This window comes from Phyllopteryx taeniolatus, unplaced genomic scaffold (assembly GCF_024500385.1).
Source record: "Phyllopteryx taeniolatus isolate TA_2022b unplaced genomic scaffold, UOR_Ptae_1.2 contig_34, whole genome shotgun sequence".
NCBI lineage: Eukaryota > Metazoa > Chordata > Actinopteri > Syngnathiformes > Syngnathidae > Phyllopteryx > Phyllopteryx taeniolatus.
The window spans coordinates 69774-185000 of record NW_026903272.1 but is presented as its reverse complement, the minus strand read 5'-3'; the positions used below and the strand labels follow the sequence as shown (position 1 = coordinate 185000).

Here is a 115227-nt window from a genome sequence, read left to right as displayed (position 1 = left end):
TTTCACACCTTTCAGGGGTGGTGGCGGATGAGCATTCTTGGCCAGGGTCTTGTAAAAGGGGCTCAAATCTATTTGGAAGTCTTTTTTCTTGCTGGTCTTGTTGCTAATTGCAGGCTCGTGCTAATTAGCAGGCCACGCTCACGTAAGGGTCAGAGGGCGTCACAAAATATTGGAATATAGCAACAACTGACTAGCTACAAAAAAAAGTACAGTCCCACAGGTTTAAAAATATCCAGGAGTCGCTGATTCCAAAAATCTTTGGAAGAAAAAGAAGCTTATCGGCAAGAAAAAATGTAAACAGAAGCGAACCAAGCAGAGCGAGCAAAAAAGCTTCTGCGCTGTACGAGAGCGAGAGAAGAATCACTATTTTCAATCGTTATTGTGTAAAAAGACTTTTCATGTGAGCACAAAAAGTGTTCATTCTAAACACTTTTAGAAAATAGAAGGACAACAAGAAGATGGATACAATAAAAGCTGATACACAGAATGCAATAATGTAGATTATTGTAAGTCATGACTTTTTAGATTCAGTATTTACATTTTCAACTTGATCACTGCTCTTCTCACCGGCACACTTGTGTGTCTGAACCTGATACTTATAAGAGAATCTTTGGCCACAAACTGAGCAGGAAAAAGGTTTCTCACCAGTGTGCGTTCTTGTGTGTATTTTTAAACTTTCCTTTTCAGATAATCTTTGGCCACAAACGGAGCAGGAAAAAGGTTTCTCCCCAGTGTGGGTTCTTATGTGTTTTTTTAAGTTTCCCTTCTGAGTGAATCTTTGACCACAAACTAAGCAGGAAAAAGGTTTTTCTCCAGTGTGGGTTCTTGTGTGTATTTTTAACTTTACCTTCACAGAGAATCTTTGACCGCAAACTGAGCAGGAAAACGGTTTCTCTCCAGTGTGGGTTCTTGTGTGACTTTGTAAATATCCCTTCACAGAGAATCTTTGACCACAAAGGGAGCAGGAAAAAGGTTTCTCACCAGTGTGGGTTCTTGTGTGTTTTCCTAAGTTTCCCTTCTGAGTGAATCTTAGACCACAAACTGAGCAGGAAAAAGGTTTCTCACCAGTGTGCTTTCTTGCATGTATATTCAAGTTTCCCTTCTGAGTGAACCTTTGACCACAAACTGAGCAGGAAAAAGGTTGTTCTCCAGTGTGGGTTCTCACGTGTTGTTTCAAAATGCTCTTATTGGCAAATAATTTCCCACACTGAGAACATTTCCATCGTTTGTTTTCAGTGCTATACGTCATATAACGTTCAGACTGTTTATCATCATCAGTGTGAGGATGATGTGCCGTCATCTCGTCCCGATCTGACAATGCTTGTGATCCTCCACAGTGGTCTCCATCACCTTCTGTTGTCATGCGTTGACTTGAGCTGGTGGTTGGAGGCTCCGCCCCTCTGCTCTTCTCACTTTGACCTTCAGCTTCGCTCTTCAGAGGGACACCAGTCTTGGTGGTGATCTCCTCCTCTTCCTTTTTGATGTGGGGACATGCTTCTTCTTCCTCTTTTTTAATCGAAATGGGATCGTCTTCCTCTTTGATGTGGTGGACCTCTTCGTCCTCCACCTCCTCTTTAATGTGAGGGGGCTCTGGCTCCTGCCGCTCCGTACGAAGATCTTCAGTGATGTCTGCAAAACACAAAAAGACAAACGCACATAGTTTGGTAAATCTTTTCTCATGTTGTGACTTTAATGTTGTGCGTTATGGTTTTGGTTTTATGGTTGTATTTAAGGTTAATGTGAAAGCCTAGAGAGTTTGATATATTGGAAATAAAATTGGGCAGGTCAACAATAAAATGTGAAAAATGTGTCAACATAATTTCAGCTGCAGTGAATACAAAAATATTCACTGCATTCATGCCAACATCGCCGTTTACAAAGTTTGTGAGGGATACTGTAATGATTGCTGCACCCGTTTTTAGCTTGTTATAAACCCTTTATTCAACATGTGGTTTCATTGGATGTCATTTTTTGTAAATTTGTACATATCACATTGTACAGTTTGCTTTGTTTGTAATTGCTTTTCATTTTGCTTTCAATCAACCCCTCTTTGAATAATTTTAGGTGACACACTATTTACAACTTGTTACTTTTTATTGCAGTTTTGATTGTTTCATTTATTCAATACCATGTCTTGGCACTATAATCGCGATTCTCACATACAATAATTTAGCGACACTTTTATTGACAGAATCACACGTGAAGAAATCTCTCGTTGACTGATATTTGAAGCGAGTTACTTGAGTAGTTTTCCAAGTCAAGGAAAACCTGATTCTGCAATGAAATTAATGTGGTTTCTCGCATAGATTAATTCTGCCTCATTTCGCTTGGAGTGGGTTGTTGCAACAGCTTCGACAGCAAAAAACAGCACCCTACTAAAATTGTAATTAAATAATCGGATAATTTTTCATCGACGCATCTTCAAACAACAAAAGAGTAACAAAGCGGCAAGCCCAGACCTTGTGTCCCCATCCTGCCTCAAAGTCTGCGCAGATCAGCTCGCTCCAGTCTTCACACAGATCGTCAATAGATTTCTGGAGCTGTGCGAGGTACCATCCTGTTTCAATCACTCCGCCATCATTTCAGTCCCCAAGAAACCTCCAATCACAGGTCTGAATGACTACAGGCCTGCCATCTGCTAGTGGATTTACAGCTTCCTGACGGGCAGGACAAAGCAGGTGAGGCTGAGGGACACCACCTCATCTTCACACACCACCAGCACCGGGGCGCCGCAAGGTTGTGTCCTCTCTCCGCTGCTCTTCTCGCTCTACACGCACGACTGCAGCTCAACGCAACCGGCTGACAAACTTCTGAAGTTTGCAGATGACACCGCAGTCATCGGTCTCATCTAAGACGGTGACGAGTCTGCGTATTAATGAGATATATATCGTTTTATTGTGTAACTCGTCTGTGCGTGAACATTTGTATTTTGTTGGAGGGAGGGTGAGATGTAAATCAGATAAGGGCGTGGGGGTATGGTGCTGGAAAGCTCCCAGCGGGGTGCATGTGGAGGCCACAGGGAACATCTGTCGGAGATAACAAGTAGCCACAAAGTGTTGCTGTAAACTTCATGAGAAGCAAGAATGTGGAGACGGCGTCTGGCGCCAGCGGCAAATGGCCATCATTCTGCACAGCAACGATGACGTCAACGGACGAGACAACAGTCAACGAGGTGGGTTCATATACCAATTATTGTCTTTAAAAGATCTTGAGTTTTCACAGAAACGGCTGCCCAGACTGGCTGCTGGCGGTGAAATGTGGATCCAGGCGCTGAAAAGGTAGACATTTGCATTTCCGTTCATCAGTCAGATGATATTTTGACACGGTCGGGTCCGAATAATGTCAGTCCTGAAATGTTATTTTCCCCTTTTGCTCCTGCAGTGTTTGCGGTCATCCGTGACATGTTCCCGTCCTCCTCGCCGACGGTGCCGAAGCTCCCGGACTTCAAACCTCTCATGGATCCCAGTTCTCATTTCAAAAATTGCATAAGTATTTGGACAGACAAGACAGGGTCACATCCCTCCGCTCTCAGGGAGTCAAATGTTATTTATAGATTTGCTTTGCTTGACACATTGCCAGCTGAAGTTAGGACTGAACTTAGTAAAAGACCCTGACCGTAGGAAAGGGGGAGACAGCTACTTTAATCATCTCGTCTCTCACCATTTGAAACTTTTTGTCGACAGACAACACAAATCATCAGGACATGCAGGAACAACTTGTGAAGTTACAATTGGCCCAGGCCCGAAAAGTGGCCACTGACAACAAACAAGAAGGAAAAAAGAACAAAAAAATGGAAGCAGAAAAGCAGATGTGGATGGCGCAGGGGTCAACGGGGGGACAAGGCGGGAGTCGTGGTAGGGGATACACCAACGGGGCAGAGGAAGCGCTCGCCATCCTCCACCGGACCAAGCATTCTTCAACTACGGTCAGCATGGACACTAGTATCGTCAATGTAATGCTCCGCCACTGATGCAACAAAGACCTCCAGTGACCGGACCCCTCTACGCCTCGGCTGCCCCTAGAAATTCTGTCCATAAAAGTTATGAACAGAATCGGTGACAAAGGGCAGCCTTGGCGGAGTCCAACCCTCACCGGAAACGAGTCCGACTTACTGCCGGATATGCGGACCAAACTCTGACTCCGGTCGTGCAGGGACCGAACAGCCCGTATCAGGGGGTTCGGTACCCCATACTCCAGAGGCATCGCCGAGCAGGTGTGGGTATACTTATTGCTCCCCGGCTCGCCGCCTGTACGTTGGGGTTCACCCCGGTGGACGAGAGGGTAGCCTCCCTCCGCCTTCAGGTGTGGGGACGGGTCCTGACTGTTGTTTGTGCCTATGCACCAAACAGCAGTTCAGAGTACCCACCCTTTTTTGAGTCCTTGGAGGGGGTGCTGGAGAGCGCTCCCGCTGGGGACTCCATCGTTCTGCTGGGGGACTTCAATGCTCACGTGGGCAAAGGGCGTGATTGGGAGGAACGCCCCCCCGATCAGAACCCGAGCGGTGTTCTGTTATTGGACTTCTGTGCTCATCACGGATTGTCCATAACGAACACCATGTTCAAGCATAAGGGTGTCCACACGTGCACTTGGCACCAGGACACCCTTGGTCGCAGTTCGATGATCGACTTTGTGGTCGAGTTATCGGACTTGCAGCCGCACATCTTGGACACTCGGGTGAAAAGAGGGGCGGAGCTGTCAACTGATCACCACCTGGTGGTGAGTTGGCTCCGATGGTGGCGGAAGATGGCGGTCCGACGTGGCAGGCCCAAACGTATTGTGAGGGTCTGCTGGGAACATCTGGCGGAATCCCCCGTCAGAAGGAGTTTCAACTCCCACCTCCGACAGAACTATGCTCATGTTTCGGGGAGGCGGGGGACATCGAGTCCGAGTGGACCATGTTCCGCAACGCCATTGCTTAGGCGGCCGACCGGAGCTGTGGCCGTAAGGTGGTCGGTGCCTGTCGTGCCGGCAATCCCCGAACCCGTTGGTGGACACCAACGGTGAGAGATGCAATCAAGCTGAAGAAGGAGTCCTATCGGGCCTTTTTGGCCTGTGGGACTCCTGAGGCAGCTGATGGGTACCGGCTGGCCAAGCGGAATGCAGCTTTGGTGGTCACTGAAGCAAAAACTCGGGCATGGGAGGTGTTCGGTGAGGCCATGGGCAGAGATCTGCTTATCAAAACCAGGCTACCATCCTTTGCAGCCCGGACGGACTGACGATACGGTTCCCAGATGGGAACGTGATGAACTGTGGACGGAAATCAGACGAAGACGATTCCATACTCTCTCTTGGAAACATTGGACAAGTCTGGGACAGGAACGGATAGCTTTGTTCAGTCTACGCTGTCTCTGCTGAGGCTAGGAGAAGCGTAGCTCCTGACTCAGAGCTCTGAAAAATGTAGCGACTCCTCTGTCAGGAATAAATTGGTTAGCTTTTAACACGTCGTTATAATTGGAGTTCTTTCATGAAAACGAACATGCATAGGTGATTTGAAAACACAGGTTCCTTTAGTATCAACAGGAAGTGGAGCGGCTGGAGCTGATCCCCGACCTGCTCTGCGCGGCACAGTTGGAGGCCGCAGATTGAACGCAGCGTCCGGTCGTTGACCTTTTGGCTCCTCCTCCTCTTTCGGGCCCCGAAGTTCCTCGTCGTACTCCGCCGTCCGTCTCGCGCACATTTTCACACGGCGATCGCAGCACTTTTCCGCTCTACGTCGGAGGGATGAGAAAAGCAATGATATCAAGATTCAGATTTGGACATTTCTTCTTCTCCTAACTGCTTAATTCAGCTTTAAGACAAGCCTCAAGGGAAATAGGAAAGCATGAGTCAGGAAAATGTCAATGTGGGGAATCAGAAACAATAGAACATGTATTTTTTTTTCTTTGAGGAGCAGGGGTTTTCTTAAACAATAAATACACGACAATATAGCGGGGGATTTGAATGCAGCGCTGCAGCTAACGAATATGCAACCCCAATTTCTTTCTCCAGATTTCTCCAGATTCTCTGAACCTTTTGATGACATTATGGACCGTAGAGGATGAAATCCCTCAATTCCTCGCAATTGTCCGTTGAGGAACATTGTCCTTCAACTGTTGGACTATTTTCTCACGCACTTGTTCACAACGAGGTGAACCTCGCCCCATCTTTGCTTGTGAACGACTGAGCAATTCAGGGAAGCTCCTTTTCTACCCAATCATGGCACCCACCTTATTCCCAATTGGCTTGTTCACCTGTGGGATGTTCCAAACAGGTCTTTCATGAGCATTCCTCAACTTTCTCCGTCTTTTTGGGAACGTGTTGCAGCCATCAAATTCCAAGTTGATGATTATTTGCTAAAAACAATCAAGTTTATCCGTTTGAACATGAAATATCTTGTCTTTGTAGTGTATTCAATGAAATATAGGTCGACCATGATTTGCAAATCATTGTATTCTGTTTTGATTTGTTTAACGCGATGTCCCAACTTCGTTGGAATTGGTCCGCGAGTATCTTACTGAAGATTTTACAGAACAATTGAGTATTTGGATTAAAAAAACTTAACATACAACGTACTTTTTTTTTTTTATTCTGGTCCTTGTGCCACTTTACGCTCGTGCTTTTTCTCTGCTTAGCTAAGTGTTGATCCCAAACGCTAAGCTAGGCTAAGCTAGGCTAAGCTAAGCTAGGTCGAGAAGCTTCAACGTGCACGAGACGACTCCGACCGGACACGAAGATTGAACGGATGACGTTTTAGTCCTGTGAGGTATCGACGGGACTTACCGTGACGAGGACTCAGCACGTCCGCCGCAGATTCAGGAACATTTTCCGCAGCACTTGGGGAAAAAAAAAAAAAAAAAACGAAAAAAAAAAACAGGCATATCTGCAGCGGCCCCATACGTTGTACGGCAAGCCCACTGGGACGAACTTTGTGTCACGAACGCGCGAATCGACATTCCAACGGAGAAAACAAAACGTTTAGTTTAGTTCAAATATTACTTTTGAATAGATTTTTTATCATTTCTCGAAGGTGACAGTTATTACTAGGACATGTATCGGTTTTTTATTTATGTATTTATTTGGGGGAGTTTTGTACGGAAAAGGGATGGATGGATGGTTTGAGAAGTCATACCAGATGTACACTCCTTAGCAGTAGGTGGCGGTAATGCACCTAGAAGGTGCTTGCCGAGCGTCATAAAACACTGGAAAAAAGACGACGAAGAAGAAGCTCGACGGACAAGCGAGGCGGGAGGAGACTCGATCGTGCTTCGGCAAATCTTGCTGAATTTGGGACCGAATGTTGGGAATCCTCGACGCTTGACGCCCCTGATCACGACTTTAGTGGACGAAAACGTCACTCGTGCCATCTTCGTGTCCGGTTGGAGTCGTCTCGTGCACCTGGAAGCTTCTCGGCCTTCTCGGTTTGATCGGTACCTGCCGATAACGAGCATTTTATGTCGATCGGCTTTCGTGTCATAATTCGCCGATCCGACCAATGACGTCATCGACCGGCTCCGCGCAAGAGATTTAACGCCGCGTCTTCGTCGCGTGTGAACCCAAAGCTAGTTCATTTTAGCCTTGTCACGTGTCGTGCGGCGCAGTATTGTCACTATCTGACGGCCAATAAAGTTTTTTTCACGCGAGCGGGCAACCAAACGTTACGTGTCCTAGCAAGCTAGTGCTAGCACTAGCGGTTGAACTCACTTCAAAGCCCGCACCAAAGTCAGGCGAGTGGACCGCGACACCATCGGTGATTCATGTTAAAATAAAATCAAAATCTTTGCAGGGGCTCAGAGGATTCCCCCCCCCCCCCCCCCAAGACCCCCCCTAAAATGTTTTTTTCTTTGGTCACCTTTTCACGCTCAGAAAACGGATGGATGGACGAGGGCACATTCCACATCCCTCGAGCCAGCTTCTGTCGGCTCACCAAGGTCCCCGCCTTCGGCCACCGCCCAGCTCGCGCTGCACCTGACCCCTATGGCCCCTCCCACAGGTGGGGCCATAAATATGCCTCAACCAGGTGCTCCTCACAAGGTTTCTGAAAAGAGGAGTGCAAAGAATAATCAGAAGAGCTGTCCAAGAGGCAAGCACCACCTGTGGAGATCTTCATAAAGACCTGGAATTAGGAGGTACTGTTGTCATCAGGAAAACAGTGAGTAATGTAGTCCGCCGCCATGGCCAGCATGCACGCTCACCACACAAGAACCCATCGCTGGAAAAAAAAAAAACAGGTGTCAAAGCTCGCTGAATAACCTTAAACATACAGTAAATATAAACCATGATGCTTGACATTAAAGTCACAACATGAGAAGGGATTTTATCAAGCCAGGTGTGTTTGTCTTCTTGTCTTGCAGACATCAGTGGAGATCTTCGTCCCGAGCGGCAGGAGGCGGAGCCCCCTCACATCAAAGAGGAAGTGAATGATGAAGAGCTTCCACACGTCAAACGGGAAGAGGAGCCCAATCCCATTACAAAAGAGGAGGAGCCAGATCGCCCCCACGTCAAACGGGTCGAGGAGGAGGATATCAGCGCGTTTCCGTCCACTGGTAGTGAAGGTCCAAGTGAGGCGAGCAGAGGGGCGGAGCCTCCGAGCTGCAGCTCAAGGCAACACATGACAACAGAAGGCGATGGAGACCACTGTGGAGGATCACAAGCAGACGGCCTCTCAGTTCCACGATCAGACCGTGACGACATGTCACACCCTCCTCACACTGATGATGATGATGATGAGGAACAGTCTGAAGGTGATATGACATGTCACACGGACAACAAACGATGCAAATGTTCTCGGTGCGGGAAAACCTTTGCTGATAAAGAGGGTCTGAAACGACGCATCCGAATACACACTGGTGTGAAACCCTTTTCCTGCTCAGATTGTGGTCGGAGATTCCCTCAGAAGAATCCTTGAAAATACACACAAGAACTCACACCGGTGAGAAACCTTTTTCCTGTGCCGTTTGTGGCCAAAGGTTTTCTGTAAAGATCAATTTGAAAATGCATGCTGGAGAGAAACCTTTTGCCTGCTCAGTTTGTGGGAAAAGATTCGCTCAGAAGAGAAAACCTAAAATCGCACACAAGAACCCACACTGGCGACACACCGTTTCCCTGCTCGGTTTGCGGTCCAAGATTCTCTCGTGAGTCCCGGGCGAAGACACACAAGTGTGCTGGCGACAACAGCAGCGACCAAGAAGCTTCGACTGAAAATGTAAATGCTTAATATCAAGGTCGTTAGCTATCGACAAATTGCTATTGTTGGAAATGACTTAAGTTTCCTTTTTTGAGCAAAAACCTCCATCAAATCAATATGTTAGTGAAATATGGAGCATTAAGAGCTACACTTTCAACAATGCATGTGTTTTAGTGATGTCACTATCCCATAAGCCAATGATTGATTGAAATCCATTTGTAAAGAAACTTTTGGTGGTGAACTAGTGGAAATGGACTGATGAATAAAATGCAGCTCTTAAAAGAGTGAGAGTGACTCAGTTTGCTTGTATGTCGTCCTCATTTCATCCATTGGAAACGACAAGGTTACTGGAGTATTGATTTTTCTGCATACGTTTTTATTTTATTTTTATTTTTATTTGGAATATTCATTTGATCAGTCACTAAAAAGTTTACCACTTTGATGATCACATCTTGTGTGGCACTCTCCACTTCCTATTTTTTTTTTTCATTTTATAAAACAAATACTGAAGCCATAATTTAGCCACGTGGCGGCCATGTTGGTAAGGGCGACGTTCCCATCAAAGGCAACGCATGGGCATTAAAGTGAAGTTGTGACTTGCTCGTTTCTCAACCGATTTTCACGAGGTTGACTTTTCTTCGTGCGATCAATGCAAAAAATAATTTCTTTTTTTCCCCCCTCTCGAATGAATCCATAGGGGAGGCAAAATAGGGCTGGCCTCGCCGCTGATCGATGTGAAGTTTGACATCGTCGTACACACCATACCCCATCGTTGTTGAGTAATAGATGTTAGTAAGTCAGCGTATGCTGAATATTATTCATAATAAATACACGGATTTGGAAATGTTAGGGTTGAAAAAATGGAAAATGTCATCGGCATAATAGATCGATTGTTAAAACTCCGGATTTGTCATCTGGTTGCAATCGTGGCGTCGGTGACTTTCTCTCAGAAGTGGACTGGTTGCGTCATAACTGAGATTTTATTTCATATAATGATTTGAAATCATTGACGTCCCTGTAGGCCTATTATTGGTAAGGCTTTTATTTGGAAGGGAGCTTTCGCCGCTAGGTGGCGGCTGACTTGACTACAGTTGGCTCGAGTCGGTGGCCTGTCGCTTTAAATAGTTCTGCCCCGAAGGATCCTGGGTAATGCGGCTCCTTTCCCTTCTGGCGGTGCGCGGCGAGGCTCGAATGCGCTTCAGCAAATCTTCCCGAATTTGGGACCGAATGTTGGGAATCCTCGACGCTTGACGCCCCCCTGATCACGACTTTAGCGGACGAAAACGTCACTCGTGAAATCTTCGCGTCCGCTTGGAGTCGTCTCGTGCACCTTGAAGCTCCTCGGCCTAGCCTAGCCTAGCCTAGCCTAGCTTAGCTTAGCTTGCTAACAAAGAGACGCGTTTGAGATCAAGCGGGAGGTAAAGTGTTCTTCTTTCCGCCACCTAATAGTAAGAATGTGTTTTAAAAAAATGAAAAAAAAAAAAATCTATCAAAAGAACTACAGTCTATGAACTTGCTTTGTCTGAGATACTGAAATAATATCCTGTAGCAATTGTTTTCTGAATCATCACTATTATTGTTATCCTCATCTGATTTCTGAATCCTTCCCAAGGAGAATGTGGATAATGTTTCTTCTTTCTGTCTCAGGTTTCTAACAATGCCTAATTACATATTTTAGTTTCGTCTTGGTGACAGTCATCACATCTCCCGCTTTGGTGCGTTGCCATATTGACCACAATGTCCACACCTGAATCTTTATTGAATTGTTTCCGATTATCACTTTCTTTTTCTCATTCCCTCCGACGTAGAGCGGAAAAAGTGTTGCGATCGCCGTGTGAAAATGTGCGCGAGGAGGACGGCGGCGTACGAGGAGGAACTTCGGGGCCCGAAAGAGGAGGAGGAGCCAAAAGGTCAACGACCGGACGCTGCGTTCGATCTGCGGCCTCCAACAGGTCGGCTCACTTGTCGCAAGCATTCTAACTTTATTGATATTCCTGTTTTTATTTACAGGCCCCGTTTGATGATGCATTTAACAGAACATTATTAACATCCAATAATGTGTACTATGTGGGTCTGCGGCAGGGGCGGAGCTACGTGGCGGCCGGCCGGCCGGCCATCCACGACGGCAAAGCCCCAAATCAAAAACGGTGCACATAAGTCGTTAATGGCACACCCGATCCCATTGGAGAGTTGTGCTCATAAGTTTACACACCCTGGCAGAATTGATGATTTCTTGGCCATTTTTTTTTTCCAGAGAATCTGAATAATAAATCCTAATGACTGCCAGAAACCCTGATCCAAAGTTTCCATACCCCGGTTTTTAATAGCGTGTATTGCGCCCCCTTTAATGTCAACGACAGCTCGGAGTCTTTGGTGGTCGTTGTGGATGAGGCTCTTGGTTTTGTCTCCCCGTTCTTCTCGGCAAAAGGCCTCCATGGAGTTCCTGTCGGTTCTTGGGCCGTCTCGTACAAACATACCTGAAGCTCGAGACGCCGTCATATTTCTCAACAAGATTTGGTGGCGCAGATATTTCGCTTGCATCAACCCCAGCTAACTCCAAGGGTGGAAATGTCTGTCAATATATGAATGCACAAAACATTTGATCTGACTACTAGCTCGATCCAGAGAGAGATGATTTACCTGTACCAATTGGGTGTCCCAAGAACTGCGAGTCTTGAAGGTTCACAACGGTGGATGAACCATATTTGGCCGGGTGCCCGGGTGAACGGCGTCGCGAGCCGAACCCTCCAGAAGGGAAGATTGTTGACGGTTGGAAGCAGGTCAGCAGTCTGAATACGACAGAATGTCCGCTTTGAAAAAGTCATGATGTTCACACTTTTGGAGCCTATTTATCGCTTATATATATATATATATATATATATAAATATATTTTCTTTGCCTGAGTGGTTGTGAGTTAGCAAAACTGAACTACGATTCCATTCAGCAAGCCGACGCAAACGATTTGTTCTTTTGAACGAGTCATTCTCGATCGACGCAACCCTGAGACCTTCAGAGCCGAGGAGACAAATTCAAATGTCGAACACAAACGAGTTGCGGATGTTTTAGCCACGAGCTTTGAGCTCATCATTTGGCATTTTGGCGGCAAAAGGTTGACATAACAATAAATAGGTTTGCGAATCTAATGAAATTCAACGCCAAGGTGGGTTTTCATCAACTATTTAGGCTTTCCAAAATTGCCTTAATGACTCGTAAGTACTGCCTCCTGTGAACAAAGTTGCTATGCACTTAAACCAAGCAAAAGCACACCAAAAGCTTAGGAATACAAAATATTACGTCGAGGAGGCCCAAAAACTTGTCACAATTTTCCACTCCGCATGGAAACAGGAGACTCATGCCTATTTAAATCATGCTAATTGTAAAGATCTGTAAATATGAACAAAGGTGAACAATAATATGTGTGTCGGTATGGCAGGTTGGACACTAAAGAAGGAGAAAAGGATCGATACAGGCTGGCCAGACAGAGGGATAGAGATGGGAAGGATGTGCAGCAGGTTAGGGTGGTTAAGGATAGAGATGGAAATGTTTTGACTGGTGCCAGCAGTGTGCTAGGTAGATGGAAAGAATACTTCGAGGAGTTGATGAATGAGGAAAATGATAGAGAAGGGAGAGTAGAAGAGGCAAGTGTGGTGGACCAGGAAGTGGCAATGATTAGTAAGCGGGAAGTTAGAAAGGCATTAAAGAGAATGAAAAATGGAAAGGCAGTTGGTCCGGATGAAATTCCGGTGGAGGTATGGAAGCATCTAGGAGAGGTGGCTGTGGAGTTTTTGACCAGCTTGTTCAATAGAATTCTAGTGTGTGAGAAGATGCCTGAGGAATGGAGGAAGAGTGTGCTGGTGCCCATTTTTAAGAACAAAGGGTGATGTGCAGAGCTGTGGGAACTGTAGAGGAATAAAGTTGATGAGCCACACGAGGAAGTTATGGGAAAGAGTAGTGGAGGCTAGAGGAGAGAGAGAGTGAGTATATTGGTAGAAGGATGATGAGGATGGAGCTGCCAGGCAAGAGAGCGAGAGGAAGACCAAAGAGAAGGTTGATGGATGTCGTGAGGGCAGTTGGCGTTCGAGAGGAGGATGCAGGAGATAGGCTCACATGGAAAGGGAGGACGCGCTGTGGCGACCCCGAACGGGACAAGCCCGAAGGAAATGAAGAACAACAAAATATAAAATGACCTGTATTCTATTTCTGTGCACAAAACTTTGCCTTCGGTAACAAAAATGGCTGATAAATCCGTTTGTGAATATTTGAGTGTCTCCAGGTTTCTTCCCACATTCCCAAAACGTGCATGGTTGGTTGATTGAAGACTCTAAATTGCTGTGAATTTGAGCGTGAATGGTTGTTTGTCTATATGTGCCCTGCGATTGGCTGGCGACCAGTTCAGGGTGTGCCCCGCCTCTCGCCCGTAGTTAGCTGAAATAGGTGCCAACACACCCGGTGACTGTAGTGAAGATAAGCGGTTCAGAAAATGGATGGAATGACCTTCTGACCATAAACCTTTTCCACGTTTATTTTGTGTGATCTATTTAATTAGATTAGGGCTAAATGAAGTTACACATTGTGAATGGCCTACGGGGTCCCTCAAGGGTCAGTTCTTGGACCCCTCCTGTTCAGCCTGTATATGCTACCCTTGGGTCAAATTCTTCAGAACTTTAATTTTGACTATCATAGCTATGGAGATGACACAGTTCTATCTAGCAGTGTCTCCAGATGACTACAGTTCCATTACGGTCTAAAACTGCTAAATATCTGGATGAGCCAAAACCTTCTTCAATTAAACCACGGCAAAACTGATAATTGTTTTTGGCAATAAAGATAAGAGGATTGCTGTGAGTAAACACTTGAAGTCACTCTCTTTAAAAACCAAAGACCAAGTCCGAAACCTCGGTGTTCTGATAGATTCCGACCTGGCTTTCAACAGTCATATCAAATCGATTACTAAAACTGCTTGGGTGGTTGTTTGGCCTGCAGGAGCCATGCCTCCATGCCTCTTATTCACTCACTGTATATATTTTTCTCACTTATCACATCTGGGAACACATACATATCAAAGGCTTCCTGGGGGACTGGTATGGGATCGGGAGAGTGTGGGTGTCGGACCGGTTTCTGTGCTGTCCGTGCGCCCTCCCCGCACCCCTGGATTTTAAATGCATCACACACACTCCCCACATTTTAATGCACCACATACAACCATCTCTGGGGAGCGGTGGGTCGTGGTTGGGGGGGGGATTGGGCTGGTAGGAAGCAGGGCCCGGCAATCATAGTAACGGGGGGGAAGGTGGGTTCTCACTTAGTTGCATGGCGGTGCTCCTGAGGCCGGACCCTTCCGGGCTGGATGACTGCTTGGCGTTGGGGCCCCCCACTCATGACCCGCACCTGCTCCCTGGGTTCCCACCCTTATTGTTCCCTTGTCTGGTGCCCCTATCTGTCCTCCTTTCCAACAAACAAGGGACACTCTCCCGCCCTCGGGCTGGGTGGGGACATCCTGGCAGGGTCATCCATGGCAAACAGGGCCTCGGTGATGGACCAGACAAAGCACGGCTAAAAGACCCCCATGATGAATGGATGTGGCTTTCCTTTGCCCAGATGCGGGTCACCGGGGCCCCTGTCTGGAGCCAGGCCAGGAGGTAGGGCTCGAAGGTGAGCGCCAGGTGGCCGGGCTTGCACCCATGGGCAACCCGAAAGGGTAACATAGGTCCCCCTTCCCATGGGCTCACCACCTGTGGGAGGGGCCGTAGGGGTCGGGTGCAGTGTGAGCTGGGCAGTGGCCGAAGGCGGGGACCTTGGCGGTCCGATCCCCGGCTATAGAAGCTGGTTCTAGGGATGTGGAACATCACCTCTCTCTGGCAGGGAAGGAGCCTGAGCTGGTGTGTGAGGTCGCGAAAATCCGACTCGACATAGTCTGGTCCGCCTCCACACACGGCTACTGGAATTGTCTGGCAGAATCCCCTCTCAGAAGACGTTGCTACTCCTACCTCTTCCAGAACTTCACCCACGTACATTGCGGAGGCGGCCGAGCTTTAGCTGTAAGGTGGTCTGTGCCTGTCGTGGCGGAAAACCCCAAACCCGTTGGTGGACACCGGCGATGAGGGATGTTGTCAAGCTGAAGAAGGAGTCCTATCGGGCCTTTTTGGACTGTGGGACTCCTGAGGCAGCTGATGGGTACCGGCTGGCCAAGCGGAACACAGCTTTGGTGGTCGCTGAGGCAAAAACTCGGGCGTGGGAGGACTTAGGTGAGGCCATGGAGAAAGACTTCCAGACGGCTTAGAGGAAATTCTGGTCCTTGCTGACCTTGACTCGGGACGTTATTAGTCGATGGGTAGAATACTTTGAAGACCTCCTCGATTCCACCAACACGCCTTCAAATGAGGAAGCAGAGTCTGGGGTCTCTGAGGTGGGCTCTCCTATCTCTGGGGTTGAGGTTACCGAGGTGGTTAAAAAAAGCTCCTCGGTGGCAAGGCGTCAGGGGTGGATTAGATTTGCCCGGTGTTACTAAAGGCTCTGGATGTTGTGGGGCTCTCCTGGTTGACACGCCTCTGCAACATCGCCAACGGTGCCCTTTATCACCGATTCTGTTCATAACTTTTATGGACAGAATTTCGAGGCGCAGCCGAGGCGTAGAGGGGGTCCGGTTTGGTGGCCTCAGTATTGCATCTCTGCTTTTTGCAGATGTTCTGTTGGCTTCATCAGGCCGTGATCTCCAACTCTCACTGGAGCAGTTCGCAGCCGAGTGTGAAGCGGCTGGGATGAGAATCTGCACCTCCAAATCTGAGACCGTGGTCCTCAGTCGGAAAAGGGTGGAGTGCCCTCTCCAGGTCGGGAATGAGATCGTGCCCCAAGTGGAGGAGTTCAAGTATCTTGGGGTCTTGTTCACGAGAGCATAGGTGAGGGTAGGAACGTAGATCCCGGATACAAGCGGCCGAAATGTGTTTCCTCCGCAAGGTGTCCGGGCTCTCCCTAACAGAGAGGGTGGGAAGCTTGGTCATCCAGAAAGAGCTCAGAGTAGAACCGCTGCTCCTCCGCATTGAGAGGAGACAGATGAGGTGGCTCGGGGCATCTGTTTAGGATACCTCCTGGATACCTCCCTGGTGAGATGTTTCAGGCACGTCCCACCTGGAGGAGAGCCCGGGGACAACGCTGGAGAGACTGTGTCTCCCAGCTGGCCTCGGGATCTGCCTCGGGATCTGCCTGGAAGAGCTGGATGAAGTGGCTGGGGAGAGGGAAATCCGGGATTCCCTGCTAAAGCTACTGTCCCTGCGACCAGACCTCTGATAAGCAAAAGAAAATGGATGGATGAAATTGTGTTAGGGCCTTAATACTTTTTTTATTAAAACAATACACACATTTAGACACTGAATAGAGAGAGGGAGTCAGAGTGTAAGAGCAATGGATTAAAAAAAAAAAAAAAAAAAGGCAAAAATATTAAAATTAATAGCACATAGAGTGCAAAAAATAAAGTCTTTGCATCCCGGAGAGATTAACTGTACTATCAATTGCCTTAACTGGTTTAAAAAGGGGGGGGGGGGGAAGTCTTGCATAATAATCATAATAAAACAAACTAGGACTGCAATATAGCGGGTGTTTACTGTACTATCACCACGACGATTACTATATTCTATTGCGGCTACAATACCAATACTACCACCAATATCACAATAACGACGACCACTACGACTTCTACCAACGACTGCTTCGATTGATACTATCTTGACTACTACTAATACCAAACTACTCGACTCACTTCAAATATCTGTAAACCTGATATTTCTTCCGTGTGATTCTGTCAATAAAACTTGTCACATATGTGAGAATAGCGATTATAGTGCCAAGACATGGTATTGAATGAATTAAACAATCAAAACTGAACCTCCTTGAGCCGTCACCTTGTCGTGGTGGAGGGGTTTGTGTGTCCCAGTGATCCTAGGAGCTAAGTTGTCTGGGGCTTTATGCCCCTGGCAGGGTCACCCATGACAAACGGGTCCTAGGTGAGGGACCAGACAAAGCACGGCTCAAAGACCCCTAATGATGACGACAAACAATGGACTTCGTTTTCCCTTGCCCGGACGCGGGCCACCGGGGCCCCCCACTGGAGCCAGGCCTGGTGGTGGCGCTCAAGGGCGAGCGCATGGTGGCCGGGCACAGCCCGAAAGGGTAACGTGGGTCCCCCTTCCCATGGGCTCACCACCTGTGGGAGGGGCCATAGGGGTCGGGTGCAGTGTGAGCTGGGCGGTGGCCGAAGGCGGGGACCTTGGCGATCCGATCCCCGGCTACAGAAGCTGGCTCTAGGGACGTGGAATGTCACCTCTCTGGCAGGGAAGGAGCCCGAGCTGGTGTGTGAGGTCGAGAAGTTCCGACTCGATATAGTCGGACTCGCCTCCACACACACCTTGGGCTCTGGTACCAGTCCTCTCGAGAGGGGTTGGACTCTCTTCCACTCTGGAGTTGCCCATGGTGAGAGGCGCCGAGCAGGTGTGGGTATACTTATTGCCCCCCGGCTCGGCGCCTGTACGTTGGGGTTCACCCCGGTGGACGAGAGGGTAGCCTCCCTCCGCCTTCGGGTGGGGGGATGGGTCCTGACTGTTGTTTGTGCCTATGCACCAAACAGCAGTTCAGAGGACCCACCCTTTTTGGAGTCCTTGGAGGGGGTGCTGGAGAGCGCTCCCGCTGGGGACTCCATTGTTCTGTTGGGGGACTTCAATGCTCACGTAGGCAATGACAGTGAGACCTGGAAGGGCGCGATTGGGAGGAACGGCCCCCCCCGATCAGAACCCGAGCGGTGTTCTGTTATTGGACTTCTGTGCTCATCACGGATTGTCCATAACGAACACCATGTTCAAGCATAAGGGTGTCCACACGTGCACTTGGCACCAGGACACCCTAGGTCGCAGTTCGATGATCGACTTTGCGGTCGTGTCATCGGACTTGCGGCCGCATGTCTTGGACACTCGGGTGAAGAGAGGGGCGGAGCTGTCAACTGATCACCACCTGGTGGTGAGTTGGCTCCGATTGTGGGGGAAGATGCCGGTCCGACGTGGCAGGCCCAAACGTATTCTGAGGGTCTGCTGGGAACGTCTGGCAGAATCCCCTGTCAGAAGGAGTTTCAACTCCCACCTCCGGCAGAACTTTGCTCACGTTCCGGGGGAGGCGGGGGACATCGAGTCCGAGTGGACCATGTTCCGCGCCTCCATTGCTGAGGCGGCCCGACCGGAGCTGTGGCCGTAAGGTGGTCGGTGCCTGTCGTGGCGGCAAGCCCCGAAACCGTTGGTGGACACCAACGGTGAGGGATGCCGTCAAGCTGAAGAAGGAGTCCTATCGGGCCTTTTTGGCCTGTGGGACTCCTGAGGCAGCTGATGGGTACCGGCTGGCCAAGCGGAATGCAGCTCTGGTGGTCGCTGAAGCAAAAACACGGGCATGGGAGGAGTTCGGTGAGGCCATGGAGAAAGACTTCCGGACGGCTTCGAGGAAATTCTGGTCCACCATCCGACGTCTCAGGAGAGGAAAGCAGTGCACCACCAACACTGTGTATAGTGGGGATGGGGCGCTGCTGACCTCGACTCGGGCCATTGTGAGTCGGTGGGGAGAATACTTCAAAGACCTCCTCAATTCCACCAACACGCCTTCACATGAGGGAGCAGAGTCTGGGTTCTCTGACGTGGGCTCTCCTATCTCTGGGTTTGAGGTCACCGAGGTAGTTAAAAATCTCCTCGGTGGATGAGATTCGCCCGGAGTTCCTAAAGGCTCTGGATGTTCTGGGGCTGTCCTGGTTGACACGCCTTTGCAACATTGCGTGGACATCGGGGACAGTGCCTCTGGATTGGCAGACTGGGGTGGTGGTCCCTCTTAGTGTGTTCCAACTACAGGGGTATCACACTGCTCAGCCTCCCTGGTAAGGTCTGTTCAGGGGTGCTGGAGAGGAGGGTCCGTCGGGAAGTCGAATCTCAGATTCAGGAGGAGCAGTGTGGTTTTCGTCCTGCCGTGGAACAGTGGACCAGCTCTACACCCTCGGCAGGGTCCTCGAGGGTGCATGGGAGTTCGCCCAACATGTGTTTTGTGGACTTGGAGAAGGCGTTCGACCGTGTCCCTCGGGGAGTCCTGTGGAGAGTGCTTCGGGAGTATGGGGTACCGAACCCCCTGATACGGGCTGTTCGGTCCCTGTACGACCGGAGTCAGAGTTTGGTCCGCATATCCGGCAGTAAGTCGGACTCGTTCCTAGTGAGGGTTGGACTCCGCCAAGGCTGCCCTTTGTCACCGATTCTGTTCACAACTTTTATGGACAGAATTTCTAGGCGCAGCCGAGGCGTAGAGGGGGTCCGGTTTGGTGGCCTCAGTATTGCATCTCTGCTTTTTGCAGATGATGTGGTTCTGTTGGCTTCATCAAACCGTGACCTCCAACTCTCATTGGAGCAGTTCGCAGCCGAGTGTGAAGCGGCTGGGATGAGAATCAGCACCTCCAAATCTGAGACCATGGTCCTCAGTCGGAAAAGCGTGGCAGGCTCTCTCCAGGTCGGGGATGAGATCCTGCCCCAAGTGGAGGAGTTCCAGTATCTTGTTCACGAGTGAGGGAAGAATGGAACGGGAGATCGACAGGCGGATCGGTGTAGCGTCTGCGGTGATGCGGACTTTGTATCGATCCGTTGTGGTAAAGAAGGAGCTAAGCCGAAAGGCGAAGCTCTCGATTTACCAGTCGATTTACGTTCCTACCCTCACCTATGGTCAAGAGCTGTGGGTCGTGACCAAAAGAACAAGATCCCGGATACAAGCGGCCGAAATGAGTTTCCTCCGCAGGGTGTCCGGGCTCTCCCTTAGAGAGAGGGTGAGAAGCTAGGTCATCCGGGAGAATCTAAGACTAGAGCCTTAGACTAGCCTTAGACTGCTGCTCCACATCGAGAGGAGCTAGATGAGGTGGCTGGGGCATCTGATTCGGATGCCTCCCGGACGCCTCCCCGGTGAGGTGTTCCGGGCATGTCCCACCGGGAGGAGACCCCGGGGACGACCCAGGACACGCTGGAGAGACTACATCCTTCGGCTGGCCTGGGAAAGCCTCGGGATCCCCCCGGAAGAGCTGGATGAAGTGGCTGGGGAGAGGGAGGTCTGGGCGTCCCTGCTGAAGCTACTGCCCCCACGACCCTACCCGGATAAGTGGTAGAGAATGGATGGATGGAAAACTGAACCTAAAAAGTAACAAGTTGTCAATATTATATCACTTGAAATTATTCCGATTGGAAAACAGGTGCAGCAATCATGTGCAGTATCCGTCAAACTTTTGAAAGGGAGATGTTTGGATGAAGGCGGTGAGGCTTTGTAAAATGATTTTGAACTGGATATTTTTGTATTTACTTCACTGCTGCTGAGGTTACATAAAAAAAACATATCCCAAAAAATGTGCAAATGCCAAACCGGGAGTCTGCAGGAGTCCACTGCATTGCCTTTATTGATACTTGTTTTTCTGAACTTTATTATTTTCCACTTTTTCACATTTTGTCGTTGTTGTTGACCTGCCCAATTTTATTTCCAATATATAAAACTCAACTGACTTTCAACATTAACCTTAAATATAAATCTAAACCATAACACAACATTAAAGTCTTAATATTAGAAAAGATTCACCAAACCATGTGTGTTTGTCTTCTTGTGTCTTGCAGACATCACTGAAGACCTTCGTACTGAGCGGCAGGAACCAGAGCCCCCTCACATTAAAGAGGAGGTGGAGGACGAAGAGGTCCACCACATCAAAGAGGAAGAGGAGCCCATTTTGGTTAAAAAAGGAAAGGAAGAAGGGCGCCCCCACATCAAACAGGAAGAGGAGGAGGAGGATATCACCAAGTTTCCATCGACTGGTGTCCCTTTGAAGAGTGAAGCTGAAGGTCAAAGTGAGGACAGCAGAGGGGCGGAGCCTCCAAGCAGCAGCAGCTCAAGTCAACACATGAAGACAGAAGTTGATGGAGACCACTGTGGAGGATCACGAGCAGACGGACTCTTAGGTCCACTGTCAGATTGTGACGACGTGACGTCACATCCTCCTCACACTGATGATAAACCTTCAGAAGGTGATGTGGCACGTCACACTCACAACAAACGATGGAAATATTCCAGCTGTGGGAAAACATTTGAACATTTGAAACAACACACGAGACCACACACTGGGGAAAAACCTTTTGCATGTTCAGTTTGTGGTCAAAGATTCACTCAGAAAGGGAACTTAACAAAGCACACAACAATCCACACTGGTGTGAAACCTTTTTTCTGCACAGTTTGTGGTAAAAGATTCACTCAGAAGACTGATTTAAAAATACACACTAGAACGCACACCGGTGAGAAACCTTTTTCCTGCTCATTTTGTGGTCAACGATTCTCTGTGAAGGAAAGCTTAAAATTACACACAAGAACGCACACTGGTGAGAAACCTTTTGCCTGCTCATTTTGTGGTCAACGATTCTCTGTGAAGGAAAGCTTAAAATTACACACAAGAACGCACACCGGTGAGAAACCTTTTTCCTGCTCAGTTTGTGGTCAAAGATTCACTCAGAAGGGACACTTAAAACTGCACACAAGAACCCACACCGGTGAGAAACCTTTTTCTTGCACAGTTTGTGGTCGAAGATTTTCTGTGAATGGAAACTTAAAGACACATACAAGAATGCACACTGGTGAGAAACCTTTTTCCTGCTCCGTTTGTGGTCACAGCTTCTCTGTGAAGGGACACTTGAAAATACACACCAGAGCCCACGCTGGAGAGAAACCTTTTGCCTGCTCAAGTTGTGGCCAAAGGTTTTCTGAAAAAGGAAGTTTAAAAAAACACACAAGAGTCCACACTGGTGAGAAACCTTTATCCTGCTCAGTTTGTGGGAAAGGATTCACGCAGAAGGCAGATTTAAAAAGACACACAAGAACGCACACTGGTGAGAAACCTTTTTCCTGCTCCGACTGCGGCCAAAGATTCACTCAGAAGGGACACTTAAAAATGCACACAAGAACCCACACTGGTGAGAAACCTTTTTCCTGCTCAGGCTGTGGTCAAAGATTCTCTCGTAAGTGTCGGGTTCAGACACACAAGTGTGCGGGTGAGAATAGCAGTGATCAAGAAGCTTTGAATGCAAATTGAAATGTTTTTTAAAAAATGGAATTACTATGTTACTGACTTCCAAAAATCCACATTATTGTAGTCTGTGTAACAGCTTTTATTGTATCTTGTTTTCCATATATTTTCAAAAAGCCATCTGCTGGCAAATGTTGAGAATTAGCATGAGTTTCAAAATACTTTAAAGGGACTAGTTAATGGTGAGAACTTTGCCACTTATGCCATAGTCCTGGACTCATAAATGTCTAAAGAAAAACGTTCTCCAAAATAGATTCAGTCGTAATTTTAGAATAGTTTTCTGATGAGATTTTATTTTTCAGCCAGATTTTGGCCCGCCCACATTTTGGACATGTCAGCCTGTCACAATACAGTTCCTCATACGTCAGCTCAATTTTGTATTGATTGCACCACAAATGTATTGCGCAACCCCAATTCCAATGAAGTAGGAACGTTGTGTTAAACAAATCAAAACAGAATACAATGATTTCCAAATCACGTTCAACCTATATTTAAGTGAATACACTACAAAGACGTGATATTTAATGTTCAAACTGATGAACTTTGTTTTTAGCAAATAATCATTAACACGCGTGCTTTGGCATTGTCTTGCTGAAATAAGCAGGGGCGTCCATGAAAAAGACGTTGCTTGGATGGCAGCATATGTTTCTCCAAAACCTGTATGTACCTTTCAGCATTAATGGGGCCTTCACAGACATGTAGGTTACCCATGCCATTGCCACTAACACAGCCCCATACCATCACAGATGCCGGCTTTTGAACTGTGCGTCCATAACAGTCCGGATGGTTCTTTTCCTCTTTGGCCCGGAGGACACGACGTCCACAATTTCCCAAAACAATTTGAAATGTGGACTCGTCGGACCACAGAACACTTTTCCACTTTGCATCAGTCCATCTTAGGTGAGCTCGGGCCCAGAGAAGCCGGCGGCTTCCATGCAGTGATTTCTCCAGATTCTCTGAACCTTTTGACGATATTATGGACCGTAGATGATGAAATCCCGAAATTCCTTGCAATTGTACATTGAGGGACATTGTCCTTCAACTGTTGGACTATTTTCTCCCGCACTTGTTCACAAAGAGGTGAACCTCGCCCCATCTTTGCTTGTGAACGACTGAGTAAATCAGAGAAGCTCCTTTTCTACCCAATCGTGGCCCCCACCTGTTCCCTATTGGCTTGTTCACCTGTGGGATGTTCCAATCAGGTCTTTGATGAGCATTCCTCAACTTTCTCCGTCTTTTTTGGAACGTGTTGCAGCCATCAAATTCCAAGTTAATGATTATTTCCTAAAAAATTTTTATTCTGTTTTGATTTCTGTTTAACACAACGCCCCAACTTCATTGGAATTGGGGTTGTACAAATATATATGTTCCCCTGTAGATTCCGCTTGTTAGATCTCATTAAATGTTCTATAAAAACAAAAAATCCACTACCTGTATCAGTTGTGTGTGTGTTTGGGTTGGACAAAAGACCTCTGCTTATCGAGAACTCTTATCGAATTCCGGTAGCAACCTTGAGATTACGAGACTGATAAAAGGTTTATCGTCTCTTTCTCCTAAATTTTATACACATAAAAAGTGACGTGGTCCTTTACGAGATCTCCTCCCGGTGGGAACACCTCACCAGGGATGTGTCCAGGAGGCGTCCTAAACAGATGCCCCGAGCCACCTCTTCTGGCTCCTCTCAATGCGGAGGAGCAGCGGCTCCCGGACTACCGAGCTAATCACCTTATCTCTACGGAGGAAACTCATTTCGGCCGCTCGTATCCAGGATCTCGTTCTTTCGGTCACGACCCACAGCTCGTGACCATCGGTGAGGGTAGGAACGTAGATCGACCGGTAAATCGAGAGCTTCGCCTTTCGGCTTAGCTCCTTCTTCAGCACAACGGACCGATACGAAGTCTGCATCACTACGGAAGCTGCACCCATCCGCCTGTCCAGCTCCCGTTCCATTCTTCCCTCACTCGTGAACAAGACCCCAAGGTATTTGAACTCCTCCACTTGGGGAAGGATCTCATCCCTGACCTGGAGAGGGCACTCCACCCTTTTCCGACTCAGGACCATGGTCTCAGATTTAGAAGTGCTGAGTCTCATCCCAGCCGCTTCACACTCGGCTGTGAACCGCTCCAGTGAGAGTTGGAGATCACGGCCTGATGAACCCGACAGAACCACGTCATTGCAAAAAGCACCGATGCAATACTGAGGCCACCAAACCGGACCCCCCGAAACACACGGTCGAACGCCTTCTCAAGTCCACAAAACACATGTAGACTGGTTGGGCGAACTCCCATGCACCCTCGAGGACCCTGTCGAGGGTGTAGAGCTGGTCCACTGTTCCACGGCCAGGACGAAAACCACACTGCTCCTCCTGAATCTGAGCATTCGGCTTCCCGACGGACCCTCCTCTCCTGCACCCCTGAGTAGACCTTACCAGGGAGGCTGAGGAGTGTGTTCCCCCTGTAGTTGGAACACACCCTCCGGTCCCCCTTCTTAAAAAGGGGGACCACCACACCAGTCTGCCAATCCAGAGGCACTGTCCCTGATGTCCATGCGATGTTACAGAGGCGTGTCAACCAGGACAGCCCCACAACATCCAGAGCCTTGAGGAACCGTGTCGGTGGAATTGAGGAGGTCTTCGAAGTATTCTCCCCACCGATTCAATACGTCCCGAGTCAAGGTCAGCAGCAGCCCATCCCCACTATACACAGTGTTGATTGTTTACGGCTTCCCCCTCCTGAAACGCCGGATGGTGGACTACAATTTCCTCAAAGCCGTCTGGAAGTCGTTCTCGATGGCCCCACCGAACTCCTCCCACGCCTGGGTTTTTGCCTCAGCGACGACCAAAGCCGCATTCCGCTTGGCCAGCCGGTACCCATCAGCTGCCTCCGGAGTCCCACAGGCCAAAAAGCCCGATAGGACTCCTTCTTGAGCTTGACGGCATCCCTCATCGCTGGTGTCCACCAATGGGTTCAGGGATTGCCGCCACGACAGGCACCGACTACCTTATGGCCACAGCTCCGGTCGGCCGCGTCGGCAGTGATGAGCACAGAAGTCCGATAACAGAACACCGCTCGGGTTCTGATCGGGGGGGGGGGGGGGGGCTGTTCCTCCCAATCACGCCCTTCCAGGTCTCACTGTCATTGCCCACGTGAGCATTGAAGTCCCCCAGCAGAACGATGGAGTCCCCAGCGGGAGCTCTCTCCAGCACCCCCTCTAAGGACTGTGTGTGTGTGTGTACACCTTATTTTGTCCTCTTATTTCTATATCTCTCGTCATAACAAACCGATTGTTTGGCTCGTGTGGAAAGGTTTCGCAAACTTTAGGAAGTTCGTGAATGTCATTTACTTCACAGTGGGAATAGTTTTTAACTACTAACTTTCTGTCGATCTATCTATCGAAGTAAGGCGTTGCCTTCAGGGACTGTTCGTTTTTTCGTGCAATAAGCAGTTGTGGTAAGTTCGATACTTTTGGAGGAGGATCAAACACGTATGAGTGAGGGGCTACTCATGGTATGACAAAAATGTTCAGGGGGTACACGAGACAAAAGAGGGTTGGGAACGCGCCAAAATCAACAAGAGGAAACAGCACAACATGAAATTATGCATCGGAGGAGATATGAGACGGAAAGGAGAAGTGGCTCGCGTCGGTGGCCTGTCGCTTTAAATAGTTCCGCCCCAAAGGATCATGGGTAATACGGCTCCCTTCACATCTCGCGATGCGCGGCGAGGCTCGAATGCGCTTCAGCAAATCTTCCCGAATTTGGGACCGAACGTTGGGAATCCTCGACGCTTGACGCCCCCCCCCCCCCCCATCACGACTTTAGCGGACGAAAACGTCACTCGTGAAATCTTCGCGTCCGGTTGGAGTCGTCTCGTGCACCTGGAAGCTCCTCGGCCTAGCTTAGCCTAGCCTAGCCTAGCTTAGCTTGCTAACAAAGAGACGCGTTTGAGATCAAGCGGGAGGTAAAGTGTTCACTTTAATGTTGTTTAAAAAAAAAAAAGAAAAAGAAACGCCAACAACTAAATTCTATCAGCTATTTTTTTTGTCTGAGAAACTGAAATAATATCCTGTAACGATTCTTTTCTGATTCTGCATTCTGAGTCCTGTTGTAGCACAATGGAGAATTGTCTGGAATGCTTTAACACCGATTTTCTCTCCTTAGGTCACAAATTAGCTTTCTTCTTTCTCTCACGTTTCTCACATTGCTTAATTCCGTTTTCCTGCTTTGCCATTGACGCTAATGTACTGTTTAACCCACAATGTCCAAATCTGAGTCTTTATTGAATTGTTTCGCAGGTCCGAGAAGTGTTGCGATCGCCGTGTGAAAATGCGTGCGAGGAGGACGGCGGAGTACGAGGAGGAACTTCGGGGCCCGAAAGAGGAGGAGGGGCCAAAAGGTCAACGACCGGACGCTGCGTTCGATCTGCGGCCTCCGACTGTGCCACGCAGAGCAGGTGGGCTCACTTGTTGCGTGCATCCTAACTTTGCATTCGGACGCACGTAATTAATGCGCTCAGTCACGGGAGTTGACGAGACCCGGGGAAAAAAAACTTTCGCCGCTTCTGCTGTTAATAAGTCACTGTACTTTTACTCCGTTGCGGTGATCTCAATGGCGCTCGCTGCTTTTATCGATCAATTATTTCGTGCGCGAGACTGCGACTTCAACTCGCTGTTTGCGTCAATCCGTTTTAAGATTCACCAATCAAACGGCACAAGAAAGTCACATGACCTCACACGACGTCTCCCGTCGGTATTCGCACTGGGTATGCCATCCAGGTCCCATGTATTGTCGTATTTGTCTGGCACTGTCTGCCCAAACGTGCATATTTCATTTCGTCCCACTTGTAACTTGAGAAAACACTGTGCAGTAAATGTTCTTTTTTGTTTTCTTTTGTAGTTTTGACTGGGCACACACACACACGCACACTAACATCAGAATTAGCACAGTCACATTTATTTTTTATTTTTATTTTTTACAATTGTGCAAAAAGATGCAGAGTCCTCTAGCACTTAGAGCAGTTCGAATGACTCATATCGCAATAGAGACTTCAAGAAATGTATGCAGTTTAGTAGTAAATGCGATAATCTGGGACAGTGTCGATTGTGCAAATGTTGCAGACACTCCTCAATCAGCGTGCAAATGGAGCAGATTACTCACTGTGTACTTTTTTCGCTTGGCGACTCTACCCACCTTTCGAGCAGATCTTTTACTGATGCTAATGCTAAATGTATTAAGCGACAGGGTGAGTGAAATTCAGAAATAGTTAAAATAATTAGCTTTCATGAATACACGATTTGAGTCTTGTCTGTTATTACACAAGCGTATATACACAGAATGCAAGGTATGAAATCATATACAATCTATCTAAGTGGTAGGTATGCACAGGCTATTTACCAGCTGTGAACTGGCCCAGACTAAGACTAATAATAAAATGTAAATGACCTGGATTCTAGTTCTGTCCATGAAACTTTACCTTTGAATGGCACAGCTATGGTCTCCAGAAACTTAGTGGCGGTACTCTCATTTATGTACCTTTTCGTAATGGACACAGAGGTTGTCTGAACTTCTGGAAGAATCTGTAATTCCAAAAATGCACCAAAATGGTCAGAAATAGCCATATCCTTAATGTCAACTGATAGAATTTCAACATCCTTAGAGATGACCGGGTCTAAGATGTGACCTTGAGTGTGGGTTCATGTTATTGTCAACATGAATGTTCAAGTCTCCCGTTGTAAAAAAAAAAATAAATAAAAAATAGTTGTTGTCAGTACAAATAACTGACAGCAGTTCTCAAACATCCTTCATAAATGTTCTATTGTATCATGGAGGTCTATAAACTATTAAAACGATAACCTTTGGGTCATCTTGAACAGAAAAAAACAGATATTCAAAAGAGCTGAACTCACCCAGAATAATTTCTTTACACTGAAATAATGACTTCAAAATAGGAGCAATACCATCGCCCTTTTCCCCTATCCGCCACTTGTGCATAAAATTAAAATTTGCTGGTGTTGCTTCATTTAAAATGGTATTCCACCTACTTTCTGTTAACCACGCTTCATTTCCAAATCCTTGGTTGTAATGATGTCATTAATCAATAGTGATTTATTACCCAGTGCAACCTCATCCTAAATTTGTGGTTCTACTTTTTTTTGGTGCCGTATTTCTTTGATCCACTTTCTGTCCCTGTCCTAATTACAGGGATCAAAAATTGCCTGATCTCCATCAAGGTTTGACTTATTCTGGAAAAGACCCTGCACATATCAGTCAGATTTGCGGATAAGGTTCTTCAGGGGTGGAGGAGGGCCCCTTCTCATCTTCGTGGACGCTGGTTTCAGGCGAGGGGGGCTGGGAAGATCTTGGCGTGGTGTGGGCTAGAGTCCAATATTGACAATAGCCTTCATGCTGTCCATCAGACCTAACATGGCATTTAGGCTATGAGAGAGTGAGTTTTGGGCTTTGGTCCAATAGGGCAAGAAGGGGTGTAGGAGATATCAAAGTGCTGCCTCATCCCATTACTCATTCATTCCTCTGATTGGTTGGTTGACGCTGATGAGTCCCTCCGCGCCTCATGTCGCCTTATCTCTTGTTCCTCCAATTGTTTGGGAACAACTGCATCTTTTTGTCCGTCAGCCGTGTCAACAAGGCTAATGTTTTCCTTTTGGGCCGTTGAATGACGTACGAAATGAAAAATGTTGGCAGCCAATAACTTAACTCGTTGTCGATTTAGACCGAAACCGCTTGTCTTGTAAAGAAGTCTGTCCTCCCAAAAAACGTGGAAATTGTCAATGAAATTCACAGATAATTCGGTACACACTTCTTTGCACTTTTGTTGGGAGGTCAATAAAATCTCTCTTCAGTACCTCTGATTGCTGCTTGACAACATCCAGAGTCCCTGTGTGTATAATGACAGATTCGTGGTCGCCAGGATTTTTTGGGAGCTATCGGACACCATGTCATTGGTGTAAAACAGTACTATGTTGTTCTTCTCACTCCAAAAATGTTTCACATCCTTGACAGCTCCATCACCAACTATTAACGTTTGGGGTGGCATTTTTTTTCCTTGTATGATTTAGTTTCATACCTTTCAGTGGTGGTGGGGGATGGGCATTCTTGGCCAGGGTCTTGCAAAAGTGGTTCAAATTTGTCTGTTAGCACACTTCTGCTCACCGTTTTGAGACCTCAGTAGAGCCGTTTGATTCCCCGACTGCCCATTTACATCCACATACATTTCAAGACGGTGACTATTCGTTTCAAGGACCGACACCCTGTGTAGCAGTCCATGATAGTCCTCAGTGGGGCAGAGAGGCATTTTGTTGCTGGTACTACTACCACTACAACTTCTACCACCAGCATCACTACGATTACAACTAATACTTAAATTGCTACCATCATGACTACAACCACCACTACTACTGTTACTACAGTAAATCGATGGAGCAATATTCCTGCACTGCGCACATTTTTTTTGCACATCAGGTTAACAATCCGCCATCATCGGCCAGAATAGGGAATCACCCCTAGGCTTATAATACAAATGTTTTTTGGGGCTGCTGCAGCAACCCACTCAGAGGAAAATTGTCCAGAATTAATCAATGCGAGAAACGACATTAATTTCATTGATGTGTCATGTTTTCGTTGACTTGGAAAACGACTCGAGTAACTTGCTTAAAATATCACTTAACTTATATTTCTTTTTTTACATTTTATTGTTGTTGCTGACCTGCACAATTTTACTTTCAATATATCAAACTCATCTCCCTTTCACACAAACCTAAAATATTAATCTAAACCATAATACGCAAAATTAAAGTCACATGAGAAAAGATTTACCTAACCATGTGTGTTTGTCTTGCAGACATCACTGAGCCCCCTCACATTAAAGAGGAGGTGGAGGACAAAGAGGTCCACCACATCAAAGAAGAAGAGGAGCCCATTTTTATAAAAAAAGAGGAGGAAGAAGCGTGTCCCCACATCAAACAGGAAGAGGAGGAGGAGGATATCACCAAGTTTCCATGGACTGGTGTCCCTTTGAAGAGTGAAGCTGAAGGTCAAAGTGAGGAGAGCAGAGGGGCGGAGCCTCCAAGCAGCAGCAGCTCAAGTCAACACATGAAGACAGAAGGTGACAGAGAAGACCACTGTGGAGGATCACCAGCAGACGGCCTCTTAGCTCCACTATCAGATAGTGACGACATCACGTCACACTCTACTCGCACTGATGATGATGATGAAGATGATGAACAGTCAGAAGGTGGCATGACATGTCACGCTGACAACAAACGATGGAAATGTTCTCAGTGTGGGAAAACATTTGCTAATAAGAGCATTTTGAAACAACACGTGAGAACACACACTGGAGAGAAACCTTTTGCCTGCTCGGTTTGTGGTCAAACATTCACTTGGGAGGGAAACTTGAAAAGACACACAAGAACCCACACTGGTGAGAAACCTTTTTCCTGCTCAGTTTGTGGGCAGAGATTCTCTGTGAAGGAAAGCTTAAAATTACACACAAGAACGCACACTGGTGAGAAACCTTTTTCCTGCACAGTTTGTGGTCAACGATTCTCTGGTAAGAAAAACCTAACGATACACACAAGAACTCACACTGGTGAGAAACCTTTTTTCTGCACAGATTGTGGCCAAAGATTCTCTATGAAGGAACACTTGAAAAGACACACAAGAACCCACACTGGCGAGAAACCTTTTTCCTGCACAGTTTGTGGTAAAACATTTACTCAGAAGACGGATTTAAAAAGACACACAAGAACACACACTGGTGAGAAACCTTTTGCCTGCTCGGTTTGCGGTCAAAAATTCTCTGAAAAGGGAAAGTTGAAAATACACACAAGAACCCACACTGGTGAGAAACCGTTTTCCTGCAAAGTTTGTGGTAAAACATTCATTCAGAATACAGATTTAAAAAGACACACAAGAACGCACACTGGTGAGAAACCTTTTGCCTGCTCATTTTGTGGTCAACGATTCTCTGGTAAGAAAAACTTAACAATGCACACAAGAACGCACACTGGTGAGAAACCGTTTTCCTGCACAGTTTGTGGTAAAACATTCATTCAGCAGACAAATTTAAAAAGACACACAAGAACGCACACTGGTGAGAAACCTTTTGCCTGCTCAGTTTGTGGTCAACGATTCTCTGGTAAGAACAACTTAACAATGCACACAAGAACGCACACTGGTGAGAAACCTTTTCCCTGCAGAGTTTGTGGAAAAACATTCACTCAGAAGACAAATTTAAAAAGACACAAGAACGCACACTGTTGAGAAACCTTTTTCCTGCTCAGGATTCTCTGAGATGATCGGGTTAAGACACAAGTGTGCTGGTGAGAATCACAATTTAAAAAAAAAAAAAAAAAAAAAAAAATGTAATTACTATGTTACTGACTGACAAAAATCGAATCTGTATTCTGTGTCCCAGCTTTTGTTTTCTCCTTGTCCCTATATTTTCTGAAAGTCTCCCGTGTGCAAATGTTGAGAATTAGCAGTGTTCCCAAAACACTTTCAAGGGGCGAGTTAATGGGGTGAACATAGGCACTGATTCCATTGTTCTAGAAGGTTTGGGAAGCTTGTTGTAAAAAAATCGACGGTGAAGTGTCTCCTTGAGGAAAGACGGGCACGTCATCCCACAAAAAGGAATTCTTTTTGATATGATCTGCACATCACCATTCTTCTTGAAATTGGGCACCAGCACACTTTTCCTCCATTATTCTTCACTTGCCTCTTCTGTCGCAGTTCCATCTCTATCCTTAACCACCCTAACCTGCTGCACATCCTTCCCATCTCTATCGCTCTGTCTGGCCAGCCTGTATCGATCCTTTTCTCCTTCTTTAGTGTCCAACCTGGCGTACATGTCCTCATGTGCCCCTTCTTTGGTCTTTGCCCTACGTCGCAGCTCAATGTATTCCTTTCTCCTCTCCTTGGTCTTCTCAGTGTCCCACTTCTTCTGAGCACATTCTTAGCTAATGCTTCCTTTAAAATAAACCCTACTCCATTTTGCTTCCCCATCTACACCATGGTCAAATAATTTCAACATGCCGGTGGCGGACGTTGTTAATCCGGTATGGATCGGTTATGCTTGTGCGCCCCACAGGGCTGTATTGTAAAGTGTATTTGTGATTCTTAATAAAATACACCTCTTAAAACATTGATGGTGACTCAACTTGCTTGTTTATGAAAGCCATTTCCCCCCACATTAAAAAGTGATAATGCCATAATGTCAAATGCAAACTTCAACAAAACAAAAACAAAAAAACTACTAAAATATTACTCACACTAGTTAATCACCAATCCTCCCCAAAAAAAAAATACATTTTTCCACAATTTATTTTCCCCTGCAGCAAGCGCTCACGACACATTAGATTATAACCCTCACACAGATACAAGCTCCACTTTCGCCAAACACTCGGCCAAGATTCCGGCATTCGTCTCTCACGCGGGGGGTTGGGTTTCGGGCTGTTTCGCTGAACTCTTCACGCTGTCTGCGCAGACTTGGGTTTGATTTTCCAATGGGGAGAAGGTTTTTGTCAGCTTCACCCATCGGTGAAGCCGTTTTTAATGTCAGATTTTTAAAAAACAACAACACACACAGGCCTTGTTTCCTGTAAGGTGCACTGGGAGTGATTGACAGACCGCCCAACGGGAGTCAACCGCTAACACAAGTTTCACGAAACCTGGAAATAAAAAAATGCATTTGATGTTGTTTTGGACCAGGAATCGTGGAGTAAGCAATATTGGGGCGGCACAGTGGAGGACCGGTGAGCACGGTTCTGAGGACCGGGCTTCAAATGCCGGCCCCGTTCTCTCCGGGAACTCCGGTTTCCTCCCACATCCCAAAAACATGCGTGCTAGGTTCATTGACGTCTCTAAATTGCCCGTAGGTGTGAATGTGAGTGCGAATGGTTGTTTGTTTGTATGCGCCCTGCGATTGGCTGGCGACCGGTTCAGGGCGTAGTCGGCCTTTCGCCCCAACTTCAACCGGGATAGGATCCCGCACCCTGCGACCCTGAACAGGATAAACGGGATTAAGAATGGATGGATGGATATGCACAAACGTTAGCATGTTCAATCATCAACATTCGAGCAATTTAGAAATGTAGCAATTTGTTTAACACTTTTGCGATGCCCTCAACTCCTGAAGTTTTCTTTGAAAGCACAGTGTACCTCGTTTAGAGACGTAACGAAGGGCAAAACATAAAAATAGATAATCCCCCAGCCTCCTTCACGTGATATTTCATTTAAGCCAACAGAGCGTGAAACATTATTGGGCGCAGGCGTGGTAAAACATACGCTAGCTTAAACCATACGGTAGCATGCATGCATGGCGGCGTTCCATAAAACAAAAGCACCGAGACGGACCTCCTTGAAAATGTTCGATTTTCATTTCTTCTGCGAGCGTTATTGCCCTCAGTCGAACGGTGACTGTAGTGACGCTTCTCCCGGCTGTTCTTTGCTCACGAATCCATTGCTCGAGTTGGTCTCCCAACTCGGACCACCTCGCCTTGTTTCCGCGGAAACTCAGCTTCGTCTTCTTGACTCGGCGAACCTCGGTTTCCTGCTTACTCCGCTGGCGAACCGTGGATGCGTTGATCTTGAATTCTCTCGCGGCTGCTCGATTCCCACGTTCCTCCGCGTAACTGATAGCTTGCAGTTTCAACTGTGCTGCGTAAGCGTGTCTCTTCGTAGGTGCCGTTTTCGGGGGTCCTTAGCCAAACCGATGTTTTGCACAATGCACATACCGCCGCTATATACTTTACGGGGGGGTGCGCCTTTAGCGTCCTCCTTCCCCCTTTACGTCCGCATGCTGTCCTCAGCCACGTCCGCTATTCCTCTGTATAAGCAGCGTGTCGAAAATACGGTAGATTACTGTAATGGAGTAAAAGTACCGTTACTTCTTAACAGCCGAAGTACAACGGAAGAACGGCGGAAGAGTTTTTTCTAGTCTCGTCAACTCCTGTGACTTACCCAAAGCCGGTCCCGAGCGCACAGGCAGAACCTGAAAGCAGCGCCGGAAGAGTACAAAACGGTCTATGACGACAGCGCCAACCCCCCCACCCCCAGAAGAACTCATCGGATCTGTACGATTCACAGAAATGGCCGATTTTGAGTTGAAAACGGCAAATTTCGCCGAAAGGCGGATGATTTGCATGTATTCCCTTGACAGTGAATTCTATCAACCATCCATCCATTTTCTACCGCTTATCCGAGGTCGGGTCGTGGGGAAAGTAGCTTTAGCAGGGACGCCCAGACTTCCCTCTCCCCAGCCACTTCATCCAGCTCTTCCCGGGCCAGCCGAAGGACGTAGTCTCTCCGGCGTGTCCTGGGTCGTCCCCGGGGTCTCCTCCCGGTGGGACGTGCCCGGAACACCTCACCGGGGAGGCGTCCGGGAGGCATCCGAATCAGATGCCCCAGCCACCTCATCTGGGTGTCCGATGATAGCTGGGATAGGCTCCAGAAGCGGCTCAGAAAATGAATGGATGGATAATTAATATTCCTATTAATTCCAGTACAAGTGTTGAGATGATTCACTTGTTTGAAAATCCTTAAAAAGGATTTGAAAGACTTTATCGAGCTCTGGAAATAGGAGAATGTTGTCAAATTGACACTTTTAAGTTCTTGATAAAAGTTAAGATTCAAAATGAATAATAATAAAGGCTACACACACACACACACACATATACATATATATATAGACTCCTTCCCAAAAAATGTGAATATTATGGAAAAGTTTATTTCTTTCTATAATTCCATTCAAAAAGTTTAACTTTCATAGATTATACATTCAGGGTCCACAATTTCAACAATTTCAAGTATTTATTTGTTTATTTTGACATAATTTGGACTTCCAGCTCCTAAAACACACGAGATCAGGAATTTCAAAAAATGACAGGCCTGTGAAGAAATCAGCCCAAATTGTGCAGGCCACAAAACTCGAGTTTGACACACTAATCATCTGCTAAACTCAAAGCACCTGCACAGGTTCAGTTGGGTTCAACACGGGTGTAGGGACTCAGACCCATTTGCCAGAACCTCCCACCCACGTGATGGGCTGCATTCTTCCAGGCTGCCCTGGTATGAGACTCCCCCAAGAAGACGCCTAGTGGACCCAAAGTAATGAGCAGGTCCCCTCGAAATCTTGGTTCGCAGTCAACCAAGGATAAATCCCTATTTTGATATTTCACGAACTCTGCAGAAATATTCCAAATGCAGGCCTTGATGTCTGTGTCAGTGTGGCACTTTTACAAGCGCAGCTGCAAGATTTTGAGAACTGTTTGTCATGATTTGACTCCAAGCAGCATGAAATGTGATTTGAACCAATCCAGTGCCTCTGGATTGGCAGACTGGGGTGGTGGTCCCCCTTTTTAAGAAGGGGGACCGGCGGGTGTGTTCCAACTACAGGGGGATCACACTCCTCAGCCTCCCTGGTAAGGTCTATTAAGGGGTGCGGGAGAGGAGGGTCCGTCGGGAAGTCGAATCTCAGATGCAGGAGGAGCAGTGTGGCTTACACTCTGCACCCTCGGCAGGGTCCTTGAGGATGCATGGGAGTTCGCCCAACCAGTGTACATGTGTTTTGTGATCTCCAACTCTCACTGGCGCAGTTCGCAGCAGAGTGTGAAGCGGCTGGGGTGAGAATAAGCACCTCCAAATCTGAGACCATGGTCCTGAGTCAGAAAAGGGTGGCGTGCCTTCTCCAGGTCTGCAGTGATGCAGACTTTGTATCGATCCGTTGTGGTAAAGAAGGAGTTAAGCCGAAAGGCGAAGCTCTCAATTTACCGGTCCATCTACGTTCCTACCCTCACCTCTGGTCACGAGCTGTGGGTCGTGACCCAAATAACGAGATCCCGGATGCAAACGGCCGAAATGAGTTTCCTCCCCCAGGGTGTCCGGGCTCTCCCTTAGAGAGAGGGTGAGAAGCTCGGACATCCGGGAGGATCTCAGAGTAGAGTTGCTGGTCCTCCACATCGAGAGGAGCCAGATGAGGAGGCTGGGGCATCTGATTCGGATGCCTCCCGGACGCCTCCCCGGTGAGGCGATCCGGGCACGTCCCACCGGGAGGAGACCCCGGGCACGACCCAGGACACGCTGGAGAGACTACGTCTCTCGGCTGGCCTGGGAACGCCTCGGGACCCCCCCTGGAAGAGCTGGATGAAGTGGCTGGGGAGAAGAAAGTCTGGGCGTCCCTGCTAAAGCTACTGCCCCCGCAACCCGACCTCGGATAAGCGGTAGAAAATGGATGGATGGATGGATGGAGAATACAGACACGGAAGTGGAATGAGGACGCTCATTATTCATCCAGGTCCAGCTGCTGCTGACCTGCAAGCTGGTTAAGCGGCAATCAAAAAATTTCGCCTGACAAAGCAGTTCCACAATTTCTACTTTTCACATCTGCTTCCAATATTAGTGGGCGAATGTTTGTTTTGCAAAGAAGGTCCTGGTCTTTCTCAAATATATTTGATAGACAAGACAATTGAGTTACTTTCGCCTTTTCAAGAGGCGTCATTTATTCAGGATCACATATGCACTTTACAGTCGGAAAAAAAGAAAAATATTCTAGCTACAATATGATACAATATAAATTGATTGCTATGATTTTGATATCATATGAGCAAAAAAGTCTTTCAGAGCACATAGTCCAACCATTCACATACATCTGTAATGCTAATTATGGGCCGATACTGATCAGGCCCCTCGGATCAGTGTAAAGTCTACTTATGGGGTTCCCCAAGGGTCTGTATTACGCCCGAAATGATTCCGATTATATATAAAGAGTATATCGTATAAGAATACATTTTTTGGAGTGATTATTGATACCAAGCTTTATTGGAAGCCACATGAAGACAACATCAAAAAAAATCATAGCCATCGTCTATAACGCCAAGGATGTTGGAAACATGAAATCCTTATATACACTTTTCTGCTTATATGCTTTTAAGCTTCCCTTCTGAGTGAAACTTTTACAACGAAACCGAGCAGGAAACGGGTTGATCACCAGCGTGGACTCTTGTGTGTATTTTTAAACTTCCCTTCATGGAGACTCTCCAAGGTTTCTCACCTGTGAATTCTGATGTGTGTTTTCAAGTTTGCCTTTAAGGAGAATCTTTGACTACAAACTGAGCAGGCAAACGGTTTCTCTCCAGTGTGTGCTCTTGTGTGTCTTTTTAAGCTTTCCTTTACAGAGAATCTTTGACCACAAACTGCGCAGGCAAAAGGTTTCTCTCCAGTGTGGGTTCTTGTGTGTATTCTTAGGCTTCCCCTATGAGAGAATCTTTGCCCACAAACTGAGCAGGCAAAAGGTTTCTCTCCAGTATGGGTTCTTGTGTGTATTTTAATGGTTCCCTTATGAGAGAATCTTTGGCCACAAACTGAGCAGGCAAAAGGTTTCTCTCCAGTGTGCGTTCTTGTGTGTGTGTTTAAGGTTCCTTTTACAGAGAATCTTTGCCCACAAACTGAGCAGAAAAAGGGTTTCTCTCCAGTGTGGGTTCTTGTGTGTTTTTTTAAGTCTCCCTTCTGAGTGAATCTTTGACTACAAACTGAGCAGGGAAAAGGTTTCTGTCCAGTATGGGTGCTTGTGTGTATTTTCAGGCTTCCCTTATGAGAAAACCTTTGACCGCAGACTGAGCAGGCGAGCGGTTTCTCACCAGTGTGAGTACTTGTGTGACTTCTTAAGTGTTCCTTCTGAGAAAATCGTTTACTACAAATTGAGCAGGTAAAAGGTTTCTCGCCCGTGTGTGTTCTTTTGTGTCGTTTCAAACGGCTATGATAAGCAAATGTTTTCCCACACTGAGAACATACCCATTGTTTCTTGTCAGTGTGACATGTCATATCACTTTCAGACTGTGCATCCTCATCATAGTCAGAAGAGTGTGACGTCAGGTCATCACTATCTGATAATGGCGCTATGAGGCCGTCTGCTCGTGATCCTCCACAGTGGTCTCCATCACCCTCTGTTGTCATGTGTGGACTTGAGCTGCTGCTTGGAGGCTCCGCCTCTCTGCTCTCCTCAATCTGACTTTCAGCTTCCATCTTCAAAGCGACACCAGTGGATGGCAACTTGGTGATGTCCTCCTCCTCCACTTCCTCTTTAATGCGAGGGGGCTCTGGCTCCTGCCGCTTAGTACAAAGACTTCCACTGATGTCTGCAAGACACAAGATGACAAACACATAGTTTGGTCAAGTCAATTCTCATCTTACTTTAATGGTATGGAATTGCAAATTCACCTATCCTTGGTTACTCATGGAAAGACTTTTGCAATATGGCAAAATGTTTAAATATATATGTATATATTCATTTCAAAATACTGCATACAGCAGTGGTTTTAACCGTGTAGGTATGGAACCCCGCAGCTTTCATACATGCATTCATGGAACCCTTCCTACTTAGAAAAAAAGAAAATAAGGTTCATTTCAAAACAGGTATATTTTTTTATTTTCTGCGTCGATTCTGACTCAGTCAACCAGGTCGGGGTCATCTGCAAAGGCTGCATCCTGGCAACTGGACTGTTCTTTTATGTTCAACAAACAGGAACAATTATAGTTTTCTTTCATATCATTTTCACAAAAAGTTTGTTCCTTCGTGTTATTTCTACAATCCTCGAAAAGGGTTCATAGGTAAGAGTAAATATTTTGGGCACACTTCAAATGTTTTGCATTAATAGCACCTGCTCCGACCGTGACAAAAAAAGTATACCTCATGAAAACTGCTTGAGAAATGAGAAAGTTACGATTTATTTTCAATATACATGCATTGCCTTCGATGGGTACGTTGCCCCCACCAATGTGGCCGCTACGTGACCTCGTCCACGTTTGGTCAGCTCGCTTTCATGAAATTTGCAGCCTCGCAGCAGACTCATTGTTGGATTATGAATTATTGCTGGGAGTTTCTTCATCAAACGGTGCCGTGACCCAGATGGAAAGAGACCTTCGGTGGAGACTCCTTACCAGACTGAGAACATGCCATTGTCTCTACAACCATAATTCCAGAGCTGAGGTCATTTTGAGAACCTGATTACTGTTGCTGGTGGATATTGTAAACTCTTGTGAATTGGAGTCCCAGAGAAGGGCGATGCCATCCGGAATTACGTAAGTCTGCAGTGTAGTTTTCTGTCATCTCTCTTCTGTCTTCAAATGCTCATCCTCCAGAGAGAGAATTATTTTTTTTTTCTCCAGGGTTTTGGTTTATTGGGAATAACACGTGGTTATTGCCCTCAGTCGAACGGTGACTGTAGAGACGCTTCTCCCGGCTGTTCTTTGCTCATGAATCCATTGCTCGAGTTGGTCTTCCAACTCGGACCACCTCGCCTTGCTTCCGCGGAAACTCAGCTTCGTCTCCTTGACTTGCCGAAGCTCGTTTTCCTGCTTCCTCCGCTTGCGAACCGTGCATTCGTTGATCTTGAATTCTCTCGCGACTGCTCGATTTCCCACGTTCCTCCGCGTAACCGATAGCTTGCAGTTTAAACTGTGCTTCGTAAGCGTGTCTCTCCGTAGGAGGCATTTTCGGGGGTCCTTAGCCAAACCGATGCACATACCGTTCGCTGTATACCGACTGGGGGCGTGCCTTTCGCCTCCTCCTTCACGCGCACCCTCCCCCCTTTAACGTCCGCATGCGGTCCTCAGTCACGTCCGCCTTCCCCTATATAAGCAGCGTGTCGGCAGGAAATGCTCCCAGTCGGTCAAGCGGAGCGCTCATGAAAGTCACACAACAACATTTAAAGATTTTGGAACTCGGTGCACACATAAGGCGCGCCGCATTATGAGGCGCCCCCGTCCGTTTTGGAGAAAATTGAAGACTTCTAAGTGCGCCTTATAGTCGTGAAAATACGGTAAGTTAGAAAGAAGAAAAAAAAGTCAAACTGACTCAAACTCTGGACAGCAACCGTCCAAAGTTAGAGTAAGCATGGCATTAACCATATTTATATTTAATTTACAACCCCAATTCCAATGCAGTTGGGACGTTGTGTTGAACAGAAATCAAAACAGAATACAATGATTGAATTGAATACACTACAAAGACAAGATATTTAATCTGATAAACTTTATTGTCTTTAGCAAATAGTCATTAACTTAGAATTTTATGGTTGCAAGACGTTCCAAAAAAGCTGGGACAGGTGGGAAAAAAAGACGGAGAAAGTTGGGGAATGCTCATCAAACACCTGTTTGGAACATCCCACAGGTGGACAAGCCAATTGGGAACAGGTGGGGGCCATGATTGGGTAGAAAAGGAGCTTCCCTCAATTGAATTGCTCAGCCATTCACAAGCAAAGATGGGGCGAGGTTCACCTCTTTGTGAACAAGTGCGTGAGAAAATAGTCCAACTGTTTAAGGACAATGTTCCTCAACGTACAATTGCCAGGAATTTAGGGATTTCATCCTCTACGGTCCATAATGTCATCAAAAGGTTCAGAGACTCTGGAGAAATCACCGCTTGTAAGCGGCAAGGCCGAAAACCGACATTGAATGCCCGTGACCTTCGATCCCTCAGGCGGCTCTGCATCAAAAACCGACATCAATGTGTAAAGGATATCACCACATGGGCTCAGGAACACTTCAGAAAACCAATGTCAGTAAATACAGTTCGGCGCTACATCCGGAAGTACAAATTAAAACTCTACTATGCAAAGCAAAAGCCATTTATCAACAACACCCAGAAACGCCGGCAGTTTCTCTGGACCCGAGCTCATCTAAGATGGACTGATGCAAGAGTGGAAAAGTGTTCTGTGGTCCGACGAGTCCACATTTGTAATTGTTTTTGGAAATTGTGGACGTCGTGTCCTCCGGGCCAAAAAGGAAAAGAACCCTCCGGACTGTTATGGACGCAAAGTTCAAAAGCCAGCATCTGTGATGGTACGGGGCTGTGTTAGTGCCAATGGCATGGGTAACTTACACGTCTGTGAAGGCACCATTTATGCTGAAAGGTACATACAGGTTTTGGAGAAACATATGCTGCCATCCAAGCAACGTCTTTTTCATGGACGCCCCTGCTTATTTCAGCAAGACAACGCCAAAACACATTCTGCACGTGTTACAACAGCGTGGCTTCGTCGTAAAAGAGTGCGGGTACTCGACTGGCCTGCCTGCAGTCCAGACCTGTCTCATGGAAAATGGATGGCTGGATGGATACAGTACACAGTACACAAGTATACACAATAAATGAACAAGTCATGTAAATAGGGTTTTCGTTTTTTTTTTAAACTTGCAATAATAGCGACCCCTGCAGTAGTTCGAAAATCATTGCAGGTAAGCAAAAAAGCTGACATCCTCGTCGTTTCCTTCACATATGATCTCATCTACGCACTTCAAACTCAAAGTTTGTGCGTCGCATCACGACGTGCGCGTATTAGATAACATGCAAATATGAATTCTTTTTTCATAAAGACCCAGCCGTGAACCTGTGCGGCGTGATGTCACACGCCAGCTCGTCGAGGGAAGTTGAACAACGTGGAGGCTGTTTCTGCCTTTTTTTGAATTAATGGCTTATGATTTTTTAAATTGACATGAAATGCTGAATTTATTTCTATTTGTGTATATTTTACTTGATGGGTTTGAATTTGCCTCAGCGAAACTGTTTCGATACAAGAACATACAGTTTGCCGCTCACTGCGAATACAAAAATCAATAAATTGTTATTTAGAAAAAGAAAAACAGTTTTTTTCTTGTGCATTAGAAAACAATTCAAAACAATTCATGTCATTTAAATAAAACGCATTTTAAAAATAATAATAATTGATTAAATTCTTGTAGGATATTGGATGTAACGTCACACATTGCCAGTAAATAAACAGTAGATTATATGATTACATATTTATATGAATGAATATGATTCAATTATTCAAATTGAAATGTATTTCCGAAACGAGCGAGAGAGAAACGAAGCCAACCTGCTCTGCGTAACACAATTCGAGGCCGCAGATCGAACGCAGCGTCCGGTCGTTGACCTTTTGGCCCCTCCTCCTCTTTCGGGCCCCGAAGTTCCCCGTCGTACTCCGCCGTCCTCCTCGCGCACATTTTCGCACTTTTCCGCTCTACGTCGGAGGGAATGAGGAAAAACAAGTGATCATCGGACATGTGAAACAATGACATCAAGATTAACATTTGGGGGTTCAACAAATGGGGAACAAAAAAAAAGGGCACCAAGGTCAACAAGAGGAAACAGTAGAACGTGTTAATTATGCATTGTAAGAGATATGCTCATTTGTGACCTCAGGAGAGAACATCGCTTTCAACATGATAGACATTCTACAAAAGGATGCAGAAAATACTCGTCATGGGTTATTAGCATCTTCGACAAATAAAGATGATAGGATCTAGTTGCCCAACATTTCCGTGTTAGTATTAGAGATTCTGGGGCAAACTGCTGACTCGTAGATGGCGTGAAAAGAACAATTGAGTTCTCCTCGACTTTTAGTTTTGATCCCAAACGCGTCTCTTTGTTAGCAAGCGAAGCTAAGCTAAGCTAAGCTAAGCTAGGCTAGGCTAGGCCGAGAAGATTCAACGAATAACGTTTCAGTTGCGTAAATTCGTGATGGACGTACAGTGACGAGGATTAGGCCCGTTCGGTACAAACTGAGGAAAATGTAGTGGAGTTAGTTGTTTGGGGAAGGAAAAAAATAAAATAACAAATACAAATAATCTCGAGGTCTGCAGCGGAGCATGTACGGCAAAGCCACTTGGACAAACTTCTAGTCAGCCAAGAAAACCGTGTAATGTAAACGACAAAACTCCCGTGACTGAGCAATTTTAAAAACAAGCTTTGGATTATACCAACATAATTTTGAAAATGTCTTTTTTTTTTTTCAAGTGGTTGTTTTAAGGTTATATGTCGAGTTGCGTGTTAGCGACACGAAGTTTAACCAGTTGGATTACAGTGACCACTGCACGTCTTTTTTTCCCCCCCTTTTACAAAGGCGGAGCGAACATCATTAATAAAGTTGGGTGGAAAAAGAACAACAACGGATCAGCGCTGCCATAAGTGGGTGTATCGCACTCGCACATAGAAAAAAAGGAAATAATTCTCATGTATTGCATATTTATTATTATTATTATTATTTTTATTTTTTTACAACGACAAGAATCAGTCCCGTGATTCTGGACCCAAACAGGCGGGGTCCTTCGGTGGCCTGCGCGCCTGATGATGACGTCACAGCGTATCGCACTTCCACTCGGACAAACAACAACATTGCGCGACATTGTTCGGTTGCTCGGTTCCGCGCTGTTCCGTTTGTTATTTCACGTCACCTCGAACATTCTTCCCGATATATATATTACAGAAAATGCCAAGTAACTGTACTGTTTTATTTTTATGATGACTGTTACCTTTTCTGAATGAAAAAGGGGGGGAAAGAAGGACCTCCTCTTTTTGTTGTTGTTGTTTGGGGCGTGCTTCCAGCACTGTGAGACCAATTGATCCATTACAATTATTTTCTGGATAAAAGGAACAGATCTCAGTAATATAAACTGATTTGTCCCATCTGAGCTTGAAACTAATACAGGATGGATTTGTTTTGATTTTGCCTTGTACTTATCCCAGCCTTCGTTTTTATTGTACTGCACAATTTATCATCTCGGCGGCCCAACCAAATATCAGTTGCAATATTGCTATTGAAAAAGAAATCACTCTTACACACCACCATCCTATGCTGTCTAGGCACACTCTCCCATACCCCATATTGACAGAGAAAAACCAAAACATTGAAATCTCCCACAGACCCTTGCCCAGTATTTATTAGACGCACCCTTTTGAGCGAATAGAGCCATGAGTCTTTTTGGGAAGGATGCAACAGGTTTTTCCACACTTGCATTGGGGGATCCTCTGCCATTCCTCCTTGCAGATCTTCTCCAGTTCTGTCAGGTTGGATGGTGAACGTTGGTGGGCAGCCATGTTCAGGTCTCTCCAGAGATGCTCAATTGGGTTTAAGTCAGGGCCCCGGCCGGGCCATTCAAGAACAATTACGGAGTTATTCTGAAGCCTCTCCTTTGTGATTTTAGCTGCGTGCTTAGGGTCATTGTCTTGTTTGAAGGCGAACCTTCGGCCCAGTCTGAGGTCCTGATCACTTTGGAGGAGGTTTTCAACCTTCGTCCTGTCCCTGCAGCTGAAAAACAACCCCAAAGCATGATGCTTCACTGTTGGGAGTGTATTGGACAGGTGATGAGGTCATGGGGCGTAGGAATAAGATTTGAATTATGAAATAATTCAAATGATTGGATTGAAAAAGAAAATCAATGTAAAGCACAGATCATAGAACTAAAATGGAACAATTTCATTGAATCATAAGGTTTTTTTTCCTTTTTATTCATCGCATGCAGTGGAATGGAAAGACCACCAGGGGGCAGTGCGGCTCTGCCTCACTTGCCTACCCTGACCGCAAGTCATTGAACCCACCGGGCAGGTTAGTTGCCGAGCTTCCGCCACCTTTGACCGGTCTGGTCCGGAGTCAGAGACTGAGAACTCACAGCACGGAACCACGATGTAGACAATGTCAACTTTATGAAACACTTTGTGTTCACGGTAACATTAAGAAGGTACACGGAATCCATCTTTGTTGCGTGAACTGATGCGGCGAAACTTTCATCGATCGCTGCGATTCTCGCCAACGCACTTGTGATTCTTTGCCAGATACTTAAGAGAGAACCTTTTCCCACAAACCGGGCAGGGAACGGGTTTCTCTCCAGTGTGTGTTCTTGTGTGCATTGTTAAGGTTCCCCTGTCAGAGAATTTTAGACCACAAGCTGAGCAGGAAAAAGGCTTCTCACCAGTGTGGGTTCGCGTGTGGATTTTTAAGGTTCCCTTCTGAGTGAATCTTTGATCACAAAGCGAGCAGGAAAAAGGTTTTTCTCCAGTGTGCGTCATTGAATGTGTTGTCAAATGTCCCTTCCGAGAGAATTTTTTACCGCAAACTGAGCAGGAAAAAGGTTTCTCCCCAGTGTGGGTTCGCGTGTGGATTTTTAAGTGCGCCTTCTGAGTGAATCTTTGACCGCAAAATGAGCAGGAGAAAGGTTTCTCTCCGGTGTGGGTTCTCGTGTGGATTGTTAAGTTGCTCTTATCCGAGAATCTTTGACCGCAAACCGAGCAGGCAAACGGTTTCTCGCCGGTGTGTGTTCTCGTGTGTTTTTTCAAGTTTTCCTTTACGGAGAATCTTTGACCGCAAACGGAGCAGGCAAAAGGTTTCTCACCGGTGTGGGTTCTTGTGTGTTTTTTTAAGCTTCCCTTCACAGAGAATCTTAGACCACAAACCGAGCAGACGAAATCTTTCTCCCCTGTGTGTATTTTCACGTGTTGTTTGAAATTGCTCTTCGAAGCAAAGGTTTTCCGACATTGAGAACATTTCCAGCGTTTGTCGGCAGTGTGGCACGTCGTCCCACATTGTTCGTCAACATCGTCATCATCATCGCCGTCATCAGCGTGAGGAGAGAGCGACGTCATGTCGTCACTATCCGATAGTGGCGCTAAGAGGCCGTCTGCCGGTGATCCTCCGCAGTGGTCTTCTCCGTCACCTTCCGTCGTCATGTGTTGACTTGAGCTGCTGCTCGGTGGCTCCGCCCCTCGTCCCTCCTCACTTTGTCCTCCATCTTCACGCTTCAAAGGGACACCAGTCGATGGAACCTTGATGATTTCCTCCTGCTCTTCATCTTTAATGTGTCGGAACGCTTCCTCTTCCTCTTCCTCTTTGATGCGCCGAACCCCTCCGTTGTCCTCCTCCTCTTTCTTGTGAGGGGACACCGACCGCTGCCGCTCTGGGTGAAGATTTTCACGGACGTCTGCAAGACAAAAGAAGACAAACACACACGCGGGTCGAATCTCATCCGCGTTGACAATATTTACAACCTCCTCGGTCCTCGATCCTGTTTACGCGCTAGCGCCTTCAAGCAGAGAGCCCATCGAGGCGACGACGAGAACAACAGACGACTGCTTGCGCATTCTTCTCGGGTTGCAACAATGTGATAATAATAATAATAATAATAATATGATTTGAAAAGGTGTAAAGGTGAAGCAATCGTCCAACGAGCGAGAGTAAGAAGTGCGCAAACCTGCTCTGTGCGGCACAACTCGAGGGTGCAGATTGAACACCGCGTCCGGTCGCTGGCGCCGCGGCGGCTCCTCCTCCTCGTCTGTTGCTCCGCAAACTCCCTCCGCGAACTCTGCTGTCCTCCTCGCAAACATTCCCACGCGAGACTTGTATGTTCACACGTGATCTCCGCGATCGCAAACGCGTCTCTTTGCTAGCAAGCTAAGCTAAGCTAAGCTAGGCTAGGTCGGCCTAGCTTCAACGAGCGGACAACGAAGATTGCACGAATGATGTTTACGTCCACTAAAGTCGTGAGGGACGTTCGGTTCAAAAATTAGGACGATTTGGTTGCCGCTTCCTTTCCTTTCCTGTGCGATCGAAATGAACTTAAAGTCGTCGGAAAGGTGGCACGGCGCGAACTTTAGCTTCCGTTACTCCTGAGCAATCTTCACGCGAGGAGAGACGATATAGCTTACCCACAATCCTTTACGGCAGAAAGCATTTCAAGCAGCAGCGCACCGACGAGCTCCGACTACGTGATGACGCAACGCATGCCCTAAAGGATTGTGGGTAATGCCGTCTCCTTCCCGTTCTCGCGATGCGGCAGGAGGAGGGACGCCCGAGCTGCAGCAACCCTTCCTCAATTTGTACTCCACGTTCTGAATCCTCGACCCGGGGACTCCTCTTGGGGACTAAAACGTCATTTGTTACGTCATCTTCGGGTCCGCTCGAACTCGTCTCGCCTACGTTGAAGCTTCTCCGCCTAGCCTAGCCTAGCCTAGCTTAGCTTAGCTTATTTTAGCGTCGCTTGCTAACAAAGAGACGCTAAGCGGCGACCAAGTGTGAGGTAACGTATTCTTCTTTCTTTCCGCCACCTACGAGCAGCGTTGCGCGCAGTTCCCTTGGAAAAGTAACTTAGTTACTGTACTGATTACTTAACCCGAAAAGTAACTGAGTTGCTTCACTGATTACTTGATTTCAAAAGTAACTTAAGTTAGTTACTTTCAGCAGCTGCCAAGTGGTAGGAATATCACTTGTCCACAGTACCAAAAAAACAAAACAAACCCATGACTTGGCAATATACGCCACAGAATGAGTTACAGAATGATGTCATCAACATGCGACAATAACTTCAATATCAGTGTTGTTGAAGCCACATGAAACGAGCGCACTTGACATGCCAAATACCGCAAGTGCACAAACGTGTAAACAAGTAAGCACACCGTTGTCAGTACACTTCTCTAAAGTCTCTTGACAGACAGACAGACAGACAGACAGATGTCCATGAAGGCAACAACGTGTTAAAACCAGCTCGCTTAAAATTCAAATTATTATGATTATTAACTGCCGGGATTTTGAAAACATCCTCTCGGAATGCTGATTGGTCGTTTTTCCCACCAAAGTTGACACAAATGGGGAACAACATTCACTCGGCGACGAGCCATATTATATTGTTTAACATGTCCGACGATCGCTTGTTTTTCCTCGTCCCTCCAACGTAGAGCGGAAAAGTGTTGCGATCGGCGTGTGAAAATGTGCGCGAGGAGGACGGCGGAGTACGACGAGGAACTTTGTGGACCGAAAGAGGAGGAGGGGCCACAAGGTCGACTGGTGGACGCTGCGTTCAATACGAGATATCGAACTGTGCTACGCAGCTGCGCAGGTTGGTTCCCGTGTTCCGCGCGTTCTCATTTGAATGATCCTCATGGGCGCCGTTTGACGATGCATTATGAACACCCTATCATGTGGGGTGGAGGGGGGCGGCACACCCCAACAAAACTGAGTTAGTCCTGTTACTAAATACCTGGAGTCACTCTCTTTAAAAACCAAAGACCAAGTCAGAAACCTTTGTGTACTGGTAGATTCCGACCTGACTTTCATATCAAATCAATAACTTAAAACGGCCTTCTACCATCTGAAGAACAAATCCAGAGTGAAGGCTTGCATGTGTCAACCAGACCAGGAGAAGCTCAGCCGTGCTTTTATTCCCCCAAAAGAGCATTAAACAGCTGCATCTTATTCAGAATGCTGCAGCTCAGGTTCTGACCGGAGGAAAGCATATGACTTCAGTTCTAAAGTCTTGACACTGGCTCCCAGTCAGCTTTAGAATAGATTTTAAAAGTTTTGCTACTGGTCTATAAAACACAAAATGGTTTAGGTCCAAATAGCTAATAATAGCCTTTAGCTATTATTTAAATTTGACGAGGGACATGGAAGGAACACTGAGGACAAGGGAAGAACACGAAGGTCAGAATGACAAGGAATGGAGTGGACTTACTTAGAGACTGAGGAGCCGTGGTACCGCTGTGGAAGCTGCAATACTCTGGCAAGGTTTTCCAGAATCAGGTATGCTTAAATGCAGGTGGTAATGAGGGCTGACTGGTGACAGGTGCATGGCCGAGGAAGGTGCTGGAACGAGAGAGGGGACGGGAGAGAGAGAGAGAGAGAGAGGGCACAAAGCGCCACCCAAGCTCCAACAGTAGAACTGCAGCATGACTCATGACAGTCCCTTTCAACGGACGCCTTCCGGACCAATAAAGCGTGGAGTGAATTTGCAGGATTCTGTTTGGAGTGGGAGAGCTCCTCGGTGGCAAGGCCCCGGGGGTGGATGAGATTCGCCCAGAGTTCCTTAAGACTCTGGATGTTGTGGGGCTGTCCTGGTTGACACGCCTCTGCAACATCGCTTGGACATCAGGGACAGTGCCTCTGGATTGGGAGACTGGGTTGGTGGTCCCCCTTTTTAAGACGGGGGACCGGAGGGTTTGTTCCAACTGCAGGGGGATCACACTCCTCAGCCTCCCTGGTAAGGTCTATTCAGGGGTGCTGGAGAGGAGGGTCCGTCGGGAAGTTGAATCCCAGATTCGGGAGGAGCAGTGTGGTTTTCGTCCTGGCCGTTGAACAGTGGACCAGCTCTACACCCTAGGGAGGGTCCTCGAGGGTGCATGGGAGTGCACCCAACCAGTCTATATGTGTTTTGTGGACTTGGACAAGGCGTTCGACCGTGTCCCTCGGGTGGTCCTGTGGGGGGTGCCTCTGGAGTATGGGGTACCGAACCCCCTGATACGGGCTGTTCGCTCCCTGTACGACCGGAGTCAGAGTTTGGTACGCATTGCTGGCAGTAAGTTGGACTCGTTCCCGGTGAGGGTTGGACTCCGCCAAGGCAGCCCTTTGTCACCGAATCTGTTCAGAACTTTTATGGACAGAATTTCTAGGCGCAGCCGAGATGTAGAGGGGGTCCGGTTTGGTGGCCTCAGTATTGCATCTCTGCTTTTTGCTGATGATGTGGTTCTGTTGGCTTCATCAAGCCGTGACCTCCAACTCTCACTGGAGCAATTGAGTGAGTGAAGAATGGAACGGGAGATCGACAGGCGGATCGGTGCGGCGTCTGCAGTGATGCGGACTTTGTATCGATCCGTTGTGGTAAAGAAGGAGCTAAGCCGAAAGGCCAAAGCTCTCGATTTACCGGTCCGTCTACGTTCCTCCCCTCACCTATGGTCACGAGCTGTGGGTCGTGGATGGATGGATTATACCTCCTCCTATGACAAGCAACGCACCTTACTGAGTCAGAAGAAAAATGCCTCATTGACTCTAATTTCACTCGGGTTATCTCGGCCTTTTATAACTGTAGACAAAGAGGAGTCTCAATACTAGTCCATAAAAGACTACTTTTTTTTTTATTTTTTTTTTTACAGTAAATAGGACAGTAGCAGATCCAGAAGGCCGACTTCCAGTACCACTTGTTTTCGGACTGATACCAGGACAAGTATTCAGTCCTAAGTACTCACCGAGACCAATACGAATAGTACTTTTGATATATAAAATAAAAATTCACACAATGACAGATAGTTGTGAACTAAGCTCTTTCTTTCTGACCCAAATAATGATTCACCGATGTGTCAAAGGTCGCGGTGTAGTGCCAACTACTGCCGAGTAGGACTTTATGTCAGATTATTATTTTTTTTATGCCTTGAGTATCTGTGGCTGGCATCGGCAGCCTTCGCAAGTAACCGCTACCTTGAAATGAGGCCGGTATCGGCCCGATGCCGACACCTGGTATCGGTACTCGCCCATCCCTAGTTCAGTCATAACGGCCCTCCGAGGTAAACCGTAACTACGATGTGGCCCGCCACAAAAATGAGTTCGCTCAAATCTCAAAAATAGCAATCAGCCACAATGCCCAAATATATTCGAGCAGTATACGGACGACTTTGGTCTTGCTGACATAGGGAGGCTGAAAAACCGGTGGGTAGGTTAATTGACAACTCTAAATTGGCCGTAGGTGTGAATGTGAGTGCGAATGGTTGTTTGTTTGTATGTGCCCTGCGATTGGCTGGCAACCAGTTCAGAGTGTACCCCGCCTCCTGCCCGATGACAGCTGGGATTGGCTCCCTAGTGAGGAGAAGCGGCTCAGAAAATGGATAATTACAATTATTATAGCAGTTTATACGCATCTTCGAACAACCCAGACCAAAAAGAAATTGAATTTTTTTAATTGAATTGATCTAAACATCCCTCAATTAAATGCACAAATTAAATGTTCATGTTAATGTTAATCAGTTTGTTTGAAGACAGCTTTGATGTTCCTCTAACCATCCCAGAATTACGTAACGCATTAAAAAATATGCAATCGGGAAGAGCGGCTGGCCCGGATGGAATCCCCGTCGAATTCATTGAATATTTCTGGCCAATACTAACTAGCACCTCGATTTCCCAGAACAGTCAAGGAGATAAACGATAAAAATAAGTAAGTAGCCATATGAACGCAGCTTCAATGAAGTTATTACTAAAGTCAGTTAAGACTCCCCTCTCCCGGCTAATTATCGGCCCTTATCACTGATGAATGTAGACATCAAGATTACCTCGAAAGCCCTCGTAGTGACATTTTAAAAGGCTTCCGTCGATAATCCACCATGACCAGTCGGGCTTCATTAAAGGCAGAAGTTCCACAAATAATGTCAGACGTCCGTTAAATTGAATAAGAATGTCACAGCGTAAAAAATCTAAAAGCAATCATCATGTCACTTGACCCAGAGAAAACGTTCGATAACGTTAGCTGGGCTTTCCTGTTTGCAGTACTTGGCAAATTTGGCTTTGGGGATTCATTTGGATAGCAACATTATGCAATTCGCCGAAAGCGACAGTCACCACAAATAGGATTACTTCAGTTTTACATTCCAAAGAGGAACCAGACGAGGATGTCCACTCTCACCAATGCTATTTGCAATATCCATCGAACCTCTTGCTGTTGCTATACGTCAGAATGCTAATATTAAAGGTGTCTGCTCACTAGTGACAGAACACAAAATCCATCTATATACTGATTATATTCTTCTTTACTTACAGGAACCCAAGTATTCTCTTCAGGCAGTCTTCGACCTCATTAACACATTTTCACAAATATCAGACTACTCCCCCTCCTTGAGCTGTCACCTTATCGTGGTGGAGGGGTTTGTGTGTCCCAATGATCCTAGGAGCTAAGTTGTCTGGGTCTTTATGCCCCTGGCAGGGTCACCCATGGCAAACAGGTCCTAGGTGAGGGACCAGACAAAGCACAGCTCCAAACACCCCTATGAAGATAAAAAATTCAGGAAGACGTTTTCCCTTGACTTTGCCCGGGCGCAGGTGACCGGGGCCCCCCTCTGGAGCCAGGCCTGGAGGTGGGGCTCGAAGGCAGGCACCTGGTGGCCGGGCCTGCACCCATGGGGCCCGGCTGGGCACAGCCCGAAAGGGTAACGTGGGTCCCCCTTCCCATGGGCTCACCACCTGTGGGAGGGGAATAGGGGTCGGGTGCAGTGTGAGCTGGACGGTGGCCGAAGGCGGGGACCTTGGCGATCCGATCCCCGGCTACAGAAGCTTGCTCTAGGGACCTCTCTGACAGGGAAGGAGCTCGAGCTGGTGTGTGAGGACGAGAAGTTCCGACTAGATATAGTCCTCTTGAGAGGGGATGGACTCTCTTCCACTCTGGAGTTGCCCACGGTAAGAGGCCACGAGCAGGTGTGGGTATACTTATTTGCCCCCCCGGCTCGGCGCCTTTACGTTGGGGTTCACCCCGGTGGACGAGAGGATAGCCTCCCACCGTCTCCCAAACAGCAGTTCAGAGTACCCACCCTTTTTGGAGTCCTTAGAGGGGGTGCCGGTGAGCGCTCCCACTGGGGACTCCATCGTTTTGCTGGGGGACTTCAACGCTCACGTGGGCAATGACAGTGAGACCTGGAAGGGCGTGATTGGGAGGAACGCCCCCCCAATCAGAGCCCAAGTGGTGTTCTGTTATTGGACTTCTGTGCTCATCATTGTCCATTGTCCATAAGGAACACCATGTTCAAGCATAAGGGTGTCCATACGTGCACTTGGCACCAGGACACCCTAGGTAGCAGTTCGATGATTGACTTTGTGGTCGTGGTGGTGAGTTGGCTCAGATGGTGGGGGAAGATGCCGGTGCGACCTGGCAGGCCCAAACGTATCATGCTTGGAACGTCTAGCGGAATCCCCTGTCAGGAGGAGTTTCAACTCCCACCTCCTGCACAACTTCACCCACGTCCTGGGAGAGGCGGGGGGCATTGAGTCAGAGTGGACCATAATCCGTGCCTCCATTGCTGAGGTGGCCAACCAGAGCTGTGACCGTAAGGTGGTCGTTGCCTGTCGTGGCGGCAATCCCCGAACCCGTTGGTGGAAACCAACGGTGAGGGATGCCGTCAAGCTGAAGAAGGAGTCCTATCGGGCCTTTTTGGCCTGTGGGACTCCTGAGGCAGCTGATGGGTACCGGCTGGCCAAACGGAATGCGGCTTTGGTGGTCGCTGAGGCAAAAACTCGGGCGTGGGAGGAGTTCAGTAAGTGAATACTTTGAAGACTTCCTCAATTCCACCGACACGCCTTGCACATGAAGAAGCAGAGTCTGGGGTCTCTGAGGCGGGCTCTCCTATCTCTGGGGTTGAGGTCACCGAGGTGGTTAAAAAGCTACTCGGTGGCAAGGCCCCGGGAGTGGATGAGATAAGTCCGGAGTTCCTAAAGGTTCTGGATGTTGTGGGGCTGTCCTGGATGACACGCCTCTGCAACATCGCGTGGACATCGGGCACAGTGCCTCTGGATTGGCAGAGTGGGGTGGTGGTCCCCCTTTTTAAAAATGGGGAACGGAGGGTGTGTCCAACAACAGGAGGATCACACTCCTCAGCCTCCCTGGTAAGGTCTATTCAGGGGTGCTGGAGAGGAGGATCCGTCGGGAAGTGATTTTCGTCCTGGCCGTGAAACAGTGGACCAGTTCTTCACTCTCGGCAGGGTCCTCGAGGGTGCATGGGAGTTCGCCCAACCAGTCTACATGTGTTTTGTGGACTTGGAGAAGGCGTTCTACCGTGTCCCTCGGGGAGTCCTGTGGGAGGGTGCTCCGGGAGTGTGGGGTACCGAACCCCCTGATACGGGCTCTTCGGTCCCTGTATGACCAGTGTCAGAGTTTGGTCCGCATTGCCGGCAATAAGTCGGACTCGTTTCCGGTGACGGTCTGACTCCACCGAGGCCGCCCTTTGTTACTGATTCTGTTCATAACTTGGACAGAATTTGTCTGCTTTTTGCAGACGATGTGGTTCTGTTGGCTTCATCAAGCCGTGAGCACCAACTCTCACTGTAGCGGTTCGCAGTCGAGTGTGAAGTGGCTGGGATGAAAATTAGCACCTCCGAATCTGAGACTCTGGTTCTCAGTCGGAAAACGGTGGAGTTCCCTCCCCAGGTCGGGGATGAGATCCTGCCCCAACTGGAGGAGTTCAAGTACCTTGGGGTCTTGTTCACGAGTGAGGGAAGAATGGAACGGAAAATCGACAGGTGGATCGGTGCAGCGTCTGCAGTGATGCAGATTTTGCATTGGTCCATTGTAGTGAAGAAGGAGCTAAACCGAAAGGCCCAGTAAACTCTCCCCAATCTGTCATAATCCAGATTTTAAAAAAAATATAATAATAATATACCCCTTCATTTTAGTACATGGGAACAACATGGAATGGACCACCTACAACTATTGAAAAAAGAAATCTTTTAAAAGTTTCTAAATGAATTTCATGTACTAAATCAATGCACTTATCAATCACCAAATGGGAAGAAGACCTTTCCATGTCCGCTGACCGTAGCTACTGGATACAGATTTGGAACAATACTTTGAGAATGACAAAAAACAGGACTGTCCAAAGATGGCGATTGATCGTACTTTATGCACCCCTGCTCATCAAACGAGATCCCCGCATAATACACAACATGAGAAAAGATTGACCGAAACGTGTCTGTTTGTCTTGCAGACATCCCTGAAGATCTTTGTACTGAGCGGCATGAGCCAGAGCGCCCTGACATTAAAGAGGAAGTGGAGGACGAAGACGTCCACCACATCAAAGAGGAAGAGGAGCCCATTCCAATTAAAAAAGAGGAGGAGCCAGAGCCCCCCCATGTTAAAAAGGAAGAGGAGGAGGAGGAGGATATCAGCAAGTTGCCATGGACTGGTGTCCCTTTGAAGAGTGAAGATGAAGGTCAAAGTGAGGAGAGCAAAGGGGCGGAGCCTCCAAGCAGCAGCAGCTCAAGTCAACCCATGAAGACAGAAGGTGACGGAGAAGACCACTGTGGAGGATCACAAGCACACGGCCTCTTCGCTCCACTATCAGATGGTGACGACATGACGTTGCGCTCTACTCACACTGATGATGATGATGATGGACAGTCTGAAGCTGATATGACATTTCACGCTGACAACAAACGATGGAAATGTTCTCAGTGTGGCAAAACCTTTGCTTGTATGAAGTATTTGAAACAACACATGAGAATTCACACTGAAGAGAAACATTTTACCTGCTCAGATTGTGGTCAAAGATTCACTCGGAAGGGAGCTTTAAAAATACACACGAGAACCCACACTGGTGAGAAACCCTTTTCTTGCTCTGATTGTGGTAAACGATTCTCTGAAAAGGGACACTTGACAAGACACACAAGAACCCACACTGGGGAGAAACCTTTTCCATGCTCAGTTTGTGGTCAAAGATTCTCTGAAAAGGGAAATTTAAAAAAACATACAAGAACCCACATTGGTGAGAAACCTTTTTCCTGCTCAGATTGTGGCAAAAGATTCTTTGAAAAGGGACACTTGACAAGACATACAAGAACCCACACTGGTGAGAAACCTTTTTCCTGCTCAGTTTGTGGTCAAAGATTCTTTGAAAAGGGAAACTTAAAAATACACACAAAAACACACACTGGTGAGAAACCTTTCGCCTGCTCAGTTTGTGGTCAAGGATTCTCTGAAAAGGGAAGCTTAAAAATACACACAAGAACACACACTGGTGAGAAACCTTTTGCCTGCTCATATTGTGGTCAAAGGTTCTCTGAAAAGGGAAGTTTGAAAAGACACACAAGAACGCACACTGGTGAGAAACCTTTTTCCTGCTCAATTTGTGGTCACAGATTCACGAGGAAGGGAGATTTAAAAATACACAGAAGAATCCACACTGGTGAGAAACCTTTTTCCTGCTCAGATTGTGGTAAAAGATTCTCTGAAAAGGGACACTTGACAAGACATGCAAGAACGCACACTGGTGAGAAACCTTATTCCTGCTCAGTCTGTGGTCAAAGATTCTCCGAAAAGGGAAACTTAAAAATACACACAAAAACACACACTGGTGAGAAACCTTTCCCCTGCTCAGTTTGTGGTCAAGGATTCTCTGAAAAGGCAAGCTTAAAAATTCACACAAGAACACACACCGGTGAGAAACCTTTTGCCTGCTCAGTTTGTGGTCTAAGATTCTCTGTGAAGGAAAGCTTAAAATTCCACACAAGGACCCACACTGGTGAGAAACCTTTCTCCTGCTCAGTTTGTGGCCAGAGATTCTCTTATAAGTATCAGGCTAAGACACACAAGTGTGCTGGTGAGAATAGCAGCGATCAAGAAGCTTTTAATAAAAATGTCATTGTTTAATATAAAAAGTAATGACTTTGTTACTGACTTATAAAAAGCTCTTAAAGTAGCTGCCATTAAGTCTCTTCTAAAAAAATAGAACGCTCGACGAACCAACTCAGCAATTTCATGAACTCAAATGGACTTTTTGACAAGGCTGGCTACTAGTCAGGTTTCCGAACTTATCACAGTCCAGAATCTGCTCTTATCAAAGTGATAAATGATAGAAACTATTCAACTGACTCGGGAAAGGTGTCAATTCTGGTCTTCTTGGACCTCAGCGCGGCTTTTGATACGGTAGATCATAATATACTGCTGAACAGGTTGGAAACGTGGGTAGGACTAAATGGAACAGTCCTTAAATGGTTCAGGTCCTACCTGGAGGAAAGGAGCTATTTTGTAACCATTGGACGTGTTCAATCTCATCGAATGGCAATGACCAATGGGGTCCCTCAAGAGTCTGTTCTTGGACCCTTCTGTTCAGCCTGTATATGCCACCCTTGGTGTTCTGATAGATTCCGACCTGACTTTTAACAGTCATATCAATCCATCCGTCCATTTTCTGCCGCTTATCTGAGGTCGGGTCGTGGGGGTAGTAGCTTTAGCAGGAACGCCCCTCTCCCCAGCCACCTCATCCAGCTCTTCCGGGGGTATCCCTAGGCGTTCCTAGGCCACCCGAAGGATGTAGTCTCTCCAGCGTGTCCTGGGTCGTCCCCGGTGTCTCCTCCCGGTGGGACGTACCCGGAACACCTCACCAGAGAGGCGTCCGGGATTCATCCGAATCAGATACCCCAGCTACCTCATCTGGCTCCTCTCGATGTGGAGGAGCAGCGGCTCTACTCTGAGATACTCCCGGATGACCGAGCTTCTCGTCCTTTCTCTAAGGGAGAGCCCGGACACCCTGCGGAGGAAACTCATTTCGGCCGCTCGTATCCGGGATCTCGTTTTTTCGGTCACGACCCGCAGCTCGTGACCATAGGTGAGGTTAGGAGCGTAGAAAGGCCGGTAAATCAAGAGCTTCGCCTTTCGGGTTAGCTCCTTCTTTACCACAACGGATCGATACAAAGTCCGCATCACTGCAGACGCTGCACCGATCCGCCTGTCGATCTCCCGCTCCATTCATCCCTCACTCGTGAACAAGACCCCAAGATACTTGAACTCCTCCACTTGGGGCAGGATCTCATCCCCGATCCGGAGAGGGCACGCCACCCTTCTCCGACTGAGGACAACGGTCTCAGATTTGGAGGTGCTGATTCTCATTCCAGCCGCTTCACACTCGGCTGCGAACTGCTCCAATGAGAGTTGGAGGTCACGGCTTGATGAAGCCAACAGAACCACATCATCTGCAAAAAGCAGAGATGCAATACTGAGGCCACCGAACCGGACCCCCTCTACGCCTCGGCTGTGCCTAGAAATTCTGTCCATAAAAGTTATGAACAGAATCGCTGACAAAGGGCAGCCTTGGCGGAGTCCGACCCTCACCGGGAACGAGTCCGACTTACTGCCGGATATGCGGACCAAACTCTGACTCCGGTCGTACAGGGACCGAACAGCCCGTATCAGGGGGTTCGGTACCCCATACTCCTGAAGCAACCTCCACAGGACCACCCGAGGGACACGGTCGAACGCCTTCTCCAAGTCCACAAAACACATGTAGACTGGTTGGGCGAACTCCCATGCACCCTCGAGGACCCTCCCTAGGGTGTAGAGCTGGTCCACTGGTCCACGGCCAGGACGAAATCCTCACTGCTCCTCCTGAATCTGAGATTCAACGTCCCGACGGACCCTCCTGTCCATCACCCCTGAATAGACCTTACCAGGGAGGCTGAGGAGTGTGATCCTCCTGTTGTTGGACACACCCTCCGTTCCCCATTTTTAAAAAGGGGGACCACCACCACCCCACTCTGCCAATCCAGAGGCACTGTCCCCGATGTCCACGTGACGTTGCAGAGGCGTGTTAACAAGGACAGCCCTACAACATCCAGAGCCTTGAGGAACTCCGGGAGAATCTCATCCACCCCCGGGGCCTTGCCACCGAGAAGCTTTTTAACCACCTCGGTGACCTCATCCCCAGAGATAGGAGAGCCCGCCTCAGAGAACCCAGACTCTGCTCCCTCATGGGAAGGTGTGTCGGTGGAATTGAGGAGGTCTTCGAAGTATTCTCCCCATCGACTCACAACGTCCCGAGTCGAGGTCAGCAGCGCCCCGTCCCCACTATACACAGTGTTGATGGTGCACTGCTTCCCCCTCCTGAGACGCCGGATGGTGGACCAGAATTTCCTCGAAGTCATCCGGACGTCTTTCTCCATGGCCTCACCGAACTCCTCGGAGCCAACTCACCACCAGGTGGTGATCAGTTGACAGCTCCGCCCCTCTCTTCACCCGAGTGTCCAAGACGTGGCCGCAAGTTTGATGACACGACCACAAAGTCCATCATTGAACTGCGACCTAGGGTGTCCTGGTGCCAAGTGCACGTGTGGACACCCTTATGCGTGAACATGGTGTTCGTTATGGACAATCCGTGACGAGCACAGAAGTCCAATAACAGAACACCGCTCGGGTTCTGATCGGGGAGGCCGTTCCTCCCAATCACGCCCCTTCCAGGTCTCACTGTCATTGCCCACGTGAGCATTGAAGTCCCACAGCAGAACGATGGAGTCCCCAGCGGGGGCGCTCTCCAGCACCCCCTTCAAGGACTCCAAAAAGGGTGGGTACTCTGAACTGCTGTTTGGTGCATAGCCACAAACAACAGTCAGGACCCATCCCCCCACCCGAAGGCGGAGGGAGGCTACCCTCTCGTCCACCGGGGTGAACCCCAACGTACAGGCGCCGAGCTGGGGGACGTTAAGTCTACCCACACCTGCTCGGCGCCTCTCACCGTGGGCAACTCCAGAGTGGAAGAGAGTCCAACCCCTCTCGAGAGGACTGGTACCAGAGCCCAAGCTGTTTGTGGAGGCGAGTCCGACTATGTCAAGTCGGAACTTCTCGATCTCACACATCAGCTCGGGCTCCTTCCCTGCCAGAGAGGTGACATTCCACGTCCCTAGAGCCAGCTTCTGTAGCCGGGGATCGGATCGCCAAGGTCCCCGCCTTCGGCCACCGCCCAGCTCGCACTGCACCCGACCCCTATGGCCCCTCCCACAGGTGGTGAGCCCTTGGGAAGGGGGACCCACATTACCCTTTCGGGCTGTGCCCGGCCGGGCCCCATGGGTGCAGGCCCGGCCACCAGGCGCTCACCTTCAAGCCCCACCTCCAGGCCTGGCTCCAGAGGGGGGGGCCCCGGTGACCTGCGTCCGGGCAAGGGAAACCTGAGTCCATTTTTTGTCGTCATCATAAGGGGTCTTTGATCCGTGCTTTGTCTGGTCCTTCACCTAGGACCTGTTTGCCATGGGTGACCTGCCAGGGTCATAAAGCCCCAGACAACTTAGCTCCTAGGATCATTGGGACACACAAACGCATCCATCACGATAAGGTGACGACTCAAGGAGGGGGGTCACATCAAGTCAATGACTAAAACTGCGTTCTACCATCTGAAAAACATATCCAGAGTGAAGGCTTGCATGTGTCACGCAGACCAGGAGAAGCTCATCCATGCTTTTATCACAAGTAGACTTGACTATTGTCATGGTCTTCTGACTGGACTCCCCAAAAAGAGCATTAAACAGCTGCAGCTCATTCAGAATGCTGCAGCTCGGGTTCTGACCAGAACAAAGAGATCAGAGCATATTACCTCCAATTCTAAAGTCTTTCCACTGTCTACCAGTCAGCTTTAGAATATATTTTAAAGTTCTGCTACTGGTCTATACATCACTAAACGGTTTAGGTCTTGAATACATGAAGGAAATGATAATGGAATATAAACCCAGGGCCCTGAGATCGACAGACTCGGGTCAAATAGTGGAGCACAGAGTCCAAAGCAAACATGGTGAAGCAGCATTTTCATTGTTTAAGCTGTTTTTGGTCTTTGTTTTTAAATGCTTTTAATCATGTAAAGCATATTGAGTTACCTTGTGTTTGAAATGCGCTATATAGATAAATTAGCTTTTCTATGCTTTGCTCTATTGGGTTAAGGTCCGGTGATTGACTTGGCCAGTCTCAGACCTTCCACTTTTCCCCCCTGATGAAGTCCTTTGTTGTGTTTGCAGTGTGTTTTGGTTCATTGTCTTGTTGCATGACAAAGCTTCTCCCGACTGGCCAAGTCAATCACCGGACTTTAACCAAATAGAGCATGCATTTGACCTCCTGAAGAGGAGACCGAAGGGAGAAACCCCCAGAAACAAGAACTGAAAGAGGCTGCAGTAAAGGCCTGGAAAAGCATTTGAAATGAAGAACGCAACAGTCTGGCGAAGTCAATGGGTCGCAGGCTCGATGCAGTTTTTGCAAGTAAGGGTTATGCCACCAAATATGAAATGTTATTCACTTCAAGTTCATTTCATGTCTGTTCCAATACCTTTGCTCACTTGAAAAGTGGGCGGCTTCAAACAAAAGGTGCTCTGTCCTGAGTTTTTGAACACATCTAGATGTAAATACCATGAAATGTAACCTGGAATTCTGAACACCGTTTTTGTGAAATAGGGACCATAAAGACCCATACTTCCTTGAAGCAATGCAGGCAATGTTTTTTTGTCCAATGTTTTTGTGATGTCGATCTACTTTTGAGGGTAAACTGTAAAGTGTATATATGACCATGAATAAAAGACCTCTTAAAACAGTGAGGGTGACTCAATTTATCGACACTGACAAACAATGGAAATGTTCTCAGTCTTGTTCTCCTGGTGAGAATCGCAGTGATCAAGAAGCTTGGAAATTGAAAATTGAAAATGTAAATGTTTAATATCAAAAGGAAGAACCATCATATGGATTTACCAAATTTAGGGTAGGCCTCTAGGAGCCACTCATTTTCCTTCCGGTGCGCTCCAAATTCTGTCCTCCAGTGTTATTTGTTTATGTATTCATTTATTTTCTTCAAACATCTTGCCACAAACACAAGCTATGTATGCTATGTATGCCAGCTAACTTCGGGGCAGGAGGCGGGGTACACCCTGAACCGGTTGCCTGCCAATCGCAGGGCACATAGAAACAAACAACCGTTCGCACTCACAGTCACAGTCTCCGATGTGGGATGCGGGAGGAAAACCGGAGTGCCCGGAGAAAAGCCACGCAGGCACGGGGAGAACATGCAAACGCCACACAGGCGAGGTCGGATGCAAAAGCGGTCCTCGGAACTGTTAGGCACATGTGCTAGCCACCCTTTCACCGTACCTCTTTGTCTGGACATAGAAAAGAATTCGTACAAAGTCCCACGCATCTCACAACAACTCCTGAATTTAAATGGTCTCCCAAATTTAAAACTACAGAGGCAATTTGGTCCCGGCTTTAATTTGCATTCAAACAACTAGGTCACACCAATCAGTCCGGACCAATTTCTCCAGTTAGCACTTTAGTGCTGTTGCATGTTTATAATAGTATTAGTTAATTCATTTCAACTTACTCAAATCTTAAGTGTGCTGTAGAACAGCCAATGATTGAATACTTACATTTGTTCAAATCTAATATTCCGGTCTCTCACAGGACGTCAAATCGTAATTTCCGTAGAGATTCGTTCAAGACTAATAAACCACCATGAATGGACTACAAACCATCAAATGTTCCTTTTTTCGCAGAGTGGGGTCACCAATCTTCTTCGCCTCACAGTTCCTTCGGGATTGAAATCCCTCCAGATAGTTTTAAACTTCCGTCGTCGTGTACTTTGGGAATCTCAACCTTTTAGAATTTGCCAATGTTTATGCCAATTGGCGCGCCGGCTGAATCTAAGAATTTTAAACCTTTTTAGGCAGGAACACGCCGGTATCCCGCCAGGGACTTTAAAACCCGAGGCGTGAACACGTTTTTCACACACAAAAACGCAGACAAACACAGCTTTTCCAACCTTTTCAATTCTTAAAAACTTACCCTGACTTGTAATTTAGTTTGTGCCACTTCAATTTAAACAGCACCGGGAGAGTGTGAGGCGAGACTATCCGGCAGGAATTTACTGCTTCCCTTTGTTTTGCTGCAGTTCTCGGATGTCTCAGCTCGTCTCCCCGGCGATGTGCCTCTTCAGAATCCGGGTCCCGGCACCATTTGTTAGAGGTTAGCAAAAGAGCACAAAGAAAAGTCACGGCCCGGGTATAACCTGGTGGCGGTACAAACCTCTATTGCCCGGCCGGTTCTTTTATTCTGGTCGAGGTAAAACTTCAATGATTAGGCCAGATGAAAAGTTGAACAATTTATTTGAAAATGCAAAGTCGTTTAAACAATAAGGTTGGAAATGGTTCAGCGCTGGGCCCTCCCCCACGTGGCTCAGATCAGCGTCCACGTTGAAGAGACCGCAGAAGTTCTTGTCTTGCCAAAACCGCTTCCCGTCTTGACGTCATGCAGTCGCAGACCAATCCTAGCTTCAGCCTAGTGTTTGGGGACCGTTCGGAAATTCAGTCCGCTGACCGCGGCGCCCAGAGACAGAGCGTGCTCCACTTTCTAGAACTTTACCACTGAACATGTTGTGTATTGCTGGGGATGCGTCAGTACATCTGCCATATTGAATGTGTCAGTTTGACTTATATCGAGTGGCAGACACACTAAGAACACTCGGAGTTACCGAAGGTTCCGGGTTGCGGAGAGCGCGCCCGGAGTGAACTTCCCAACGTGCCCTATGTTGATATGGTGTGCGTTTGTTTGTGTTTATAAGGATATCTGGATGTGTATCTGTAATGGGATATATCAAATAAAAGTGTATGCAGTTTTGTGTAAGTGTGCAGCCAGTAACTTCTAACATTACTGTAGTCTTTTTGATGGTTTTTAATCCAAAATAATTATTTGTTCTTGCCTTTTCTTAGCCTCAGTCCGTTTGGCCTTCCTCCCGTGACCTCCCACTCCAGACGGAATCCCGCAAACTCACTCCGCGCTTCATTGGCCTATTCCCAATTACTAAAATCATCAGTCCCACGTCAGTTCAATTCTAACTCCCACAATCCCTCAAGATCCATCCGACGTTCCATGTGTCTCTGCTCAAACCTGTCTCCACCGCCTGCCGCACGTTCCCTGTCTCGACAGTATGCCTCAAGGATCCATCTCCATCTTCTTTTTCTTCTTTTCCTTTCGGCTTGTCCCGTTAGGGGTCGCCACAGCGCGTCATCCTTTTCCATGAGAGCCTATCTCCTGCATCCTCCTCTCCAACACCAACTGCCATCATGTCTTCCCTCACGACATCCATCAACCTTCTCTTTGGTCTTCCTCTAGCTCTCTTGCCTGGCAGCTCCATCCTCATCATCCTTCTCCCAATATACTCACTCTCTCTCCTCTGGATGTGTCCGAACCATCAAAGTCTGCTCTCTCTAACTTTGACTCCAAAACATCGAACCTTGGCTGTCCCTCTGATGAGCTCATTTCTAATTTTATCCAACCTGGTCACTCCGAGAGCGAACCTCAACACCTCCAGCTCTGCTTCCTGTTTTCTCTTCAGTGCCACTGTCTCTAATCCGTCCATCATGGCTGGCCTCACCACTGTTTTATAAACTTTGCCCTTCATCCTAGCAGAGACTCTTCTGTCACATAACACACCTGACACCTTCCTCCACCCGTTCCAACCCGCTTGGACCCGTTTCTTCACTTCCTGACCACACTCCCCATTGCTCTGGACGGTTGACCCCAAGTATCTAAAGTCCTCCACCCTTGCTATCTCTTCTCCCTGTAGCCTCATTCTTCCCCCACCACCCCTCTCATTCATGCACATATATTCTGTTTTACTTCGGCTAATCTTCATTCCTCTTCTTTCCAGTGCATGCCTCCATCTTTCTAACTGTTCCTCCAGCTGCTCCCTGCTTTCATGGCAGATCACAATGTCATCTGCAAACATCATGGTCCAAGGGGATTCCAGTCTAACCTCGTCTGTCAGCCTATCCATGACTGCAAACAGGAAGGGGCTCAGTCCCACCTCCACCTTAAATTCATCTGTCACACCGACAGCACACCTCACCGCTGTTCTGCTGCCCTCGTACATGTCCTGTATTATTCTAACATACTTCTCTGCCACTCCAGACTTCCGCATGCAGTACCACAGTTCCTCTCTCGGTACTCTGTCATCGGCTTTCTCTAGATCTACAAATACACAATGTAGTAACAATGAAACCATACTGTTGCTCGCAAATACTCACTTCTGTCCTGAGTCTAGCCTCCACTACTCTTTCCCATAACTTCATTGTGTGACACATTTCCATCTCTATCCTTAATCACTCTAACCTGCTGCACATCCTTCCCATCTCTATCCCTCTGTCTGGCCAGCCTGTATAGATCCTTTTCTCCTTCTTTAGTGTCCAACCTGCCATACATGTCATCATATGCCTCTTGTTTTGCCTTTGCCACCTCTACCTTTGCCCTGTGTCGCATCTCAATGTATTCCTTTCTCCTCTCCTCGGTCCTCTCGGTGTCCCACTTCTTCTTAGCTAACCTTTTTCCTTGTATGATTTCCTGTACTGTGAGGTTCCACCACCAAGTCTCCTTCTCTCCTTTCCTGCCAGAAGATACACCAAGTACTCTCCTGCCTGCCTCTCTGATCACCTTGGCTGCAGTGGTCCAGTCTTCTGGAAGCTCCTCCTGCCCACCGAGAGCCTGTCTCACCTCTTCCCGAAAAGCTGCACAACACTCGTCCTGTCTCAGCTTCCGCCACATGGTTCTCTGCTCTGCCTTTGTCTTCCTAATCTTCCTCCCCACCACCAGAGTCCTCTTACACACCACCATCCTATGCTGTCTAGCCACACTCTCCCCTACCACTACCTTCCAGTCGGTAACCTCCTTCAGATGACATCGTCTGCACAAGATGTAATCCACCTGCTCTTGTAGGTCACCCTATGTTCGTGCCTCTTCTGGAAAACAGTGTTCACTTCAGCCATTTGCCTCCTTGTTGCAAAGTCTACCACCATCTGGCCCTCCAAGTTCCTTTCCTGGATGCCGTACGTACCCATCACTTCTTCATCACCCTTATTACCTTCACCAACATGTCCATTACAATCTGCACCAATCACGACTCTCTCTCTGTCCGGGATGCTCAGAACTACTTCGTCTACCGCCTTGCAGAATTTCTCTTTCACCTCTAGGTCACATCCTACCTGTGGGGCATCGCCACTAATCACATTACACATAACGCCCTCTCCTGGACACACAATATATCGACCTTTCTCCTCATCCTCATGTCAACCAACTCCCGAGATTTTCCTGTCATAGTCCCAACATTCAAAGTCCCCACATTCAGTTCTAGGCTCTGTGCTTTCCTCTTCTCTTTCTGCCGAAGAACCCGCTTTCCACCTCTTCTTCTTCTTTGACTTCGACCCGCAGTAGCTGAATTTCCATACCCTCTTCAATAAACCTTTCACCACAAACCTCTCAGCCTCCGCGTGCTTCTGGGTCCAGTGAAAATCGATTCGTTACTGTTAAGTTTAGCGCAATGAAGTTGAGAATTTTAGGAAAACACTGAAACTGCTTAAAACCGAACAAGCATATATAAATATGAATCTTTTATTTCCAGATTGGACCTCTGACTTTTTATTGTGGTTTTATGAACTTATTTTTCCCGATATATTTGTTATATGTACTGTTCTGTACATCTGTGGATATTTAGTTCCAGAGGTGGGTAGGAATTAGCTACATTTACTCCAGTAACATTTTGGATAAATTGTTCTTGTAGTTTTAATGCATCCTACGTTTCATTTTTACTTGAGTAGTTATGTTTTGAAGAAACTGTACTTTTACTCTGTTACAATGATCTGCATGCTGCGCACGACTTCTATTTACTAAATATTGCTTATTTATCGATAATTGCACGCTCGATATATTTGTTTCGACTTGGTCTTCGACCGTTGCGTCAATCCAACGTAGCCACAAGCGACGTTTGACTCCTCTTCACCAATCAAACGGCATAAGGCAGAAAAAAAATCATGGTTCTGTATATAGCTTAAAAAAAAACAACAACTTCAGATTGTTATCTCTGTTTTAATACGGTCCAAAATAGTCCAAGCACAAGATCACAATTAATCATAAAACACTCCCGCGACCGTTGTGAGGACAGGCGCCTCAGAAAATGGATGGATGGATATTTATGTTGGCCAATATTTGGAAAAGATGCACACGTGAGGGAGCAAATTTCGGGATGCCGAGATTTGATAATTAAATAGCATACGTAGCTTGTGTTTGTGGCAAGATGTTTGAAGAAAATCAATGAATACATAAACAAATGACACTGGAGGACAGAATTTGGAAAATGAGTGGCTCCTCGAGGCCTAAAGTCAATTTAAAGGGCATCGTTGGGCCACCGCGTTCCAAAATATGATCTATCGACTTGGTGCTATGAGGTGCTAACAGGCTGCAAAATGCCGCTAAACGTGTTTTGGGGTCTCTCTTCTCTCGTCCCTACAGATGTACAGTGTGTCGGACCTGGACACTGCTGCCCACCCTCACGAGGAGGGGAGGGACTGTGGACCCCACGGCTGTACCACTACACCATGACTTAGACAGGAGCACAGTTTTAAAACAACTGCCTGGGCTTTCCTTGAGTTTCAGGATCCATTTTATGGTTTTCTTACTGTTTTTTTAAGTGTCTTCAGGGTCTTGGACTTTGTTATCGTTCCGATTTGCTTTTATGCTATGAACCCTGACAGGCTCTCAGGTCCTCTAGCTCTGGCCTTTTAGTCATTCCTAATATGAGGACACGTACTCATGCTGAGGCATGTTCCAGTTTTACAGACCCTGTCTGCGGCTCAGCCTGCTAAAGAGAACGTTCATGTATTCAAGGTTAGGCTTCTCGAGCAATTTGGAGCAGTTTGGAATGACTAATAGAACAATAGTCACATCAGTTCCTGTCAAAGTAGAATTGCTCCCAGCGTCCCCAATCATCGCTGTTGGGGTGGGACCGAGGTCCATCAAATCCCAATGTAATTTGGTACACAAAACAACTCTTACATTAATGTAACACTTATTAAACGCAAATCTTTTACAACTCCAATAACTGCCGACCCCCCCTTGGAACTTTTCCAATCATCGAACATAAACAGGAAAATAAATATCAAATCAAGCAACGGTCCCCTCCCAACAGCAACATATATGCATGTCGCAGTTGACGCTCGGTCCCATGGCCAATCAATCATCCGCAGCCGGTCCTCCTGGTCTCAGCTGCTCCATCCCCGGGCCGGCCTCCTTGTCACCGTCCCCGCTAGACCGCACGTGTAAAATTGCTTTCTTAGCGGTAGCTAACGCAACGAGTAATGATTACGAATATTTATTTGGGAGGTTGATTATGCTTAAGTCGCCAAGTATGCACAATCTCAGGGGGAAATGACGACAGGCCTGTCGCCTTGACATCTGTAGTCATGAAGTCCTTTGAATGTCTCGTGCCGGACCACCTCAAGAGCGTCACAGGTCCCCCGCTGGACCCCCTGCAGTTTGCCTACCGAGCGAACAGATCTGCGGATGATGCGGTCGACAGGGGACCCCACTTCATCCTAGAACACCTCGACAGTGCAGGGACCTACGCGAGGATCCTGTTCGTGGACTTCAGCTCAGCGTTCAACACCATCATCCCTGAACTCCTTTCATCCAAGCTTCTCCAGCTCAGCGTCTCACCTGCCATCTGCCAGTGGATTTACAGCTTCCTGACGGGCAGGACACAGCAGGTCAGGCTGGGCGAGGCCACCTCATCCACACGCAGCATCAGCACTGGGGCGCCCCAAGGTTGTGTCCTCTCTCCGCTGCTCTTCTCTCTCTACACGAACGACTGCATCTTGGCAGCTAAAATACCAAAGGAGTGGCTTCAGAACAACTCCGTGACTGTTCTTGAATGGCCCAGCCTTAAACCCAATTGAGCATCTCTGGAGAGACCTGAAAATGGCTGTGCACCAACGTTCACCATCCAACCTGACAGAACTGGAAAGGATCTGCAAGGAGGAATGGGAGCTAATTGAAATCCTGTAGCTTCTCGACTTTTCCAACAAGCTGCTAAGGTGGCTGCGATTATTGGGTTTTTGAAACGTTCGTGGCGTTTAAGATGTAGAAATGTAGAAATGAGAGTTTGCTGTTGTTGCAGTCTATCTGTTCCAATTCAATTCTATGACTTGGGTTCCTGTAAATAAAAAATATCATCAACATACAAATTGATTTTGTGTTCTGTCACTCGCGAGCAGATAACTTTAATATTAGCATTCTGACGTATCGCGGAAGCAAGTGTGTATATATACATATATGAGTCTCCAAAACCAAATTTTCAAAGTACTGCAAACAGGAAAGCCCAGTTAACTATCGAAAGCTTTCTCTGCGTCAAGTCACATTTAGATTTTTACGCTGTGACATTCATTCATCTTCCATTCCGCTTCTCCTCACGCAGGTCGCGGGAATGCCGGAGCCCATCCCAGCTAACATCGGCCAGGAGGCGGGGCACACCCTGAACTGGTTGCCAGCCAATCGCAGGGCACATATAAACAAACAACCATTCGCACTCACAGTCACACCTACGGGCAATTTAGAGTCTCCGATTAATGCATCTTTTTGGGGTGTGGGAGGAAACCTCCATTCCAATGATTTTCAAATCATGTTCAACCTATATTTAATTGAATACACTACAAAGATAAACTTGATTGTTTTTAGCAAATAATCATTAACTTAGAATTTTATGCCTGCGACACGTTCCAAAAAAGCTGGGACAGGTGGCAAAAAAGAGTGAGAAAGTTGAGGTTATGCTCACGAAAGACCTGTTTGGAACATCCCACAGGTGGACAAGCCAATTGGGAACAGGTGGGGGCCATGATTGGGTAGAAAAGGAGCTTCCCTCAATTGAATTGCTCAGCCATTCACAAGCAAAGATGGGGCGAGGTTCACCTCTTTGTCAACAAGTGCGTGAGAAAATAGTCCAACAGTTGAAGGACAATGTTCCTCAACGGACAATTGCAAGGAATTTAGGGATTTCATCATCTACGGTCCATAATGTCATCAAAAGGTTCAGAGAATCTGGAGAAATCACCGCATGGAAGCGGCAAGGCCGAAAACCAACATTGAATGCCCGTGACTTTCGATCCCTCAGGCTCCACTGCATCACCAATGTCAGTAAATACAGTTCGGCGCTACATCCGTTTTAAGTGCTACTTAAAACTCTACTATGCAAAGCAAAAGCCATTTATCAACAACACCCAGAAACGCCACTGGCTTCTCTGGGCCAGAGTTCATCTTTGACGGACTGATGAAAAGTGTTCTATGGTTCGGCGAGCCCACATTTCAAATTGTTCTTGGAAATTGTGGACATCGTGTCCTCCGGGCCAAAGAGGAAAAGAACCATCCGGACTGTTATGGACGCAAAGTTCAAAAGCCAGCATCTGTGATGGTATGGGGCTGTGTTAGTGCCTTTAGAGAAACATATGCTGCCATCCAAGCAACGTCTTTTTTCATGGACGCCCCTGCTTATTTCAGCAAGACAATGCCAAATCACATTCTGCACGTGTTACAACAGCGTGGCTTTGTAGTAAAAGAGTGCGGGAACTCGACTGGCCTGCCTGCAGTCGCCCATTGAAAATGTGTGGCGTATTATGAAGCGTAAAATACACCGACGGAGACCCCGGACTGTTGAACAGCTGAAGCTGTACATCAAGCAAGAATGGGAAAGAATTCCACCTACAAAGTTTCAATAATTCGTGTCCTCAGTTCCCAAACGGTTATTGAATGTTGTTAAAAGAAAAGGTGATGTAACACAGTGGTAACATGACCCTGTCCCAGCTTTTTGGGAAAGTGTTGCAGCCATAAAATTCTAAGTTAAAAGTTGATCAGTTTCAACATGAAATATCTTGTCTTTGTAGTGTATTCGATTAAATATAGGTTGAACATGCAAATCATTGTATCCTGTTTTTATTTATGTTTAACACAACTTCATTAGAATTGGGGTTGTACATTAACCAGTGATAAGGGCCGATAACTAGTCCAGGCTTTAGTAGTAATTTAATTGAATCTGTGTTCATACAGCTACTTATTTGACCTTTATCGTTTATCGCGACTGTTCTGAAAAATAGAGGCGCAAGTATTGGCCAGAAATGTTTAATGAATTCGACAGAGATACGTCCGGGCCAGGCGCTCTTCCCAATTGCTTTTTTTTTTTTGTTTGTTTTTTTTTGCATTATGTAATTCTGTGATGTTTAAAGGAGCATCAAGACTGTCTTTAACTTCTGTATTTAATTGAGGAATGTTTAGATCTTTGCTCGAGAAAATTAAACTGGCAGTCATTTCCAATATCATCAATACGTTTCGGTAAATAACTAAATCCCTTTCGAACGCCCCTTTTTCATCGCTAAAATCGGAAAAGCGCCGGCATAGCCGGTGTGGTAAAAGGAATGTACTCTACTATGAAGTGGCAATAATTATATATCGTAGCTGTCAGGTGGAATCCCTTGAAAATGATATCCTTTCAGGAAATAAATTTAAATAAATACAGCTTGCTTGAGTTTACAAAAACACCGCTTTGTTCAAGTTGGTAGTCTAGTTTTAATTGCCGTCATATATCATTGGATCACATGACCCAAATTATTTTCAATCACTAATTTGATGTGCTGAAAAATTGCTCATTTATGAGAGTGTCAGCATTGAAACGATACAAACACGGCGGGCGAGTGTCACATCCTTGAAAGCCTCATGCATGAACCCAAGAAACGTGGCTTGTTGTCCGAAAACTTTATTTTACAAAATGGATATGGACAACTTTACTCAATGGCAGCGTCAACCTCTGAATCTATTACAACGATCAGCCCAATATTTGAGATCTTATTGATCAGATAAGATCAAATCAGATCAGCTCAGTTGCGGTTTCGGGACATAAGCGAGAAAAACTTGATGTGGGATGATGTGGCTGTCTTCTTTTCTCAAGGAGGCATTTCACAGTTGAGTTCTTAAACAACAAGCCTTCCAACATATTTCACTCTCGCTATTTTCACACATTGTCGACAAAAAATTTCAATATGGGCAAAAATGACACCATGGAAAACATTGAAGTGCAATGAGGAAATGGCTACTGCTCATTACGTGTCAGGCTGACATGTCTAAAATGTGGGCGGGGCAAAATCTGTCTGAAAATCAAATATTTCCCTATAAAAATGATTTTGGAGGATGTTTTCATTTATGAGTCCAGGACTATGGAATAAGTGCCTATGTTCATACCATTAACTAGTCCCTTTAAAGTATATATATTTTTTTAAACATTTACATTAAATGCATCTTGATCACTGCTATTCTCACCAGCACACTTGTGTGTCTTAACCCGATCCTTATGAGAGAATCTGTGACCACAAACTGAGCAGGAAAAAGGTTTCTCTCCAGTGTGGGTTCTTGTGTGTTTTTTTAAATCGGTCTTCTGAGTGAATCTTTTACCACAAACTGTGCACGAAAAAGGTTTCTCACCAGTGTGGGTTCTTGTGTGTTTTTTTAAGTTTCCCTTTTCAGAGAATCTTTGACCACAAACTGAGCAGGAAAAAGGTTTCTCACCAGTGTGGGTTCTTGTGTGCATTTTTAAGTGGCCCTTCTGAGTGAATCTTTGACCGCAAACTGAGCAGAAAAAAGGTTTCTCTCCAGTGTGGGTTCTTGTGTGCATTTTTAAGTGTCCCTTCTGAGTGAATCTTTGACCGCAAACTGAGCAGGAAAAAGGTTTCTCTCCAGTGTGGGTTCTTGTGTGTTTTTTTAAATTTCTCTTCTGAGTGAATCTTTGACCACAAACTGAGCAGGAAAAAGGTTTCTCTCCAGTATGTGTTCTTGTGTGTAATTTTAACCTTTCCTTCACAGAGAATCTTTGACCACAAACTGAGCAGGAAAAAGGTTTCTCACCAGTGTGCGTTCTTGTGTGCATTTTTAAGTGTCCCTTCTGAGTGAATCTTTGGCCACAAACTGAGCAAGCAAAAGGTTTTTCTCCAGTGTGTGTTCTCGCATGTTGTTTCAAAATGCTCTTATTAGCAAATGTTTTCCCACACTGAGAACATTTCCATCGTTTGTTGTCAGCGTGACATGTCAGATCACCTTCAGACTGGTTATCGTCATCATAGTCAGAAGAGTGTGACGTCATGTCGTCACTATCTGATGGCGGAGCTAAGAGGCAGTCTGCTTGTGATCCTCCACAGTGGTCCCCATCAACTTCTCTTGTCATGTGTTGACTTGAGCTGCTGCTTGGAGGTTCCGCCCCTATGTTCTCCTCACTTTGACCTTCATTGTCACTCTTCAAAGGGACACCAGTCAATGGAAACTTGGTGATCTTCTCTTCCTCTTCCAAGTGGGGACACGCTTCTTCCTCCTCTTTTGTAATCAAAATGGGCTCCTCTTCCTCTTTGATGTGGTGGACCTCTTTGGCCTCCACTTCCTCTTTAATGTGAGGGGGCTCTGGCTCCTGCCGCTCAGTACGAAGATCTTCAGTGATGTCTGCAAGACGAGAAGACAAACAAAATGGTTTGGAAAATCTTTTCTCATGTTGTGACTTTAATGTTGTGTATTATGCTTTACATTTATATTTAAGGTTAATGTGAAATCCAGATGATTTTTATTTATTGGAAATCAAATTGGGCAGGTCAACAACAATAATAAAATGTAAAAAAAAAAGTGTAAAATAATAAAGTTCATAAAAACAAGTATCAATAAAGGTAATAAAGTGGATCCCTGCATACTCCCGGTTTGGCATTTGCAAATTTTTCTGTATTGGTTTTTTTGTTTTTACGTTACAGTTGGCCTCTTGTAAACATAATTTCAGCATCAGTGAAGTATATACAAAAATATAACGCTCCAAATAATTTTACAAAGCCTCACCGCATTGATACCAACATCGCAGTTTAAAACGTTTGTGAGGGATCCTGTACATGACTGCTGCACCTGTTTTTAGCTTGTTATGAACCCTTTATTCAACATGCTTTTATGGAATGTCATATTTTGTAAATATGTAACTAGATCACATTGTAGTTTGCTTTTTTTTTTTGCATTTGCTTTTATTTTGCTTTCAAACAGCCCCTCTTTGAATAGTTGCAAGTGGACATAATATTTTTACTTTTTAGTTCAGTTTTGATGTTTAATTTCGGCGGCACGGCGGCCGACAGGTTAGAGCGTCAGCCTCACAGTTCTGAGGACCGGGGTTCAATCCCCGGCCCCGCCTGTAGGAGCGGCGAGCAATCCCTTGAATTACAAGGAACAGAAAGTTGCTTAAAGAAGCAACAATCTTAGGGAGTATAAAATGTCAACCCAAACAAATCATTGTCTCCAATCATGAGATCCAATAAAAAAATTAACATGATCTGGAAAAGTTTTGTTGATGTTAGTTTTACTTGAGCGATTCCGATTCCAGTTCCTTATTTCGATCGCGATTCTTTTAGGGGGCTGGGTTAAAAAAAAATTGCATGGTTTAACTAAAGGCGAACCAAATTATGAACATCCATTTTCGTAGCAGCCCGCAGCAGAGACTAAAAGGCAATCAATGTGGAACTAACCCAATCGACTTAATATTCATTCATTAATGTTTCAGCTAAAAGTGAAATATAGCATTGTCGGTTGTCGGGGGCACCTCGGTGGGACCGGCGGACCGCCCTGGGTCCCTCGGTGTGGGACTTTGTCCCGTCCGCCGGGGTGCTCTCGGGTGGACCCCTGGGTGCGGTGCGGTGCGGCCACAGCAATTACAGGACACTTCTTGCAGTTTTTGTGCATGTAAAACGGTGTCAATTCACTTGCATGTATCCGCAAGCACACACCCCCTACGTCTCTTTCACTGGGTGTGGGGTCACACACCCCTTACTGCAACAAATAACTTATGAATATGCAAATCGTTTGTGTATCCCCTCCTGTACACTTTTACAACTGACATAATTAATGGCACCACACTTCAGTTGTACAGCCGGGTTCACGACCCTTGTCCTTCATGCTCCTTGTCCTGTTCCATCTTGTCCTGTCCTTTCCTCACTGGGTGTAGCAGTGCAGCCCCACGCAGCACTCATATTTAACGTTTCATTGTTGTAGATAATGGAATGATTGACTTCTCTCATCCTGTTTACAATTTGTGCTTTGTCTTTTGTCTTTGTTTCTCTCTCTCCCTTCTAGAAACTTCGTTCTGTTCGACTGATCGAGTCTGATTCTAACAGCCGAACAGGACAAAAAAGAAATAAATACTAGCACCGCCCCTAAAATTTTAGTTAATCATGACTTTAGAAGCCATGCAAATAAATGTACCGTATTTTCACAACCATAAGGCGCACTTAAAAGGGCGCAGTTACATTTTCTCAGAAATGGACGGGGGCGCCTTATAATGCCTTATGTCCGCACCGAGTTCCAACATCTATAAATGAGCGCTCCGCTCGACTTTTTTTTTTTTTTTTGTTTTTTTAGCATTTCCTGCTTCCACAGAGGAAAAGTGGACGTGGCTGAGGGTGCGTGAAGGAGGACGCTAAAGCCACGCCCCCAGTCGGTATATAGCGCCCAGCTGTTTTTTGTTTTTTTTTAACCGCTTGACTGACTGATGAAGAATTTCCGGGGTGTGCATTGTGCAAAACAGCATCGGTTTTCGCTAGGGACCCCCGAAAACGCCTCCTACGAAGAGACACGCTTACGAAGCACAGTGTAAACTGCAAGCTATCAGTTACGCGGAGGAACGTGGGAATCGATTTAAGCTAGCGGATGTTTTACCATGCCTGCGCCCATGTATAGTTCTACCTTTGCATGTATACAGCATCCCATTTCAAAACAATGTTTCATTTTCAGGTTCAAAGGTGCGCCCTCCCCTAAAAACAGGGCTGCTTTATGAACTCCAGCAAAGCAAACATGTCTTAAATCTTCCTCTTATTCAAATTGTGCATACTTTTGTTCATCCTGTTTGTTAACAGTTTTGTTAGATTTAAATTGCACAGCTGCCACATACCCGCACGTGGTACACGTAGGGTTTTAATAATGTTGTATTCAATTTGTCATCAAACGGGGCCTGTAAATAAAAAGAGGAATATCATTAAAGTTCGGATGCATGCAACAAGTGAGCCGACCTGCTCTGCATGGCACAGTCGGAAGCTGCAGCTTGAACGCAGCGTCCAGTCGTTGACCTTGTGGCGCCTTCTCCTCTTTCGGGCCCCAAAGTTCCTCCTCGTACTCCGCTGTCCTCCTCGCGCACATTTTCACACGGCGATCGCAACGCTTTCCGCTCTAGGTTGGAGGGAAGAGGAAAAACAAGTGGAAATCCAGACATGCATTGTTTTGCGGTTTTTGTTTTGGCCTCCAACTGGAGCCAGGCCCATCCCCGCCTGCACCCGATGCCCGCTTCAAGCTGTGCCACATGAATAGCATCCTCCTCATCCTCTAAGCACTCTCGTTCTGGAAAAGAATGGACTCAAATCATTGTCTGTTTCACTTCATTTTTCACTATTCCCAACTTCAAAGGCTAATCCCAAATGCATCCTCCAGGAAAATATGAAGTACAATATTTTTCTGTTTTTATTGGCCATATTTGAATTTGAAGTTGGTTCATTCTGTGTCGTGACATAATCCCTAGTATTGCTCCGTCGCTTAACACATTTAACATTCGTAAATGATTTAGATACTTGTCAGCGCGCATGCTAATTAATAGAAGCTGTACTAGCGGATCAGCTCGTCGCTCGTCCGCCGGGACCGCAACCAGGGCCACGACCCCGCAGCACCTCAACGCGGAAATAAAAGACCAGCGCAACAAATACGACACTGGCTGATCTGATGAGCAAAAATGTTGCTTCAACGTAAGAGTAGCGATCGAGGATGTCCACAGGTGGGTAGAGTAGCCAAATATTGTACTGTTACTTGACAATAATGTGACTCATGTAAAAAGTAGTCCTCAAAAAAAATACTTTAGAGTAAAAAGCACACAGTGACATAATGATTCAAGTACTGAGTAAATAGCACAAACAATGAAACAATTAAACAACAAAAACATTTGCAATTTTGTCTGGCACTGTCTGCCGTGCAGTAATACTACGATACATGAAAGCTATTGTTTTTGTTCGTCTAAATGTACACACGAGTAGCACGCCGTTGCCTTCGTGGTAACGACGACCGTCCCAACATGGCCGCCACTTAGGCACGCCGATCGGTCGAGCTGGCTCATCTATGCCCGGGAAGCCCGACGGAAGCGGTTGTGTGAGGTCATGTGACTTTCTTGTGTCGTTCGATTGGTGAACTAGACTTCAACGTCACGCCCAACGCGGAAGTCGTAGTCTCGCGCACAAAACAGTTGACCAATAAGCAATAATTGATCAATAAAAGTAGCGAGCGACATTGAGATTATTGTAACGGAGTCAAAGTACAGTTACTTCTTAGGTTTTTTTCCGGTCTCGTCAACTCCTGTGACTTGTCCAAAGCAGGTGCCGAGCGCACAGGCGGAACCTCAGGCCAATGCGCTCGCATACTAGTATTCACAATTTCCATGGTGGACGCGTGGACTGGATCTCGCTGCCGGCGTTCAAGGAGGACGAAACAGCCTATGACGTCAGCGGCCATTGTGGCTTAAACAGTACTTTAGTTCAAATGGGAAATATGAAGACAGCTCATTTGTGACTTCAGGAGAGAAAATGTGTCGAAACATGATAGACATTCTACAAAAGGAATCCAGATTAAGACAATGATAACGATTCGGAAAATAATCGTTACAGGATATTATTTCAGTATCTCAGTGATGGAATGTTGTTGTTTTCGTTTTGAGTATTCGATATTGTGGTGCCCACTCCTTCCTAGTCGGTGGCGGAAAAGAAGAACACTTTACCTCCAGCTTGATCTCTGCTTAGCGAAGCGTCGATCACCAACGCGTCTCTTTGTTAGCATGCTAAGCTAAGCTAAACTAAGCTAGGCTAGGCCGAGCAGCTTCAAGGTGCACGAGACGACTCCAACCGGACACGAAGATGGCACGAGTGACGTTTTTCGGCCACTAAAGTCGCGATCAGGGGCGTCAAGCGTCGACGATTCCCAACATTCGGTCGCAAATTCGGCAAGATTTGCTGAAGCGCGATCCGTCCGTCCTGCAGCATCGCGAGATGTGAAAGGAGCCCTATTACCCATGATCCTTTGGGGCGGAACTATTTCAAGCGACAGGCCACCGACTCGAGCCTGGTGAGGGCTTGTCGACTGCGGTCAAGCCAGCCCCTAATTCGGTTCACACACGAGGCAATTCAACTAGCAAGCACCTTCCAAATAAAAGCCTTACCAATAATAGGCCGACAGGGACGTCAATCATGATATGAAATAAGCTCTCAGTGATGACGCAACCAGTCCACTTCTGAGAGAAAGTTACCGACGCACGCAGCTCTTGTGGCACTCTCCGACGGTGAAGATGGAGCCGGCCGTCATCAAGGCGCCTGCAGCCTCCTCGTTGCCCTTTCTGCCGTCACGTGGCGCTGTTCTGCCCTGTCGCTTGAAATAGTTCCGCCCCAAAGGATCACGGGTAATAGGGCTCCTTTCACATCTCGCGATGCGCGGCGAGGCTCGACTGCGCTTCAGCAAATCTTGCCGAATTTGGGACCGAATGTTGCGAATCCTCGACGCTTGACGCCCCTGATCGCGACTTTCGTGGCCGAAAAACGTCACTCGTGCCATCTTCGCGTCCGGTTGGAGTCGTCTCGTGCACCTTGAAGCTCCTCGGCCTAGCCTAGCCTAGCTTAGCTTAGCATGCTAACAAAGAGACGCGTTGGTGATCGACACTTCGCTAAGCAGAAATCAAGCGGCAGGTAAAGTGGGGACCACGAGAACGAAAACAACTACAATCCATCCCTTTTGTTTGTCTGAGATACCGTAATAATATCTTGTAGCCATTGTTTTCGGAATCCTCATTATTGTTATCTGAATCGTGAATCCTTTTGCAGAATGTCTGTCCTGTTTCAGCACAAATGTTCACTTCTTGTTTCTGCAGAAACAATGCAGAATTAACACCTTCTGCTGTTTCCTCTTGTTGACTTTGGTGCCTTTTTTTTTTTTTTTTTTCCTCTTCCATTTGTTGAACCCCCAACGTCCAAATGTTAATCTTGATTTGCACTTGCTCTTCTCATTCCCTCCGACGTAGAGCGGAAAGTGAACATGTGTGCGAGACGGACGGCGGAGTACGACGAGGAACTTTGGGGCCCGAAAGAGGAGGAGGAGGAGCCAAAAGGTCAACGACCGGACGCTGGGTTCGATCTGCGGCCTCCAACTGTGCCACGCAGAGCAGGTGGGCTCACTTGTTGGATATATTCGAATTTGAATGATATTTCAGTTTTTATTTACGGGCCCCGTTTGATTTAACATAAAAACATATTTTTTGTTTTTCTCTCTCGGGCAAATTCTACATTACTCGTGCACTCGCTGTCGTCGTCTCGCCGCGCTGCACTATTTGCATATACTGGCCACTCGTGCCAGAGTAGCATCTGCTCCACTTGCACACGGACTGAGGAGTATCTGCAACATTTGCACAATCGACATTGTCCCAGACTATCGCACCACTCGTCACTTTGAACCGCATCCACTCCTTGAAGTCTCGGCGCCCGGACTATTGCAAAATTAGTCATTTTGTTTTGTCAATGTCTTTCTGTCTCGAAAGTGTTCTGTCAATCGACTGTCTGTTGTCATACTAAAGCGGCTCCAACTACCGGAGACAAATTCCTTGTGTGTTTTTTGGACATACTTGGCAAAGAAAGATGCAGTTTGAATTCGAAGCTTTCTCTTTCTGATGCAATTATTTTTTTTTTTTTTAAAAAGCACTGAAATAAGTGAAGTGCAAGTTTTTCAATTTAAATATGACTATTTGATGATAACTGTTGATAAAGAAATGATTCTGACAATGACTGAGAAATGAGTCAAGGCAACTTCTGCATTGCATCACGAGACCGACGAATTGTTGCTGCGTGTCGAAGACCGTCTCTCGTGATTGGTCCGTTTTAGTCGCATGCTGTGATTATGTAATCAGCGTTCCTCCCGGTTCCACATAGCACCTACGCCGCCGACCTCTCGGTCGATTTTGCAGCATAATTAAACGTATCATCTGGTCGTCTGGGTCCATTTTGTTTTAGCAGACTCTGTTCCAGGGTCGCCATTGTTCCTTTGTTCCTTGTTACAGAAAGTAAAGTAAAAACTGGTCCCGGAAATGCCCACAAAATGCAGAGGATACTCCACCCTGTGGTGTCCTATCCAATACCAGATCTAGCGACACCCCCAATTTGGAGGAGAACTGCAGCACATTTTCAAAATTGTGGGTTGCGCTCGAGTATAAAGGCAAACTATGCGGCAGTGACGTCAGCGTGGTCGCCGTCCGCCTTTATAGTACGTGTTTCTGCATGTTTTTACATGCCCATGGTCGTATGTAATAGTAAAAATTACCTGTCATCGAGTCCGAGTGGACCATAATGCAGCCCTATGGGGGGCACAAGCCAGTGCAAACTGTAGGCCGGTCCCAAGCCCGGATAAATGCAGAGGGTTGCGTCAGGAAGGGCGTCCGGCGTAAAACTTTGCCAAACAAATATGAGCGTTCATCCAAAGAATTCCATACCGGATCGGTCGTGGCCCGGGTTAACGACGTCCGCCACCGGCGCCGTCAACCTGCGGGGCGCCGTTGGAAATTCAGCTACTGTGGGTCGAAGAAGAAGAGGTGGAAAGCGGGTTCTTCGGCAGAAAGAGAAGAGGAAAGCACAGAGCCTAGAACTGAATGTGGGGACTTTGAATGTGGGGACAATGACAGGAAAATCTCGGGAGTTGGTTGACATGAGGATTAGGAGAAAGGTCGATATATTGTGTGTCCAGGAGACCAGGTGGAAAGGCAGTAAGGCGAGAAGTTTAGGGGCAGGGTTGAAATGATTTGACCATGGTGTAGATGGGAAGAGAAATGGAGTCGGGGTTATTTTCAAAGGGTTAGGGTTGGCTAAGAATGTCTTGGAGGTGAAAAGAGTATCAGATCGTGTGATGAGGCTGAAACTTGAAATTGAGGGCGTTGTGTGTAATGTGATTAGTGGCTATGCCCCACAGGTAGGATGTGACCTAGAGGTGAAAGAGAAATCCTGGAACTAGTTCTGAGCATCCCAGACAGAGAGAGCGAGAGAGTCGTGATTGGTGCAGATTGTAATGGACATGTTGGTGAAGGAAATAGGGGTGATGAAGAAGTGATGGGTAAGTACGGCACCCAGGAAAGGAACTTGGAGGGACAGATGGTGGTAGACTTTGCAACAAGGATGCAAATGGCTGTAGTGAACACTTTCTTCCAGAAGAGACACGAACATAGGGTGACCTACAAGAGCGGAGGTAGAAGCACGCAGGTGGATTACCCTGCTAAAGCTACTGCTCCCGCGACCTGACCTCCTGATTTTGATCGGGCTGATCGGTAACGGCCAATATTTAGCGTTTTATGCTGATCGGCTTTGTTATTCGCCGGTCCGATCAATGACGTCATTGATCCGCAAAAGACATTTGCTTTTACTTTGCAGGCGATAAAATGTTATGTAGCCTAGCCAGCAAGCGGTAGCACGAACGGTTGGACGTAAACATGCCGCCGTTCTGTCGAATCGTGCTCTAAAGTTTCGGAGTGGGTGAAGTCATGAAATTAAAAAGAACGGAATTTAATGACAGTAAGTTAGCACCCGTTATTTTTGTCGTTTAATGACCGGACTGATTAGAAAGCACGATCTGAATCCCAAAATACCCGGACTGCGAAGCATGACTTGCAAAATAGCGGGGGTTTACTGTGCTATCACTACTACTACTCTTGCTCCTACAATACCACGACTCCCTCCTCCACCACCAATATCACAACGACCACTGCGACTTCTGTATCGTTTAGCGTCACTTCCGGGTTATTGTAATTTAAAATTACAGCGTTATGAATCAAGATATTTGATCTATTTGATATGAGGGGCACCACGTCATATTTGTTTTTCAGTTTAACGAGGCGAAATGACGACACACCTTGGTAATCAGTCTCTTATTGGAAGGTGATACTTTGATAATGTCACTGATGGTGCAGTAGTGCACTCGCCTGACTTTGGTGGGGGCAGCGTGGGTTCAGTTCCCACTCAGTGACGGTGTGAATGTGAGTGCGAACGGTTGTCCGTGTCTGTATGTGCCCTGCGACTGACTGGCGACCAGTTCGGGGTGTAGTCCGGCTTTCGCCCGAAGTCAGCTGGGATAGGCTCCAGCGCGCCTGCGACCCTAGTGAGGAGAAGCGGTGTGGAAAATGAATGAATGAAGATACTTTGATACTTTTAGTTCTAGACTTTCTAGAACTAAATGCATATAGCTGAGGACTCCTGGTCTCGTTAATATAAACCCAAATATGCACTAATCCGTACTTTTAGTAGACCGCAATGTTGGACTTGTGTGTCTGGAACACGTTTGAAGTGCTCGGCCGGCCCGGTCCGCACCGCGAGCAGGTGGATTCGACAGGATGGAGGGAGGAAAAGTAGGAGGCCGACAAGTTCTCAGGCACAACGTCTCTCGGGTGATGTTCGGAGCGGACGGGTTGCGTCCGCCGCCGTTCCCTCAGACTGAGTTCGGGCCCCCAAGCAGGGTGGCTTGGAGCGCTTGCAGGAAGCTGCAGCCGGGGATCGTCCGATGTGTCCTTGGCACCTCGGGTGAGGTGGCCGTTCAGCCCCCCCTCCTTTTATACCACCTTAGCGAACACCGAGGGGCTGAACTGCCTTTTGGTGTTATTTTTTCTATTCTAGCAATACACTCACTAGTGGCGTTCATGTAAAGTTCTTAAAATATTGACTCCCAGTCGAGTCACAGACTGTCTTATGAACCCCTGTCTGTAGTGTCGTTCCGTCGCCCGTGGGTGTCGCTGTTGCCTGTTCCAACTCCCAAGTAGCAGCTCTCAGCAGGGTGGAGGCGTCGCTGCGGGTCCAATCCTTCGACTGGCGGGGAGTTAATTACCTTAGCGTTTGGGGGCGAACCCAGCATCCGTGTGTCTCCCCTTTGAAGTCCTGGGCAGACGTGATTCACTTAGCGTCGGCATGGCAAAGCAAATGTCTGTGTCTTGTTGAAGATAGTTTATTGTGTTAATCCGTTTAGAGTCTGCGTGTGACTCTGGAGTTACAGTCTACCGCGGCGGTAATGCGAGGCTGGGGTGCCGGGTGGCATCTTTTGCGTGGCGAGTCCGCTACACTTCTATCACCAAGGTTACAACTACTACTACTTCAATTGCAACTATCATGGCTACTAATACCATTGCTACGACGACTACCGCTACGACAGTAAATCGATCGAGTAATGTTACTGCACTGCGCACATTTTTTTGCACCGTCAGGTGAACAGTCCTCCGTCGGCCAGAATAGGGATACACCCCAAGACTTTTTATGTTGAGGCTGCTGCAGCAACCCACTCCAAGGCGGTGAGGCGTTGTAAAATTATTTCTGTATAGTTTTGTATTTACATCACTGCTGCTGAAATAATTTTTACAAGCGGCCACTGTTACATAAAAATCAACCTATCGAGAAAGATTTGCAAATGCCAAACCGGGAGTATGCAGGTCTCCACTGCATTACCTTTATTGATACATGTTTTTATTAACTTTTTCACATTTAATTTCACCAATTATTTCCAATCTATCAAACTCATCTGGCTTTCACATTAACCGTAAATATAAATCTAACCCATAATACACATTAAAGTCACAACATGAGAAAAGATATACCAAAGCATGTGTGTTTGTCTTGTCTTGCAGACATTACTGAAGATCTTCGTACTGAGCGGCAGGAGCCGGAGCCCCCTCACATTAAAGCGAAAGTGGAGGACGAAGAGGAGCCCATTTCAATTAAAAAAGAGGAGGAGGAAGCGCGCCCCCACATCAAACAGGAAGTGGAGGAGGACATCAAGTTTCCATCGACTGGTCTCCCTTTGAAGAGTGAAGATGGTCAAAGTGAGGAGAGCAGAGGGGCGGACGCTCAAAGCTGCAGCTCAAGTCAACACATGACAACAGAAGGTGATGGAGAAGACCACTGTGGAGGATCACAAGCAGCCCGTCTCGTAGCTCCACTATCAGGCAGGGACGAGATGACGTCAGACTCTCCTCACACTGATGATGATGGACAGTCTGAAGGTGATATGACATGTCACGCTGACAACAAACAATGGAAATGTTCTCAGTGTGGGAACGCATTTGGAAGTAAGACCATTTTGAAATGCCATGTGAGAACACACACTGGAGCAAAACCTTTTTCCTGCTCAGTTTGTGGTCAAAGATTCTCTGTGAAGGGAAAATTACAAATACACACAAGAACACACACTGGTGAGAAACCCTTTTCCTGCTCAGTTTGTGGTCAAAGATTCTCTGTGAAAGAGAGCTTAAAATTACACACAAGAACACACACAGGTGAGAAACCTTTTCCCTGTTCTGTTTGTGGTCAAAGATTCTCTGTGAAGGGAAAATTAAAAATACACACAAGAACACACACTGGTGAGAAACCTTTTTCCTGCACAGTTTGTGGCCGAAGATTCTCTGAAAAGGGAAGTCTAATAAAACACACAAGAACCCACACGAGTGAGAAACCTTTTTCCTGCTCAGTTTGTGGTCAAAGATTCTCTGTGAAGGGAAACTTAAAAAGTCACACAAGAACCCACACTGGTGAGAAACCTTTTTCCTGTTCAGTCTGTGGTCAAAGATTCTCTGAAAAGGGAAACTTAAAAAAACACACAAGAACCCACACTGGTGAGAAACCTTTTTCCTGCTCCGTTTGTGGTCAAAGATTCTCTGAAAAGGGAAGTTTAATCAAACACACAAGAACCCACACTGGTGAGAAACCTTATTCCTGCTCAGTTTGTGGTCAAAGATTCTCCGTGAAGGAACACTTAAAAATACACACAAGAACCCACACCGGTGAGAAACCTTATTCCTGCTCAGTTTGTGGTCAAAGATTCTCTGAAAAGGGAAAGTTAAAAGTACACACAAGAACCCACACTGGTGAGAAACCTTTTTCTTGCTCAGTTTGTGATCAAAGATTCTCTGAAAAGGGAAGTTTAATCAAACACACAAGAACCCACACTGGTGAGAAACCTTTTTCCTGCACAGTGTGCGGTCAAAGATTCTCTGAAAAGGGAAGTTTAATAAAACACACAAGCACTCACACTGGTGAGAAACCTTTTTCCTGCTCAGATTGTGGCCGAAGATTCACTCGGAAGGGATACTTAAAAATACACACAAGAACCCACACTGGTGAGAAACCTTTTTCCTGCTCAGTTTGTGGCCAGAGATTCTCTTATAAGTATCAGGCTAAGACACACAAGTGTGCCGGTGAGAATAGCAGCGATCAAGAAGAAGAAGAAGAAGAAGAAGAATCACCTTTATTGTCATGAACATGGATGCATGCACATGAGATTTGTTCTCTGCATTTTACCCATCACAGTGAACACACACACTTGTTAGTGTAACACACTGGCGCAGGGGGTAGCAAAGCGCCCGGGGGGGGGGGGGCAGTTCGATAGCCACGTCGTTCCGCAGGAAGTAATTATACATCAGCTCAATTATTAATTGATTGCACCAAAAATGTGCATATAGTATATGTGTGTATATATGTATGTATAGCTCACAAAGGTGTTTCTGTAGGTGGCATTGTGTGACAGACGTGGACTTTGGCTGGGTGTCATACCCAGACGAGGGTCTCGCGGCTGAACGCGTTACGTCGCTTAATGTCCTGAAACTGCAGCTGATCTGATTTGATCTCTTCTGATCCATAAAATCTCAAATATCGGGCTGATCGTTGTAATGTTTCCAGAGGTTGAAGCCGCCAAGAATAAAGGCGTCCGCATAAATTTGGGTGATTGTTGACAGTTTTGGGACATGAAGCCACGTTTCTTGGGTTCCATGCGTGAGGCTTGCAAAGGACGTGGCACTCGCCAACCGTGTTTATGATTTGAATGATGACGTTGACACTGTGGAGGATCACACGCAGACGGCCTCTTTGCTCCAGATAGTGATGACATGACGTCGCAGTCCTCCAGTGTGCTGGTGAGAATCTCAGTGGTCAAGAAGCTTGAATTGAAATTGTTTATCTTCGTTGTCTTTTGTCGTAGTACCGGTGATGCCAAGAATTTAGTGATGACCATATCAAATGAATGAATGATTGAACAACACCGTGGCATTAAAGCAAGCAGCGTTGACCTTTTGTGGTAAACTGTAAACTGTATATGTGATCCATAATAAAATACACTTCTTCAAAAAGTTGAGAGTAACTCAATTTGCTTGTATGTCAAATCCATTTCCCCCATTTCAGCGGGACGGGACGAGGACGCCCGGGTAGTTCGACAGTGGGCCCCATTTACTAGTATCAAGTTAGCCACGAAGTCATGTCTCCGGTGAAAGTTTACAAAACTATCCGTCGTAAAATGATGAGTGACGCTAACAGAATTAAATTTATTCATAATCAAAGGGATCGCAAGCTTCATTTAATCTCGGATGAAACGATTGTAAAAACTGGCTAAACCTAGGAACCGTTGGAGCTCCTTATGGTTGCTAGGGGTTGGCCAATTGACTACTGCCTCAATCTTGATTGGTTCAGGCTTGAGTTGACCTTCGGCAAGGATGTAGCCCAGGAAGCTCACAGAGGGGACGTGGAACTCACATTGTCCCAGCTTGACATATAGCTTGTTCTCCAGGAGCCTCTGCAGAACCAATCTCACGTGCTGATGGTGCTCCTCAAAAGAACATGAAAAAACAAGAATGTCATCAAGGTAGATGAAAACAAAGCGGTCGAGCACATCTCTGAAAACAGCTTTCATGAGGCGCTGAAAGATTTCAGGGGCGTTGGTGAGACCAAAGGGCGAGGGGAGTGTTGAAAGCTGTTTTCCACTCGTCACCTTCGGATGAGGTGATACGCATTTCTGAGGTCTAATTTGGTGAAAACTTGAGCATGACTTAAGGGCTCAAATAAGGGATCTACGAGAGGCAGTGGGTACTTGTCTTGAACAGTTATCTTGTTAAGGGGCGGAGTGTGGTGTCCTTCTCTACAAAGAAGAATCCCGCTCCTACGGGCAAGGAGGAGGGGCGGATGAGGCCAGAAGCCAAAGACTCTGAAATGTAGGTTTCCATGGCCTCGCTTTCAGGTCGAGACAATTGGCTGGTGGGTAAGGGGGACCCCCGGGAGGAGCTTTATTGCAGAGTCGTAAGTGCGATGGGGGGAGGGGGAGCAAGGCGTGAGCCAGTTCTTTATTGAAAACCGTGGCTAAATTGTGATACATTGAGTGCACTTTAGAGAGGTTCTGGGTTAGTGAGTGACTTCCATCCATTGTCTTCCGCTTATCCAAGGTCGGGTCGCGGGGTAGCAGCCTCAGCAGGGAAGCCCAGACTTCCCTCTCCTCAGCCACTTCCTCTAGCTCTTCCAAGGCGTTCCCAGGCAAGCCGAGAGACAGAGTCTCTCCAGCGTGTCCTGGGTTGTCCCCGGGGTTACCTCCCGGTGGGACGTGCCCGGAACACCTCACCAGGAAACATCCTAAACAGATGCCCAAGCCACCTCATCTGGCTCCTCTCAATACAGAGGAGCAGTGGCTCTACTCTGAGCCCCTCTCGGGTAACCGAGCTTGTCACCCTATCTCTTAGGGAGAGCCCAGATACCCTGCGGAGGAAACTCATTTTGACCGCTTGTATCCGGGATCTTGTTCTTTCGGTCACGACCCACAGCTCGTGACCATAGCGCCTTGTTTACCACAACGGACCGATACAAATTCCGCATCACTGCAGACGCTGCACCGATCCGCCTGTCGATCTCCCGTTCCATTCTTCCCTCACTCGTGAACAAGACCCCAAGATACTTGAACTCCTCCACTTGGGGCAGGATCTCATCCCCGACCTGGAGAGGGCACGCCACCCTTTTCCGACTGAGGACCATGGTCTCAGATTTGGAGGTTCTGATTCTCATCCCAGCCGCTTCACACTCGGCTGCGAACTGCTCCATTGAGAGTTGGAGGTCACGCCTTGGTGAAGCCAACAGAAGCACATCATCTGCAATACTGAGGCCACCAAACAGGACCCCCTCTACGCCTCGGCTGCGCCGAGAAAGTCTGTCCATAAAAGTTATGAACAGAATCGATGACAAAGGGCAGCCTTGGCGGAGTCCAACCCTCACCGGAAACGAGTCCGACTTACTGCCGGATATGCGGACCAAACTCTGACTCCGGTCGTACAGGGACCGAACAGCCCGTATCAGGGGGTTCGGTACCCCATACTCCCAAAGCACCCCCCACAGGACTCCACGAGGGACACGGTTGAGTCCACAAAACACATGTAGACTGGTTGGGCGAACTTCCATACACCCTCGAGGACCCTGCCGAGGGTCGAAAACCACACTGCTCCTCCTGAATCTGAGATTCAACTTCCTGACAGACCCTCCTCTCCAGCACCCTTGAATAGACCTAACCAGGGAGGCTGAGGAGTGTGATCCCCCTGTAGTTGGAACACACCCTCCGGTCTCCCTTCTTAAAAAGAGGGACCACCACCCCAGTGTGCCAATCCAGAGGCACTGTCCCCGATGTCCACGCGATGTTGCAGAGGTGTGTCAACCAGGAAAGCCCCAAAACATCCAGAGCCTTTAGGAACTCCGGGTGAATCCCATCCACCCCCGGTGACCTCAACCCCAGAGATAGGAGAGCCCGACTCAGATACCCCAGACTCTGTCGGTGGAATTGAGGAGATCTTCGAAGTATTTTCCCCACCGATTCAGTGGAGGTCAGCAGCACCCCATCCCCACTATACACAGTGTTGATGGTGCACTGCTTCCCCCTCCTGAGATGCCGGATGGTCGACCAGAATTTCCTCGAAGCCGTCCGGAAGTCTTTCTCCATGGCCTCACCGTACTCCTCCCATGCCGGGTTTTTGCCTCAGCGACCTCCAAGGCCGCATTCCGCTTGTCCAACCGGTACCCATCAGCTGCCTCAGGAATCCCACAGTCCAAAAAGGCCTAATAGGACTCCTCCTTCAGCTTGACGGCATCCTTCACCGCTGGTGTCCACCAACGGGTTTGGGGATTGCCGCCACGACAGGCACCGACCACCTTACGGCCACAGCTCTGGTTGGCCGCCTCGGCAATAGAGGCGCGGAATATGGTCCATTCGGATTCAATGTCCCCCGCCTCCCCCAGGACGTGGGTGAAGTTCTGTCGGAGGTGGGAGTTGAAACTCCTTTTGACAGGGGATTCTGACAGACGTTCCCAGCAGATCCTCACAATACGTTTGGGCCTGCCACGTCGGACCGGTATCTTCCCCCACCATCGGAGCCAACTCACCACCAGGTGGTGATCAGTTGACAGCTCCGCCCCTCTCTTCACCAGAGTGTCCAAGACATGCGCCCGCAAGTCCGATGACACGACCACAAAGTCGATCATCGAACTGCGACCTAGGGTGTCCTGGTGCCAAGTGCCATAAGGGTGTGGACACCCTTATGCTTGAACATGGTGTTCGTTATGGACAATCCGTGACGAGCACAGAAGTCCAATAACAAAACACCACTCGGGTTCTGATCGGGGGGGGGGGTCGTTCCTCCCAATCACGCCCTTCCAGGTCTCACTGTCATTGCCCACGTGAGCATCCCCCAGCAGAACGATGGATTCTCCAGCGGAAGCGCTCTCCAGCACCACATTAAAGCTAACTACAATCTGTGTGGTGCAGGAAATGGGACAGGGGTGCCTCACCCCTGGATGCGAGACACAAATATATTTTTCGCATATTGTAAAAAAATACAGAACATAACTGTGAAAAGGTGACATCCCTCCATCCTCTGAACCGCTTGTCCTCACGAGGGCCGCAGGCGGGCCGGGGCCTATCCCAGCAATCTTCGGGCGAGAGGCGGGGTCCACCCTGAACTGGTCGCCGGCCAATCAGCAGGGCATATAGAAACAAACAACCATTCGCACTCACATTCACACCTACGGGCAATTTAGAGTCTTCAATTAACCTAGCACGCATGTTTTTGGGATGTGGGAGGAAAGCGGAGTGCCCGGAGAAAAGCCACGCAGGCACGGGGAGAACATACAGACGGGGCCGGGATTTGAACCCCGGTCCTCAGAACTGCGCTGACGAGTCGGCCGTCGAAAAGATCACAATGAAGCCTTATTTGGTCATAACTGTTTATTGGAACGCTAACGTGGCAGCATACACCTCAAGTTCACCTGTCAGTTTGCTAATCCTCATGCACACAAACCTCATAAATTCAAGACAAATAATCCAAATTGGAGATTAAAAAAAAAATCATATCAGGGTCGTGAGTCAAAAAAAACAACATTTAGCCTCATAAAAGGGTTTTCATAAAATGCGTCACTAAAAAAGAAACCCCCCAAAAATATTCTGAATTGTGGTAGCTGTCTCATTGGCGCTTTAAGTTCCTTCCTATCAAGTTATGCTTGACATTTTGTTGAAAAGTGTCTCAATATTCCACAGTCACTGCTTTGGTCTTGAGGTATTCCATGAGCGCATCTTCTCCTGCGAATGATAAAGAGACCATATTATATTAAAAATCAATCACGGAAATTCTTTGCGTTGGAATTTCATCAACTTGAAACAATCGTTTTAATAATAACAAAACACCTGTTGCATTTACTGTAAAATCAAGAACTAGACAGCCCGACCACCAGATCTCGCCGAATGCTGCCGGAACCGCAATACTTTCGAGGACTTCCTAACTCACTTACACGTATCACCTTCTTGGTAGCCATATTGAATGCTAATTTAGAGCAAAAACCAAAAAGATATGAACCCATATGTGAATGTGGGAGAGAAAGCACAATTCAGAGGGTTAGGGTTGACTGTTCGCATGTTGTGAACGGAAGCAATCGTTTTGTGAACAGCGGGGGCCTTCGTGAACTGAGATTCAACATTCCTATTTTGAGAGCTGGCTTTTAAACGTTCCTTTCGTAACTCCATTTAGTTTCTCAACTACTTTAGGTTGTTCTGCTACAACTGCTCAGCACAGGTGATGTGGTTTCAATGTTCCACTGGACTTCAACGTAAGGTTGGACAAAACAAAACAAAAAACATGCGCACGTCAAAAAAACCTCCGCAGAATCTAACCTTCCTAACTGAAAACTAAACACAGTAGGACCCAGTGTCTCCACAGTCATGAAAGGGTCACTCGGGACAACCAAGGCGAAGCGGTTAGGATTGGCGCCAGCCGCCGCAGGATCAAACTTAAGGTAACCAACCAGCAGAAGAATGTGCTCCATGTAGTCAGCAGCTTGGATAGGACTCTTTGCCTCTCTGTTGCACTGACCTTGAGGACCATTATAATAGACCCAGCTTGGGAAAGAACACGTTTACGTGCAACTGTGACCTATTTCCTTGTGGATGTTATGTAGGATGAGTTCTGACATATACAGTCCTTCGCCAAGATGCCAGGGTGTTTGGATTCGTCTCGAATGAACCTTCTCCGATTCCATCTTGAAGGATCAGGACTTTACGTACAGGATATGGGTACTCCTTTTGATAGACTCCTCCGCCTTTGCTTTTGCTTAGCTTGTACGTAGTTCACCATAAACGTTTTCAACTGGGGTTTTTGTTGATCTTTGTCAGACTAGAATGGCAATAGCTGCACCCTGCTCCCTACTGTCGACATTCAGGGTTTTCTGGCCGCTTGTCAGACTGTTGGGTGGCAACGTCAGGCCCAGACCTTCTGACATAATCTAAGTACAGGACCTGACACGATTGTGTTACGAGTGTGTGAAATCTTCCTTAATATCTAAGACAGATGAGACATTTTAATAGGTTAATGGGATTGATGTACAAATTTAAGATCAAAATGAAATTTGCCTCATTGCTTTGCTTTTTTTGTTTAGGCCTCGCCCATCCCCGCCTGCACCCGATGCCCGCTTCAAGCTGTGCCACATGAATAGCATCCTCCTCATCCTCTAAGCACTGTCGTTCTGGAAAAGAATGGACTCAAATCATTGTCTGTTTCACTTCATTTTTCACTATTCCCAATGTCAAAGGCTAATCCCAAATGCATCCTCCAGGAAAATATGAAGTACAATATTTTTCTGTTTTTATTGGCCATATTTGAATTTGAAGTTGGTTCATTCTGTGTTGTGACATAATCCCTAGCATTGCTCCGTCGCTTAATCCATCAACATCCGTAAACTACTACTAATAATTGTAGCTGCGTTTCCTAATGAATGCAAGACGTACTAGAGGATCAACTCTTGTCGCCGATGTTACGTGTGCCTCGCGGTTCCGCCGGGACCGCAACCAGAGCCACGACCGGGAGCACCTCGACGCCAAAATACAAAAGACCAGCGCAACAAATATGACTCAAAGTTACTTCTTCACAGCAGAAGCGGCGTAAGTGTTTTTTCTGGTCTCGTCAACTCCTGTGACGTATCCAAGCAGGTTCCGAGTGCACAGGCGCAACCGGAACCAATGCGCTCCCATATTCATCCGCCGCGGAGTAATATTCAGAAATTACATCTGTGTAAAAACACTGCATTCTATACTGTTCACTAGTTCTCCCACTTTTAACTTAAAACTTACCAGGGTCTAGGGACCACACAAAACACAAAGAGAAAAGCGCACTCATGTGTGGAGTTTGCGTGTTCTCCCCGTGCCTGCGTGGCTTTTCTCCGGGCACTCCGCTTTCCTCCCACAACCCAAAAACATGCGCGCTAGGTTAATTGACGACTCTAAAATGTGAGTGCGAATGGTTGTTTGTTTGTATGTGCCCTGCGATCGGCTGGCAACCGGTTCAGGGTGTAACCCCGCCTCCTGCCCGAGGATAGCTGGGATAGGCTGAGAAGCGGCTCAGAAAATGGATGGATGGATGGATGGATGCTAACCAAACCAAGCCAACTATAAACTATGAACTATAAATTTGAAAGCCCGCTTCCAAATTTATTTCCATATTTTTTAAATTCACAATGAGATTTCCGTCTGTGTCTCTTGTCTCCCCAGTGTTTGTACACGTTGTCCAGGTGTTGATCCAAATGATCTGCCGCAAGACGGTTTCTGGACGCTGTTTCGATGCGAATTCCTTAAACTAAAGCTTCTTTCGCAATCTGCACCGGATGCTTGAAATGTCGCGCAAATATCCACCAGCCGAGAGATGTTTTAGCTAGTGTTGCAGCCACCACATCTGAGAATGTGGTGATTGACCCTTGTTTAAGTTCTTGCCTCATTATGGAGTTGAATTCACCATTTTCCCTCTTAATGGCCTGTGGGCGATGAAGAATGGCCTCACACTTCTTTGCCAATGTGGCTACATCTGCGGTTCCAGACTCAAAACTGATCTCTGAGCCCAATGCTTCAATATCAAATGCAGACCACTCCTTGAATTCATCCTCTGGAAATCGAGCTTCCAAGTGATCACAGAGCTTACCAATAAAACGAGTCATCTCACTGATATTTCTGCCATCGGCTGACGAGGCCCTCATCGCCTCTTTGACACGGTCACTCCGCCGAACATCCTTTTCATCTGTCAAGTATCGGGAATGCGACTTCTCAATCTTTGCTCTTGCGAAGCAGTGCCCTTCCATCACAGTCAGGTTGTCTTTGAAAAGAAAGACAGAGCTGTGCTAGCTCATCCGAAACATCTCCCAGAGCAAAGAGAGTAACTTTGAACATTGGATCATCGGTCAGTTTTTGGAACAGTATTTTGCCACTGGATCTCCGTTATCACTGGATTCTCTCAGCACAGAGTAGCTCCTCAAGACAGCATTCACAGCTTGGTGCCTAGACGGCCATCACACTTCGTTTAGAGGCCTGAATGACAATCTATCCTCATCGAGAATCTTTGCCAGGTCTTCCAAGTTTCCCCTCTCTATACTAGAGAGACAGAAAATGGAATAAACCGTTCGAAGAAGAGGAGTTTCCACATCACGCATCATCAATGCCCAGGTCCTCCCGATGAGCCCCACAGTGTTGTTCAGTTAGGTGTGATATTTGTCGCTTCAACAAAGCTGTAACTCCGTTGTGTTCGGAGGTCAGCAACACCATTCTCTCTAGGTCCAGTTCATGCTGTGCTGAATGCGACGCTTGAGGTAGTACAGCTTCCATTCTGTCCGCACGTTTTCGACTGCGGTCAAGCCAGCCTCCGCTCGTGAAGTCGCAGTCAAGCCAGCCGGCCCTAATTTTGTTCAACGTGGGCATTACGGTAATAGGTCGCCAACTCGCGGCGAAAGCCACCTTCAAAACAAAAGCCACCCAATAATACGGACGTCAATGCTCTTCGGTTAAGGAACGCAACCATCAAGGTTAATTTGAATCTTGAGATCCATTCAAAAATGTAGTTTATTTGATATCTTGAATCAAGGAGTTTGGCAGATGGATGGGACAGACAAAGCTGAAACTACTAATTAGTCAACAACTTACCGAGGTCTTTGCCAAAGCCAGACTGCTTGAATCCTCCGAAAGGTGACGCCACATCGGTCTTGTTGTAGGTGTTAATGAATACTGTTCCAGCCTCCAAGTGTTCGCTCACATACATGGCTTTGTTTATGTCACGGGTAAACACACCTGAAGCCAAGCCATACTCGGTGTCATTGGCTCGCTGCAGCACTCCTTCCACATCCCTATAATTTGTGAGAATATACAATCATGGGGGTTTTTTTTCACCCCAAAATGTACAAAATAACACAAAAAAAAATATACTGTTTTGATTACTAACCCATCTTTAAATTTGGACACAACCATGACAGGCCCAAAGGACTCCTCTTTGGCAAGGAACATGTGGTCCTCCACATCAGTGAACACAGTGGGCTCCATGAAAAAACCTGTCGGAAAAAATGAGTTCAAATAAAGCTATATTTTAGAAAAACAGAGCAGTTCTATTGCACCCATAGAACAAAAATGACACGGAGAGCACGGCGAGGACTCATCCAGGAGGTCACAAAGGAACCCAGGACAACATCTAAAGAGCTGCAGGCCTCCCTCGCCTTAATTCTGTTCAGAGTTCATGGCTCAACAATAAGGAAGCGACTGAGTCAAATGTTTCAAGACGAAAGCCACTGCTGACCAAAAAGAACATACTGGAAAACCCTGTCTTACATTTGGGGAAAAAAAAATAAAACACCTGAAGGATTCCCTGCTTTAGCACACAAGCTAACCTCCGATAAATGGAGGTAGACGGACGGACGGACGGATGGATGATAATCACCAGAGGTGGGTAAAGTAATAGAGTACTGTTACTTGAGAATAATACGACTCAAGTAAAAGTCAAAAGTAGTCCGCCGAACATTTACATAAGCGTAAGAAAGTACTCAGTGAAAAAAACTACACGAGTAACTCCGAAGTTCTGATTTAAAATAAATAAATAAATACAATCAGCATGAACGTCAAATGAAAATAAAAGTAATAATATGTGGGAGTCCACACACATTGATGGTGTGTTTGAGTGTGTGTGTGTGTATGTGAGCGCGGGTTAGAGAGAGAGAGAGAGAGAGAAAGGGAGAGGGAGAGATTACAGCACGTGATTTATGACCATAAAATAGGGCTAATGTCGCTGTATGCCCCGTCAACACAACAATGGAAACAATCGCAAGGTGCTTTCTCAAGTTAGAAGTGGGCTGAAATATTGCGGCATGACAAAGCTGTTGTTTTTTCCGTGTTTGTAAACACTCGGGCAGCTGTTTTCCCCCCCCCCAAAATGAGTCACTTTGATTGGCCCATGAAACGTTTGTACGACTGCCCTGTGCTGTCCGAGTGGAGTGTTTGTTCTTTGAAGCGCACACTTTGTTCTTGTTTCCTTCCGAATTCAAGGTATAGCGAGCCGTGCGCTCTATGAAGCTTGTCAGCTCAATAAAAGCCCAAGCTTCTTTCTGTTTTGCCATCTGACTCTCATGAGGGCGGTGTGGCGAACGACCGGTTAAGCACAATTCTGAGGTCGTGGTTTCGAATCCAGGCTTCGGCCCTTCTGTGTGGACTTTGCATGTCGTCCCTTGTGTCCTATATGTGCCCTGCAATTGGCCGTTGACCAGTCCATGATGTATTCTTGGCCAAAGTCATCAGGCGTTGGCTCCAGCACACTCGCGACCCAAATGAGGATAAGCACTATAGCGGATGGGTGGATGAATGGTCTCCGATCACAATCTTTTTGTTTTCTTTGAATCTTGAAGAAAGTGATATGGCAGTTCTGAAACTCAGTAGGAGAGTTCAAATGACAAATGAGATCTGTAGCTCTTGCACCGCTTTCCCAGATGGTCCTGCTTCTTCAAAGTGTCATTTTCTTTTTGCTCATTCTGACTTGTATTTGCTGAACGTTCCATAAGTTCTGCGCCAGTGAGCCTGGCCCGACCAGGTCGTCTGCTGTGATGCTTTTGTCAAAGGCAAAAGTCAAAATAGCATGCACAGTCGCAAAAATTCGAGAGGAGATTTGGAATTTTTTTATATGGCTGCGACTTGTTTTTCGACGCCCATGTGGTCTTTCAAACAGGCTTGTCAATCCATCCTTCATCCAATAGGTCAAGCCACAAATAGGCATGGGCCGATGACCGTGTTGAAGCTATTCCTTTTTTGAAAAGTCAAGGTTTCGATCACCGCTTCAGTGTACTTCTTCTTCTTTTCCTTTGGGCTTCTCCCGTTAGGGGTCGCCACAGCGCGCCATCCTTTTCCCTGTAAGCCTATCTCCTGGCTCCTGCCTCCTCCTCTCCAACACCAACTGCCCTCATGTCTTCCCTCACGACATCCATCAACCTTCTCTTTGGTCTTCCTCTCGCTCTCTTGCCTGGCAGCTCCATCCTCATCATCCTTCAACCAATATACTGACTATTTCTCCTCTGGACGTGTCCAAACCATTGAAGTCTGCTCTCTCGAACTTTGTCTCCAAAACATCGAACCTCGGCCGTCCCTCTGATGAGCTCATTTCTAATTTTATCCAACCCGGTCACTCCGAGAGCGAACCTCAACATTTTCATTTCCGCCACCTCCAGCTCTGCTTCCTGTTGTCTCTTCAGTGCCACTGTCTCGAATCCGTCCATCATGGCTGGCCTCACCACTGTTTTATAAACTTTGCCCTTCATCCTAGCAGAGACTCTTCTGTCACATAACACACCTGACACCTTCCTCCACCCGTTCCAACCTGCTTGGACCCGTTTCTTCACTTCCTGACCACACTCACCATTGCTCCGGACGGTTGACCCCAAGTATCTAAAGTCCTCCACCCTTGCTATCTCTTCTCCCTGTAGCCTCACTCTCCCCCCACCACCCCTCTCATTCATGCACATAGATTCTGTCTTACTTTGGCTAATCTTCATTCCTCTTCTTTCCAGTGCATGCCTCCATCTTTCGAACTGTTCCTCCACCTGCTCCCTGCTTTCACTGCAGATCACAATGTCATCTGCAAACATCATGGTCCAAAGGGATTCCAGTCTAACCTCATCTGTCAGGCTATCCATGACCACTGCAAACAGGAAGGGGCTCAGGGCTGATCCCTGATGCAGTCCCACCTCCGCCTTCAATTCCTCTGTCACACCTACAGCACACCTCACCGCTGTTCTGCTGCCCTCGTACATGTCCTGTATTATCCTGACATACTTCTCTGCCACTCCAGACTTCCGCATGCAGTACCACAGTTCCTCTCTCGGTACTCTGTCATAGGCTTTCTCTAGATCTACAAAGACACAATGTAGCTCCTTCTGACCTTCTCTGGACTTTTCCATCCACATCCTCAAGGCAAATAATGCATCTGTGGTACTCTTTCTAGGCATGAAACCATACTGTTGCTCGCAAATACTCACTTCTGTCCTGAGTCTAGCCTCCACTACTCTTTCCCATAACTTCATTGTGTGGCTCATCCACTTTATTCCTCTACAGTTCCCACAGCTCTGCACATCACCCTTGTTCTTAAAAATGAGCACCAGGACACTTTTCCTCCATTCCACAGGCATCTTCTCACGCGCTAGAATTCTATTGAACAAGCCGGTCAAAAACTCCACAGCCACCTCTCCGAAATGCTTCCATACCTCCACAGGAATGTCATCAGGACCAACTTCCTTTCCATTTTTCATCCTCTTTATGCCTATCTAACTTCCCCCTTACTAATCATTGCCACTTCCTGGTCCACCACACTTGCCTCTTCTACTCTCCCTTCTCTCTCATTTTCCTCATTCATCAACTCCTCAAAGTATTCTTTCCATCTGTCCAGCACGCTACTGGCGCCAGTCAACATATTTCCATCTCTATCCTTAATCACCCTAACCTGCTGCACATCCTTCCCATCTCTATCCCTCTGTCTGGCCAGCCTGTATAGATCCTTTTCTCCTTCTTTAGTGTCCAACCTGCCATACATGTCATCATATGCCTTTGCCACCTCTACCTTTGCCCTGTGTCGCATCTCTATGTATTCCTTTCGCCTCTCCTCAGTCCTCTCAGTGTCCCACTTCTTCTTAGCTAACCTTTTTCCTTGTATGATTTCCTGTACTGTGAGGTTCCACCACCAAGTCTCCTTCTCTCCTTTCCTGCCAGAAGATACACCAAGTACTCTCATGCCTGCCTCTCTTATCACCTTGGCTGCAGTGGTCCAGTCTTCTGGAAGCTCCTCCTGTCCACCAAGAGCCTGTCTCAACTCTTCCCAAAAAGCCGCACAACGCTTGTCCTGTCTCAGCTTCCACCACATGGTTCTCTTCTCTGCCTTTGTCTTCCTAATCTTCCTCCCCACCACCAGTCCTTTTACACACCACCATCCTATGATGTCTAGCCACACTCTCCCCTACCACTACCTTACAGTCGGTAACCTCCTTCAGATGACATCGTCTGCACAAGATGTAATCCACCTGCTCTTGTAGGTCACCCTATGTTCGTGCCTCTTCTGGAAAAAAGTGTTCACTACAGCCATTTGCATCCTTGTTGCAAAGTCTACCACCATCTGTCCCTCCAAGTTCCTTTCCTGGATGCCGTACTTACCCATCACTTCTTCATCACCCCTATTACCTTCACCAACATGTCCATGACAATCTGCACCAATTACGACTCTCTCTCTGTCCGGGATGCTCAGAACTACTTCGTCTCGCTCCTTCCAGAATTTCTCTTTCACCTCTAGGTCACATCCTACCTGTGGGGCATCGCCACTAATCACATTACACATAACGCCCTCTCCTGGACACACAATATATCGACCTTTCTCCTCATCCTCATGTCAACCAACTCCCGAGATTTTCCTGTCATAGTCCCAACATTCAAAGTCCCCACATTCAGTTCTAGGCTCTGTGCTTTCCTCTTCTCTTTCTGCCGAAGAACCCGCTTTCCACCTCTTCTTCTTCTTCGACTTCGACCCACAGTAGCTGAATTTCCACCGGCGCCCCGCAGGTTGACGGCGCCGGTGGCGGACGTCGTTAACCCGGGCCACGACCGATCCGGTATGGAATTCTTTGGATGAACGCTCATATTTGTTTGGCAAAGTTTTAAGCCGGATGCCCTTCCTGACGCAAATGTATTGTGTTCTATGGAAACAAAGTTTTTATTTACCCCAAATTTTCAAAATAATACACTTTAGAGTGGTAATTGAAATACCGTGATATTGCGGTATTTTTGCTCAAGGTTATTGTACCATCAAAATCTGATCCTGATCTTATGCCTACCCACAAACAGAGTAAAAGATTAAAAAAAATAATAATAATACACTTCTTTGTAACAAATACACAATTAGAGAGCACAGAAAAGAATAATTCTTAGTTTCTTTTGGTGCAGTGGCTTCTTGGATGGCTCATTTGAAATAATATTTTTTTCATTTGATTCATGTTGGTCGTCAAAGATGGCCACAGTCAATTTTTTTTTCCTCTCTTGCCACGCTTTTTTCAATTAAATGACTGAAGCATAAAGCATGTAAACCACCAATAGAAAATATGGTATTTTTGTCCACTCTGTTCCTATCTCCTCAAATAAAGGAAGGGCCTACGTGGTTAGGGGTTCGCAATTTGATAATTTTTTTAAAAGGAGGAACTGTAGGAACATTCTTCATGCCATGATTGATGTTGATGCCATCGCTCCTTGTTCCTATACACTGAATAACAAGATCCAACACGACCTAATTTTAAAGTACTAATTTGGCTGAATTGAATTTGGGCGAGGAACAGGCTTAATTTGGACCGTGCATGTTCAGCTTCAGGGGTTGTTTCGAACTTCGGCAGTTTCGTTTTCAAAATCGCCTACTTCTGTCTGAGATCCAGTCAATATTGGGTTGCTTAAAGATGTTCCGCAACTAGCAAGCAAATCTTTTAAAGGCAGATTACGTACTCCACTCCCTTAAAGTAGTCACAATAAGAGCTCGAATATTCTTTACCTGTATAATACAAAACTATTCATATTCGAATTGCAGACCTATTAACATTCACTTTCTCGACAAGACAACTGCGTCAATCACTTAAGGGAGTCTAAATAGGCCGAATAAAATCACTGCCAGGGATTAAAGGTACTGCCTTCAGATGTTTTGCGTAAAACCTAAGATTTCTGTTTATAATATATTCAATCGATACATGGATTGACCCTAACGGAGACAGACTGTTCTCTTGCTTTCGTGACGGTTGAGGGTATCGTGGGTATTTGTTTCCGTTTTACCTGGCCGGTCCACTTGTTTGCCGCCGTACACCAATGTGGCCCCTTCCTTTATTCCAACATCACAGTACTCCAGCAGCTTGTCCAAGTGTGTTTTATGGTTCTGTGGACCATGGTCTGTGGATCGATCCAGCGGGTCTCCAATCTTCAGCTTCTTTAACTCTTTTACCTTAGGAAGGAATAGAAACTTTAAAGATCCACTAAAGTGACCCAAAAAATGTTTACACATCACTGAGAAGAGTGTTTTTTAAAAAAAAAACCTTCCAAAGTAGAATGAATAAAAGACAATTCAGCATGTAAAATAGGGCTCGAAAATCATGAAAATAAGGGCTGCCCTTTAGCTGCAAGACTGTCCTGAAGGCGCTCGAGACAGGCCTTCACCTGACAATCATGTACGTTCACTCGTACACTGTGTGCTCAAGTTTTTGTAGTTAGCTACTAGCTATGGTTATGGTTAAGAAAGAGTTATTAGTCCCCTGTCTATGTTATGTGGGAACCCACACACGAACTCTGCGTGAGGCACTGTCCATTGGGACGACCCCACCACGGTCAAGCGAGCTCCTTAGCTCGTTAGGTCACTCGCTCGCGGAGTAGAGAATGTAATAAACAGTTTACTTTCTATTAAGTTTCTCTGTTGTGTAGATCTACACGCGACACGTGGAGACAGGTTGTGAATTATTGGGCGGACCCAAAGCCAGTCCTCCGGTCCACGAGCCCGCTCGTGGCTAATAAGTTGGAGACTAGCCGCGAGAGCTGCCAACCTATAGAAATTCGCAGGACATTAACGCAGGACAGTTATTGCAGTATACTATTCCGCATACTGTTCAACTGTACAACATAATCATGACTTTATAACTGTAATCATTGATAAAGTATTGCTTCGATATTTGTTATTTTAATGGATTATTATTATTGAATCAAAGTATATTAGATTTCGACATGCCATCGTCAAAAATATCTGTGTCTCTGGATGAATTCTTCTTTCTCAATTCTCTTTTTAACCTTAGGTAAAGAAAAATCTATCAAAAGCAGATTCATCAGATCTCAAAAGTCAATTAAAATTCTGCACTATTTTGCGAACAAATAATATTGCTGATAGATTGAATTGGATAGTTTACGCATAGACAATAGTTTAATGGAGCGCGATGGGGGGCACATGCCAGTGCAAACTGTAGGCCGGTCCCAAGCCCGGATAAATGCAGAGGGTTGCGTCAGGAAGGGCATCCGGCGTAAAACTTTGCCAAACAAATATGAGCTTTCATCCAAAGAATTCCATACCGGATCGGTCGTGGCCCGGGTTAACAATGTTGGTTGACATGATGATTAGGAGAAAGGTTGCTATATTGTGTGTCCAGGAGACCAGGTGGAAAGGCAGTAAGGCGAGAAGTTTAGGGGCAGGGTTGAAATTATTTGACCATGGTGTAGATGGGAAGAGAAATTGAGTTGGTTTTTTTTTTAAAAAGAAGGGTTGGCTAAGAAGGTGAAAAGAGAATCAGATCGAGTGATGAGGCTGAAACTTGAAATTGAGGGTGTTGATGTAAAACGTGATTAGTGGCTATGCCCCACAGGTAGGGTGTGACCTAGAGGTGAAAGAGAAATTCTGGAAGGAGCTCGACGAAGTAGTTCTGAGCATCACAGACAGAGAGAGAGTCGTGATTGGTGCAGACTGTAATGGACATGTTGGTGAAGGAAACAGGGGTGATGAAGAAGTCAGGGGTAAGTACGGCATCCAGGAAAGGAACTTTGCAAAAAGGATGGAAATGGCTGTAGTGAACACAAGAGCGGAGGTAGAAGCACGCAGGTGGATTACATTTTGTGCAGACGATGTTATCTGAAGGAGGTTAGCGACTGTAAGGTAGTGGTAGGGGAGAGTGTGGCTCGACAGCATAGGATGGTGGTGTGTAAGATGACTCTGGTGGTGGGGAGGAAGATGAGGAAGACAAAGGCAGAGCAGAGAACCATGTGGTGGAAGCTGAGACAGAACGAGTGTTGTGCGGCTTTTCGGTAGTTGGTGTATCTTCTGGCAGGAAAGGGGAGAAGGAGACATGGTGGTGGAACCTCAAAGTACAGGAAATCATACAAGGAAAAAGGTTAGCTAAGAAGAAGTGGGACACCGAGAGGACTGAGGAGAGGAGAAAGGAATACATTGAGATGCGACACAGGGCAAAGGTAGAGGTGGCAAAGGCCAAACAAGAGACATATGATGATATGATGACATGTATGGCAGGTTGGACACTAAAGAAGGAGAAAAGGATCTATACAGGCTGGCCAGACAGAGGGATAGAGATGGGAAAGATGTGCAGCATGTTAGGGTGGTTAAGGATAGAGATGAAAATATGTTGACTGGTGCCAGTAGTGTGCTGGACAGATGGAAAGAATACTTCGAGGAGTTGATGAATGAGGAAAATGAGAAAGAAGGGAGAGTAGAAGAGGCAAGTGTGGTGGACCAGGAAGTGGCAATGATTAGTAAGGGGGAAGTTAGATAGGCATAAAGAGGATGAAAAATGGAGAGGCAGTTGGTCCGGATGACATTCCTGTGGAGGTATGGAAGCATCTAGGAGAGGTGGCTGTGGAGTTTTTGACCAGCTTGTTCAATAGAATTCTAGTGCGTGAGAAGATGCCTGAGGAATGGAGGAAAAGTGTACTGGTGCCCATTTTTAAGAACAAAGGTGATGTGCAGAGCTGTGGCAACTATAGAGGAATAAAGTTGATGAGCCACCACAATGAAGTTATGGGAAAGAGTAGTGGAGGCTAGACTCAGGACAGAAGTGAGTATTTGCGAGCAACAGTATGGTTTCATGCCTAGAAAGAGTACCACAGATGCATTATTTGCCTTGAGGATGTGGATGGAAAAGTACAGAGAAGGTCAGAAGGAGCTACATTGTGTCTTTGTAGATCTAGAGAAAGCCGATGACAGAGTACCCAGAGAGGAACTGTGGAACTGCATGCGGAAGTCTGGAGTGGTAGAGAAGTATGTCAGGATAATACAGGACATGTGTGAGGGAGGTCACTGATGGTGTAGTGGTACACTCGCCAGACTTTAGTGCGGGCAGCGTGGGTTCAGTTCACACTCAGTGACGGTGTGAATGTGAGTGCGAATGGTTGTCCATGTCTATACATGCAGTGCCCTGCGACTGACTGGCGACCAGTTCAGGCTGTAGTCGGCCTTTTCGAAGTCAGCTGGGATAGGCTCCAGCGCCCCGCGACCCTAACCAGGATAAGCGGTGTTGAAAATGGATGGATGGATGTATGAGGGCAGCAGAACATCGGTGAGGTGTGCTGTGACAAAGGAGTTTAAGGTGGAGGTGGGACCGCATCAGGAATCATCCCTGAACCATTTCCTGTTTGCAGTGGTGATGGATAGGCTGACAGATGAGGTCAATAACGTTCACGTTATATTTTGAAGAAGGGAAAAAAAGCAGTTCCTCCTCGGGTCAGTCACAACACCGCAAATGTTGCAGTCATTACGGAGGTGGTGGGGGGTAACAGAAGTTGCTTCAAGCACATAGATAACTGTTTTGCAACATTATAAAACTCACCACACGGCCGATGAATTCATCATGAATTGACTCCTCCACAAAAAGACGCCCAGCAGCAATGCAGTTTTCCCCTTTGTTGAAATACACAGAGCTCATACCCTAGGATGAAAAGATTCAAACATTTACAGATGAATTTAGAAACCCTCAGATTCATTAACTCGCGCCGCAAAAATTCAAATGACAATTTAATATTTCTGAGCCCTCATTTGACTTTTCCATCTAGACAAAACAGGAAAAAGACGACTTTTTGGCACGTATTGAGGGCACGACCCTCAAATTTCCGTCCATCCATCCGTCCGTCTTGTCACTTAACATATTCAGGGTCATGGGTGACCTCGGGATAATTTTAAAGGTACCCTTTCATCATTGTTTTGCTATTTAACTGTGATTATCTTTGATGTCTTTTTAATCTGGTTCGCATGATAATCTTCAATTGGATTTCGTTCATTTTCCCCGAAATTTAAATATGTAAAACATATTGGTCCACTATCACGGCGTTTGATAGACAGATGTCATGTCCTTTGATGCCTAGTTCAGACTCAAAATCCTCGCATGTGTTTGATCGCGGGAGTTACTTACACACTTGGAACGCACAGTCTACAAGAATGTTATGTGTTGTGTTTTACACTGCAAAAAAAACAATAGCTTTGTCATGCAGCTCTTACATTGTGACTGCCCAAACTAGGAAATTTCAGCCCACTTGTAACTTGAGAAAACACCTTGCGGGAAGTTGCAGATATTTCTATTGTTGTTTTGGCAGTGGATATGAAGTCCTTTCAGCACCACAAGCAAACACTGTTTCTGTAGGGCCCGGCTGGCAACCAGTTCAGGGCGTACCCCGCCTCCTGCCCGATGATAGCTGCGATAGGCCCCAGCACGCCCGCGACCCTAGCGAGGAGAAGCGGCTCAGAAAATGGATGGATGGATTTTCAGGGGTTGAATTGGGCAAAATTAGAGATGAAAGTGTAAGCTACACCTTTTATAAAACGTCTAGGTGGCAGTGGCATATTGGAATGAACGTGTACACCTTTCTCAAAGCTTCTGGGTGGCAGTGGCATATTGGAATGAAAGTGTACAGCTTTTTCATAACTTTTAGAAAATGTGAACGGTTTTTTTCATTTTCATTATTGACTTTTGATAAAAAAAATTCTGGGGGGGAATGCACATTATACACCATAAATTGCGGTATTATTATTATTATTTTATTAGGGCTGCAAGGGACCTATTATATCGGTCCAAATGATTAACTCATCCACTGGCGTTGACGGCTGTTGAATTCAAATATCCATTAACTTACAATTCCAATTCCATTGTAACATGCTGCCAATTTTGTCGTGAGATTGTCGTCACATCTCTGTCGGGCCAATTCTACATTACTCGTGCACTCGCTGCAGTGGTCTCGCCCACCCTGCACTACTTGCATATCTGTTGTTGACCAATAATGCCCACTCATGTGCTTGAGAAGTATCTGCACCATTTGCACAATTGACATTGTCCCAGAGCCAGAAGGCTCGTTTTCATCTGTAGTCCCCTAGCCATGATGTAAAAAAGCAGTAAAATACAATATAATACAGAATACATAATCAAAGACTTACTATACTATTAAGAGAGAATAAAACCACAAATCATCATAACATACTTGTCTTTTAGTGTTGGCAGCTATAGGTGTTAACTGGCCACATTTTCAGTTTTTTGTATGTTGTAAGCAGTTGAACCTCCTCCTCCTCCTCCTGGTAACTTTGTATCGCTCAGTGACTTGTGTTTTTATGTTTTGATGTGTCAAATGTTTTTAAGAATTATTAGGGCCCGATAGGGTTGCGTATCGTTTGAATTTGAGCGTTTCTGGTTCCGATTCCTGTTCCTTCTTTCGATTCCGGTTCCAACGGATTCACAATTCCGATTCCTTTAGGGGGGCTGGGTCAAAAATGTTTGCATGGTTTAAATAAAAGGTGTCCAAATTATGAACATCCCTTTTCTTAGCAGCTTGCAGCATAGACTAAAATGAACATTTGACTCGGGGTTCTTTATAACCAGTATCAATATCAAACCAAAGAATTAAAAGGCAACGTGTGTGCAACTGACCCAATCGTTATTTGGGACTGTTTTATCACGTCAAATGGTTTATATGTGCAAGTTTTAACTTGACTTCCCGTTTTAAGCTTGTAGCCTTTTATTATGAAAAGTACGGACCGGAACTCAGCATTTTAGCACGAAAAGTTAAAACGTCACACGGCACCGGTGGATTTATTATTTTTTTTAAATGCTACAAAACGTTGTTTCCTTTCCTTACCCACCCAATGAGGCACAAGATTAGTTTTTGTGATACTGTGAGACAACGTTTATGTGAATTTTGTCCCAATTCATTGTGATGTAATGTTGCTCCAGTGAAGTTTTAGCTCAATGTTAAGCTCAATCGTTCGATCCCCGGGCCCCGCCTGTGTGGAGTTTGCACGTCCTCCCCGTGCCTGCCTGGCTTTTCTCCGGGCACTCCGCTTTCCTCCCGCATCCCAAAAACATATCGCCACCTACTGGAAACCTTTGCAATGCCATTTTGGTTCTTAAAAAAAAAAAACATTCCTTCCATACATTTTGCTGGTGTTTTTTTTTTTTGGGTGGGGGGGGGGGGGGGGGCGGGCTTATATTAAGTGTCTTTGTAATTTTAAAGATCCATATGCCAGCTCTGAGGAAATGGTTGCTGATGTTATGGAGCCCAACCCTCACTGGAAACGAATCCGACTTACTGCTTGCGATGCAGACCAAACTTTGACACCGGTCGTACAGGAACCGAACAACCCCTATCAAGGGGCCCGGTAACCCATAGTCCAGAGCACCCACCACATGGCTCCCCAAGAGACACAGTCAAACACATTACCCAAGACTACAAAGCACATGTAGACCCGTTGGGCGAACTCCCATGCGCATTTTAGAACTCTGCCGTTGGGGTAGAGCTGGTCCACTGTTCCACAGGGAGGATAAAAGCCACACTGCTCCTCCAGAATTTTAAGTTCTACTTCCCAGCAGACCCTACTCTCCAGCAACCCCGAATGGACCTTACCAGGGACGTTGATGTATGTGATCTCTCTGTAGAATACACCCCCCGGTCCACCTTCTTAAACCCCAGTCTGCTAAACCAGAGGCACTGTCACCGTTGCCCATGATATGGTGCAGAAGTGTGTCAACCATGAAAACGCTACAACATCCAGAGACTTAAGGAACTCCAGGCGGCTCTCATCCACCTCCATCTCACCTCTTTTTTTCTCAAAGGAAGGCGTGTTGGTATTCAAAGTATTCGGCCCACCTACTCATCCTGAGTTGTGGTCAGCAGCGCCCCATCCCCACTGTACACAGTGTTGATGGTGCACCAAAAAGTCGTTTTCCATGGCCCGACCAAACTCCTCCCGTGCCTGAGCCAACACACCACCAGGTGCTGATCAGTGGACAGCTCCGCCCGTTTCTTCACCCGCGTGTCCAAGATATGCGGCGGCAGGTCCGATGACACGACCACAAGATTGAATATCAAACTCCAGCCTGGGGTCTCTTGGTGCTAAGTCTCTGTATAGACACCCTTATGTTTGAACATAGTGTTCGTTATATATCCGCTCGGCTTCTAATTGGGGGAGCCTCAGACAACTTAGCGCCGAGGATCATTGGGACACCAAACATCTCCAGCATGCTAAGATGATAGCTCAGGGAGGGAGGGAGTGTATTTATTTATTCATGTATTCCATCCATCCATCTTCTACCGCTTAGCCGAGGTCGGGTCGCGGGGGCAGTAGCTTTAGCAAGGGCGCCCAGACTTCCCTGGGGACGTGCCCACTGGGAGGAGGCATCCGAATCAGATGCCCAAGCCACCTCATCTGGCTCCTCTCGATGTGAAGGAGCAACGGCTCTCCTCTGAGATCCTCCCGGATAACCGAGCTTCTCACCCTATCTCGAAGGGAGAGCCTGGACACCCTGCGGAAGAAACTCATTTCGGCCGCTTGTATCCGGGATCTCGTTCTTTCGGTCACGACCCACAGCTCGTGACCATAGGTGAGGGTAGGAACGTAGATCGACCGGTAAATCGAGAGCTTCGCCTTTCGGCTTAGCTCCTTCTTTACCACAACGGACCGATACAAAGTCCGCATCACTGCATACGCTGCACCGATCCGCCTGTCGATCTCCCGTTCCATTCTTCACTCACTTGTGAACAAGACCCCAAGATACTTGAACTCCTCCACTTGGGGCAGGATCTCATCCCCGACCTGGAGAGGGCACGCCACCCTTTTCCGACTGAGGACCATGGTCTCAGATTTGGAGGTGCTGATCCACAAAACACATGTAGACTGGTTGGGCGAACTCCCATGCACCCTCGAGGACCCTGCCAAGGGTGTAGAGCTGGTCCACTGTTCCACGGCCAGACGAAAACCACACTGCTCCTCCTGAATCTGGGATTCAATTTCCCGACGGACCCTCCTCTCTAGCACCCCTGAATAGACCTTACCAGGGAGGCTGAGGAGTGTGATTCCCCCTGTAGTTGGAACACACCCTCCGGGGACCACCACCCCAGTCTGCCAAGCCACAGGCACTGTCCCCGATGTCCACGCGATCTTGCAGAGGCGTGTCAACCAGGACAACCCTACAACATCCAGAGCCTTGAGGAACTCCAGAGGAATCTCATCCACCCCCGGGGCCCTGCCACCGTGGAGCTTTTTAACCACCTCGGTGACCTTAACCCCAGAGATAGGAGAGCCCGCCTCAGAGAACCCAGACTCTGCTCCCTCATGGTAAGGCGTGTCGGTGGAATTGAGGAGGTCTTCGAACTATTCTCCCCACCGGCTCACAACGTCCCGAATCGAGGTCAGCAGCGCCCCATCCCCACTATACACAGTGTTGCTGGTGCACTGCTTTCCCCTCCTGAGACGCCGGATGGTGGACCAGAATTTCCTCGAAGCCATCCAGAGGTCTTTCTCCATGGCCTCACCGAACTCCTCCCATGCCCGAGTTTTTGCTTCAGCGACCACCAAAGCTGCATTCGGCTTGGCCAGCCGGTACCCATCAGCTGCCTCAGGAGTCCCACAGGCCAAAAACGCCCGATAGGACTCCTTCTTCAGCTTCACCATGGGTATTGCCGCCACGACAGGCACCTTACGGCCACAGCTCCGGTCGGCCGCCTCAGCAATGGAGGCGCGGAACATGGTCCACTCGGACTCGATGTCCCCCGCCTCCCCCGGAACATGAGCAAAGTTCTGTCGGAGATGGAAGTTGAAACTCCTTCTGACAGGTGATTCCGCCAGATGTTCCCAGCAGACCCTCACAATACGTTTGGGCCTGCCACGTCGGACCGGCATCTTCCCCCACAATCGGAGCCAACTCACCACCAGGTGGTGATCAGTTGACAGCTCCGCCCCTCTCTTCACCAGAGTGTCCAAGACATGCGGCCGCAAGTCCGATGACACAACCACAAAGTCGATCATTGAACTGCGACCAAGGGTGTCCTGGTGCCAAGTGCACGTGTGGACACCCTTATGCTTGAACATGGTGTTCGTTTTGGACAATCCGTGATGAGCACAGAAGTCCAATAACAGAACACCGCTCGGGTTCTGATCGGGGGGGCCGTTCCTCCCAATCACGCCCTTGCAGGTCTCACTGTCATTGCCCACGTGAGCATTGAATTCCCCCAGCAGAACGATGGAGTCCCCAGCGGGAGCGTTCTCCAGCACCCCCTCCAAGGACTCCAAAAAGGGTGGGTACTCTGAACTGGTGTTTGGTGCATAGGCACAAACAACAGTCAGGACCCGTCCCCCCACCCGAAGGCGGAGGGAGGGTACCCTCTCGTCCACCGAGGTGAACCCCAACGTACAGACGCCGAGCCGGGGAGTAATAAGTATACCCACACCCACTCGGCGCCTCTCACCGTGGGCAACTCCAGAGTGGAAGAGAGTCCAACCCCTCTCGAGAGGACTGGTACCAGAGCCCAAGCCGTGCGTGGAGGCGAGTCCGACTATATCTAGTCGGAACTTCTCGACCTCACACACCAGCTCGGGCTCCTTCCCTGCCAAAGAGGTGACATTCCACGTCCCTAGAGTCAGCTTCTGTAGCCGGGGATCGGATCGCCAAGGTCCCCGCCTTCGGCTACCGCCCAGCCCGCATTGCACCCGACCCCTATGGCCCCTCCCACAGGTGGTGAGCCCATGGGAAGGGGGACCCACGTTACCCTTCTGGGCTGTGCCCGGCCGGGCCCCATGGGTGCAGGCCCGGCCACCGGGCGCCCGCCTTCGAGCGCCCACCTCCAGGCCTGGCTCCAGAGGGGGGCCCCGGTGACCCGCGTCCGGGCAAGGGAAAACGTAATCCAATCATTTTACTCATCATAGGGGTCTTTGGAGCCGTGCTTTGTCTGGTCCCTCACCTAGGACCTGTTTGCCATGGGTGACCCTGCCAGGGGCGTGAAGCCCCAGACAACTTAGCTCCTAGGATCATTGGGACACACAAACCCCTCCACCACGATAAGGTGACGGCTCAAGGAGGGGTATTCATGCATTGTCTCCTTTATTTATCCAGGTAAGACAATTGAAAACAGATTCTCTTTTGCAATGCCGACCTGCCTGCAGACAGCAGGGGAAAACAAGTCCAAATAAATACATATACCACAAACTGTACAATGTGGTGTATTTGCTAAATAGCAGAGGTCACCTCATCTCATACATTTTCAGGTGAAGGAAATTAGATTAAACACATTTGTACATCTCAATGTTTTTTACTCATTGTTTGAGGACTAGTAAAAAAAGAGCAAAACCTGCCAAAAGTGATTCTCTTACCATGCGAACAGCCTTGTCCATGTCGCAGTCACTAAAGATGATAAGAGGAGACTTCCCTCCCAGCTCCAGAGAAACCTTCTTGAGATTACTGAGTGCACAGCTTCAAGGGGGAAGGTAATATAGTCAAGCATCATTGTGGCAGTAATGTAATTGCGGCAAGGTCTTCATTAAATCATACCTTTGCATGATTTGTTTGCCAATAGGTGTTGAACCAGTGAAACCTAGCTTACGGATATCTGGGTGATCAGCCAAGCGCTGTCCAACCGTTCCTCCTAGAAAAGAACAATTTGCTTCGTTCAGTAAGATTGAAAATTCCACAACAGTTACTCAAATGATATTAAAGAATATTTTTGTGAGGTGTCCATTACCTGAACCTGGCAATATGTTGATGACTCCTTTTGGAATACCGGCTTTCACAGACAACTCGGCAAATTTTAATGCTGTCAATGGCGTTACCTGTACATATGAGACACGAGAGACGCTTGACGAACTAAACTGACACAATATGTGGCCCAGGCGTACTTGAACAAGCCTTTGAGGGAACCAGGGATGCCGTCGCATAAAATTCATAATACTGTCGTGTTCCCGCTGTGTAAGAGCACCTGTGCCGGTTTAAGAACAAGCGTGTTTCCAGCTGCAAGGCAGGCAGCGCTTTTCCATGCCAACATCATGAGGGGATAGTTCCAAGGGATGACGATAGCACAAACACTGATAAATCCAGAGAAATCCAATCACTGACCAAGAACAATATATACAAATAGAAACATATTTTCGATACACCTTCAATCTTACCCGATTGGTTCTTTTTTAGTAAAGGTGAGGTTGTGGTTGGGCCTGGCCTGGTTAATGGGGACTGTCTTGCCCTGTAAACAGCAGTGGATTTTTTGGTTGGAGCATTCACATAGTTCACTGCAGATATGGGATCAACTCTGAAGTCCGACTCAAGTGGTACCCTTAGTTTAAAGTCATGTAAAGTCATCCGTTTTTTGCATGTCAAAAGTCACGTGGTAAGTCCAGCCATCCATCCATTTTACGAACCGCTGATCCTCAATCGGGTCGCGGTCTTGCTGGAGCCTGTCCCAGCTATCTTTGGGTGAGAGGCGGGGTACACCCTGAACTGGTCGCCAGCCAAGCGCAGGGCACATCCAAACAAACAACCGCTTGCACTGACATTCAAACCTACGGGCAATTTAGAGTTAACAATTAACTGACTATGCATGTTTTTGGAATGTGGGAGGAAACCGGAGCAAATGTTTAAAAATAAGAAGAAGAAAAAATCCACAAAGATGGCAGCTCTGGGCGAGTGCCGGGTTTCACCCCGAACTGGTCATCAGCCCAATCGCAGGAGGGTCGACCGGTCGACCAGCGCGCCGCTTCGAGGAAAAGCTGATGAGCATAATTCTACCTGTATCTTGTCACACCAGCCAGCAAAGTAGCGAAATGTCTGGATAGACATGCCCACGTGAGTCTTCAGGGCCAGCGTGTAAACAGCTCCTGAGTCAATTGCCTCAATAGTGGCCAGCTCCTCCTGGTGTTGCTCCATCAGGTCTGCAAGTCTACAAGTTCAGCCGAAAAAACACAAAGCTTTGAGTTATATTTTGTTCTTCTTTCGGAAAAATATAAACTCAACTCAACTTTATTGATAAAGTACCACAGCTGGAAACAAAGTGCTCCACACAGATAAGAATCAAACTTTAAGAAATAAAAATAATTTGGGATAAACAATAAAAACACTGGTCTTCAGCCGGGTTGAAAGCCAGATCATAAAAATAGGTTTTAACATTGCGTTTTAAAAACCGGATGATCTCCCAAAATTTGCATTTTGGGAGATCATTTTAAAAATATCATTACGATATTACGATAGAGAGATGCTTAAGTGTTTCCTGTACACTAGTTGGAGTCACATTGTTCTTATGTTTTTAAATGTACAACCCCAATGAAGTTGGAACGTTGTGTTAAACATAAATCAAAACAGAATACAATGATGTGCAAATCATGTTCAACCTGTATTTAATTGAATACACAACAAAGACAAGATATTTCATGTTCAAACTGATACACTTGATTGTTTTTCGCAACTAATCATTAACGTGGCATTTTATGGCTGCAACACGTTCCAAAAAAGCTGGGACAGGTGGCAAAAAAGACCTCATCAAACACCTGATTGGAACATCCCACAGGTGAACAAGCTAATTGGGAACAGGTGGGTGCCATGATTGGGTAGAAAAAGAGCTTCCCTGAATTGCTCAGTCATTCACAAGCAAAGATGGGGCGAGGTTCTCCTCTTTGTCAACAAGTGCGTGAGAAAATAGTCCAACAGTTGAAGGACAATGTTCCTCAATTGCAAGGAATTGAGGGATTTCATCATCTACGGTCCATAATATCATCAAAAGGTTCAGAGAATCTGGAGAAATCACTGCATGGAAGCGGCAAGGCCGAAAACCAACATTGATCCCTCAGGCATGGGTAACTTACACATCTGTGAAGGCACCATTAATGCTGAAAGGTAGATACAGGTTTTGGAGAAACATATGCTGCCATCCAAGCAACGTCTTTTTCGTGGACGCCCCTGCTTATTTCAGCAAGACAATGCCAAAGCACATTCTGCACGTGTTACAACAGTGTGGCTTCGTCGTAAAAGAGTGCGGATACTAGACTGGCCTGCCTGCAGTCCAGACCTGTCTCCCATTGAAAATGTGTGGCGCATTATGAAGCGTAAAATACGACAACGGAGACGCCGGACTGTTGAACAGCTGAAACTGTAAATCAAGAAGGAATGTGAAAGAATTCCACCGACAAAGCTTCAACAATTAGCGTCCTCAGTTCCCAAACGTTGATTGAATGTTGTTCGAAGAAAAGGTGATGTAACACCGTGGTAAACATGAGCCTGTCCCAGCTTTTTTGGAACGTGTTGCAGCCATCAAATTCTAAGTTAATGATTATTTGCTCAAAACAATACATTTGATCAGTTTGAACATGAAATATCTTGTCTTTGTAGTGTATTCAATGAAATGTCGGTCGAAAATGATTTGCAAATCATCGCATTCTTTTTTTATGTATGTTTAACACAACGTCCCAACTTCCTTGGGTTGTACCGTATGAGTGTTTCATTGTGTCACTTTACGAGATGATGCCATTCATGGTTTACTGATAAAGACCAAATGAGGCAAAAGCGCTATAGCCACATCTTCTTTGCACTACTCACTTATAAAGAAGATTTCCTCTGTCTCTTGGGTTCATCTTGCCCCAGGGCCCGTTATGAAAAGCTTGTTTAGCAGCTTTCACTGCATAGTCCACATCCCCCACTGAAGCATAAGACACCTTACAGATTACCTAGTAAAAATTATGACGGCATAAACATTATTAATTTGATGTACTACGGATCCAAAGAAGGACGAGCTTTGTTGTTGATATGAATCGCAGAACCTCAGATGTCTTACCGATCCATCAGTGGGATTAATGGTATCATAGGTTTTGCCATTTTCAGCATCCACAAATGTGCCATTTATAAAACACTGGTATGGCATTTTCACTGTCATGTTGTTCGTCTCCTTGGTTACCTGGTAGAATACAACACAGTCATGTAATATCAATCATAAATCAATCGCAATTATCAACTGTACAAATGTTAGATACTGTGGAATCTACAATAGTAAGTACTTGTCAATCCACATGCAGTTAAAGATTAAATACTGTATACCAGGTGTCACCAACATGGGCCCGGGTAGCCCCCAAAGCCTGCAGGCCTGTTCTAAAATTAGCTCACTGGTAATGGACATTGTGATTTTGGAATATTGTACAAGTGATCATGTTGCACATTTCTTTCTTACCAGGTTAAATCATAGTTTAAAAATATTGTGAGGGAACATTAACAATCAGTGTCTTTACATAGTGAGAGTTGGAGGTCATGGCTTGATGAAGCCAACAGAACCACATTATCTGCAAAAACCAGAGATGCAATACTGAGGCCACCAAACCGGAGCCCCTCTACGCCTCGGCTGCGCCTAGAAATTCTGTCCATAAAATCATAAAATCATTCAAATTCATCAGGCCGTGACCTCCAACTCTCACTGGAGCAGTTCGCAGGTGAGTGTGAAGCAGGTGGGATGAGAATCAGCACCTCCAAATCTGAGACCATGGTCCTCAGTCGGAAAAGGGTGGCGTGCCCTCTCCGGGTCGGGGATGAGATCCTGCCCCAAGTGGAGGAGTTCAAGTATCTTGGGGTCTTGTTCACGAGTGAGGGAAGAATGGAACGGGAGATCGACAGGCGGATCGGTGCGGCGTCTGCGGTGATGCGGACTTTGTATCGATCCGTTGTGGTAAAGAAGGAGCTAAGCCGAAAGGCGAAGCTCTCGGTTTACCGGTCCATCTACGTTCCTACCCTCACCTATGGTCACAAGCTGTGGGTCGTGACCGAAAGAACAAAATCCAGGATACAAGCGGGCGAAATGAGTTTCCTCCGCAGGGTGTCCGGGCTCTCCCTGAGCGATAGGATGACAAGCTCGGTCATCCGGGAGTTATCTCAGAGTAGAGCCGCTGCTCCTTCACATCGAGAGGAGCAAGATGAGGTGGCTTGGGCATCTGATTCGGATGCCTCCCTGGTGAGGTGTTCCGGGCACGTCCCACCTGGAGGAGACCCGTGGGACGACCCAGGACATGCTGGAGAGACTACATCCTTCGGCTGGCCTCGGAACGCCTCAGGATCCCCACGGAAGAGATGGATGAAGTGGCTGGGGAGAGGGAAGTCTGGGCGTCCCTACTAAAGCTACTGCCCCCACGACCCGACCTCGGATAAGCGGTAAAAAATGGATGGATGCATGTCTTTACATAAATGCAGCCCTACAAGGGGCACAAGCAACTGCAAACCGTAGGCCGGTCCCAAGCCCGATAAATGAAGAGGGTTGCATCAGGAAGGTCATCCTACTTAAAACATTTCCACACAAATATGATCGTTCATCCAAAGAATACCATACCGGATCGGTCGTGGCCTAGGTTAACAACTTCCGCCACCGGCGATGTTAAGCTACAGGCGCCAGCGGAAATTCAGCAACTGTGGGTCAGAGACGAAGGAGCGGTTGAAAGTGGGTCCTTACGCAGAAAGAGAAGCGGAAACCACAGAGCCTAGAAACAAAAGTAGGGACTTTGAATGTTGGAACTATGACAGGGAAAGGTAGGCAGTTGGCTGACATGATGATTAGCAGAAAGGTAGA

General features: G+C 46.9%; 9 protein-coding genes across 19 annotated transcripts in view; 4 read left to right on the top strand and 5 right to left on the bottom strand.

Moving 5' to 3' along the window:
* LOC133473674 (oocyte zinc finger protein XlCOF6.1-like) overlaps positions 1-6876 on the bottom strand; it is a 7292-nt gene extending 416 nt beyond the window's left edge. The window contains exons 1-3 of the mRNA XM_061765280.1: positions 6760-6876; positions 5551-5708; positions 1-1629 (exon numbers count right to left, since the gene is read on the bottom strand). The exon at positions 1-1629 is cut by the window's left edge and continues 416 nt beyond it. Of these exons, the coding sequence (XP_061621264.1) occupies positions 512-1629; positions 5551-5677 (1245 nt within the window). The 5' untranslated portion in view covers positions 5678-5708; positions 6760-6876 and the 3' untranslated portion in view covers positions 1-511. The remainder of the gene's footprint in view (positions 1630-5550; positions 5709-6759) is intronic.
* A 3444-nt stretch (positions 6877-10320) lies between these two features.
* LOC133473667 (gastrula zinc finger protein XlCGF57.1-like) lies at positions 10321-23698 on the top strand. Of its 2 annotated transcripts, none has more exons than XM_061765262.1 (4): positions 10321-10581; positions 10842-10878; positions 10972-11115; positions 20818-23698. In XM_061765262.1, exons 3-4 carry the CDS (start codon positions 11004-11006, stop codon positions 22275-22277), a joined length of 1572 nt encoding a protein of 523 aa, XP_061621246.1. In that variant the 5' UTR covers positions 10321-10581; positions 10842-10878; positions 10972-11003; the 3' UTR covers positions 22278-23698. The 2 variants fall into 2 exon arrangements, with proteins under 2 accessions (XP_061621246.1, XP_061621245.1); XM_061765261.1 differs by having other exon boundaries at positions 10811-10878.
* A 2270-nt stretch (positions 23699-25968) lies between these two features.
* Positions 25969-32435, top strand: LOC133473668 (gastrula zinc finger protein XlCGF57.1-like). The gene is made up of 3 exons (XM_061765263.1): positions 25969-26230; positions 26565-26722; positions 30128-32435. The coding sequence occupies exons 2-3, from the start codon at positions 26596-26598 to the stop codon at positions 31549-31551; spliced, it is 1551 nt and encodes a 516-aa protein (XP_061621247.1). The 5' UTR covers positions 25969-26230; positions 26565-26595; the 3' UTR covers positions 31552-32435.
* Positions 32436-37232: 4797 nt separating this feature from the next.
* Positions 37233-44152, bottom strand: LOC133473673 (gastrula zinc finger protein XlCGF52.1-like). 4 transcript variants are annotated; one of them, XM_061765277.1, is made up of 3 exons: positions 44013-44152; positions 42159-42302; positions 37233-38420 (listed from the first exon to the last, which is right to left on the bottom strand). In XM_061765277.1, exons 1-3 carry the CDS (start codon positions 44032-44034, stop codon positions 37333-37335), a joined length of 1254 nt encoding a protein of 417 aa, XP_061621261.1. In that variant the 5' UTR covers positions 44035-44152; the 3' UTR covers positions 37233-37332. The 4 variants fall into 4 exon arrangements, with proteins under 4 accessions (XP_061621261.1, XP_061621262.1, XP_061621263.1 ...); XM_061765278.1 differs by lacking the exon at positions 44013-44152 and adding an exon at positions 42813-43191; XM_061765279.1 differs by lacking the exon at positions 44013-44152 and adding an exon at positions 43046-43191.
* A 689-nt stretch (positions 44153-44841) lies between these two features.
* On the bottom strand, positions 44842-46753 carry LOC133473672 (zinc finger protein OZF-like). Its single transcript, XM_061765275.1, has 2 exons — positions 46306-46753; positions 44842-46035 (listed from the first exon to the last, which is right to left on the bottom strand). The coding sequence occupies exons 1-2, from the start codon at positions 46436-46438 to the stop codon at positions 44846-44848; spliced, it is 1323 nt and encodes a 440-aa protein (XP_061621259.1). The 5' UTR covers positions 46439-46753; the 3' UTR covers positions 44842-44845.
* A 30-nt stretch (positions 46754-46783) lies between these two features.
* Positions 46784-70175, top strand: LOC133473663 (gastrula zinc finger protein XlCGF57.1-like). Of its 2 annotated transcripts, XM_061765249.1 has the most exons (4): positions 46784-47130; positions 47786-47946; positions 54557-55417; positions 66643-70175. In XM_061765249.1, the coding sequence occupies exons 2-4, from the start codon at positions 47817-47819 to the stop codon at positions 66735-66737; spliced, it is 1086 nt and encodes a 361-aa protein (XP_061621233.1). In that variant the 5' UTR covers positions 46784-47130; positions 47786-47816; the 3' UTR covers positions 66738-70175. The 2 variants fall into 2 exon arrangements, with proteins under 2 accessions (XP_061621233.1, XP_061621232.1); XM_061765248.1 differs by lacking the exon at positions 66643-70175 and having other exon boundaries at positions 46786-47130; positions 54557-60911.
* A 736-nt stretch (positions 70176-70911) lies between these two features.
* Positions 70912-77611, bottom strand: LOC133473671 (zinc finger protein OZF-like). Of its 4 annotated transcripts, none has more exons than XM_061765270.1 (3): positions 77423-77611; positions 75243-75399; positions 70912-72654 (listed from the first exon to the last, which is right to left on the bottom strand). In XM_061765270.1, the coding sequence occupies exons 1-3, from the start codon at positions 77450-77452 to the stop codon at positions 71444-71446; spliced, it is 1398 nt and encodes a 465-aa protein (XP_061621254.1). In that variant the 5' UTR covers positions 77453-77611; the 3' UTR covers positions 70912-71443. The 4 variants fall into 4 exon arrangements, with proteins under 4 accessions (XP_061621254.1, XP_061621258.1, XP_061621256.1 ...); XM_061765274.1 differs by having other exon boundaries at positions 77510-77599; XM_061765272.1 differs by lacking the exon at positions 77423-77611 and adding an exon at positions 76985-77388 and having other exon boundaries at positions 75243-75567.
* LOC133473664 (gastrula zinc finger protein XlCGF57.1-like) lies at positions 76475-85567 on the top strand. 3 transcript variants are annotated; one of them, XM_061765251.1, is made up of 3 exons: positions 76475-76710; positions 78275-78418; positions 82895-85563. In XM_061765251.1, exons 2-3 carry the CDS (start codon positions 78289-78291, stop codon positions 84520-84522), a joined length of 1758 nt encoding a protein of 585 aa, XP_061621235.1. In that variant the 5' UTR covers positions 76475-76710; positions 78275-78288; the 3' UTR covers positions 84523-85563. The 3 variants fall into 3 exon arrangements, with proteins under 3 accessions (XP_061621235.1, XP_061621236.1, XP_061621234.1); XM_061765252.1 differs by lacking the exon at positions 76475-76710 and adding an exon at positions 77550-77659 and having other exon boundaries at positions 82895-85567; XM_061765250.1 differs by lacking the exon at positions 76475-76710 and adding an exon at positions 77673-77942 and having other exon boundaries at positions 82895-85562.
* A 3698-nt stretch (positions 85568-89265) lies between these two features.
* Positions 89266-114170, bottom strand: LOC133473676 (mitochondrial 10-formyltetrahydrofolate dehydrogenase-like). The gene is made up of 14 exons (XM_061765286.1): positions 114138-114170; positions 113458-113577; positions 113223-113350; positions 111423-111573; positions 110810-110880; positions 110620-110725; positions 110386-110473; positions 110196-110289; positions 110018-110117; positions 103221-103319; positions 99685-99850; positions 93803-93908; positions 93508-93707; positions 89266-89634 (listed from the first exon to the last, which is right to left on the bottom strand). The coding sequence occupies exons 1-14, from the start codon at positions 114153-114155 to the stop codon at positions 89579-89581; spliced, it is 1503 nt and encodes a 500-aa protein (XP_061621270.1). The 5' UTR covers positions 114156-114170; the 3' UTR covers positions 89266-89578.
* Between the last annotated feature and the right edge of the window lie 1057 nt (positions 114171-115227).

Coding starts and splice junctions, on each gene's coding strand:
- LOC133473667 (XM_061765262.1), top strand. CDS start 11,004: ATGTGCGCGAGGAGGACGGCGGCGTACGAGGAGGAACTTCGGGGCCCG. Junction 11,116..20,817: donor CGATCTGCGGCCTCCAACAG/GTCGGCTCACTT, acceptor TGTGTCTTGCAG/ACATCACTGAAGACCTTCGT.
- LOC133473668 (XM_061765263.1), top strand. CDS start 26,596: ATGCGTGCGAGGAGGACGGCGGAGTACGAGGAGGAACTTCGGGGCCCG. Junction 26,723..30,127: donor GACTGTGCCACGCAGAGCAG/GTGGGCTCACTT, acceptor TTTGTCTTGCAG/ACATCACTGAGCCCCCTCAC.
- LOC133473673 (XM_061765276.1), bottom strand. CDS start 42,372: ATGTTAATCTTGATGTCATTGTTTCACATGTCCGATGATCACTTGTTT. Junction 38,421..42,158: donor AATTGTGTTACGCAGAGCAG/GTTGGCTTCGTT, acceptor TGTGTCTTGCAG/ACATCAGTGGAAGTCTTTGT.
- LOC133473672 (XM_061765275.1), bottom strand. CDS start 46,438: ATGTTTGCGAGGAGGACAGCAGAGTTCGCGGAGGGAGTTTGCGGAGCA. Junction 46,036..46,305: donor AGTTGTGCCGCACAGAGCAG/GTTTGCGCACTT, acceptor TTTGTCTTGCAG/ACGTCCGTGAAAATCTTCAC.
- LOC133473663 (XM_061765248.1), top strand. CDS start 47,817: ATGTGCGCGAGGAGGACGGCGGAGTACGACGAGGAACTTTGTGGACCG. Junction 47,947..54,556: donor TGTGCTACGCAGCTGCGCAG/GTTGGTTCCCGT, acceptor TTTGTCTTGCAG/ACATCCCTGAAGATCTTTGT.
- LOC133473671 (XM_061765270.1), bottom strand. CDS start 77,452: ATGATTGACGTCCCTGTCGGCCTATTATTG. Junction 75,400..77,422: donor TCCCTGTCGGCCTATTATTG/GTAAGGCTTTTA, acceptor CCTCCAACCTAG/AGCGGAAAGCGTTGCGATCG. Junction 72,655..75,242: donor GACTGTGCCATGCAGAGCAG/GTCGGCTCACTT, acceptor CTCGTCTTGCAG/ACATCACTGAAGATCTTCGT.
- LOC133473664 (XM_061765252.1), top strand. CDS start 78,289: ATGTGTGCGAGACGGACGGCGGAGTACGACGAGGAACTTTGGGGCCCG. Junction 78,419..82,894: donor AACTGTGCCACGCAGAGCAG/GTGGGCTCACTT, acceptor CTTGTCTTGCAG/ACATTACTGAAGATCTTCGT.
- LOC133473676 (XM_061765286.1), bottom strand. Junction 110,118..110,195: donor GGCAAACAAATCATGCAAAG/GTATGATTTAAT, acceptor TCCCCCTTGAAG/CTGTGCACTCAGTAATCTCA. Junction 93,708..93,802: donor GTGTCCAAATTTAAAGATGG/GTTAGTAATCAA, acceptor CACAAATTATAG/GGATGTGGAAGGAGTGCTGC.